Source organism: Cyprinus carpio, chromosome A4 (assembly GCF_018340385.1).
Source record: "Cyprinus carpio isolate SPL01 chromosome A4, ASM1834038v1, whole genome shotgun sequence".
In the NCBI taxonomy this organism is placed as follows: domain Eukaryota; kingdom Metazoa; phylum Chordata; class Actinopteri; order Cypriniformes; family Cyprinidae; genus Cyprinus; species Cyprinus carpio.
The window spans coordinates 3,811,865-3,951,092 of NC_056575.1; the positions used below are offsets into that span (position 1 = coordinate 3,811,865).

Below are 139,228 nucleotides of genomic sequence, written 5' to 3' on the forward strand. Positions count from 1 at the left end.
CCTGTCATGGTTATTTGATGTTTTTGTCTGATTCATATGCAAAACATGAAATCCCTTGGATCCAGTTTCTCTGTAAAAAAAATAATTATGTTAAAAATTATTAAATGTTTACATTTTTGAGAGGTAATTATTACTTCTCCAAGCCCAAATTATAGTTATTGTTCCTGATATAAAAAGAAAAGTATTTAAAAATAAATAATATGATTATATTATTATAATATATTATAAAGTTTACAAACTTTAATTTATTATGTAGGCCTATGTTGCTATATTCTATTATATAGTAGCCAATATTATATATGAATAATGGAAATGGTTTATGTTTAATATTATATTTATTTACGTATTTATATATTTGTGTATTATCTATTTATTTATTATTTAACAATTTCAACGGACTTGTAATTATTGTTTGCAGCTTTTGGTAGATGTGGGTTTGCCTATGTTATGTTGCAAGACATTTATTGTGTTTGTATGTTTTATTATATATATATATTCGCTCGAAATGAAATGAAACGGTGTTGCACATAGCTATACTCATGTTAGGACAATTTTTTGGTGCGTTACTTGTTCGTGAATAAGCCACAAGTTCCCTCTGCTGGCCAACTTGAGGAAGTTCAGATTGGGGTCATACTATATTTCCATTACATTGACATTTATTCCTATGGCAGACGTTTTTATCCAAAGCAACTCTCCGTTCAGTTTATCATACTGTCACTTAATACATTGTCAGAAAAAAGGTACAAAACAGTCACTTGGGCGTTACCCTTTAAAAAAGTACTAATTTGTACTACTACTAGGCTAGTGATATGTGACATTGTGGAGTAAATAAGGTAAAAAGATGTACAATTACCTTTCCTGTCTTAAGATACCTCCCCAGTAATAGCTTTGTACCTTTTTTATAGGTTAGGCCTATATATACTAAGTAGCCTAAATAAACGTACATATTTGCTTATATAGCCTATAGGTTGATTTAGCATTTGAGAAACATTGGGAGGCCACCAAATGATTCTCACATTCACAAAAACTATTAAAATGTATTCTTGTTTTCAGTTTTGTTTAGACACCAAGACGTCATAGAAAGTCAAAGCTTTGCCAAATTGTCAAAGCCAATTATGGTTTACCAGTCAATTACCTTCATAACAAACAGAAGGTGGACATGTTGAATCCGCCTCCTCACATCCTCTGGCTCTGCGGGCGAGTGTTGCGTAAAGGAGTGGCACAGGATGCGTTTAAATAGCCGCGCTCACCAACTTTCACGCATCACAACTTCTTCAGCTCTGCACACTGGTTTTACGCATCGAAACTTTGCGCTCTGTGAAGATGCGTTGCGCACTTTCCAAACTGCACATGCTGCACTCCTCTGTCCTTGCGCTGTGGATCGCGGCTCTCCAGGGATTCAGACCTGCGGATGCTGCCCCTAACCCCTCTCCCCTCCTGGGCTCCAACTGGGGGAACCCGCGGAGGTTCATCCACCTTCAGACCACTTCGGACTTAAACAACTTCTATTTAGAGATCAGCCCGAATGGACACGTGCGCAAAACTACAAACCGAGGGTCCTACAGTGAGTATTCTGTTTTTGATAAGCATAATATCCATATTTAGGATATTATGCCAGTAAAATAAAAAATTAAGACCTCAAAAAATTACCAGTCTATGAATCATGAATATGTATATTTATCGTTTTATCAATAAAAATAATGTCCTTCACAGCCTATTCCTCTTTATATTCTGCAGGTGTAATTTTATTGAAATCAGAGAGCAGAGACCGTCTGGCAATATTTGGAGTGAAAAGTAATAGATTTTTGTGCATGGACGCAGGAGGAACTCTTTTCACTTCTGTAAGTATTCATCTATTGTAAACAACATTTAAGTTGAAAATAAGGTGGTTATAAAAAGTAATTTATAACCGCATTTAAGTTATTAATATTAATACGGTTATATAGGCTAAGTGCAGTCAGTGCACAAAATGGTAACTTAAAAATGGTAACACTGAAGTTTACTTATAATTCAAGTCAAAAATATTGAATAGGCTACTGAAACAACCTAAATACTTGAATTTATGCCATACAACTAAATGTTATGGGTAAATAAAATAGAAAAAGCGTAGCAACTGCAGGTCACCACTTTTTATAGTGTAATATCTACAACATTTATAGCCCACACTGTAAAAAAAAAGTTAAAAAATGTTGAATTTTAGCGTTAAAAACTGTAAAAATGCTAAATAATTCTTAATTGTTAACAGTACTTTTTTATTGTGAATATAGGTTTGATCCATCGGAAGCTTTCAATCTTTTTTTTTTTTTTTTTAGGTTAACCGATTTCAGATTTGCTTTTTACAGGCTAAAACATGTAAAATATATATGATTCATTATTTAACTATTTGTACATTTTTATGTCTTTAGACGGTTTGTAATAAGGAAGACTGTCTTTTTCACCACAAACTTTTGGAAAACCATCGTGACGTGTATTACTCCACCAAGCATGGCATACTGCTTAACCTGGATGGGGTGAAACAGGTGTTCATAGCGGGACAAAACCTCCCACAGTCCTCTCTCTTCTTATCCGAGAAGAACACTGTTCCCCTGGAGCGCCTGCAGCACCGGGAGAGGAGAAACCGGCAGGTGAATCCATCAGACCCGCTGAACGCGCTCCGGCACGGAGAGGCGTCGGACTCCAGAGCTGCTCAGGAGGACGATGGGGACTTGGACTTTGAGCCGTCAGAGGGTCAAAACGTATCCAGGGAAACTCTGGTTTCCCCTTCCGATGATGACCCGTGGGATCTTCTTCACGACACGAGCCCCGGCAGTCCCCGGATTTCAGCAGTTGTCGGATAAAGTTACAAATCCTCTCTGGCTTGACTGTTGAATCGCTTCTCTGCGCAAAGTCGATGCGCTAGTGTTTTCATCATAAATAAGTGTTTTTAAGGACATATATTTCTAATCAATTTCACGTGTGCATTCTTTAAAGTAAAGGTTCCAAAAATAAAGGGTTTTATAGAAGAAAAAAACATTCATCTGAAGAACCTCTACTATAAAGAACCTTTTGTTCCTCCATAAAAAAAAAATTATTGGAAACATCAGTGCCAATAAAGAGCTCTCCTGGAGATCTACAGGTTATTTAGGCTGTTTTGTCTCTGCATCTCACCAAACCTGAAGAACCAAAATTGTTTTTTCATCATCATGAATTTGTCTTTGGTGCTGGACACCACCTGTGGAAAACAACTGTCAACCAGTAAAGTATTTATTTATTTAATTAATTACATTTGTTTAATTTATGGTAGCTATTTATATTGTTGCTTTAAGTGTTAGATGTGCAGTGAAATGTTATAGGTACCCGTTTTAAATGAATAAAATTTTGTTTCTTGATTAAAGAGAATATGTTATTTTTTTTGTGTCTTATTTGTGTTCAGTAGGGGGGAAAAAAGTAAGTATTTGATTCAAAATCATCTTTTTATCGCTTGTTAGTTGCTGGACTACTCATTGGAAATTTAACTGGTTTAAAATTCACTTTCCCATCACTACAGGCGAATAATGAACAATCGGAGATATCAGTCTCTAAGAATAAACCTTTCCATATTCCGTTTTGTTTCCAGTGTCGAAGGCTGCACTTTGACTATTTTGGGATGAAGGGGCTTAGAGCCAAAGTTACGCTATGACCTGCTTATGTTAAAAGAAGATTTAGACTTGGTTGATCTGAGGATTATGAATCAGGCAAACATTTTAATCAGCTATCCCCAGTTGATTTATTACAAGTTTTCTGAAGTTATTTTAAACAGGCACATATTATTAAATGTGCACACATTTCCAGAAGAAAAAAAAAAGAAGAAGAAAAAGGATAAAATCAGGTTCAAAAGCGTTCAGGTAAAAAAGAAAAAAGAACAAACCCCTCTGAAAAACATTCAGAATATGGTTGAAGACATGATATTTGGCTAAGATGCAAATAACATGTAACAAACAATTAAATTGTGAATTTTGGATGATTTCTTTTAATTAGACTGAAAGAAGACATGATGGAAGCAAAGCCCAAAACCTCAAAAAAATATAATAGGCCTGTAGCATATGTCACAGTCAGACTTAATCTGCTTATAAAATTTATAAATCTGCTTATAAACATTTTTTTCCCACAAAATACTCTGCTAAATATTTCCAAACTACTTTAATTCCTTGAGAGACAATGTAAACTGTTAGAAAAGCAAGAAATATTAAGAAAATTCACAGAAATAAATAACAACTATAGGCATCAGTGTGCCAACATAAAACCTTAAAAACAAAACATTATAACGTTTATTTTAATTTATAAATGAAAGCATTTAGTGTGACGGAGTGTGACGTATTCCTGCGCTCACGCTTAGCCAGTGCAGAACCATATCCGCAGATTCGAGATTTTTACAAAATGCACGAAAAGCTTGTACCAGGTAGAACAAGTTTCGATTTTTCATCCATATAATAATTAGAAAAAATATATATATTTTATCCATCATCTAGTGTAAAACTGGAAACACAGCGATAGAAAATGTTTTAATGAATTGCAAATTGGTGAATTCAGAGATCGATTTTCGCCGTTTGTTTTCAGGCGGGTTTCGTTACATCAGCTCGAACCAAAACAACATGCATATAAAGCTTATGACACAGAGGCAGACTTTCTGTTTTTAAATGTACAATTATTTTGATTGCTGGTTGTTCTGTAGAATAACATTCAGTAGATACGAAAGGTTTTTAAAATACTGCGGTAGTGTCCGTATTTACTTTCTTTTTTTGATCTGAAGAATGGACCGACCATCCAGGTGTGTAACTTATGTTTGTTTTCCAAATACGTCCATACCTTCATTACAAAATAAATTAATCTATATCTTAGATCATGGTTGTCATGCTACTTTCTATATCTATATGTTTGTTGTTGGATCTGCATGATAGCTGTTTGTCTTTGACGTTTAATGTCCTGATATTTTCATGAACAATAACTAATTCAGAAAACTGGAATATCAGTTAGTTGTTGAATGTAATCTGTTTTTCTACCTATCATTAGAGATAAAAAAGCTGTCAACTACGCAGTCTTCCAAGACGATGATGGTGAGAGATTTACATTCATAATAATTCTTCAAAATGCTCAGAGCTAAAGCCAGTTAGACCTATGAACCTATGTTTACACGATTTATGTGACAGATGAAGATTTTGCATGTGTGAAGCCTCCTCCCAAAAAAGCTCGAACAGCCATCAAAGACCCCGATTCTTTGAGAGACCACAAAACTACAAGTGCATCTCCAAATGAAGTCGTTGATCTCACCAGCTCAGGAAGCAGGAAGAGGTTACAAAAACACTTTTTATTACTAATTAGCTAAAATTCAGAGTGTAATTCCAATATCAACACACAGAAGAGCAGTAATGGACCACTGAGTATATAAATATGTAATAGCACAATTGACTCGGGACTGTTGTGTTGTTTCAGGACGTCTGTGGATGATAAACTTTATGAAAGAGATTTAGAAGCGGCTCTGTTGTTATCATTGCTGGACTCTTCAAGAACACCGGATGGAGAGCCTACAATCAAAACAGGTGAATGTACTACTAGCATAATGAAGCATTATAGAGTTCATTCAGGTGCAGAGCTATATTATACTGTTATTTTATGCCTCTCTGTGTTCTGCAGATGATGGTGAAAGATCTCATTGTTCGCCACCCGTTCTAATACACTGTAGTGCTGAGGGCAGCCATTCAGGTAATAATGAATAGATTTTTTCTTCTTTGATTATTTGTACAGATTCTAAGTACATATTTACGGAGCTTTATTTGACATATTTCCATGCAAAAACCTCTAAACAAACCTCCCTTGATTTTGTACAGTTGGTGAAGGTCAGCCCGCTCCAGATTCTCCTCCAGTGCTGTCAAATTGTAGCATTGATGGCAGAAGTTTAGGTAATGCAGGTTTGTTATTAGTCAGTATTTAAACAAATTTGAAAATGTAAAAAATCTTTTTAAGAGCACAATGAATCTGGTATATATATATATATATATATATATATATATATATATATATATATATATATATAAAACAAGACTTCTATGATTGTTACATTGTTACAATTTGTAATTTTTTTTATGCATCTCTGTTTTTTACTGTCCTGTTTTCAGGGCTGAATCTGATCAGTTTAGACCCCTCCCCTACCAGTGTTTCTAAACAGAAGGAAACCTCAAAGGAGCAGAGAAAACCACTGCAGGAGAAGAAGGACAACAGAGACGATGAGGACTACCAGCCTCAGAACACCCCAGGTGATCTGAGGACCTTCACGCTGTTAATTATATTGGAGCTAGACTCTGCTGCTTATGTTTTCAGTGCTTACATGGTGAAAAGTTATACTAAAGATACAAAATGTGGCCATTTGTTTAAGGTTGTTCCTGTTGCAGATTCAGAGAGCGATGCAGACTTCACTGAAGAAGATGAGAGCGAAGACGAGACATTCACTGTGAAAAAGAAAAAGAAGGTGGTGAAACAAAAGACAGAAAAAAAGGCACCTCCGGCTGCGAAGAACAAGACAGAAAAAAAAGACAAAAAGCCAACAAAAGCCTCAAAAGCTAAAAGCTCAGGTACCTTTTTTCTGTTTCTAAATTTTGGAGTCTGGTGAAAGATCATATAAGCCATAACATCTCTTTCTCTTACAGCTCCCAGCCCAGTGATCTGTCGGAGTCCAGCTGCTCCTGTGTCTGGACTGAAGAAGACGCCCACTACTCCACCTGTCTCTAAACCTGCAGTCTGCTCCAGTCCTGCAGGGGCCAGACTGCCTAAGTGGAATCCCCCAGGTGAGACCAAAGACTCAAACCATCACTGTGCAGTTGTGAATTTTGTCCAGAACATCTCAAAACAGCAAAAGTGGCCTCTTGTAAACTCTTTCTAACTCTAACTCCAGGTCAGGTTGGTCGGAGTCCGGGTGCGTCCCAGAATGCACATTTGAAGTCTCCCGGACAGGGGCTGCGTTTAGGACTTTCCCGTCTGGCTCGAGTCAAACCCCTTCATCCTAATGCTGCTGCAAACTAAACAAGCTTGTTTTAAAGAAACAAAGTAATCGAAAGCTTCACAGCGGCTTTTGGTAACTCGTAATGCATGGGGCATCTCTTGGTTTTCAGAATGGATATTTTTTTACAGAAATTTGTCAAGAATATAAAACCTTTCATCCCTCGCTTAAAGTAATATGTAGGGAAGAAATATCTTTTTTGTTTTGCTTTAAATATTTTTAATGTCTTTTTAATGGTGTGTTTTAGCTTTGTAAATATGCACTTTTTGATAAATAAAGATTGTGTAATGTGCTAAAATCAGTTTTTCCAAATATTCTGCATCACATTTCATTGTTGCATAATATGTGCATCACTGGCCTTTTTAAAAACTGCCTGTAAATCTCTCATTATGCTATATTATGATAAAACTGAGGTGCATAAGCTCAGATCAATGAGGCCTGCGATCAATCCTTTCCAAAAAGAAATACAAAAATGTGTGCAAACTTGAAAGGACACAAGATTGAATCAAATATCTGGTAATAATATAGCATAACAAGAAATTTATAAACTCTATTTGTTTATTAAAATTGGGAACACCAAATTACCAAAAAAAAGCACAAAAATTACCAAAAAATTTTGGGAAGTTTTTAAACACTGAGAGCAAAGTCAGTAAGTTTTAGTCTAATGCAATAACATTAACTAGCATTTTTGGGAAAAAGAAAATATTGAACACAACATGAGGGTTAAGCAAAGATGTTTTTTTTTTTTTTGTAATCTAATGAAATACGAACCTCCTTGCATTTGGGTAGTGAAAGCATCTTATTTGCTACAAGTTAAAGTGTTGTATTCCCTCAGTTAATGCTCAAGCGATGCCTCCCTCTAGTGGTAAAAAGAGCCATGTGTGGATGTAGAAAAGGCCCCAAAGTTATGTTAGAGTTGCTATTATTTAGTACAGTTGACCATAATGTGCTTTATGTTTCACTTTTACTCCCGTTTATTCAGTGCTTGTAATAGGAAAGCATGCGCTGGTTTGTATATTATATCTGACGTCACGCAAGTAGTGTGCAGTAAGATAGAGATGGTCAGTCGGTTGTCAAGCAGTTAGTATTCAGGATGATGATAGAGAGCATCGGTCGGTGAGATTATAATTGTGAGTGACACTTTCCTCAGCGTGTGCGTGAATGAGAAAAGTAAGTAAATCTGCAGCATTACTCGTGATATTGTATTTCTTTGACAGATGTTATTTCTGATATTCGATATGGATGAGAGTTAGGAGTTTAAGGGTCGCTACACGACCGTTGTGTTAATTATATCCACGTTCGTACGTTACTTTCTAGCTTCGGTCCACCTGACTCAGTACGTCGGGTCTGGCTGCAGACTTGCACTTGCATTCTCAGACTTGCACTCTCAGACACTTGTGCTTCTGCTAGCGACGTCACTTGCAGTCTTTATTTTTTTATTTTGTTCTATTTATTGATAACTTTTTGTTTGAATCTCTCAACATTTTACAACAGTAGCCAGGTGGTGAAGACAAGAAAAAAAAAACTAAATTACAAAGTCACTTGCAATCACTTGCACTCTCCGCTACCTGTGACGTCACTTGCAATCAACACAAATCATGCGTGTTGCCAATGGAGACGCTGTGGTGGTGATTAAACGATTAAAACTAATTCAGTACTATAACATACAGGGTCCTGCAAGAAAAAGACAAGACCCGCAAATCCGTGGCCACAGAACAGCAGAATATGAATGCAATGCAAAAAGTCTTTCGTTAAGCATTTTCCTCTTGTAGAAAAACATACACTTAATATGGCATAATGTATTAAGATATATTAAGTTCAATTAAAAGACCAAATTCGATATATAGTTATTATTTAATATACTACAAGGCAAGCAGATGGCTATGAACACAATGCGCAAACTTTGTCCTCCCATACAGCAAAACGCTTAATGTGGCCTAATAACAGACTAAGATGATAAAGACAATTCAGTAGGCCTAGCCTATATGTCTTGTTGTTGACTCAACGTATATACAGACCAGCAAATATAAACGTGCATTATGAAATGCATTAAGTGATTTTAAAAGGATCAACTCTGTACAGGCAAGCAGACGAGTACAGAACGCAGTGCGTTAAATTGTACATTAAAAGTTTTCCTCCTATAGAAAATCATTATAAATAAAACACATAATGTAGCTTAATGGACAAAGACAGTGATATAACGAGTTGTAGACAGTTTATTCTATATGGAAAAAATGCTTAACAAGAAACTTTGCGTGTTGCGTTTATTCTGGGCTCAACTGCTTGCCTGTACATATTAGTTATGTATTTTAATAATGTAGAGAAGCATAATGAGTTTGGCCTTTATAATCTTAGTCCATTATGCCACATTTTGCGGTATGTGAGGAAAATACTATATACATATTCATTATATAAATGAACTGTATATTTAATTTGATATTTTAATAGCATCTTAATACATTAAGCCATGTTAAGTGTTTGTTTTTCTACAGGAGGGAAACACTTAACGAAAGACTTTTTGCATTGCGTTCATATTCTGCTGTTCTGTGGTCACGGATTTGCTGGTCTTGTCTTTTTCTTGCAGCACCCTGTACAGTCGTGGCCAAAAGTTTTGAGAATTACATAAATATTGGAAATTGGAAAAGTTGCTGCTTAAGTTTTTATAATAGCAATTTGCATATACTCCAGAATGTTATGAAGAGTGATCAGATGAATTGCATAGTCCTTCTTTGCCATGAAAATGAACTTAATCCCCAAAAAAACCTTTCCAATGCATTTCATTTCTGTCATTAAAGGACCTGCTGAGATCATTTCAGTAATCATCTTGTTAACTCAGGTGAGAATGTTGACGAGCACAAGGCTGGAGATCATTATGTCAGGTTGATTGGGTTAGAATGGCAGACTTGACATGTTAAAAGGGTGATGCTTGAAATCATTGTTCTTCCATTGTTAACCATGGTGACCTGCAAAGAAACGCGTGCAGCCATCATTGCGGTGCATAAAAATGGCTTCACAGGCAAGGATATTGTGGCTACTAAGATTGCACCTAAATCAACAATTTATAGGTTCATCAAGAACTTCAAGGAAAGAGGTTCAATTCTTGTAAAGAAGGCTTCAGGGCGTCCAAGAAAGTCCAGCAAGCGCCAGGATCGTCTCCTAAAGAGGATTTAGCTGCGGGATCGGAGTGCCACCAGTGCAGAGCTTGCTCAGGAATGGCAGCAGGCAGGTGTGAGCGCATCTGCACGCACAGTGAGGCCAAGACTTTTGGAAGATGGCCTGGTGTCAAGAAGGGCAGCAAAGAAGCCACTTCTCTTCAAAAAAAAAACATCAGGGACAGATTGATCATCTGCAGAAAGTATAGTGAATGGACTGCTGAGGACTGGGGCAAAGTCATATTCTCCGATGAAGCCCCTTTCCGATTGTTTGGGGCATCTGGAAAAAGGCTTGTCCGGAGAAGAAAAGGTGAGCGCTACCATCAGTCCTGTGTCATGCCAACAGTAAAGCATCCTGACACCATTCATGTGTGGGGTTGCTTCTCATCCAAGGGAGTGGGCTCACTCACAATTCTGCCCCAAAAACACAGCCATGAATAAAGAATGGTACCAAAACACCCTCCAACAGCAACTTCTTCCAACAACCCAACAACAGTTTGGTGAAGAACAATGCATTTTCCAGCACGATGGAGCACCGTGCCATAAGGCAAAAGTGATAACTAAGTGGCTCGGGGACCAGAATGTTGAAATTTTGGGTCCATGGCCTGGAAACTCCCCAGATCTTAATCCCATTGAGAACTTGTGGTCAATCCCCAAGAGGCGGGTGGACAAACAAAAACCCACTAATTCTGACAAACTCCAAGAAGTTATTATGAAAGAATGGGTTGCTATCAGTCAGGATTTGGCCCAGAAGTTGATTGAGAGCATGCCCAGTCGAATTGCAGAGGTCCTGAAAAAGAAGGGCCAACACTGCAAATACTGACTCTTTGCATAAATGTCATGTAATTGTTGATAAAAGCCTTTGAAACGTATGAAGCGCTTGTAATTATATTCCAGTACATCACAGAAACAACTGAAACAAAGATCTAAAAGCAGTTTAGCAGCAAACTTGGTACGTCGGGTTAAATGGGTCACATCGTGTTTAGACATGTTTATACTTTATTCAATACTTGTTATGAATGTTAAGTACTCTGTGGCTGCGTAAAATATGAAGTGGTGTTAAATATCATTATCTGGACCGCTATTGATGCTTTAAAGTATATCATAGACGACAGTAAGTTCTATCTATGTTATTGGTAACTTAATGCATGGTAGAAAATCTGAGAAGTGTTTGAATCCTTTCTCTCTGCTTACATTTTAGAGTTTAAGAGATATAGTCATATTCTGACTACTGTTTATTTTATGTTTGTAATGTGTATTAGTGCTTAAGGAGGAATGAGTGTATGCATATGTTTCCTTTATTCATTTGTATTTGTTCTCTCTTTATAGAAACCACACTCGAAATTACACTCACATTTAAACTCACTCATACAAGAAAGAGGAGGAATAAATAGAATAATAAGAATTATCTCTCCGCTCTTCATTTCATACTCCGCAATATTTGGCCTTAAGTGGTGTTCTGGCCGACACACCTGAGTGAACCTGGTGATAAACCCAGAATTAGCACCTAGACTGAGCGTCTACAAATTATCTTCACTTCAGTGGAGGAGAGGAGAACAAGAGAAACTTTTCCTCGCCACAGTTATAAGGGGTGGACCTTTATTTTGTAGAGCTTCTTTTGAACAATATGTATTGTGAAAGCAATATGCAAATAAAACTGAAAACCAGTTCATCGGCACTTTGTTTACAGAGTAACTGCAACCAAAAAATCTTAGCTCGTTAAATAGCCTGTGAAACTCGTAGGTCTTGTTTGCAGAAGCAGAGTGTTCCTTCATAAATTAACTTGATATGTAATACTGTGTGCCAAGTCTGTTTTCAGTGCTGCATGTTTTTGTAAAATACTCAAAACTACACAACATTTTGTGAACAGTCTCACTGATAACTACAGTGTGCGTTGTAATTTTTTAAAAGTTTTTGCACTGTAAAGTATATTTGACTTTTCATAGTTTAGTGAACTTTATTTGGGTCGTTTTCGATTTAAAAAAATATTTTTTTATTACATACATTAATTATTAGTATAACAAGTGCCATCTGTAATCATTAAATTAAGACTAAATAACATCTCAAGTACTCAGTGTTTAACTCTCTACCAGGATTTAATGTCCTGGTTTTCTCCCTCCCTGTTTTGTTATGATTAATGTGACAAACATTTATGTCAAACACTCATCAAACATTAGTATCACAAAAGCTTAAACCGAACAATGTAAACCAGAGCCAGTCTCACAGAGTAACTGACACCTGAAGACGGAAAACATAAAGAAAACAACACTGTGATCTTTGCTGTTCTGATCATCATGAGAATAAGTTGTGTGAAGAGTTTGTTTCCAGTCTTGTCTGTTGCTGTGGTGTTTCTCTATATGAGTTTGATGAGGGGGGAAATCCAAACTCAAGAGAAGCAGTTCCACCAAGTCCAGCAGAACTTCTCTTTACACAGCGCACTTCTTCTTAACAAGCTGGACAAACTGGAGGCTCATTTAATAGCCGTGGGTGAGTTATTAATGTTCAATCTTTTAAGTAATCAAATTTGATTAAAAAAAAAAAGCTGATGTTTCTTAGCACTCTTAAAGTTGGCTTGAAATCATAATTGACCCTATTTATTTTCTTACAGTTCATCATTCGCTCACCCTGACTTTTTTCTGAAACATAAAAGAAGATATTTTGAAAAAAAAAATTGACAATTTCTAACTAAAACTGTTAGGTTACCATCAATCTTAAAAATAAAGGTTCTTTATTGGTATTGGCTGCAAGAACAACCTTTAACATGGAATCTTTTTTAACTTTCTTCAAAATTTCAAAATTCTTTGTACTAAGAAAGAAAAATTCTGTAAATGAAAAACCTTTAAGTGAACTTCTAATAACTTCACTTAAAGATTTTTAATCTAAAATGGGTCTTCTGTAGCATTGCTGTCAAATCCTTTTTTTCTAGCCGTTATTTTTAAGAGTGAATAGTCTTCAGAACATTCTCTTTTGTGTTCCACAAAGGAAGAAAATAACTTGTTCTATATGTGATATGAATAATAACATGAAAGCAGATGTCTTCAGTCAGCAATACAAATGTTGAATGTTTTGTTCATAGTCAGGCATTATTAATTTAATTAAACATGCACAATATTATGCCCACTTAACGGAGTGTCTAGGGCTGCATTTACACTGCAGGTCTTGATACCCAAATCCGATTTTCTGACTATATCCGATTTTTTTGACGACCTGCTTACATCATCTTTTAAAAGTGACCCGTATCCGATTTTTGCATTTACACTACACACTACTGAAACTACCAAATGTAGACGTTCTGACCAGGAAAAGGAAGTAAAACAGCACGAAATACAATGGATGCAGATGCAAATAAAATTATACCAGAGCCCGTCTACCTATGCCGTCTACGGAGAGCCTTCCCACTCCCTATTAAGTCCTATTGTACCGAATTTTGGTTGCAGTTCCACCAGAGTTCCACTGGGGGCGATCGCCATGAGTGCAAAATGAATGGGAGTCTATGGGGCTAGACGGCTAAATTTGTCCCTTTCACCCGATTGCCGTTGAGAAATCTCAGATCTGATTGTAGGTTTTGCAAGTTCAACATTGGTTATAGGTCGAAAGTTGAATGAACGAGTACTTATGTCCTTTCGATTTCTTACAGGTTGAGTTGTTGTTGCCCATAACATGGTAGCATTTTTTTTTTTTATTATGAATGCAAACAATACAAAGATGACATTAATGATATACAACTTTGTGTAGAGTACACAACATGTATCAACAATATGCCATCTGAATATACAAAACAAACATACAAACAATTTAACAATTGCTAATAGAAAAAAAAGAACATGAGGGTAAGATATTGATTTATATTTCAAGTAGAGTATACAAATTAAAGTCATTACAAATTGAGGTTGTTTTTCTCGCTTTCTTATTTACAGAGGATGAAATAGTATTAAGATACATTTTAAATTCTTTCAGAAAAACAAAAAAAATTGGTTTGTTGTTGGTGAATTTACATTTATGGATATAGAATTTGCCAAGAAAATAAATTAAATTTATAACAAAACAAGATTTGTTGTTATTTGAATCGGAATCACAGATATGTCTTGTTGGATATTATTTTTAATAAATGTTTCCATATCTTTCCATAGATGTTCACTATAGGAACATGTCCAAAATAAATGATAAACAGTTTCTGTGTGAACTTGGCAAAATGAGCATCTTGTCTCAATATTGTTTTTATATTTAATCATAAAAAAATAACAGGGTAAAATTTATTTATTATTTTAAATGATACTTCTATCACTTTATTGGTGAGAAAATATTTTTGTTGTAAAGACCAAATCTTTTTCCACTTTAAATTTTTAAATAAATTATTCCAGTAAGAGATTGCAGGAGATATCGAGATAATATCTTCAGTAAACAGGGATCTAACTTTCTTATTTCTATCTTTTTTCCCTGAAAAACATATTTTACCTTTTGGAGTGTCTACTGGCTCAGGGAAAGCAGTAGTTATAGTAGTAGATTGGGTGTAATTTTTAAAAAGCATACAAATTCCTGATGGTATTGCTCCTATAACTATTGCAAATTCTTTGGGAGTAACTGGCATGTTGTATTCTGAAAGAAATTCTGCATAATTCATTAGTAATCCTTTGTCATTAAATAGCTGACAAAACTAAAAGTAATCCATTATTAAACCACCGATCAAAAAATAAAGTTCTATTTTTGTATAAAATATTTTGATTGTTCCAAATAAAGAATTTATGGGGAGTGAAATTATGTTTATATATTAAAGCCCATGCCAAAAGAACCTGTTGGTGGAAATTTGAAAGTTTGATAGGAATTTTTGATAAGTTATAGTTGCACATCAATAAAAATTTTATACCTCCAATATATGAAAAAGTTTGTTGAGGGAAAATATTCCAGATGGAGTCTTGATTTTCCAAAAATCGATGAAGCCAATTTATTTTGAAAGTGTAATTTAAGGAACTAAAATCAATAAAGTTTAAACCACCTTTGTTGTAAGAATTTAAAATTACAGATTTCTTCATATAATGGCATTTATTTTTCCAGACAAAATCTGTTAGAGCTCTATCAATCAATTTACATGTAGGCTTATCTACATAAAGAGATTGTGACGCATAAGAGAGGCGTGAAAGTCCCTCAGCCTTAGTGAGCAAAACTCTTCCTTTAATAGATAGATCCCTTTGAAGCCAGCAATTAAGTTTTTTCTTAGTTTTTTCAATAATCGGATTAAAGTTTGTTGCACATCTATTTTTTTCTTTAGTTATTTCTATACCAAGATATTTGACAGTGCTTTTAACAGCTATGCCACAGATTAAAGAGAGATGACAACTTTTAATGGGAAATAATTCACATTTATCAACATTGAGATTTAAACCAGAAACTTTAGAAAATGACTGAAGGATATTTAAGGCTACTGAGATTTGAGAGGAATCTTCCAAAAACAATGCTGTGTCGTCAGCCAATTGACTAATGATTAATTCTGCATTTCCAACAGTGATTCCTTTCAGGTTACTGCTTTTAATATGTAAATTGAGAAATTGCACCGCAATTAAAAACAGATAAGGAGACACTGGGCATCCTTGACGAACACCACGATTTAGAGAAAACCTGGGAGAGGTACCGTTTTTCAGTTTAATTGAACTATTTCCATTTACATATAACATTTTAACCATCTTACAAAAATAATCACCAAAACCAATTTTTTTAAGTGCTTGAAATAAAAAACCATGTTCCAAAGTATCAAATGCTTTATAATAATCTAAAAAAAAGATAAAGCTGTCATTAGAAATTAAATCAGAATAATCTAAAATGTCTAATATTAATCTTATATTATTAGATATGTGTCTATTTGGCATAAAGCCAGATTGTGTTTCATCAATAATAGGTATGAGGTAGTTCTATGTAAATTAGCAGTATCTGAAAGAGGAATGCGTATAGAGATGCATTTGTGATCAGAAAGTGGTGATGGAATAATATCAGAAGATACATTGTTTAAATCTCTAGAGATAAGCCACAAATCAATACGTGATTGGTTTGAGAAGGAATTATTGTTCCACGTAAATAGTTTTTGAGAAGGATGAGTTTCTCTCCAACTGTCAAGTAAAGAAAATCACTGCATAAACCTCTTTAAGTACAAACTAGAATTATCAGGAGACTTTGGAGGCCATCTGTCTAAGACGTTATCCAAAGCCACATTAAAATCCCCTCCGAAAACTAAATAAGAATTAGGATATTTGGTTAGCAAATTTAACACATGTTCTTCCACTTGATCAATACGTTTCTCATTATCTTTTTGTTGATTAAACCCATAAATATTAACAATAATAATGGTTACATTCGAAATTTCCAATACAAGACAAATGTAATGTCCACCAGGATCACAATTAGAACATACAATCTTCCCATCAAAACGGTTTTTAAAGAATACAGACACCAGCTGAGTTACTTGTTCCATGAGCCATCCATAAATCAGATCCCCACTGAGATCTCCAGAAATTACAATCCTCTTTGGTTGAGTGGCATTCTTGCAAAAAAACAAAAGTCAGACTTAAATTGTTTAAGAAACAAAAAAATTGCTTTCCTTTTTGTAATGTTTCTTAACCCTCTAGTGTTGAAAGAAATTATAGATAGAGACATAAAAGAAAAAAGAAAAGTGTACTATAGAAGTAGAGAGAAATTCTCACTCAAAATCTAATAACACTTAAAGCTTTGGGGGAAGTCGTGGCCTAATGGTTAGAGAGTCGGACTCCCAATCGAAGGGTTGTGAGTTCGAGTCTCGGGCCGGCAGGAATTGTGGGTGGGGGGAGTGCATGTACAGCGCTCTCTCCACCTTCAATACCATGACTTAGGTGCCCCTGAGCAAGGCACCGAACCCCCAACTGCTCCCCGGGCGCCGCAGCATAAAATGGCTGCCCACTGCTCGGGTGTGTGTTCACAGTGTGTGTGTGTGTTCACTGCTCTGTGTGTGTGCACTTCGGATGGGTTAAATGCAGAGCACGAATTCTGAGTATGGGTCACCATACTTGGCTGAATGTCACGTCACTTTTTTCACTTTCAAAACGATGAGAACAGCAAACTCTATATTAATACAAATAAAGTAGTGCAATTCAGAATTTAGACATCAACATCTATAGAACATGAGTAATCTTTTATCTTATAACTTCAAATTTCTTATTTATGTAGTGTAAATACAGCCAATATAATAATAAAACCATCAATGTTATTGTCTTAGTTTTTAGCCCTAACCCACAAGGAGAATACAAAAACATATTCCTTAGATTAGAATGCCTTTTAAGTTATAAGAAAAAAAAAAAAAAAAAGTTTGCCAAAACAAAACTCCATCGTATCTTTTTCTCAAAATTATATAAGCAATTATAACTTAGCATGGGAGTAATTATAATAAATTCCTTCAAAATACCAACTAATAACACGGTAGCATTCTGCTAATGAAAGCTGATTGTTTGAAGTCATTGACATTTTAAAAGACTTTTTAAAGCAAATAAGTGACTCTAAAAAATCTAACACCCAGCAGTGTGTAATTTCTTTGCATCTCCTTTCGAATACAACATTCAAATTACTCGACAAAAAATTATATCCTGAGAAAAGTGGATTTTGAGGGGTATACCGCCATTGACCTCCATTCATTCTGCACTCGTCCTGTGAGCGCCCTCATATGGAATCAGAGTGGAACTGCAACCAGTTCAGAAGCCGGAAGTGTAGTGAGAGTGAAACTTCTCGCCATATTAGACATTCTCAAACTACAAAACTTATCTCTCTCCACAATACCGCTAAAATTCAAAAAAAAAATCAACAAAACTTTGGTCTCGTACGGCGGAGAAAAAAGCGCTTAAACCGTGCCTCCCGCATATCTCGTGAAATGTCTTGTCTTACATTACATTACATTACGCAATAGGGAGGGCATCCATTTAATAATTTGAAAATTAAAATTTACACTCAATAAGTTATTGCATACTGTTTTATAATGTACTACAATACTGAGGTGCAGATAATTGCCACTATTTGCAATAAGTAGCTAGTATAAATATCAGAAAATCCTGCTAATTTAACTTAGTGTAAATAGAATCTATTGCAATCTATATTAAAAAAATGGCGTTATTTGCACTTAGTGTAAATAGCATCTATCGCTAAGAAAATATGCTATTTTCACTTAGTGTAAATATGGTGGGTTTGTATTAATATAATTTGAAGCGATTTTTGTAGACAATGATATTTAAAATTAAACATTCTTGCAGAAGAAAAAAACCTTAAATTGAGAAATGAGAAGAAACCAGAGAAGAAATCACCAAAGAAGCTGTTCCCAAACTCGTACCTTTTCAAGCAATGGACTGTTGAACTTTCTGAGGATGACCAGAGGAAGGCTGAGGATCTCTTTCAGAAATACGGCTATAATGCCTTCCTCAGTGACCAGTTGCCTCTGGACCGGGAGCTGCAGGACACTCGAGACCACAGGTGAGTTTCAGCGGATTATGGAAATTCTCTGAAATTCAACATCCATCTTGAGGCATTCATCTATTTCTGTAGATGCATTGGCCGAGAATACCCCCACAATCTGCCCACCCTCAGCGTGGTGCTGATTTATCTGGATGAGGCTCTGTCTGTCATTCAAAGAGCCATTTGCAGCATCATCAACAGAACTCCAGCCCACCTGCTCAAAGAGATCATACTAGTGGACGACCACAGCACAAATGGTTTGTTTCTCTCAAAATCCCATCCAACCCTCGTCTCAGAGGCATATTGTTCACAAAATGAGTTATTAATTCTGGATGTATCTGTCCCACATAAGATCTGAAAACACAGCTACATGTTTATATGAGCTCCATTAATGAGAAGCACCCAGGCCTGGTAAAGATGGTGATCCATTCACAGCAGAGAGGACTTTCCCAGGCCAGAATCTCAGGGTGGAAGGCTGCCACTGGGGATGTGCTTGCCATTTTGGATGCCCACATTGAAGTCCAGGTCAAATGGTGTGAAACTGTTCAGCTGACTTCAGTATTTGGCAATAAATGAAATATTTGCTCACCTAGATGAAAATCTATGTCTTAAAACAATATTGTGAAGCAGTGTTACTTTAGTATTATTTATAAATGATTAAAGTGTTTATTGATATTTTATTTAAAAAAATAGTACAAATAACTTAGTTTTAGTTAACACTAGTGTGAACAATCACCACAGACATAATCAAATGAACACATTTTTTCAAGTACTCTCTCTCTTTTAGGGCGGAGCCTCTGCTTGCACGTATCCAGGCTGACCGTACGCTGGTCCTGAGCCCTGTGTTTGATAGAGTCAATTACTATGACTTGCAAGTGACAAAGTATTCAGCCTCTGCTCATGGTTTTGACTGGGCTCTCTGGTGCACGTACGTGGGATTCCCACAGAAGTGGTACGATCAAAAAGATCCTTCACAGCCAGGAAAGTAAGTGTGTGTTGTTAGTTTAACATTTTATACTGTCTGTATTCCACCCCAAATGAGAGTGTTACAGATCCTTCTGTTCGGCCTGTTCTCCAGGAGCCCCTCTGTGATGGGAATTCTTGTGGTTGATCGTCTGTTCTTCGGTGAGATTGGGACTCTGGATGGAGGGATGGAGGTGTACGGAGGAGAGAATGTTGAATTAGGAATACGGGTAATTCACAAATACGTTGAACATTCTCCTAAATGATACTATATTAAATTCTAATTATACCACTGGGATGTTAAATACTTGTTTCTGATTGACTGATGAACGTTCAGTTATATTTTTCAGTTAAATGCACAGCTTATAGGCCTAGTTCCCTGTCTGTTGACCGCATTACAGTTCATCACTTCGCCAAAATATTACACCTATTTTGAAGCAAAGGTCCTTACAGCCTTCAACAGCAAATGATTCAAAACCCTTATAGACACTGACCAAGCAAACAAATATGACTAACAATAGGATAAAAACAGTTTCCATGTTTTTCGAACAAATTTACCTTTCCTTATAATAATATATGTCGATAAAATAGATTCAGAATGGAAAAACTCAACACTGTGTTTTGGTTCAGGTGTGGCTGTGTGGAGGAAGTATAGAGATTGTGCCCTGCTCTAAAATTGCTCACATCGAAAGGGCACACAAACCCTACATGCCTGATCTTAGCAATGTAATGAAGAGAAATGCCCTCAGAGTCGCAGAAGTTTGGACAAATTACAGATTTTAAAAATTACTTTAAAAAAGTAGAAGTACACAAAAAAGCTACTCCATTACAGTAACGCGAGTAAATGTAATTTGTTACTTTCCACCTCTGATCGATTCAAGAATTTGAGTGAATTTGAGTGGACTGAGGCTGTGGTCAAGGCATCAAGAGCCTCCACACACAGACGTGTCAAGGGATTTGGCTACAGTTGTCGTATTCCTCTTGTTAAGCCACTCCTGAAGCACAGACAACATCAGAGGCGTCTTACCTGGACTAAGGAGAAGAAGAACTGGATATATATCGTCTGCGATAATTGTTTTAATGATGTGCGCGCGCATTTATAGTGCGTTCTTTCACTGTGTAATTCAGTCTTGTAAAGTGCATTTAGAATGATCACAAAATTAAAGATATAGGGGCAGAAAATGTACATATTTATATCATTTCATATAGTAAATCAAAATCACACAAAGAATGCCGTCTTTTCCTCCAAAAATCATCATGATTATATATGCACATATAATATATATATATATATATATATATATATATATATATATATATATATATATGTGTGTGTGTGTTTACTGACCTATTGTTAATATATATATATATATATATATATATATATATATATATATATATATATATATATATAATTAATTAACAACAGGTCAGTAAACAAGTTAATTAAGAGACCTGAGCATTTAGACACCATATTGCCTGTTTTTGCTCTATTTCTACAACAAAAAAATAATTCCAAACACAGCCACCAAAGCACAGTGTTGCGTCTCTGAGCAACATGACAGTGTTTCGTTCCTGAATGAATCAGCCGTTTAAATGATTCGGTTCAATCACTCACTTATTAACAGTGACTTGCTGACACATACTGCCCATTTTAATTTCACATTTAAAGTATCTTTTAATTTTTTTTTAATAATTTCTTATAATTTCAAATGAGAATTCAACATTTTATGTCTTGCATATCAAAACATTATTCATGCATTTGTAACTGCAGGTTAAATGCATTCTTGTCCTGCACTAAACAGTGTGTAAATACATCCCAATGCCACTTCCAATGAAGCTTCTGCATTTCCTCTGCATTGAAAAGATGAGTTTGTTGATACTGATTTGCCTGGTAACAGCCTAAAGGTCTTATTTTTCTAAATAACTGATTCCTTTAATTAAAAACAACTAGTTTGAGATTAATAGGCCTATCCCAGGGGTGTCAAACTCAGTTCCTGCAGAGTTTAGTTCTAACCCTGCTCCAGCATACATATCATGTAGTTTTCAAATAAGCCTAAATGATTAGATTAGCTGGATCAGGTGTGTTTAATTAGGGTTATATCTAAACTGTGCAGGCATGGGCGCCGTATAGTGGGGAAAAGTTAGGACAATTCCAAGGGCCCCTGACTGACCGGGGCCCCAACAAATAGGTAAAAACTAATTTAAAATTTTTATTATATTATACACTATAAAAACCATCATCATTGAGTATATTTCAAATAATAATAAAAGAAATGATATCTTTGATTTTACTTATTTTGGCAATAAAAGTTAAATATCACCATTGACCAAAAAATAAAACATCCATGATGATGATGAGCAGCACTGTCTTAATGACTTAGCATCATTCCAGGGAGTCTGTGTGGGGTTCTCTGTCTCTCTTGCTCTTTTTTAACATAACAAATAAGAAAATGAAATATTTATTAATGACAGAAATCAAACACAAATTATTTTCTCACATAATGACCATTATGACATAAAAAAAAAAAAAAAAAAAAAAAAAAAAAAAACAACAACCTCCTGTCTGTACTGGATGCTGTTAAAAACAATGAGTAGCTTACCTCAACCTGCATGTAAGTTACAGACAATATTAAAATAATCCAGTTGGATGTGTTCATTTAGACTGAATTTTGGCCATTAAATGACATCTATAGATACAGACTTTATTATTCCCATCATAAAGGGCAATTTTTTGAGAAGCTTACACACACACACACACACACACACACACAAATCTATCGTATCTAATGTATGTAATCAAGTGGTGGTAATACAGAACTATAGGTAATTTGTGTCAATGTTCTGTAGTGTTAGTGTCATTTATTGGTATATGGCATATTTTAATATACTGTATATATCACAGTATATATGTATATCCACATGCATTGTGTGCATCCTACAGAGCCAGGGCCCTCTCAGATAGAAGGAGGAAGAACTGTGGAAGGAAAGGTAGAAGGCAAAGAAATTTACAGTGATGATGAAAATGAGATATGCATGGTGGAAGAAGGCAGAAGTCATAGGCAGGATGCTCACCCAGGTTTGTGGCATAAGTGCCTTTCACCCTGTTACGACTTGATGAACCACTGAAACGATTTTGGAAACATTATTTTAAGGTAAAAAATGTTACATAGTGTTGCTTTAAGGACATTTTTATGGTGGCTTTTAATCTTGCATCAAATAGTGAACTGCATACTGTATGCAGACTTGCATTTACAAATCACCAGCAGTAAATATTGTGCTAGTACTAGTATTGAACTACAAGAAGCAAGACAGTTGCAAGCCTTTGATTAGAGTTATGTAAAGCTTTTGATGGGACAGTTAGATCCTAGAGATGTGGTGACAACAACTGCGCAGAGGGGGCCCAATTAGATTTTTTTGTCATGGGGCCCAAAATTCCTGGCGGCGCCCCTGTGTGCAGGACTGTGGCCCTCCAGGAACTGAGTTTGACACCCTTGGCCTGTTTCATTTTTGACTCCCTCCCACTGTTAAAATGTAACTAAGTAATTTTTACTCTGAGTAAATTTTAAATGAGCTACTTTTTACTTTTACTTGAGTAGATTTTTAGACTGGTACTTTTACTTGTACTTAAGTAAAATTTCATTAATGTAATGGTACTTTTACTTGAGTAGAATATTTTTGTACTCTTTCAACCTCTGTTGCATAATATCTGCATCACTGGCCTTTTTAAAAACTGCCTGTAAATCTCTCATTATGCTATATTATGATAAAACTGAGGTGCATAAGCGCAGATCAATGAGGCCTGCGATCAATCCTTTCCAAAAAGAAATACAAAAATGTGTGCAAATTGAAAGGACACAAGATTGAATCAAATATCTGGTAATAATATAGCATAACAAGAAATTTATAAACTCTATTTGTTTATTAAAATTGGGAACACCAAATTACCAAAAAAAGCACAAAAATTACCAAAAAATTTTGGGAAGTTTTTAAACACTGTGAGAGCAAAGTCAGTAAGTTTTAGTCTAATGCAATAACATTAACTAGCATTTTTGGGAAAAAGAAAATATTGAACACAACATGAGGGTTAAGCAAAGATGTTTTTTTTTTTTTTTGTAATCTAATGAAATACGAACCTCCTTGCATTTGGGTAGTGAAAGCATCTTATTTGCTACAAGTTAAAGTGTTGTATTCCCTCAGTTAATGCTCAAGCGATGCCTCCCTCTAGTGGTAAAAAGAGCCATGTGTGGATGTAGAAAAGGCCCCAAAGTTATGTTAGAGTTGCTATTATTTAGTACAGTTGACCATAATGTGCTTCATGTTTCACTTTTACTCCCGTTTATTCAGTGCTTGTAATAGGAAAGCATGCGCTGGTTTGTATATTATATCTGACGTCACGCAAGTAGTGTGCAGTAAGATAGAGATGGTCAGTCGGTTGTCACGCAGTTAGTATTCAGGATGATAGAGAGCATCGGTCGGTTAGATTATAATTGTGAGTGACACTTTCCTCAGCGTGTGCGTGAATGAGAAAAGTAAGTAAATCTGCAGCATTACTCGTGATATTGTATTTCTTTGACAGATGTTATTTCTGATATTCGATATGGATGAGAGTTAGGAGTTTAAGGGTCGCTACACGACAGTTGTGTTAATTATATCCACGTTCGTAGGTTACTTTCTAGCTTCGGTCCACCTGACTCAGTACGTCGGGTCTGGCTGCAGACTTGCACTTGCATTCTCAGACTTGCACTCTCAGACACTTGTGCTTCCGCTAGCAACGTCACTTGCAGTCTTTATTTTTTTATTTTGTTCTATCTATTGATAACTTTTTGTTTGAATCTCTCAACATTTTACAACAGTAGCCAGGTGGTGAAGACAAGAAAAAAGAAACTAAATTACAAAGTCACTTGCAATCGCTACTTGCACTCTCCGCTACCTGTGACGTCACTTGCAATCAACACAAATCATGCGTGTTGCCAATGGAGACGCTGTGGTGGTGATTAAACAATTAAAACTAATTCAGTACTATAACATACAGGGTCCTGCAAGAAAAAAACAAGACCGGCAAATCCGTGGCCACAGAACAGCAGATTATGAATGCAATGCAAAAAAGTCTTTCGTTAAGCATTTTCCTCCTGTAGAAAAACAAACACTTAATATGGCATAATGTATTAAGATATTATTAAGTTCAATTAAAAGACCAAATTCGATATATAGTTATTATTTAATGTACTACAAGGCAAGCAGATGGCTATGAACACAATGCACAAACTTTGTCCTCCCATACAGCAAAACGCTTAATGTGGCCTAATAAACTGACTAAGATGATAAACACAATTCAGTAGGCCTAGCCTATATGTCTTGTTGTTGACTCAACGTATATACAGACCAGCAAATATAAACGTGCATTATGAAATGCATTAAGTGATTTTAAAAGGATCAACTCCGTACAGAACGCAGTGCGTTAAATTGTACATTAAAAGTTTTCCTCCTATAGAAAATCATTATAAATAAAACACATAATGTAGCTTAATGGACAAAGACAGTGACATAAACGAGTTGTAGACAGTTTATTCTATATGGAAAAATGCTTAACGTGAAACTTTGCGTGTTGCGTTTATTCTGGGGTCACCTGCTTGCCTGTACATATTAGTCATGTATTTTAATAATGTAGAGAAGCATAGTGAGTTTGGCCTTTATCATCTTAGTCCATTATGCCACATTTTGCGGTATGTGAGGAAAATACTATATACATATTCATTATATTAATGAACTGTATATTTAATTTGATATTTGAATAGCATCTTAATACATTAAGCCATGTTAAGTGTTTGTTTTTCTACAGGAGGAAAACACTTAACGAAAGACTTTTTGCATTGCGTTCATATTCTGCTGTTCTGTGACCACGGATTTGCCGGTCTTGTCTTTTTCTTGCAGGACCCTGTACGTATGTTATAGTACTGAATTAGTTTTAATCGTTTAATCACCACCACAGCATCATAAAGACTACAAGTGATGTCACTAACGGAAGCGCAAGTGTCTGAGAGTGCAAGTGCAAGTCTGAGAATGCAAGTGCAAGTGTGAGAATGCAAGTGCAAGTGTGAGAATGCAAGTCTGAGAATGCAAGTGTAAGAATGCAAGTCTGAGAATGCAAGTGCAAGTCTGAGAATGCAAATGCAAGTCTGAGAATGCAAGTGTGAGAATGCAAGTGCAAGTGTGAGAATGCAAGTCTGAGAATGCAAGTGCAAGTCTGCAGCCAGACCCTCTTGGTACGTCGGGTTAAATGGGTCACATCGTGTTTAGACATGTTTATACTTTATTCAATACTTGTTATGAATGTTAAGTACTCTGTGGCTGCGTAAAATATGAAGTGGTGTTAAATATCATTATCTGGACCGCTATTGATGCTTTAAAGTATATCATAGACGACAGTAAATTCTATCTACGTTATTGGTAACTTAATGCATGGTAGAAAATCTGAGAAGTGTTTGAATCCTTTCTCTCTGCTTACATTTTTGAGTTTAAGAGATATAGTCATATTCTGACAAATTCTCATTCTACTCTTTCAAAGCTTATCACAGCTGGAGGATGAATGACTGTATGCATATGTTTCCTTTATTCATTTGTATTTGTTCTCTCTTTATAGAAACCACACTCGAAATTACACTCACCTTTAAACTCACTCATACAAGAAAGAGGAGGAATAAACAGAATAATAAGAATTATCTCTCCGCTCTTCATTTCATACTCTGGAATATTTGGCCTTAAGTGGTGTTCTGGCCGACACACCTGAGTGAACCTGGTGATAAACCCAGAATTAGCACCTAGACTGAGCGTCTACTACAAATTATCTTCACTTCAGTGGAGGAGAGGAGAACAAGAGAAACTTTTCCTCGCCACAGTTATAAGGGGTGGACCTTTATTTTGTAGAGCTCCTTTTGAACAATATGTATTGTGAAAGCAATATGCAAATAAAACTGAAAACCAGTTCTGCAACTGCAACCAAAAAATCTTACAGTTTGTTAAATAGCCTCTGTAACTCGTAGGTCTTGTTTGCAGAAACAGAGTGTTCCTTCATAAATTAACTTGATATGTAATACTGTGTGCCAACTCTGTTTAATGAAGGTTTTCAGTGCCGCATGTTTTTGTAAAATACTCAAAACTACAAAACATTTTGCGAACAGTCTCACTGATAACAACAGTGTGCGTTGAAATTTTTTAAAGGTTTTTGCACTGTAAAGTATATTTGACTTTTCATAGTTTAGTGAACTTTATTTGGGTCGTTTTCGATTTAAAAAAAATATTTTTTTATTACATACATTAATTATTAGTATAACAAGTGCCATCTGTAATCATTAAATTAAGACTAAATAACATCTCAAGTACTCAGTGTTTAACTCTCTACCAGGATTTAATGTCCTGGTTTTCACCCTCCCTGTTTTGTTATGATTAATGTGACCAACATTTGTGTCAAACACTCAGCAAACATTAGTATCACAAAAGCTTAAACCGAACAATGTAAACCAGAGCCAGTCTCACAGAGTAACTGACACCTGAAGACGGAAAACATAAAGAAAACAACACTGATCTTTGCTGTTCTGATCATCATGAGAATAAGTTGTGTGAAGAGTTTGTTTCCAGTCTTGTCTGTCGCTGTAGTGTTTCTCTATATGAGCTCTGTCAAGTGGGAAATCCAAACTCAAGAGAAGCAGCTCCACCAAGTCCAGCAGAACTTCTCTTTACACAGCGCACTTCTGCTCAACAAGCTGGACAAACTGGAGGCTCATTTAATAGCCGTGGGTGAGTTATTGATGTTAAATCTTTTAAGTAATCAAATCTGATTAAAAAAAAAACAGTTCATCATGAAACAGTTCATCATTCGCTCACCCTGACTTTTTTCTGAAACATAAAAGAAGATATTTTGAAAAAAAAAAAATTGACAATTAGTAGCTAAAACTGTTAGGTTACAAACAATCTTAAAAATAAAGGTTCTTTATTGGTATCGGCTGCAAGAACAACCTTTAACATGGAATCTTTTTTAACTTTCTTCAAAATTTTAAAATTCTTTGCACCAAGAAAAAAAAATTCTGTAAATGAAAAACCTTTAAGTGAACTTCTAATAACTTCACTTAAAGATTCTTAATCTAAAATCTTCTGTGGCATTGCTGTCAAATACTTTTTTCCCCATGCCTTTATTTTTAAGAGTCAATAGTCTTCAGAACATTCTCTTTTGTGTTCCACAAAGGAAGTAAATAACTTGTTCTATCTGTGATATGAATAATAACATGAAAGCAGATGTCTTCAGTCAGCAATGCAAATGTTGAATGTTTTACTCATAGCCATTATTAATTTATAAAAAATTAATAATGAATAATAATTTATCAAAAGCAGTAGGACTATGAAGATAAAGCAAGTAGTTTTAATCTGGTCATGTGATTTCAACCTGTTTGCCAACTCAATGCTTTGAAATGTTACTAATGTTACTAGGCTAGTGATATGACTTGACAAATACAATCAGAAATATAAAAAAGAAAAAGAAAAAATACTGAGTGCACCTTTAGTTTAACATGTACATGCACAACATTATGCCCACTTAACGGAGTGTCTATTTACACAAATAGCCCTCCTTGGCAGAGGCTCTTTACACTAACTCACTTTCAGATTCATCTGGTCAACAATACACAAGACGCAGATGGTAATACATGTATCGTACTCATTTTGACACGATCGACCCAGGTTCGAATCCACCTTTTGGCAAACTTTTTTCTCCCTTTTAAAATTTCAGATCACATCAGAAAAGCATTTCAATAAAAACAAAAGAAATAATAAGCAATAATAAGTATTGGGTAGGTGTAGGGAGGGCATCCATTTAATAATTTGAATCAAAATTAAAAATTTACACTCAATAAGTTATTGCATACTGTTTTATAATGTACTACAATACTGAGGTGCAGATAATTGCCACTATTTGCATAAAGTAGCTAGTATAAATAGCCGTAAATCCTGCTAATTTAACATAGTGTAAATAGAATCTATAGCAATCTATATTAAAAAATGCTGTTATTTGCACTTAGTGTAAATAGCATCTATCGCTAAGAAAATATTTGCTATTTATACGTAGTGTAGATAGCATCTATTGCTATTTGCACTTAGTGTAAATATTGTGGGTTTGTATTAATATAATTTGAAGCAATTTTTGTAGACAATGATATTTAAAATTAAACATTCTTGCAGAAGAAAAAAACCTTAAATTGAGAAATGAGAAGAAACCAGAGAAGAAATCACCAAAGAAGCTGTTCCCAAACTCGTACCTTTTCAAGCAATGGACTGTTGAACTTTCTGAGGATGACCAGAGGAAGGCTGAGGATCTCTTTCAGAAATACGGCTATAATGCCTTCCTCAGTGACCAGTTGCCTCTGGACCGGGAGCTGCCGGACACTCGGGACCACAGGTGAGTTTCAGCAGTTTATAGAAATTCTCTGAAATTCAACATCCATCTTGAGGCATTCATCTATTTCTGTAGATGCATTGGTCGCGAATACCCCCACAATCTGCCCACCCTCAGCGTGGTGCTGATTTATCTGGATGAGGCTCTGTCTGTCATTCAAAGAGCCATTTGCAGCATTATCAACAGAACTCCAGCCCACCTGCTCAAAGAGATCATACTGGTGGACGACCATAGCACAAATGGTTAGTTTCTCTCAAAATCCCATCCAACCCTCGTCTCAGAGGCATATTGTTCACAAAATGATTTATTAATTCTGGATGTATCTGTTCCACAGAAGATCTGAAAACACAGCTACATGTTTATATGAGCTCCATTAATGAGAAGCACCCAGGCCTGGTAAAGATGGTGACCCATTCAGAGCAGAAAGGACTTTCCCAGGCCAGAATCTCAGGGTGGAAGGCTGCCACTGGGGATGTGCTTGCCATTTTGGATGCCCACATTGAGGTCCAGGTCAAATGGTGTGAAACTGCTCAGCTTACTTAAGTATTAGGCAATAAACTAAATATTTGCTCAACTACTTGATATTCTCTTTCTTAAAACACAACACATGCGAAGGAGTGTTGTTTTAGGATTATTTATAAACTTTGATAGTATTTGTTCATATTGTCAATTGGCTTTTATTTGAAAAAATTTCAGTTTTTCATTTTAATTTCAAGTTTTAGAAATGTTTTGGGTTTTGTAAATTTGTATAATATTTTTAGTAATTTTACTAGGCCACTTCAACTTGAAGTGAAGTACTGAAGCTGACATAAGTGTCTGTCAGTAAACTAAATATTTGCTAAAATAGCGGAAAATCATGCTCTACCTTTTTTTTTTTTTTACTAAAATCAAAACTGATTTATTGATGTAATGGTGTATATAATATTTCTCAAGTACTTTCTCTCTTTTAGGGCGGAGCCTCTGCTTGCACGTATCCAGGCTGACCGTACGCTGGTCCTGAGCCCTGTGTTTGATAGAATCAATTACTATGACTTGCAAGTGACAAAGTATGCAACCTCTGCTCATGGTTTTGACTGGGCTCTCTGGTGCGCGTACGTGGGATTCCCACAGAAGTGGTACGATCAAAACGATCCTTCACAGCCAGGAAAGTGAGTGTGTGTTGTTGGTTTAACATTTTATACTGTCTGTATTCCACCCCAAATGAGAGTGTTACAGATCCTTCTGTTCGGCCTGTTCTCCAGGAGTCCCTCTGTGATGGGAATTCTTGTGGTTGATCGTCTGTTCTTCGGTGAGATTGGGACTCTGGATGGAGGGATGGAGGTGTACGGAGGAGAGAATGTTGAATTAGGAATACGGGTAATTCACAAATACGTTGATCATTCTCCTAAATTATACTATATTAAATTCTAATTATACCACTGGGATGTTAAATACTTGTTTCTGATTGACTGATGAACGTTCAGTTATATTTTTCAGTTAAATGCACAGCTTATAGGCCTAGTTCCCTGTCTGTTGACCGCATTACAGTTCATCACTTCGCCAAATTATTACAGCTATTTTGAAGCAAAGGTCCTTACAGCCTTCAACAGCAAATGATTCAAAACCCTTATAGACACTGACCAAGCAAACAAATATGACTAACAATAGGATAAAAACCATGTTTCCATGTTTTTCGAACAAATTTACATTTCCTTGACAATAATATATTTTCGATAAAATAGATTCAGAATGGAAAAACTCAACACTGTGTTTTGGTTCAGGTGTGGCTGTGTGGAGGAAGTATAGAGATTGTGCCCTGCTCTAAAATTGCTCACATCGAAAGGGCACACAAACCCTACATAACTGATCTTAGCAATGTAATGAAGAGAAATGCCCTCAGAGTCGCAGAAGTTTGGATGGATGAATACAAAATAAATGTGAACATCGCCTGGGGTCTTCCCATAAAGGTAGATCTAATTAAAGTTTCAAAAAGTGAACAAAGATGTGTGACTACAGGGATAGAGGTTTGAAATTCTCTAGATTTATGATCTACAAAAGATCCTGTGTATCTGTTCTCTCCTGTTCCCACAGAACCATGGGATAGACATTGGCGATGTATCGGAGAGAAAGAAACTGAGAGAGAAGCTAAACTGCAAACCATTTAAATGGTATCTGGAAAATGTCTATCCTCAGTTAAATCCCATTAATTTATTAGGTTACGGAGTGGTGAGTGACATACAGTTCACTATGAAACAAGATAGTCTTGAGATATCAGTTGTACAGGAAAATTTTTGAAGAATTTGACAATGTAATATGATGTCCTCTCTATCAAAACAGCTGATTAATGATCTGCAAACAAGTTTATGTTTGGATAAGGGGCCACTTGAGGAGAACACTCCCATTTTATATCCATGTCATTTCATGGGATCACAGGTAATCTCTCCTCTCCTCTCCTCTCCTCTCCTCTCCTCTCCTCTCCTCTCCTCTCCTCTCCTCCTCTCCTCTCCTCTCCTCCTCTCCTCTCCTCTCCCCCCTCTCCTCTCCTCCCCTCCCTTCCCCTCCCCTCTCTACTTTTTTAGACTGTATTTTGGGGAATATTTGACACACTTCACTTTCTCATCACACAGATGTTTTATTATAAAGCAAGTGGTGAGATATTTGCGCATCCCCTTCAGTCTTTTAAACACAAAAGGAACCGCTGTCTAATTGATCCCGGCTCAGGCAGGTTTCCAGAGCTGTCCTGGTGTTCAGACACTGAAAAACAAAAGCACATGTACTGGGACTTCAAACAGGTGAACAAATAATTACACCCCAAAGATTGATAGGTTGCTGTTGTATATAACAATCTAAACATTGCTTGGCAAAAGTCATATTTTTGTTTGTTTTCAGGGACAGGCCATACAGAACAGAGAAACCAAACGCTGTCTGGAGATCAGCGCTGATCAGACAGGAAAGTATAAAAGAAACGTTTTTCTTCAGGACTGCAGAAACCACACTGGAAGATACAGAATGTAATTCAGGACTTTTGAAATACAAGATATAATCAGTTTATATAAACACAGCTGAGATTCTGGAGTGTTAGTGGTAAAAATGTGAATGCAACTATTAACAGAAAAAGACTGTGTGAAAAATTGTTTTGTGTTTCAATTTAATCTACCCTTTTCCTAATAGCCAGCTAAAGGCCATGTTGTCACAGAATGCCAGTGTTTATTAAAAGAATAATTCATCCAATAATTACAATTCTCTCATCATTTACTAAGCAGAATGTCCAGACTGTTGTGTTCCATACAGCAAAATTAAATTCGGTGAAAATCTTGACTTCCATCATATAGCACTCCTGGAGCATTTCAAATCTGTCTGAAGTTTTTTAATGTAAATATAGATTCACATCTAGGCTTTATCCTTTTTGTGAAATGTATGTTAAATTTAATGAAGAATGCGAATCAACATTGAGGCATCACTGTCACAGTGACTAAGCATCAGTGATGCTACACCATTACAAAATCAAGTATGACAAGACCAATGACAGAATAACAGAAAACAGAGGAAGGAAAACTCATTTACAGGTGCTTCTCAAAAAATTAGAATGTCGTGGAAAAGTTAATTTATTTCAGTAATTCAACTCAAATTGTGAAACTTGTGTATTAAATAAATTCAATGCACACAGACTGAAGTAGTTTAAGTCTTTGGTTCTTTTAATTGTGATGATTTTGACTCACATTTAACAAAAACCCAAAAACACAATATCAAAAAAAAATAAAATACTTCCTAAGACCAATAATAATAATAAAAAAACATTTTTAGTGAATTGTTGGCCATCTGGAAAGTATGTTTATTTACTGTACATGTACTCAATACTTGGTAGGGGCTCCTTTTGCTTTAATTACTAGATTAATTATTATATCAATTCGGCGTGGCATGGAGGTGATCATTTTGTGGCACTGCTGAGGTGGTATGGAAGCCCAGGTTTCTTTGACAGTGGACTTCAGCTCATCTGCATTGTTTGGCCTCTTGTTTCTCATTTTTCTCTTGACAATACCTCATAGATTCTCTCTGGGGTTCAGTTCTGGTGAGTTTGCTGGCCAGTCAAGCACACCAACACCATGGTCATTTAACCAACTTTTGGTGCTTTTGGCAGTGTGGGCAGGTGCCAAATCCTGCTGGAAAATGAAATCAGCATCTTCAAAAAGCTGGTCAGCAGAAGGAAGCATGAAGTGCTCATAAATTGCTTGGTAAATTGGTGCAGTGACTTTGGTTTTCAAAAAACACAATGGACCAACAACAGCAGATGACACTGCACCCCAAATCATCACAGACTGTGGAAACTTAGTACTGAACTTCAAGCAACTTGGGCTATGAGTTTCTCTACCCTTCCTCCAGACTCTAGGACCTTGGTTTCCAAATGAAATACAAAACTCGCTCTCATCTGAAAAGAGGACTTTGGACCACTGGGCAACAGTCCAGTTCTTCTTCTCCTTAGTCCAGGTAAGACGCCTCTGATGTGGTCTGTGCTTCAGGAGTGGCTTAACAAGAGAAATACGACAACTGTAGCCAAATTCCTTGGCACGTCTGTGTGTGGAGGCTCTTGATGCCTTGACCACAGCCTCAGTCCACTCAAATTCTTGAATCGATTTTGCTTAACAGTCCTCATAAGGCTGCGGTTCTCTCAGTTGGCTGTGCATCTTTTTCTTCCACACTTTTTCCTTCCACTCAACTTTCTGTTAACATGCTTGGATACAGCACTCTGTGAACAGCCAGCTTCTTTGGCAATGAATCTTTTGTGGCTTACCCTCCTTGTGAAGGGTGTCAATGATTGTCTTCTGGACAACTGTCAGATCAGCAGTCTTCCCCATGATTGTGTAGCCTAGTGAACCAAACTGAGAGACCATTTTGAAGAAACCTTTGCAGGTGTTTTGAGTTGATTAGCTGATTGGCATGTCACCATATTCTAATTTGTTGAGATGAATTGTGAATTGGTGGGTTTTTGTTAAATGTGAGCCAAAATCATCACAATTAAAAGAACCAAAGACTCAAACTACTTCAGTCTGTGTGCATTAAATTTATTTGATACACGAGTTTCACAATCTGAGTTGAATTACTGAAATAAACTTTTCCACGACATTCTCATTTATTGAGAAGCACCTGTAAATGCAGTGGGTGCTTAATTTAGAGAATGTATTAATCTTACTTATTCATTTTGTTCTTCTTCCTCTTTTGAAAATAAAAGAATGAAATTATCTTAATATAAATGTTTAATTTAGAGGAATGTATTAATCTGAGAGAAGAATGGGGGAAGCTGAATTTTTTTTTAATTATCACTATAATTATTATTATTATTGTTATTTTGTTCATGATAGTATTATTAATTTTTTAAGTTAATTTTTTTTCTCTTTACCTCTCTCTCATCTTTTGCTTTTCTTATTTTTCGGAAAAAATGTTTTAAGGGGAGGAAAGAGAAATTATTCTTACAGTTGAAACCCACTAAATGTTAGGGGAGCAAATGCATTGGGAATTTGGAGTCCCCTTTGTCCAAAATCAAAAGGAAATTTGGACAATATTTGGCAAAATTGTGAAGGATGCCACAGTTGGAAAAAAGGAAATCAAAATAATAACTAAATACAAATTGATTAAAAAATCCAATAGAAAGAAAGAGGGTACTCCAGAAACTTAAGAGAGATAAATGGGAAATTATTTTTCTGCAAGAAACACATTTAAATAAAGAAGAACATTAAAAAAATTAGAAAAGTTGGCTGGAGCTCAAGTATTCGTATCATCATTTACATCAGCAGAAAAAGGAGTAGCAATATTGGTTAAGGAACATTAGAATTTTAAAAGGGAATTTAGGAAAATAGATAAGGAGGGAAGATATGTATTAGTAAGAGGAAAATTAGAAGGACAAAAATCTACTTTAATTAAACTATACAACCCACCTGGGGAAAATGTAAAAGTTTTAACAAATATTTTATTGTTGTTAGTAATGGAAGTTAAAGGAATAATGATTCAATCTGGTCATGGATGAAGAATTAGATACTCAGAGTATAAGAAAGCACAAATCAGTAAAAGGGGCTACTCTTTTGAATCAAGCAGGTGTGGAGCTGGGACTGATAGATGTGTGGAGTTTCATGCATTGACAGATTAAGGAGTTTACATATTGCTCTGAAGTTCATAATATTTATTCCAGATTAGATTATATATTTGAGGATCTCTTTCAGAAATACAGTTATAAAGCCTTCCTCAGTGACCAGTTGCCTCTGGACCGGGAGCTGCCGGACACTCGGGACCACAAGTGAGTTTCAGCAGTTTATGGAGACGCTCTAAAATTTCAACATCCATCTTGATGCATTCATCTATTTCTTTAGATGCACTGGCCGCAAAAACCCCCACAATCTGCCCACCCTCAGCGTGGTGCACGCTTTGTGTCATGGTTGCATTACCAGATTATCAGATTTGCATAGTTTTTTAATTCACATGCACGTAAAATCGATTGAGCATTGTCTTAAATTATTCATTTATATCATATTTTATATATTATACTGTATTTACATAGTACACGTAGTGCATACGGTTTGAGATTTTCTTTCATGTGTTTTGGTTCAGGTGTGGCTGTGTGGAGGAAGTATAATGATTGTGCCCTGCTCTAAAATTGCTCACATCGAGAGGGAACACAAACCCTACATGCCTGATCTTAGCAATGTAATGAAGAGAAATGCCCTCAGAGTGGCAGAAGTTTGGATGGATGAATACTAAATAAATGTGTACATCGCCTTTCAGTAATTCAACTCAAATTGTGTAACTCGTGTATTAAATTCAATGCACACAGACTGAAGTAGTTTGAGTCTTTGGTTCTTTTAATTGTGATGATTTTGGCTCACATTTAACAAAAACCCACCAATTCACTATCTCAACAAATTAGAATATGGTGACATGCCAATCAGCTAATCAACTCAAAACACCTGCAAAGGTTTCTTCAAAATGGTCTCTCAGTTTGGTTCACTAGGCTACACAATCATGGGGAAGACTGCTGATCTGACAGTTGTCCAGAAGAAAATCATTGACACCCTTCACATGGAGGGTAAGCCACAAAAGATTCATTGCCAAAGAAGCTGGCTGTTCACAGAGTGCTGTTTCCAAGCATGTTAACAGAAAGTTGAGTGGAAGGAAAAAGTGTGGAAGAAAAAGATGCACAACCAACTGAGAGAACCGCAGCCTTATGAAGATTGTTAAGCAAAATCAATTCAAGAATTTGAGTGAACTTCACAAGGAATGGACTGAGGCTGGGTTCAAGGCATCAAGAGCCACCACACACACAGACGTGTCAAGGAATTTGGCTACAGTTGTCGTATTCCTCTTGTTAAGCCACTCCTGAAGCACAGACGACATCAGAGGCGTCTTACCTGGGCTAAGGAGAAGAAGAACTGGACTGTTGCCCAGTGGTCCAAAGTCCTCTTTTCAGATGAGAGCAAGTTTTGTATTTCATTTGGAAACCAAGGTCCTAGAGTCTGGAGGAAGGGTAGAGAAACTCAATAAAATAAACTTTTCCACGACATTCTAATTTATTGAGATGCACCTGTATATTAAAGAAACAGTTCAACCAAAATGATTCTTTTATCATTTACTCAGTCTTACACAAAAATGACATATTTAGCTGTTGTTTTCCGTACAACAAATATAAATGGAAAGCTCCAAAAAGGACAGAATTAGTTCATACGACTTATTTCTATGACTTGTGTTTCTGGGCCTTTAAAGCCATATGATGGCTAAGTGTGATGAAGAGGTCAAGATTCTTGAGTCTGTGGTGTTTTTCCATGTAAATATAGATTCATGGCTTTATCCTTTTTGTGAATCTGTATGTTACATTTCATAAAGAAAGGCAATCTACATTGAAGCCGCTGCATGCAAACCATCTGTTGCAGTGAATAAGCATCAGTGAATGATGCTACACTTTTATACAATTACCACAAGCATGACAGGACTAATGACAGGATAACTGTAAATAGTGCAAGAAAATCGCCTTTCATCAGACCATGACTACAAAAATAAGAGCTATTTGCAATGATAGCCACACTTGATTGTTCCAATCATGAGAATAAGTTGTGTGAAGAGTTTGTTTCCAGTATTGTCTGTTGCTGTGGTGTTTCTCTATATGAGTTTGATGAGGAGGGAAATTCAAACTCAAGAGAAGCAGCTCCACCAAGTCCAGCAGAACGTCTCGTTATACAGCGCACTTCTGCTCAACAAGCTGGACAAACTGGAGGCTCATTTAAATGCAGTGGGTGAGTTACTCATATATGTTTTGCTTCAGTGTTGTTATATATTTTAGAGTACTTGATGAACACAAATTCTTGCAGAAGAGAGAAACCCCAAAGTGAGACATGAGAAGCCAGCAAAGAAGTTGTTCCCAAACTCAAATCTCTTCAAGGAATGGACTGTTGAACTTTCTGAGGATGACCAGAGGAAGGCTGAGGATCTCTTTCAAAAATACGGTTATAATGCCTTCCTCAGTGACCAGTTGCCTCTGGACCGGGAGCTGCCAGACACCCGGGACCACAGGTGAGTTTCAGCAGTTTATGGAAACTCTCTAAAATTTTAACATCCATCTTGAGGCATTCATCTATTTCTGTAGATGCATTGGTCGCGAATACCCCCACAATCTGCCCACCCTCAGCGTGGTGCTGATTTATCTGGATGAGGCTCTGTCTGTCATTCAAAGAGCCATTTGCAGCATCATCAACAGAACTCCAGCCCACCTGCTCAAAGAGATCATACTGTTGGACGACCATAGCACAAATGGTTTGTTTCTCTCAAAATCCCATCCAACCCTCATCTCAGAGGCATATTGTTCACAAAATTAGTTATTAATTCTGAATGTATCTGTTCCACAGAAGATCTACAAACACAGATGCATGTTTATATCAATTACATCAATGAGAAGCACCCAGGCCTGGTAAAGATGGTGACCCATTCACAGCAGAGAGGACTTTCTCAGGCCAGAATCTCAGGGTGGAAGGCTGCCACTGGGGATGTGGTTGCCATTTTGGATGCCCACATTGAGGTCCAGGTCAAATGGTGTGAAACTGCTCAGCTGACTTCAGTATTATGCAATAAATGAAATATTTGCTCACCTAGATGAAATTTTATATCTTAAAACAATATTGTGAAGCAGTTTTACTTTAGTATTATTTATAAATGATTAAAGTGTTTATTGATATTTTATTGCAAATAGTACAAATACTATTTAGTTTTAGTTAACACTAGTGTGAACAATCACCACAGACATAATCAAATGAACACAATGACAGTATGATTTATAAAATCACATTTTTTCAAGTACTCTCTCTCTTTTAGGGCAGAGCCTCTGCTTGCACGTATCCAGGCTGACCGTACGCTGGTCCTGAGCCCCGTGTTTGATAAAGTCAATTACTATGACTTGCAAGTGACAAAGTATGCAGCCTTTGCTCATGGTTTTGACTGGGCTCTCTGGTGCACGTACGTGGAATTCCCACAGAAGTGGTACGATCAAAACGATCCTTCACAGCCAGGAAAGTAAGTGCGTGTTGTGTCATATTGCGTTTAAGATATAAGTGAATTAATATGTTCTCAATATTCTTTTACATTGGCAGTCATGCTGTGGATGTGATGTTATTAAATTCTGCTCTAATCAGAGTGTAACAGATCCGTCCTCTTCCTGTTCTCCAGGAGTCCCTCTGTGATGGGAATTCTTGTGGTTGATCGTCTGTTCTTCGGTGAGATTGGGACTCTGGATGGAGGGATGGAGGTGTACGGAGGAGAGAATGTTGAATTAGGAATACGGGTAATTCACATGCACATAAAATCGACTGAGCATTTTCTTAAATTATACATTTATATTATACTTTATATATTATGCTGTATTTACATGGTACACAGTGCACACTGTTTGAGTTTTTCTTTCATGTGTTTTGGTTCAGGTGTGGCTGTGTGGAGGAAGTATAGAGATTGTGCCCTGCTCTAAAATTGCTCACATCGAAAGGGCACTCAAACCCTACATGCCTGTTCTTAGCAATGTAATGAAGAGAAATGCCCTCAGAGTCGCAGAAGTTTGGATGGATGAATACAAAATAAATGTGAACATCGCCTGGGGTCTTCCTATAAAGGTAGATCTAATTAAAAGATTTAACCACTCAAATTCTGGATTTTCAAGGCCATTTCTAAAGCCTCGTTTCCACGGAGCAGTACGGTTCAGTACAGTACAGTATGGTACGCAATAATTTCCATTTTCATTGTCAGAAGTTGTGAATGTTACCAAAATGACCTACTTATTTGTATTTTTATTCTTTTATTATGTGTTTTTTGTTCTGTCATTCTGTTGCACTGCGGAAGCTTCTGTCACGAAAACAAATTCCTCGTATGAGTAAACATACCTGGCTATAAAGCTCATTCTGATTCTGATTCTAAAAATAGAGAACCATACTCTACCACTTTTTTGGGACCCTTCTGTTGGGGTACCTAGCACAGTAGTCCGGTACCTAAAGAGTGGAGCTAGACTCACTGCAGAACGTTGATTGGTTGACAGAGAATCGTCACTTACGCATGCTACAAGGGGAATGACAACACATGGGGAACAAAGCATTTCCTTGACTTATTCTGCCATGCTGCTCATTCCTGTTGGGCTTGTTTACATCAGAGTGTGCAAACTCAAAAAAAAATACATGTTTTTTATCATTTTATATATTCACACACATACACACAAATAATGTTGCACTTTCTTCTTCGTGAAAGATTGAAGTTGATCGCTACTTTCTGGCATACACCATGCCTATCAAGTAAGGGTGTTGTTGTCGGTGGAAACGCAAACCGTATCAGGGTGTACAATCCCGAGTCGTACTGTACTGTTCAGTACTGTACTGCTTGGTTGAAACGGGGCTTTAGAGTACTGAGGTGTTGATTTTACCCCACAGAACCATGGGATAGACATTGGCGATGTATCTGAGAGAAGGAAACTGAGAGAGAGGCTGAAATGCAAACCATTTAAATGGTATCTGGAAAATGTTTATCCTCAGTTAAATCCCATTAATTTATTAGGTTATGGAGTGGTGAGTGACATACAGTTCACTATGAATCATGTCTGAGAGATCAGTTGTACAGGAAAAATTATGAGGTGTTCGATGGTTTAATATAATCTCATTATTTCTATCAAAACAGCTGATTAATGATCTGCAAAAAAGTTTATGTTTGGATAAGGGGCCACTTGAGGAGAAAACTCCCATTTTATATCCATGTCATTTCATGGGATCACAGGTAATCTCTCCTCTCCTCTCCTCTCCTCCCCTCCCTTCCCCTCCCCTCTCTACTTTTTTAGACTGTATTTTGGGGAATATTTGACACACTTCACTTTCTCATCACACAGATGTTTTATTATACAGCAAGTGGTGAGATATTTGCGCATCCCCTTCAATCTTTTAAACACAAAAGGAACCGCTGTCTAATTGATCCCGGCTCAGGCAGGTTTCCAGAGCTGTCCTGGTGTTCAGACACTGAAAAACAAAAGCACATGTACTGGGACTTCAAACAGGTGAACAAATAATTACACCCCAAACACTGATAGGTTGCTGTTGTATATTACAATCTAAACATGGCTTGGCAAATGTCATATTTTTGTTTGTTTTCAGGGACAGGCCATACAGAACAGAGAAACCAAACGCTGTCTGGAGATCAGCGCTGATCAGACAGGAAAGTATGAAAAGAAAGTTTTTCTTCAGGACTGCAGAAACCAACACTGGAAGATACAGAATGTAATTCAGGACTTTTGAAATACAATATATAATCAATTTATATAAACACAGCTGAGATGCTGGAGTGTTAGTGGTAAAAATGTGAATGCAACTATTAATGGAAAGAGACTGTGTGAAAGAATTTTTTGTGTTTCATTCTAATCTACCCTCTTCCTAATAGCCAGCTAAAGGACATGTTGTCACAGAATGCCAGTGTTTATTAAAATAATAATTCATCCAATAATTACAATTCTCTCATCATTTACTGAGCAGAATGTCCAGACTGTTGTTTTCCATGCAGCAAAATTAAATTTGGTGAAAATCTTGACTTCCATCATATAGCACTCCTTGAGCATTTCAAATCTGTGTGGAGTTTTTTAATGTAAATATAGATTCACATCTAGGCTTTATCCTTTTTGTGAAATGTATGTTAAATTTAATGAAGAAAGCAAATCAACATTGAGGCATCACTGTCACAGTGACTAAGCATCAGTGATGCATGGGGGGAAGTCGTGGCCTAGTGGTTAGAGAGTTTAACTCCTAACCCTAAGGTTGTGGGTTCAAGTCTCAGCTGGGAATACCACGACTGAGGTGCCCTTGAGCAAGACACCGAACCCCCAACTGCTCCCTGGGCACCGCAGCATAAATGGCTGCCCACTGGTCCAGGTGTGTGTTCACGGATTGTGTGTGTGTTCACTGCTGTGTGTGTGCACTTTGGATGGGTTAAATGCAGAGCACGAATTCTGAGTATGGGTCACCATACTTGGCTGTATGTCACGTCACACGTCACACACTTTTACAAAATCACCATAAGTATGACAAGACCAATGACAGAATAACAGAAAACAGAGGAAGGAAAACTCATTAAAATGCAGTGGGTGAGTAACTAATATATGTTTGCTTCAGTTTTATATTTTGAGTACTTGATGAGCACAATATTGCACAAGAGTTGCCTCTGGACCGGGAGCTGCCGGACACTCGGGACCACAGGTGAGTTTCAGCGGTTTATGGAAACGCTCTGAAATTCAACATCCATCTTGATGCATTCATCTATTTCTGTAGATGCACTGGCCGTGAATACCCCCACAATCTGCCCACCCTCAGCATGGTGCTGATTTATCTGGATGAGGCTCTGTCTGTCATTCAAAGAGCCATTTGTAGCATCATCAGCAGAACTCCAGCCCACCTGCTCAAAGAGATCATACTGGTGGACGACCATAGCACAAATGGTTTGCTTCTCTAAAAATCCTTTTTGTTCACAAATGTTGTTCACAAAATGAGTTATTAATTCTGGATGTATCTCTTTCTGTAGAAGATCTGAAAACACAGCTACATGTTTACAAATGCTCCATCAACGAGAAGCACCCAGGCCTGGTAAAGATGGTGACCCATTCACAGCAGAGAGGACTTTCCCAGGCCAGAATGTCAGGGTGGAAGGCTGCCACTGGGGATGTGCTTACCATTTTGGATACCCACATTGAGGTCCAGGTCAAATTGTGTGAAACTGCTCAGCAAACATCAGTATTCGGCAGTAAACTAAATATTTGCTCAGCTAGATGGAATTTGTCCTCCACTTCAATTTTTTTTTAAAACAATTCCAATCACAATTGTTAGGTACGAGTGATCCATCCTGCTTCAATGACTACCGTCCAGGTGCACTTACTCCTATTCTCATGAAGTGCCTAGAATGGCTAGTCATGCACCACGTCAAGTCTGTTTGCATATTGGTCCAACCGCTCGACAGATGATGCGATCGCCACTACCCCCCACTCAGCACACATCTGGACAAAAAAGACTCATACGTCAGAATGCTGTTCATAGACTTCAGTTCAGCATTCAACACAATCATCCCTCAACAGCTCATTCACAAACTGGTCGAGCTGGGGCTCAACACTTCGCTGTGCAACTGCCTCTTGGACTTTCTGACTGAAAGACCTCAGGCAGTACGGGTCGGCAGCAACACATCCAGCAACATCACACTGAACACTGGGGCCCACCAAGGATGTGTGCTGAGCCCCCTCCTCTTCACTCAGCTAGCACACAACTGCACACGTCACACAACTCTAACCTCTTTATTAAGTTTGCGGATTACACAACTGTAGTGGGTCTCATTAGCAACAGAGATGAGACAAACTACATGAGCGAGGTGAGCCGCCTGGCCGGTTGGTGCATGATGTGCACCCCATGATGTGCACCTTCTACAGAGGCACCATCGAGAGCATTCTGATGGGCTGCATCACTGTGTGGTATGGCGCCTGCAACGCGTCCTGCCGCAAGTCACCTCAACGCATAGTGAGAGCAACTGAGAAGATCGTTGGTGTCTCCCTCCCCTCCCTCCAGGACATTTATGGAACCCGTGTCATCTGTAAAGCCCTCTGCATTGCAAGTGATCCCACACCCGTCACACAGCTTCTTCAGTCTGCTGCCATCAGGGAGGAGACTGCGGAGTCTCCAGGCCAGGACCAGCAGACTGAAGGCAGCTTCATTCATCAGAAGCTGAACTGCCTGCCGACCTTGCCCTCCCTCCCCTCTTTTTCCCCATGCACCACTGAACTCTGAACCTCAGTCCCCCCAGCTCCCACTAACACACTATGACCTGCACCAGACACTTTGTGCAGCATTGGTCTGCTCACTACCTCATTCAGCATTTAACTGACCTCATTCAACTACCTCTTCAGTCAGTTTAAATAAAGAACTGCTCTCTGAGATTTTTGAAAAAGTGAAAGTGAAAGTATCACTTTTATCAGACTGAATAAGCTCTTTTGCACTACGATTATATCTGCACTGTTTTTTTACTTCACTGGTTTGCACTCTATCTGCCATGTGCCTTGTTCTGCTTTACTTATCTTTTTTTACATGACCTTATTTGTATATTTGTATAGTAAAGCAATTTCAATTCTTTGTATGTATGTACTGTACATGTGGAAGAATTGACAATAAAGCAGATTTGACTTGAATTGACTTGACTTGATAAAATGTGAACAGTTTCTCAAGAATTCTCTCTCTTTTATGGCGGAGCCTCTGCTTGCACATTTCTAGTCTGACCTTACCTGAGCCCCTTACCTATTTGATAGAGTCAATTACTATGACTTGCATATGACAAAGTATTTCATCTGTGCTCATGGTTTTGACTGGGCTGTCTGGTGCATGTACGAGAGGTTCCCACGGAAGTCGTACTATCAAAATAATCTTTCTCAGCCAGGAAACTGTGTGTTGTGCAGTATTGTGTCTAAGATGTAAGTGACTCAATGTTAAATTCTTCTTGTTTCTTATTGGAAATCATGCTGTTCATCTGATGCTGCTAAATTCTATTAAGAGTGTAACTGGTGTATGCAAATTTCCAACGTTGTTATATTTTCTTTATTTTTCATATTCATTCATACAGTATATTCATTATGAGTAACAGATCCATCCTTTGCCTGTTCTCCAGGAGTCCCTCTGTGATGGGAATTCTTGTGGTTGATCGTCTCTTCTTCGGTGAGATTGGGACTCTGGATGGAGGGATGGAGGTGTACGGAGGAGAGAATGTTGAATTAGGAATACAGGTAAACCACATTCACATGCAAACATGTTGATCATTCTCCTACATATTATACTATATTTACATAGTAGCCATGGTAAACTATGTTGAGCTTTCATGTGTTTTGGTTCAGGTGTGGAAGTATAGAGATTGTACCCTGCTATAAAATTGCTCACATCAAGAGGGCACACAAACCCTACATGCCTGATCTTAGCAATGTAATGAAGAGAAATGCCCTCAGAGTGGCAGAAGTTTAGATGGATCAATACAAGAAAAATTTTCACATAGGCATATTCCAGTACAGGTATCATGAAAGAAATCCACTTTTATCATCTGTTGCACACATAAGCAGAGAAAGTGCTAGCAATTATTTCTTCTGTTGACATCAATTTAATGCTTTAACAGTCTGACTTAATATTTGTCTATCAAACGTTTGAGATGTGGATAGGGATATAGTTTGAACTGTGTCAGAGTTTTGTTTGTATAGCTGTTTGCTTATCATTAATCTAGTCAAACAACCAGTGCACCTGTTCTTGTCTTCTCCCACAGAACCATGGGATAGACATCAGCGATGTATTGAAGAGAAAGAGAATGAGAGAGAAGCGGAAATGCAAACCATTCAAATGGTATCTGGAAAATTTCGACTCTGAAGATCAGAAAATAATTGTTGTAATTGATCCCAGCTCAGGCAGATTTACAGAGATTTACTCATGTTCAGATACTAAAAGTTCAAAGCAGCACAAAAACCGGCATAAATCATGACCTAGAAAGTACTTTTAATGCCAAAATATAAATATCCCTGCATGCAAAACCTCCTTGTTCAGATACATTTATAGGATATATTTTTAGGGACACACTATACAGAACAGAGGCACTTAACACTGTCTGAAGATCAGTGCTGACCAGAAAGGAGAACATGAGGTTTTAATTCAGGAGTCGGATACAGTATGTAATTAAGGACTTGAAAAATGTAGGAGACTCATTTCATTTATGATATAAATGCTATGGAGAAACCTTCTGTTTAAGTGTAAGATTCCACATTAAACTGAGAAATGTCATGTGCTTAATTAGTTTATCTTCTCTTAGTTGGTTCTAGAACTGTTTATAATACAGCCCTGCAGCTTTTCTCCCACAAAATATGTAATTTTCTGTTGCTGTTTAGATGTTGATACTTTTCAATTTACTAAAATGCCCTGAATGGCAACTGTTATTGTTTGTACCAGTGGACAAATGTGGCTATTTTAAATCTGATGCTGAAATATGTTTAATCACCCATTATCAAAGGCAGTGACATCACTCTGACTAACCCTCAGCACATCTAATCGTTTCCACAAAGAGCATCCCCATCGCAGAAAGGGTGTATTGGTGGAGAAAAGGAACTGCACTGACCTGTCCCACATGAAGCAGATGTAACAATGAGGCCTGTACGTTGCATTCATCACCAGCCAATCCACACTCACCATAGCAGAGCTGTGGATATGAAGAGCAGCATCTGTAAGGCACAGAGACATTTTATTATCTGAAGGACAGATGTTTCCCAGATATACGAGGAGCCATTTTTTCCCCTTAGGCATTTCCCGTAGCAGTTTGAAAACAGGGCTTTTTTGCACGGTGTGCCTCACTTTGAAGAAGTGATTGGCAGGTGGGAAAGGGTGAAGTAGCCATTTCTTTCAGCTTCAGCTGGTGAAGGTGTAAATACAGCTGCTGTTCGGCTGCAGTGAGCTCCACTCTGCCCCCTACCTGCTGGGACATGTCCTGCTTCAGCACCAGCTCCCTCTGATGGGGATCTGGCACTGGATTACACTCTCTGATACACAGTAACATCAGGACAATCAGAGCTGCCATGCTTGAGAGACTCCTTATGCTTGTACAGAGTTCCTGAGGTAGTGAGAGAGTGATATTCCAATTCTTGTTAGTTTTTTTAATGGGATTTTTCTATAGCCAACTTATTTGAGGGTTTCACATTCATTAGCAAAGTTGTTTTGGTGTAATTTGCACCTACACTCAGCTTGGACGTTTCAGGTTGTCACATGATTGTAGTCATTCAAAGTCTAAACGTGTAGCTTGAAGTCTAAGCTTTATTATAGATTATGGGCTTGTATTTTAGCTAGAAGTGATGGTTTAATTTACCTTAATGATTAATTTATTATAAGCATGCAGTTTTTGTTTCAGAAGTCATTTAGTGATGGACTGGAGTGGTGTGGATTTTTGTGATGCTTTTATCAGCTGTCTGGACTCTCATTCTGATGGCACCCATTCACTCCAAGTGATGTAATGCTAAATTTCTCCAAATCAGTTCTGATGAAGAAACAAACTCATCTACATCTCTAATAGCCTGAGGGTGAGTGCATTTTCAACTAGTTTTCTTTTTGGGCAAACTACTCCTTTAAACTTGTAAATCAAGTCTACGCTTGTTTTCTTATTTACTGGAAAAAGGTTAAACATCAGGACAAGTCAGATAACATTATTTCATCATTTTTAGATCAGTTCTACTTCTGCAACAACTAATAGCAGTTGAGCTGTTTTCTAACAAATATTTTTGCAGTCATTCTGTAAAAAGCATTTGAAAGGATCTATTGGAAGATCACTTGGCACACCATTTAAATTTTGAAACTTTGAACAGAAATGTTATTAATATTTATTATATCCAAGTATTTTTACATGATAATCATAAAAAAAAATATTAGATCATTCAGCACAGATTTTGTTAGATCGATTTCCTTTTTATTTTAATAAGGTAGCTTAAACCCCAGCTTTTGCAATAATCAAAAAAATTTACATTCCTAACAACTTAATCTGGAGGAGTTCAGCAAACCTTACAAACATTATTGATTATTAATAATAAAGAACTCCATTCACATGCTAAAACTGACCTTACCTTCAAGTTTATTTTGCTCATTACTCTCTTTTTGTTCCCTGCTCTTCATCTTACATCCAGAGAACATGTATTTCAGCTGCTGTCTGTATGCATGTCTAGTGCTATGAATTTCCTCATTCTGCAGGACCAGCATGTTGAGAATATGATGACAATTTAGCATGTGACATACTGTGAAATCTCAAGTGACCCAGGAATAAAAGCCTTCTGCAAACCCTTCTCATTATGACATTCCCCAAATGACTGGCATTTACCTGCTGACAACACGAGACTCAGTAAGACAATGGGAGAAGATCTGTTTAGTTTTTTCTTTTCATTATATATAATTTTCACATCAATATAATCTTTGCAGCAATAACAGACACGATTGCTTGTGATATACAGGTCATGCTCTGCACCACAGGAAAGCAAATAAAATTTCAACGGAAACAATTAAACACGTTGTAATTTTCAAGTCTGTGAAAATGTGTGAGTTCGCAAACAATCGTGGAATTTCTACATCAGTTTAAGACTGAGCTCACTCAGGCGTTTCTGTAAACATAACCGTGTTATATTACAGCTTCATTCAGAATCAAACACATGAAATGTTACGGACCAAACTAAACATTATTTTGGTCCTTTTTACAGCAATAATGAATCACCACATACAGAACACACACATACACATGATATTTTCTTAAATACAGACAGACACGGGAATGGAGTCTTTAACATCAGAATAAAAATACAACATCAAACAATGGCGTTCTGCCGTGGTCTGGAGCGAGTGAGGATCAGTCCATGAACTTGCGGTTCTGGTTTGCACCAAATAGGGCAACTCGGATTTCTGGCATCATCTGAAAAGAATCGAAAATGAAATATCTATCGTATAATTGACACTGCTTCTTTTAATTGTAACCCTCTCGGCCCAGTTTCTGTACCTGTTGTGCTATGAGGTCCAGCCTGCTCTCCAGAGTGTTGGACACTTTGATCTTTCGATCAGCATTATACAGCTCGATACCACCAGAGCTTCACAAAAAAAACACACAGACTTTCATTTCATATATTCAAAAACCACAATTAAAGAAAAAACGATATTCAGGCTAATTTTGTAAACCAGATACTGAAACGGCAGATGCTCACATTTCTGGAGATAGGAAGTTCTCTTGGTCGATACGCACTTCAAGATGGTCCTTCACTGCTGCCTTGTAGATGGGAATGTTTTTCTGCACCGCAGCCTAATAAAACACACTTGTGCTTGGTTTATATCAAAGTAATCAGTTATTAAAAATTGCCAAAGTAATACACAACATTTTGCTGCAACAAGTTTTATTTTTAGAGTCATTGAGATACTATAATAGTTTTTATTAAAATTATGAATGTTTTATTTTAATTTTAATTTTATCTAAAGTTTAAAATTGTATTGTTTTTGTCATTTTATTTGTTTTTTTGTCATTTTTTATTATATTTCAGTTTTAGTTATTTTAGTTATCAAATTAAAATGTGTGTATGTGTGCGTAAATATATAAACTATAAAAGTGTATATATAATTATATAACTATATAAGAAGTTAACCTATATTTAAATTAGTATCACTAAGATACTATTACAGTTTTTTTTTATATTTTGCATTTTCTTTTTTATTTTAAAAGTTTTAGTAATTTTTCTGTGTTTTTGTACATTGTTTTAATGTGTCTATTTTTTATTTATTATATTTAAGTTTTAGTTATACTTATTTTAGAACATCAAGTTAAAGTAAATAAAATAAAAGTTTTATCTCGGTAGCTAGCTAAAATAAAGTTATAAAATACATAATCTAAATTATATAATACATCATATAATTTTAGATTGCTGAAGCAAGTGTTTTTTTGTTTGTTTGTTTCATTAATATGCTATCATATTTTTTATTAATATTTTTTATTTTCCATTTTGTTTTAATAATTTTGTGTGACTTTTGTTTTGAACATTTACAATTTTTATATCATCCTTTGTTATTTTAATACATTAAGCTAAGCTAAACTAAATGAAAATGAGTAATGTCTTGGCAACTAGCTGAATTGTTATGTTTTATTTCAGTTAACATTTATTTTATTTCAAGTAACACAAATGTTGTTGTTTTTTTTTTTTGAGGTTTTAATTTTAGGTTTGGTGGACTACAGACCTGCACTGTGCCCACGTCCTGTTTGCGGCAGCGGATGGTCACTTTGGGTTCCAGGAGCTGGTAAAAACCCTGAAACGAGAATATCAGAGCGTGTCCTGATGAGACTCACATACAGTCTTTGACAGACATGGTTTGCTATACTGTTTAACTATACAATCACTCACCTGCAGGACCAGTCCGTCCATCAGAGCAGCGTATCTGGATGGATCTCTGGCTACATTCGCTAGTCGCTGACGTGCATCGTTTAGCAAATCCTAAAAAAAAAAAAGAACACAAAATGGATACTGCAGCGAAAACAGATAACATAACCCCAATATTTATTTTAAGGCTAAATGTGCTACAAAAGAGAACAGAAACTAACCGAAATCATGTCATCACGGGCCTTCAGGACCTTCAGTCTGGCCTGGTTCATTAGGTTGGACATTTGACTGTGGACATGAAGCAACCATTTAAAACATCTGAACATTCATAAATGACTAAATGATCTGAAACTTTTTACTGCATGAAATAACTGGTTGAGTAACAAATTTTGAGGAAACTGGAATTTTCCACAGTAATGATTTGGGCATCTGGTTGTTTCAGTCAGAGGAAGTCACACTCACATTTTCTTCTGCTGTTCGATCTGTTTCTCCTTCTTCTCATAATACTCCATAATCTTCAGACGCTGAGTCTGAACCAGCCGGCCTTTCTCAATGTTGAACTCCTCCTCTGCCTGCAGGGGGAGTCACTTATCATCATCTCAGTTCTTATCAGTGGCCAGACACACAATTTCACACCATTTCCACTGTCACAGCCTCTTAAAGAAAGTCTTTAGATGTTTTAGTGGAATCATTTAAAGCTAGACTACTAAATTAAAAAAATTACCTTTGCATCAATCTCCTCTGCTTTTTCATTGGCCTCCTGCTCAATGAAAGCCATCATGTGCTTGATCTGGAAAGATATTGCAATCAAAAGAACAATAATTCATTATCTATCAGGGGAAAAAGCTTTAAAGGAACATGAAAAACAGAATTCTAACAGGATTACAATACTTAAAACCCACTTGTAAATGCAGGCACTTGCATATTTTTGTTTCCTAATTTTGTATAAAATACATTGTTAGACCCTTGTTGGTTGTTTCCTCAAAAAAATCATCTTAAATCTGTTTAAAGTTACAGTAGCAATGAGTTGCACGGTTGTGGCTCCATGTGGCACAAGAATGTGGAATGTGTCTGTCTAGTCTAGTGTGTGTGTGTTTAGTATGTTATTACTATGCAGAACGTCCTACATCTTAAATTTACGGCATCATCTGCATTCTAATTTTTTTCTTTTTTTTTGTCGTGAATACTTGATATTATTCATCACACAACCTTGGTGCATTTGTTTTTGAATGAAATGCACAATAATTTTATTTTATTCCTTTCTGATCCTTTATCCACATCTGCGTAATCATGTATACATTTTAAATTGTATATATATAAATTCACTATAATTATATAGACAGGTCTCGTGATTCAAGCGCGTGTCTAATGATTAAATGACGCACAACCTTGAAGGCCATACATGGTATTTTATGATCGATGCTCGTGCCAGGCTCGCCTAAAACAATGCATTTGTCAAATCACCGAGAGGTTAATCTTGCTACAGTGTTACGCAGTAATATAGAATAAATTATGCATTTGAACGCCTTTTCACCTGCTTCTGGACGTCGGCATCGCTGAGCGCCATGACTGCTGCTGTAAGAGGATTTTAAACTCCACCGACTGAAAGGGCTCGTTTCGCGGCGACGGAAAAGACGTCTGCGTGAAAAAATGGATTTCAAATATAATTTCGAAATGCCTACAGACGCACAAAAAATGTTATGAAAGGCAAGATCGTGACAATGTCTGAGTCGTGAAAATAGAATGGAAGGATCAGCTGATTCTGATGACACAGGCGTCACATGATGCGTGTTTCCTCACTGGGAGCCAATCAGATGTAGGCTTTTTGTTGCAGTTTATATGAGATGCGATAATTTTGAACCTGTTACAGGCGATAATAATAATGACAATATTACTAATAGTAATAACAAAATATAAAACTGTTTTAAAAAGGCTTGTGTAGTTTAAAATGATAAAGTAATAAACATAAACCTTAGGGTGCGTTCCAAATCGCGTACTGATGCACTATTCTATGACGTTTTGTAGTATAAATAGTGCGAGTAGTGTGTTCGCACTGAAAATTCCTAAAAGAAAAACTGCACTTGAAATACCCGGATGATGCACTTAACCGAAAAAAGTGTGGAATGTTGGACACTTCATGCACTCAGCTGTCGCAGCTTTAATTGCTCTAAGCCTAACTAACAAAAAATTAGAAACAATTTTTTAAAATAAAATAAATCTACGCCATATCCAATTATCTAATCCAACAAAAGAATTAATAAAATAAGTTGGACTCAAGTTTGGTCATTACCTCAAAAATTCCTCCTTACAAATAAGGTTAAGGAAACATCATATAAATTAATTCATAGACTTTATCTAACAAAAGAATTCCTTCAAAATGTTTACATTGATATTGATTTAAAATGCTCTTTTTGTGAATACTCCACTGAAACAATTTCTCAGTTGTTTTGGTCCTGTCAATATACCCAGCGTTTTTGGAATAATGTGGAGGTCTTCATTGCTGATAATATTTTAAAAACAAGAGATTAAAATGTATGTAGATGTGATGTCAAAATATAAAAATAGTAAAGCAATTAAAACGATTAATATATGCACGTCCTTTAACATTTTCACATAATAATAAACAAATAAATAATAATAAATAATGGTGCTGACCTGCAAAGTATAATTTTTTTGTATTCAAATTGCATTGTAATATCCTATGGAAATTTAAATATATGTATAATATATATTTGTCTGTAAAATGATGCTTATGTACCCTCTCTTCTTTTTTTAAAATTTATTTAATTTTTTCTTGTTCTTTCTTGTTGAGGCATGTGAATGTTTTGTTATATATTGAGATATGGCACCCCAAAGTAGGCACTGTACATGCTACTTGTAGACAATGAAGTATTAAAAAAAGCTTTAATTGCGCCGTGAAGGGGGAGGGGCTAAAATAACCTTTCACAAATTCATACACTACATGGTTGAGTATAAGTGCATAGGGTATAGTGCGTCATTTGGGACGCAGCTTGGGTTGTGCCATATTTAAGTTTAAAAAATGAGGCTGTGAGGGATTTAAGTACAGTGCGTTTAATGGATTGCACTGTTGTTTAGCAACATACTGATTGTTCAGTTGATCAAATGTCATTCCAAAAAACTTTAAGTAGACCAAAACTCCATAAAACAGTTTTGAATGTTGTGAGATGTACAAATTACGTAGCTACCTCGGACGTTTATACAAGTGCCCAAGCAACATTGCTCAAAAAAGTTGCCCAGCAAAATTTTTAAAAAGTTTCTCAGTAAATCATCAGCCTATGTCCACTTCACAAACTTGCTTTCATCCGTGGTTTATTTCTGGCGTCTGTTGATTAAGATGAACACAAACACTACTCTGGCACATATAATCATTGTGAACATTTAAATGGTGGAAAAATGGGGGAAAGAGGAGATATTGACCTTAATCACAAAGTGGACGCCAACTTTGTTAAACAAACACATGTCAAGCAAACTGGAATCAAATTCAAACAGATCGATGTGTCATGACCCTCATTATAGAACAGAACAAAGGTGGACCGATGGGAGTTTTTCTGCATGAGTTGGACAGATGTAATTGGATAGAGGTGGGATTTTAGGGGGCAGGGAAGTGCTAGACTGCATTCTGTTGCTCCAGTGACCCTCCTCTGTATTTATTCAAGCCTCCAGTCTGACTAAACCTTGCCCTCAGAGAAGGTGAGATCTGTTTTCAATGGTTGCTTTTGCAGAATATCACTCATTTAGCCTGGCATGTGGAGTTAAGACTGTTTGTATTCTGTGTGTAGACTTTTGTCTGTAACAGAAGGGTATTACTGTTTTCCAGTCTTAAAAATATGCTGTTTCAATTTCTTGTATGGGTAATATGCTTGGACAGTTTGTTTTAATTTCAAATGATACTCCCTTTCATAAAATCTGCAGTGCTGTGAGGTGCCATACGCATGTTTTCTATAACAGTAGTCATATAGTGGAATCTGTCAGTCTGTCACGCATGTATTTCTTGCTCATCTGATCCCTTTAAGCACTTTGCACGTTTTCACTGTGATGTGACTGAAGCGGTGCTGGTACAAATAATAACTTCTGTTACTCCCATGTTCTGTACTTCATTAATGTGTCTGGACATGATCATTTGTATAATCATAGAGTTTTCTGACAAATTACATTTGGTCATAAAAGAGTAAGTATGAATGTGTCCATTTTGTTTTCTTTCTCCCCAAAAATCTAAATTGCATTGTAGTACTTGTTTTATTGTCTTCAGTTTATGCTGACTTTAATAAAAGGACAGGATAATTATTCTTAATTTAATTTTTAAAGAATTCTTCACTTTCTTACTTAAGCACTGTTTCCATCATATTTTGTACTTCATTACCATGATTTGGCACTAAAATAAAAGAAAGACAGTAATGAATCTTTAGAAACCAAATCAGCAGGAGATTTATGAGTTTAGGATTTGTAACTTTGACAGATTAAATTAAATCTAGTCATAAAAGAGTAAGTTTAGATATGTCCATTTTGTGTAAGAGCTACATGACCTGAACCATGATCCTGTCATGTCATGTGAAATCTCATGTCTGAGATTCTCTGTTCAGCAGACGGAGATATACTTGATGGTTGCAGCCAGTCAGATATGAGCTTAATGGCCTATACATAGATGATGATGCTATATTAGGATGTTTGTAAATCTTTGTAATTTGTCTTGGACACACTCAGATTTCAAAGTCCCACATTTTTTTCTCACTGAATATTATTTCAATTTGGTTTGGTCTCTTCCCTACAGTTATTTATGAACAAATAGATATAAAAAATATAAGAAGTTAAAAATGTTACATAAATGTTACCCTTTCTAAATATATTAAAAGATACTGGTAATGAGAAAAAAATATTCTCTGAGAATGACTGAATTATTATTATTTTTATTTTATTTTGTACCTATGTACATATCACTCAGGAAAAAAAATCTAAATTTACTTAAACACTTTTAATATAATTTTTCTTTATTAAAACACAAACTCTCAGCTTCAATATATTGTTAATTTATTTATTTTTATGGTAATTTTTTTTTACATAAATGCAAATTTTAAGGTAAACTTGAAACTCGATTGTCATGTTTTTTTTATTACAAAATGATTATACTATAACTAACTACTATGCTATAATTCTTATGTCTGTCTATATGATGGGCACACTTTTTACCTTGTATAACCTGCTTTTGGTTTTTATTCTTATTGTTGTTGTTGTTTTTATTTATTTTTTTTGATTGTTGTTGCAGTCGTTTCATAGTTCAAATCACTGAAGTAAAATGGGTTGTCAATGGCTTTTTATATTTTTGAATTTGTTCTTTAACGTCAACTTACGTTTAACTAAACTTAAGCTGTAAAATACATTTTTACATTCTCACAGTGCTCATACTATGTTAAATAAACAGTGACACAATGCACTTACAGTACATGACTGAATGAATTTTGTCTCTCATCTTAAGGACTCCCTGAACCTTAAAAATTAGTCAGTTTACAGAGGAGTAAAAGGATCGTCCATCAAGTCTGATGACAGGCAGTTTGTGGGGCCCAACTCTCGTCAGGATCAAACCTCAAGCCTGGAGGAGAGCAGCAGTGGGTCTGAGTCCTGGGCATCTGTTAGCGACATGGAGCCAGAGCTTGTAAGTCTAGAGACCAGTGAGATGCTCCTAGTTCAAGAGGACCACAGTGAGAACCACTCCTCCACCTCTGACATCATCCACCTAGAGGTGGATCTCCATCAGAGGGCGGAGTCAGATGAGAGGGAGGAGCTTCAGAGCATTGTGCTGAGCATGATTGGCAGTGAGAAGGAGCTGGAAGAGATTGGAGAAGGTCCTGCAGACTCAGATCTCAAGCCTCCAGAGACTGTGGAGCTCCTGATGTGTGTGGAGGAGCCAGCTGTGGAGGAAACTGAGGCAGAGATGGATTTAGAGCCAGTTTTCACTCACACTCCTCTTCTGTCTGAGCCTTTAGATTTTACGCTGGCTTCGGTTCCCATACCTGAAATCATCTCACAGGTTTTAGATAATTTCCCACTCTCTACAGTCACAGACCCAGAGGAACCTCATGCCTCTGAATCAGGCTCAATTAATGCACCTAGTGTGTCAGCGTCATCTTCAGAAGAGGTTGTTCCGAAGGCAGACCCGCTTTCAGCCCCACCTTTTGAACTCCCTGTGCTGCTGGTTGGTGGCGCCGCCCTGGTGGCGGTAGTGGGAATACTTACAATGACCTTGATTAGAAAGTAGCTGGACTGTAGATCTCCTTAATTGTTTCAAAATTGTAGAACAATTCGACAAATTGTATTACTAATTTTTTTGTGATATAAAAAAATAGAAGGTTATTAAATATTGTCACTTGTCTTATTTTGTATATTTACACACATACACACACACAGACTAAACACAATCTGAGAGTCTGGATCATATTTAACCCCAAAATTCTAAAGAAAAAATAAATTGTGGTATGTGTTATACAGTCTTCCGTTTATTTCGATTTTAATTAAAAATAATTATCTGGACTATAAAAAAAGTGACAGAATCATTTTCAGTATTACATTACAAAAAAAAAGGCTAATTTTTCTTTTTAAAATATTCTTCAAATTAATGAATTAATTTGTTTATTTATTAATTAATATTTTGGGTGACGTTTAATAAATAAAAAACAATCAATAGTAATCAAAAAGGTTGTAATTTTCAGGTATTAATGTATAGTTGTTAATTTGTTTTGTTTTAGTACACATATAGGTTTTATTGTTTGTTTGTGTTTATATAAAGCCAACTTACTGATCTACTATTTAAACTTACTTTGAGAAAGCCAACTTACTGATCTACTATTTAAACTTATTAAGTTGGCTTGAGAAAGCCAACTTACTGATCTACTATTTAAACTTATTAAGTTGGCTTGAGAAAGCCAACTTACTGATCTACTATTTAAACTTATTAAGTTGGCTTGAGAAAGCCAACTTATTCTTTTTCTGAGACTAAAAAATTTCTGACTCTAACTCCTCCTCCTAGAGCTTTAACTCTACAGACTTCAAACTCAGCCCAGCTCTTCAGACTGATCTCGCCGGGTGTGCTATATCTTTTCTAACTGATCAGACTTATGGTTTTCATAAAAATGAAGATTAAAAATCATAAAAATCCCATAGACTTTTATTGACGGAATGTTCAGATGAGCCAAGCTCCAACTGTCAAAATTCAAAACTAAACAAACTAAACCCCATTAGACTCAATCAAGCTTCGCTTCTATGTACTATTTCTAATCCATTTAAACTCATTCAAATAATCATCATCTATCTAATATTTCTAATCTATCTATCTATCTATCTATCTATCTATCTATCTATCTAATCTATCTATCTATCTATCTATCTCATCTGACTCTATCTATCTATCTATCTGACTATCTATCTATCTATCTATCTATCTATCTATCTATCTATCTATCTATCTATCTGACTATCTATCTATCTATCTATCTATCTATCTATCTATCTATCTATCTATCTATCTATCTATCTATCTATCTATCTATCTATCTATCTATCTATCTATCTATCTATCTATCTATCTATCTATCTATCTATCTATCTATCTATCTATCTAGCAACATCTATCTAATATATCTAGAAACATGCTAGCCACTCGCTAATCATGCTAAAAACATGCTAGCGACATGCTAGTTCACTCGCTAATCATACTAAAAACATGCTAGCGACATGCTAGTAACTCGCTAATCATGCTAGAAACATGCTAGCGACATGCTAGTCACTCGCTCGCTAATCATGCTAGAAACATGCTAGCGACATGCTAGTCCTCTCGCTAATCATGCTAAAAACATGCTAGCGACATGCTAGTCAACTCGCTAATCATGCTAGAAACATGCTAGCGACATGCTAGTAACTCGCTAATCATGCTAGAAACATGCTAGCGACATGCTAGTCCTCGCTAATCATGCTAAAAACATGCTAGCGACATGCTAGTCTCTCGCTAATCATGCTAAAAACATGCTAGCGACATGCTAGTCACTCGCTAATCATGCTAGAAACATGCTAGCGACATGCTAGTCCACTCGCTAATCATGCTAGAAACATGCTAGCGACATGCTAGTCACTCGCTAATCATGCTAAAAACATGCTAGCGACATGCTAGTCACTCGCTAATCATGCTAGAAACATGCTAACGACATGCTAGTAACTCGCTAAGCAGCCTAGAAAAACATGCTAGCGACATGCTAGTCACTTGCTAATCATGCTAGAAACATGCTAGCGACATGCTAGTCACCGGCTAATCATGCTAAAAACATGGTAGCGACATGCTAGTCACTTGCTAATCATGCTAAAAACATGCTAGCGACATGCTAGTCATTTGCTAATCATGCTAGAAACATGCTAGCGACATGCTAGTCACTCGCTAATCATGCTAAAAACATGCTAGTGAAATGCTAGTGACATGCTAGTCACATGCTAATCATGCTAGAAAAATGCTAGTGACATGCTAGTAACTTGCTAATCATGCTACTGACATGCTAGTCACTTGCTAATCATGCTAGAAACATGCTAGCGACATGCTAGTAACTTGCTTATCATGCTAGTGACATGCTAGTCACTTGCTAATCATGCTAGAAAAATGCTAACGACATGCTAGTCACTCGCTAATCATGCTAAAAACATATTAGTGACATGCTAGTCACTTGCTAATCATGCTAAAAAACATGCTAGCAACATGCTAGTCATTTGCTAATCATGCTAGAAACATGCTAGCGACATGCACTGACATGCTAGTCACTTGCTAATCATGCTAAAAACATGCTAGCGACATGCTAGTCACTTGCTAATCATGCAAAAACATGCTAGCGACATGCTAGTCACTTGCTAATCATGCTAGAAACATGCTAGCGACATGCTAGTCACTCACTAATCATCGCTAAAAACATGCTAGCGACATGCTAGTCACTTGCTAATCATGCTAGAAACATGCTAGCGACATGCTAGTCACTCGCTAATCATGCTAAAAACATGCTAGTGACATGCTAGTCACTTGCTAATCATGCTAAAAACATGCTAGCGACATGCTAGTCACTTGCTAATCATGCTAGAAAACATGCTAGCGACATGCTAGTCACTCGCTAATCATGCTAAAAACATGCTAGTGAAATGCTAGTGACATGCTAGTCACATGCTAATCATGCTAGAAACATGCTAGTGACATGCTAGTAAACTTGCTAATCATGCTACTGACATGCTAGTCACTTGCTAATCATGCTAGAAACATGCTAGCGACATGCTAGTAACTTGCTTATCATGCTAGTGACATGCTAGTCACTTGCTAATCATGCTAGAAAAATGCTAACGACATGCTAGTCACTCGCTAATCATGCTAAAAACATATTAGTGACATGCTAGTCACTCGCTAATCATGCTAAAAACATACTAGCAACATGCTAGTCATTTGCTAATCATGCTAGAAACATGCTAGCGACATGCTAGTCACTCGCTAATCATGCTAAAAACATGCTAGTGACATGCTAGTCACTTGCTAATCATGCTAGAAACATGCTAGCGACATGCTACTGACATGCTAGTCACTTGCTAATCATGCTAGAAACATGCTAGCGACATGCTAGTCACTCGCTAATCATGCTAAAACATGCTAGTCACTTGCTAATCATGCTAGAAACATGCTAGCGACATGCTAGTAACTTGCTAATTATGTTAGCAACATGATAGTAACTAGCTTATCATGCTAGAAACATGCTAGTAACTTTGCTAATCATGCTAATGACATGCTAGTCACTTGCTTAATTAAAACTTCTTAAACTTTTCAAACTTCAAACTTCAAACTTTTCAAAAACTTTCCAAACTTTTTAAACTTTCTGTTCAGGCTTTCTCAAGCCAACTTAAAGTTTGTCTTGACGAACTTTTTTATCTAGTTAATAAGTTGGCTTGAGAAAGCCAACTTACTGATCTACTATTTAAACTTATTATTATTATTATTATTCTTTTTCTGAGACTAAAATTTCTGACTCTAACTCCTCCTAGAGCTTTAACTCTACAGACTTCAAACTCAGCCCAGCTCTTCAGACTGATCTCGCCGGGTGTGCTATATCTTTTCTAACTGATCAGACTTATGGTTTTCATAAAAATGAAGATTAAAAATCATAAAAATCCCATAGACTTTTATTGACGGAATGTTCAGATGAGCCAAGCTCCAACTGTCAAAATTCAAAACTAAACAAACTAAACCCCATTAGACTCAATCAAGCTTCGCTTCTATGTACTATTTCTAATCCATTTAAACTCATTCAAACTCATCTATCTAATATTTCTAATCTATCTATCTATCTATCTATCTATCTATCTATCTATCTATCTATCTATCTATCTATCTATCTATCTATCTATCTATCTATCTATCTATCTATCTATCTATCTATCTATCTATCTATCTATCTATCTATCTATCTATCTATCTATCTATCTATCTATCTATCTATCTATCTATCTATCTATCTATCTATCTATCTATCTAATCTATCTATCTATCTATCTATCTATCTATCTATCTATCTATCTATCTATCTATCTATCTATCTATCTATCTATCTATCTATCTATCTATCTATCTATCTATCTATCTATCTATCTATCTATCTATCTATCTATCTATCTATCTATCTATCTATCTATCTAATCTGCCTATCTATCTATCTATCGTACTATCTATCTATCTATGCTATCTATCTATCTATCTAGGTCCTCGCTAGCTAATCATGCTAATAATGTTAGAAACATGCTAGTCACTCGCTAATCATGCTAAAAACATGCTAGCGACATGCTAGTCACTCGCTAATCATACTAAAAACATGCTAGCGACATGCTAGTAACTCGCTAATCATGCTAGAAACATGCTAGCGACATGCTAGTAACTCGCTAATCATGCTAGAAACATGCTAGCGACATGCTAGTCCTCGCTAATCATGCTAAAAAACATGCTAGCGACATGCTAGTAACTCGCTAATCATGCTAAAAACATGCTAGTGACATGCTAGTCACTCGCTAATCATGCTAGAAACATGCTAGCGACATGCTAGTAACTCGATAATCATGCTAGAAACATGCTAATGACATGCAAGTCACTCGCTAATCATGCTAAAAACATGCTAGCGACATGCTAGTCACTTGCTAATCATGCTAAAAACATGCTAGCGACATGCTAGTCACTCGCTAATCATGCTAGAAACATGCTAGCGACATGCTAGTCACTTGCTAATCATGCTAAAAACATGCTAGTGACATGCTAGTCACATTGCTAATCATGCTAAAAACATGCTAGCGACATGCTAGTCACATGCTAGTCATGCTTCCTAATCATGCTAGCGACATGCTAGTCACTTGCTAATCATGCTAGAAACATGCTAGCGACATGCTAGTCACTCGCTAATACTTATCATGCTAGTGACATGCTAGTCACTTGCTAATCATGCTAGAAAAATGCTAGCGACATGCTAGTCACTCGGTAATCATGCTAAAAACATGCTAGTGACATTCTAGTCACTTGCTAATCATGCTAGAAACATGCTAGCAACATGCTAGTCACTTGCTAATCATGCTAGAAACATGCTAGCGACATGCTAGTCACTCGCTAATCATGCTAGAAACATGCTAGCGACATGCTAGTCACTCGCTAATCATGCTAAAAACATGCTAGCGACATGCTAGTCACTCGCTAATCATGCTAAAAACATGCTAGCGACATGCTAGTCACTTGCTAATCATACTAGAAACAATGCTAGCGACATGCTAGTCACTCGCTAATCATGCTAGAAACATGCTAGTGACATGCTAGTCACTTGCTAATCATGCTATCAACATGCTAGTCACTTGCTAATCATGCTAGAAACATGCTAGCGACATGCTAGTCACTTGCTAAATCATGCTAAAAACATGCTAGCGACATGCTAGTCACTTGCTAATCATGCTAAAAAACATGCTAGCGACATGCTAGTCATTTGCTAATCATGCTAGAAACATGCTAGCGACATGCTAGTCACTCGCTAATCATGCTAAAAACATGCTAGTGAAATGCTAGTGACATGCTAGTCACATGCTAATCATGCTAGAAACATGCTAGTGACATGCTAGTAACTTGCTAATCATGCTACTGACATGCTAGTCACTTGCTAATCATGCTAGAAACATGCTAGCGACATGCTAGTAACTTGTTAATCATGCTAGTGACATGCTAGTCACTTGCTAATCATGCTAGAAAAATGCTAACGACATGCTAGTCACTCGCTAATCATGCTAAAAACATATTAGTGACATGCTAGTCACTTGCTAATCATGCTAAAAACATGCTAGCAACATGCTAGTCATTTGCTAATCATGCTAGAAACATGCTAGCGACATGCTAGTCACTCGCTAATCATGCTAAAAACATGCTAGTGACATGCTAGTCACTTGCTAATCATGCTAGAAACATGCTAGCGACATGCTACTGACATGCTAGTCACTTGCTAATCATGCTAGAAACATGCTAGCGACATGCTAGTCACTCGCTAATCATGCTAAAACATGCTAGTCACTTGCTAATCATGCTAGAAACATGCTAGCGACATGCTAGTAACTTGCTAATTATGTTAGCAACATGCTAGTAACTAGCTTATCATGCTAGAAACATGCTAGTAACTTTGCTAATCATGCTAATGACATGCTAGTCACTTGCTTAATTAAACTTCTTAAACTTTTCAAACTTCAAACTTCAAACTTTTCAAACTTTTTAAACTTTTCAAACTTTCCAAACTTTTTAAACTTTCTGTTCAGGCTTTCTCAAGCCAACTTAAAGTTTGTCTTGACGAACTTTTTTATCTAGTTATTATTATTCTTCTGAGACTAAAATTTCTGACTCTAACTCCTCCTAGAGCTTTAACTCTACAGACTCCAAACTCAGCCCAGCTCTTCAGACTGATCTCGCCGGGTGTGCTATATCTTTTCTAACTGATCAGACTTATGGTTTTCATAAAAATGAAGATTAAAAATCATAAAAATCCCATAGACTTTCATTGACGGAATGTTCAGATGAGCCAAGCTCCAACTGTCAAAATTCAAATCTAAACAAACTGAAGCCCATTAGACACAATCAAGCTTCGCTTCTATGTACTATTTCTAATCCATTTAAACTCATTCAAAAGTCATCTAATATTCTAATCTATATCTATCTATCTATCTATCTATATCTATCTATCTATCTATCTATCTATCTATCTATCTATCTATCTATCTATCTATCTATCTATCTATCTATCTATGCCTTTAGTGGTAATTATCTATCTATCTATCTATCTATCTATCTATCTATCTATCTATCTATCTATCTATCTATCTATCTATCTATCTGAATCATCTATTATCTATCTATCTATCTATCTATCTATCTATCTATCTATCTATCTATCTATCTATCTATCTACATCTAGTCACTATCATGCTATCTATGCTAGCTAATCATGCTAGTCACATGCTAGTATCTATCTGCTAATAAAAAAACATGCTAGCGACATGCTAGTAACTTGCTAATCATGCTAAAAACATGCTAGCGACATGCTAGTCACTAAATCATGCTATAAACATGCTAGCGACATGCTAGTCACTTGCTAATCATGATAAAACATGCTAGTGACATGCTAGTCACTTGCTAATCATGGCTAGAAACATGCTAGTGACATGCTAGTCACTGGTAATCATGCTAGTAACATGCTAGCGACATGCTAGTCACTCGCTAATCATGCTAGAAACATGCTAGCGACATGCTAGTCACTCGCTAATCATGCTAGAAACAGTGCTAGTCGCTAGTCACTCGCTAATCATGCTAAAAACATGCTAGTGACATGCTAGTCACTTGTAATCATGCTAGAAACATGCTAGCGACATGCTAGTCACTTGCTAATCATGCTAGAAACATGCTAGCGACATGCTAGTCACTCGCTAATCATGCTAAAAAAACATGCTAGTGACATGCTAGTCACTTGCTAATCATGCTAGAAACATGCTAGCGACATGCTAGTCACTCGCTAATCATGCTAGAAACATGCTAGCGACATGCTAGTCACTTGCTAATCATGCTAAAAAACATGCTAGCGACATGCTAGTCACTTGCTAATCATGCTAGAAAACATGCTAGCGACATGCTAGTCACTCGCTAATCATGCTAGCGACATGCTAGTCACCTGCTAGCTAATCATGCTAAAAACATGCTAGTGACATGCTAGTCACTTGCTAATCATGCTAGTGCAACATGCTAGCCACATGCTAGTCACTTGCTAATTATGCTAGAAACATGCTAGCGACATGCTAGTCACTAGCTAATCATGCTAGAAACATGCTAGTGACATGCTAGTTTGCTAATCATGCTATGCTATGCTGACATGCTAGTCACTTGCTAATCATGCTAAAAACATGCTAGCGCCATGCTAGTCACTTGCTAATCATGCTAGCGACATGCTAGCAACATGCTAATTATGCTAGCAAAATGCTAGCGACATGCTAGCAACATGCTAATCATGCTAGAAACATGCTAGCGACATGCTAGTAACATGCTAATCATGCTAGAAACATGCTAGTGACGTGCTAGAAACATGCTAGCTAATAATCAAATGACAATCAATTTACCTACTAACCATGCTAGAAACATGCTAGCGACATGCTAGTCACATGTTAATTATGCTTGAAACATGCTAGTGACATGCTAGTAGCTTGCTAATCATGCTAGAAACATGCTAGTAACTTGCTAATCATGCTAGCAACATGCTAGTAACTAGCTTATCATGCTAGATACATGCTAGTAACTTTGCTAGTCATGCTAATGGCATGCTAGTCACTTGCTAGTAATGCTAGTAATATGTTAATCACTTGCTTTATTAAACTTCTTAAACTTTTCAAACTTTTTAAACTTTTTAAACTTTTCAAACTTTTAAAACTTTTTAAACTTTCTAAACTTTTCAAACTTTCTGTTCAGGCTTTCTCAAGCCAACTTAAAGTTTGTCTTGACAAACTTTTTTATCTAGTTATTATTATTCTTCTGAGACTAAATTATCAACTCTAACTCCTCCTAGAGCTTTAACTCTACAGACTCCAAACTCAGCACAGCTCTTCAGACTGATCTCGCCGGGTGTGCTATATCTTTTCTAACTGATTGGACTTACGGTTTTCATAAAAATAAAGATTAAAAATCATAAAAATCCCATAGACTTTCATTGACGGAATGTTCAGATGAGCCAAGCTCCAACTGTCAAAATTCAAATCTAAACAAACTGAAGCCCATTAGACTCAATCAAGCTTCGCTTCTATGTACTATTTCTAATCCATTAAAACTCATTCAAACTCATCTATCTAATATTTCTAATCTATCTATCTATCTATCTATCTATCTATCTATCATCTGACTATATCTATCTATCTATCTATCTATCTATCATCTGACTATATCCATCTATCTATCTATCTATCTATCTATCTATCATCTGACTATTTCTATCTATCATCTAACTATTTCTATCTATCTATCATCTGACTATTTCTATTTATCTATCTTAATCATGCTAGCGACATGCTAGTCACTTGCTAATCATGCTTACAACATGCTAGAATCATGCTAACGACATGCTAGTCATTTGCTAATCATGCTAGCAAAATGCTAGTGACTTGCTAATCATGGTAACAACATGCTAGTAACATGCTAATCAGGCTAGAAACATGCTAGCAACATGCTAGTAACTTGCTAATCATGCTAGGAACATGCTAGTCACTTGCTAATCATGCTAGAAACATGCTAGCGACATGCTAGTCAATCGCTAATCATGCTAAAAACATGCTAGTAACTCGCTAATCATACTAGAAACATGCTAGCGACATGCTAGTCACTTGCTAATCATGCTAGAAAAATGCTAGCGACATGCTAGTCACTTGCTAATCATGCTAGAAACATGCTAGCGACATGCTAGTCAATCGCTAATCATGCTAAAAACATGCTAGTCACTTGCTAATCATGCTAAAAACATGCTAGCGACATGCTAGTCACTTGCTAATCATGCTAGAAACATGGTAGCGACATGCTAGTAACTCGCTAATCATGCTAAAAACATGCTAGCGACATGCCAGTCACTTGCTAATCATGCTAGAAACATGCTAGCGACATGCTAGTCACTTGCTAATCATGCTAGAAACATGCTAGCGACATGCTAGTAACTTGCTAATCATGCTAGAAACATGCTATTCACTTGCTAATCATGCTAGAAACATGCTAGCGACATGCTAGTCACTCGCTAATCATGATAAAAACATGCTAGTGACATGCTAGTCACTTGCTAATCATGCTAGAAACATGCTAGCGACATGCTAGTAACTTGTTAATCATGCTAGAAACATGCTAGCGACATGCTAGTAACCTGCTAACCATGCTAGAAACATGCTAGTCACTTGCTAATCATGCTAGAAACATGCTAGCGACATGCTAGTAAATCGCTAATCATGCTAAAAACATGCTAGTGACATGCTAGTCACTTGCTAATCATGCTAGTGACATGCTAGTCAATCGCTAATCATGCTAAAAACATGCTAGTGACATGCTAGTCACTTGCTAATCATGCTAGAAACATGCTAGCGACATGCTAGTCACTCACTAATCATGCTAAAAACTTGCTATTGACATGCTAGTCACTTGCTAATCATGCTAGAAACATGCTAGCGACATGCTAGTCACTTGCTAATCATGCTAGTGACATGCTATTCACTTGTTAATCATGCTAGAAACATGCTAGCGACATGCTAGTAACTTGCTAATCATGCTAGTGACATGCTAATCACTTGCTAATCATGCTAGAAACATGCTAGCGACATGCTAGTCACTCGCTAATCATGCTTAAAAACATGCTTGTGACATGCTAGTCACATGCTAATCATGCTAGAAACATGCTAGCGACATGCTAATCACTCGCTAATCATGCTAAAAACATGCTAGTTACTTGCTAATCATGCCAGAAACATGCTAGCGACATGCTAGTAACTTGCTAATCATGCTAGTGACATGCTAGTCACTTGCTAATCATGCTAGAAACATGCTAGTCACTCGCTAATCATGCTAAAAACATGCTAGTGACATGCTAGAAACATGCTAGTAACTTGCTAATTATGCTAGCAACATGCTAGTAACTAGCTTATGCTAGAAACATGCTAGTAACTTTGCTAATCATGCTAATGACATGCTAGTCACTTGCTTTATTAAACTTCTTAAACTTTTCAAACTTTTCAAACTTTCTAAAATATTCAAACTTTCTGTTCAGGCTTTCTCAAGCCAACTTAAAGTTTGTCTTGACGAACTTTTTTTATCTAGTAACTTATAAGCTATCAATAGTAATAAAAATTCTGTCAATTTTCAATATTACAGTACAAATCTAAGCTTAATTTTCATTTAAAAAACAGTCTCCAAAATATATGTAATTAATTCATAACTTGTTTGTTTATTTATTTTGGGTGAGATATGTTCAATAAATAAAAAGCAATTAATAGTAGGCTAATACAAATGCTGCAATTAATGTGTGGATGGATGGCGCTGTGTCCAATATGTAATGTCACCGCTCCGACAGCAGGTGGCAGTATGAATCTCATCTCACCATAGACTGCGAGCGACAAGCAAGAGAGTGAGTGAAGTGTACGGAAGTATTTGCCTTGCTATTCCCATGAATTAAGAGCCTCAGATCCTCCAAAATGAGTAAATCAAGAACCTTGAAGAAAGAGAAAATAAGTGTGGCAAGCGAGGTAAATGGCATATTAATATATGAGAAATTTGTGCCGTATTATGTGTATGAAACAGCTAACAGATAACCTTACACTCACGTCAGTCTAATGAAAATTAGATGTCTGTTTTCATATCGGTGTATCTATTGAGATATGATGCTCCTAGCTTGTTCTCTTTAGATTGACCGCATCGAAGAGCGCAAATTACACTGTAAAAACAACCTGGAGAGGGCAGAATTCAGACAAAGAAAAGAGCAACTCTCAGACAACGACAGGTGATTATGCCAATATCATTATAAACACAGTACTTTTTTTTCCCGCATTATCTAATAAACCAGACGAGTCTTTTAATGTACTTACAGGCTGGCCCTGGAAGATGAGATGACCATATTGAATGAAAGAATACAGAAATACGGTTAGTCAGGATTCTGGAAAGTTTGGGGGTGTAAAAATGCATAAATCGGACAATAAAAATTAAGTGCATTGGTCATGGAATGTAATAACAAATTATACATTTTGTAATAATACCAATGTGTATGAATTTGTGGATTTGTTTATTCAAAATGTACTAGCTATTTTCGTAAAATTCGTATGAAGTATGAAAACTGGTGACCAAATTGATGCATTGCATCACTTGGTAAAGACAATTATTGTGGGAGCAATTTTTTATATGAGAGTATCCTATACGTTTCATTCTTCAGAAAAGGAGCTGCAGGTGCTGAGAGGAGAGAACAGGAAGAACATGATGATGTCCGTCGCTCTGTTAGCCATCAGTGCTCTTTTCTACTACACATTTATTTATTAAGAAGTATTTTCTGTCATGCCAAACGCTGTCTGAGAATGAGATTTGGGGACGCTGATGTTTTTTCATCATTTGGCAACACTGGTTTGCTCAGAGGTTGTGGATTTGTCAGTGTCGTTTTTGCCATAAATACCTTATGCCATCATCATCTTGGCCTCGACATCCTGGATTGCCTCAACTCTATATTTTGTTTGCCGTGTGAAAACAAAGAGACATTAGATGCTTGTGCATCAGAGAAAGACACGGAATTGAGACACGTTTATATGATACTCATTGTCAAACACTTTACCCAATAATGACTAAATGATGTTTCTCTCCAGATCACTGTTTATTGCATTATAACAGGACTAACATGCACAAAGGTGGGAGGGGCAGAGGGTGTTATTCCATCCAAAAATAAAATTTATCAACAAAATGTTCAGTTGAAATAAAAAACAGCCATCAATAAAATGCAATACTGTCCCATTAAACTGCCGTTCATCCCTTTGATATCCTTGATACTTGTAGCAAATAGTATTGGTAATACACTCACTTGCAATACAACAAAACACTAGGCAGCCAGGTATATTTAGTCCTATTTTAAATAAACAGTTCATTGAAAAAAATTAAATTTGCTCACTCAACCTCAGGACTTCCAGTATGTCAACGAGTTTGTTTCTTCATCAGGACAGATTTGGTAAAATGTAACATTACATCACTTGCTCACCAATGGATCCTTTGCAGTGAATGGGTGCCATCAGAATGAGAGTCCAGACAGCTGATAAGCACATCACAATAATCCACACCACTCCAGTACATTAATCAACAATTTGTGAAGTGAAAAGCACGTATGTAAGAAACAAATCCATAATTGAGGCATTTAACTTTAAGCCATCACTTCTGGCCAAAATATGATGCCATAATCCATAATAACGCTTCCTCCAGTGAAAAAGGGCGTTCCTTTGTTGTCCTCTCACATTAAAATCCACCAACATATTTGTTTAGAACTGTTTCGGTCTGTTGTAAATGGTTTCATATATGTCTATTTCTCTCCTTATTCAGATGACTTTCACTGGAGAAAGCAATTTTATAGATACAAGACTCATATTTTAGCCGAAAGCAACATTTTGAAGTTACGACTGTCTTAATGGATTTGTTCCTTACAAACACACATGTTTTTGTTTCATGTTAATTGATGGACTGGAGTGGTGTGGATTATTGTGATGTTTTTATCAACTGTTTGGACTCTCATTCTGATGGCACCCATTCACTACAGAGGATCCATTGGTGAGACTGTGATATAATGCTACATTTCTGTTCTAATGAAGGAAAAAACTCATCTACATCTTGCATGGCCTGAGGATGAGTACATTTTAAGCAAATTTAAATTTTTGGTTGAACTATTCTTTTAAGACTGATTTGATGATTAAGATGTTGGTGAACTTGCTGCTGATAGAATCTGAGCTGGCTCAAAGGCATCCCCTTTGCTCAACAGAGGAATTGCATGCTGCGATATTATATTGTACATACTAGCATCGGCTCAGTGCTTTTGTGATGTACACAGACATTTGATGCGTTACATTACAAATGGGATTACTAACTAGCCATGTAGTATGCAAAGTAAACTTCTGACATAACTAAAATATATTAAACCTTTTTATCTCAAAATAAAGACTAAGGATATTCAAAACAATGTGTCTTTTAAAATACTTTAAAATGCATATGTATTTTCATAAAATAGTCACATGTAACTCAAAATCGATAGATACGAAAAAGAATAAAATCAGGGCATTGATAAAAACAAACAGTGCGTGAGACACTATCTTAACTTGTAATATGTTGATATTGTTCCCACAGAAATTATTCCATGGTCAAATGATGACTAATACTCCACTGATGATAACACAGACTGGCCCAGTGATATTCACCACAGCAAAAAAACATTTTCCACAGAAAACGTCACACTTTTGATTTGATTTCCCATGGAAAGCGAGCTGGGAAAAATGAATGCACATCTATCCTTAAGAGACCTGCAGATGCACATTCAAGAATGCATCTGCCATTCTCCTCATGTTTCTTTTTTTTTTATATATATAGATCTGAAGTAACTGAGAACATGGAAATACAAACACACATACACACATGTACTTATTCACGTTCACGGTTTGTGCTACAACAACAGACAGGGAAGGGAAATAGAGAGCGAAAAGGAGGGACTGGAGGCCCTCATTGTGATGAATGGAAGAAAGAATACACACGTCTGATTCTTCAGGTCTGCACAATAAGTGTGACAACTGCAATAGAGAAAAACAGAAATGGGTTTTAGTATTATACACTGGAAAAAAATTGCACAATTATAAAGAAATGGCAACTATATATATATATTTTTTTAACTATATATATATATATATATATATATATATATATATATATATATATACACAACACATTTTAAGAAGTCTCAAATAATGAATGACTGTACAGATATTGAATATTGATTAAATACTGATTGGACCGTCTTCCCCTGATGGTTATAGCCTCATGTAAATGTTTTGTTTCTAAAATCAGACTATTTTCAACTACATTCTTAATATTTCATATGCATCAGATGCAGAATGTAATTTCAGATGTGTCTCATTGTGTATTCTGTGGTCTAATTGCACATCTGCTCTAGCTGTAGTGAAACTTACACCAGCTGTTCATCTACATGAAGTCTTTGATGTTGAGGTCAGCGAGAGGGTCTTTAGGAGGGGGAGGCTTCCTGGGACTCTGGGCCATTCCTGGAGACATCTGAGGGGGAAACACACACATGCAGGGAGCGATAATTAAGTACGTGTGTATTTACACACTAAATAACTATATCAGTAAATTGAACTACATGCATGTCTAAAATACCGGTTGTCCAGGGGCTCCTGCTGCGGGAAACTGTGGCCTCATCATTGGTTGCTGTGTGGCCATCATCGGTGAGCCAGGCATCATGGGAGCAGCTCCTGCACCAGGCTGAGTCACAGAGAGACACAGTAAGAGACACATACACCTGAACGCTCTCTCACACACACACATACACATAAACACACACTCTTACCATGCCAAACGGTGACGGAGATCCCATGACAGGACAGACTCTGAGAGGGGAAGTCTAAGTGGGTGGGAGGGATGGGGGGAAAGGTTAGCACCAAACTACACAGAACAGGACAACGAAACGACTCCACAACACACAGACACACAAAAGGGAAGCTGCACACACTGGGATGGTGGTTAGCAGTTTGATGTAAGTGTGAGTTTGAATGTCTTAGGAGGGATGTTCATGCATGTATGTACTGTATGTTTAGAAAAAAAGAAAGCAGCTATCAAGCCGAACAGGTTTGAAGCTCTAAATCATGACTAAACCTGAAATGCAATATTCATGTAAATTGACTTGACTCGAAGCTAATCTTCGGCTTTGTTTACATTGCACACAAATACGATTGAATGTAAGATTAAGATTTTGAATTCAAAGTGTGGAACATCCTTTTGTAAATAAGCAATTATCTAACTTTCAGAAAACCAGTGCAATTTATAATAATAACTTGAGAAATGTACAGTTGATTTTTCAATATGTCAACCCTAAGTTTCAAATATGAGAAAGCTCTGCCTCTTTAGTCCTTTTCAGTCAGCTGATAGGAGCCAAGAGAGAGGCGGGGAGGAGAGGAAGCTTGTGAAAGGCTCCACGCCATGCTACTCAAAGCCATGCGACTCCACCCCCATGCTCCACATCTACAGAACAACACAGCATTTACCATGGCAACGCCCCAGCTAGGGTTGGGTACCTGCGCTTGCCAGTTCGCCCCTCCAGCTGCTTCACCCCTGAGAGTAAAAAAACAGAAATAGAGGAGGAACAAATACACAAATATTTATTTTAAGAGGACAAGAAAATATAGTGAAATACAGAGTAGGAAGTTACTGTAGCTTACGGTTTCTGGTTCCCCACTGCCAAATCTGCAAGCACAGACACAGAAACATATATTTTTAGATTCTTACAATGTTAAGTTAGTTGTACGCATATTTTTTCCTAGTGTGAAGAACTTTTTAAAAATCTCAAGAACCTTTTCCCACTACAAAGAACCTTTTGTGGAATTAAAAGATTCCATGGATATTAAATATTCTTCATGGAACCTTAATCTTTAAAATAACTATTTTTGCTATATAAAGGTACCAAAAGGTTTTTTTTTCTTTGGCCACAGAAGAACCATTTAGGGTGCCGCAAAGAACTTTTATTTTTCTTATTGTGAAGAACATAATAATCTAAAAATAATCTAAATAATCTTAAATAATCTAAAGAACCTTTTTCCACTATAACGAACCTAAATGTTCTTCATGGAACCATAGATGCAAATAAGGAACCTTTAATTTTAAGACTATATGATTTTAGAGTACACCAAATTAAAAGTGGATGGGAACGTACTGCTAGCCATGTTGGCCATAGCTGAGTCCAGGTCTCCTCCCATGGGTTTGACCGGTGAGGTGGCCCCTGCTGCCTGTGGAGCCATAGCTGGCATTAGCACATCACCCAATCCATCGAAAGCTTTAAGGTGGAGTGAAGAGTAAGAAAAACATTGTGAGCTTGATTTTGAGTAAAAGTAACAAAATGGGAGCTAAACAACCCTTATACAGTGTACATCTCTATGTAGGGTGGCCATATGCACCGTTCACATGGGACACGTCCCGGCCTGGATTTTAATATTGCCTCAAATATCCAAATTTTGGCTGTTTGCAGAGCAGGCGGCTCCTTATGCTTTCGAATCGCTCTCGCACCTACTTTGGTGTCTTTTTTGATAGGTGCGCAGCGGCACTTCAAGTCAAATGAACGAACGAACACATGCACATATTTGCATCGCTTTGATCGTTCCCTGTAGATCTCACCTTCTCACACGCAGCCCCACGATTGGTCGATTATGTACAATACCTGCATGTTATTGGTCAAGCTGCTTTGAAAGTTTCAGGCAATATTAAAATCCTGGCCAGGACGTGTCCCGTATGAACAGCGGATATGGCCACCCTATCTCTATGGCAACCAGTACAAGAAAAATATTTAAGATGAGAGCAGGAAGAGAGGGAGCTGAGCGCTATCATCGACTATAGTACACTCACATGAACTCATGACATAATAAACATTCATTTCATCATAAATATGTACCATCACTATCATTATTTAACGAAGTATAAGACTTGTTTCACACAGCATGCATAAGCAGAACTACCAAAGTCTTGCTTTATGCTTTAATACTGACGCCACAAACTGCAGCTAAATAGCCTACTGAAAATAACATGATTTCTGGGTTACTACATGGGATTATTACCGTTAACAATTAAAAAGTTTTTGTTAGCTGAAATAAAATAAAATATAAATATTAGATGAAAAACTTTGCTTTGGCAAAGAGCTGAGATGTGTTTAAGTTGAAGCACTGGAAATAAAAACTAAAACAAATAAAATGAAACCTAAATAGTGACATTTAATATAAAAACATAAAAATATATAAGAAATAAAAAATGAGAAAAGCACATAACAAAATTACCAAATATTAAAAAATAAATAAACTATGTAAATAAAAAAGCTAATTCAATATATTAAAGACAATGTTAGTAATGCTGCATCCCAATTTGCATACTATCCTTCCTAAATAGTATTAGAATTAATATGTCCCAAATCATAGTATGTTGAAATGTGAGGTACCTGGATGGTTTACTATTTTCAGTGGAAATTTGAAGTGCAGATCCATGCACACTCTAACGGCAAATATTGCCCACAACCCATTGCGTGTTGGAAGAGGATTCGAGTCAACAAACATGAATAAAAAAAGTTAAAAACTACAAACATGGCAGATAGGTGAGACTGACGGACAGGGAGAGAAAGAGATTTGAGTGATAAATAACCAATATCTAACCTGATGAAAAAATATTTATTTAATGTTATCCCTGTTATATTTCATCTGCAACAACATTGTGAACTTTCATAAACATTTGTTTGGTTGTTAACTTTTGAAAGCATCATTACGCAAACAGATGAGGAGAGTTCTCGGGATGAAAGACACACGACTAGCTGATCAGTGGGCCTCTTTATTCACAAAATGTGAATATGTGAATATGTGACAAGATGACTGACAATGCAGTTTAAAAGTTTAAAAAGGATGCACGTAACTATGCATATTGGTCTGTTAAAGACAAAGCAGTATGTCCCAAAGCTTACTATTACCTACTATTCTGCTACATACTCAAAACTATGTACTTTTTCTTCACAATAAAAGTAAATACTTTTAGGGAAAAGTGGGTGAATTGGAACGCAGCGTAAATATTTATTCTTTGCATATGTTGTGAAACAAGCCTAAAATTGCCTACACAAGCTTTTACTGAGCACTGACTTAACAATATTCACATAATATACATTTCTACCATAACTTTCTAAATGTTGTTGCACAAAATCTCACACTAGAGATCTTTGTAAAGCATTTCAACTTTCATTCATTCATCCACCCATCTTCAAATCTTCCAAGCTTGGCTAGCAATCTTTCAGTGGAATTTGTGAAGCCCTATTCTGCAATGCAGCAATGAACTATGGGATTGCAGCTGGTGTAGGAGCATCAGAACTCACCAGTAGCACAGGAGGAAGCAAGCAATGACCCAAGAGCCAGATGAAGAGAGAGAGAGGGAAAATGAAGAGAGAGGGAAAATGAAGACCAAATGATAAAGAGAGGGAATTTAAAACATTAGAAGGAGTAATGGAAGAAGAACACAATCAAGAAAAGAGTGTTGTTGAGCAGAAGAAACAGATCAGATGAGCACAAAAGAGTGAGAGAGAATGAGAGAAAAGAGCAGAATTAAGCAGCAAGGCACTGGGAAGAAGACTTTCTCAGTCCGTGTAGAGCAGAGATGAACGTAAACCCCATGCATGAGAGAAACAGATGGAAATAAAACCGATCTCATCTCAACACGTCAAAATCACCACAACACAACTGAGATGTAACATGTCTAGACTCAATATTCCACAACGGCACACACACACATCACTAAACATCACATTAAACACATCTCTGCTTTGTTAAAATGACATATACCCAGAAGAAATGTTTATAAAAAAATAAAAAAAGATTCATTTGAGTTCTCAGTTATGTACCATTTGAATAAATGTGAGTATCATTAATATACTGGAGACTTTAGTATCTTGGCAAATCTGAGCAGAGATTGATATCTCTTCTTAAACTCTACAAGAGAACAAAAACTGGATAAGAAGGAAATTAAGTCGCAATGAAATGGAAGTAGTGACAGATCTGTTCTTCCAAAATGTGATGTACATCCTGGTGCAGTGGATCATCTGAAATAAGTAGGGCGGGGACTTGGTTTTATTCATCGGTTGTTGATTGGATGTTAAGATGTGGGTGTAGAAAATGACTGTGATCTTGCAGGGGTGGAGCTAAGGCAGACTTTATGATTGGACATCATCAGAAAAAAAAGACTGTCGTTTTCACTGAATGTCCAGTTGGGACATTTTTTAAGTTCTAAACATTTTTTGAACAAACTGTTCACAATAAGATCTATAACAGAATTTCTGTTACTTGCTGACTTTAAGCACAAGTCTCCATTTGTTCTTCATCTAATCTCACAGCTTTCAATGAAAAACTACTGAGATCTCATTTGTGATTTGTCATTTTTTCTAAGGGTACGTAAATGTGCTACATTTTCCTTGTGATGAAAATGTAGGCTATGATGGTTGTAGCCATGACTGTTTTGAACACCAGACAAAAATTTGGCTGCACACTTTCATAAAAAAGGTACCAAACCATTCAAAAGGTACTAATATGTACTTTTAAGGTACCCAATTAGGGGATAAGTAAGGTACAAAGATGTACCTTAGGGTACTGACCCTGTGTACCTTTTGTTCTGAAAGTGCAATGAAAATGACAAAGAAAAAGATAAGACGTCACAAGGGCTTTGGGTGACATACCTGACATCAGATCTCCTCCTGCAGCTGCTGCGGCTGGGGCGACTGGTTTGGCCTCTCCAGCGCCCGCAGATTCTGATCCATCCACGCAGCATGAGGGTAAAAAAGGTTAGAGTGAGCCAAAGCCATTACGCTGAGAAACAACCCAAGAGCGAGAGACAGAGAGAGAATGTTATCACACATAAATAAAAGGCAGAAATAGAAACAAACTCACACAAAAGCGCACACATACAACTCATTAAAGCCTTTTGAACTGTCAGCTCAGGAAATCTCTCACAACCACTGCCTGGTACATCAACCATCAGAACAGCTTTAACAGAATCCACAGCAACCATCTGAGCAAGACATGCAAATCAAACCCCCAGCATGCAAACTGGGTAGTTACCAACCCCCAAACAGGTCCAGATTTGCCCCACTGTCTGGCCAGCTCATAGGGGCCGACAGAGAAGCAGCAGGAGGCCGAAACACATCTGAAGCACAGGAACGGGTTTAGTTGACACCATAAAGTCCTGCTTGTTTAACATCCATTATTTGAAAAGTAACTTTATGCAACTATGTTAACCAGGACCCGTAAATGCATTAGTTTTAGGTCAGAATGAATGACAGGTTCATGAGATAAAGCTCAAGGGTAGAAGTGAAAATAGAAAGGTTTCTAAGTGCGGATAATGTAACTAATGGGTCTTGGAGATTTTTCAAGAGAAACATAGCTGGAGAGATCAGGAATGATTAAGAAGTGAATGAAGGCCTAAGGGACTGAGAGAAATCAGTTTGTCAGATGGACAGTTCCTTCGGCTGCCCCAGGAGAGAAGCATATTTAGCTCACCTTGAGCAGTCAAGGACAGAATACGGAAAAAACAAAGTACAAGAGAGGCAGGGGATGAGTTAATGGATTTACTGTAGCGTGTACCTGCTGAAAACCGGTCTAGACTGGGGTTTGGGTCTGTTTTGGGAACAGATGAATCTGGCATGGGATCAAAAAAACCTAAAAACAAGACATTTATAAACAAATATAAATAATATTAATACATAACAAAAACCAAATCAAAGCAATCAAAAAAAAACTAAACTAAACCTAATTTATTTTTAAGATACAATATTGCGAAGCAGTCAAATTTACATTATTTAATAAACTGATTTCCACTTAAATAATAAAAAAAAAGTAGCAAACATGATTAATATAGTAATTTTAAAGAAACCACAGCATGTTACATCACAGGTTGCTTTGCTCCTTTGGCCCGTGAAGTAATGTATTTCTTTACCTTTTGAACACACGCTTGTTTTGAAATAAAGGAAGACGAACTTGAAAGGACTGTTGAGCCCATAATAAGTGGAAGAAGTCATGAACCCGCAGGTTTGGGGTGAAGAGTGGGTCAGAAACAACATGTTTACTTGGATACTCATCAAGATGTCATTCTGACATAATTTTCTGTGCATTTGCTCATTAAGGTGCGAAAAAGAACTCAATTTGGTACTCGCAAGTTGTCCCAGCTGTGGCTTTTTGTGAGCATTTGTGCACACATAAACAATCTAAACCAGTGTGCGAGTAATGCATTGAAATCTCTTTCACGCTGTCTTGCACTTAAATGGCTTAGAACACTTTAATGTTTAAAATGACAAGACTTAAAACATGTGAGAATGATAAACTTTCTTAAGGAAGCAGCAGCTCAATCGTTCAGGTAGGTGATTAGATATAGTGTCCTGTTAACAGCAGGTGTATTCGCAGCGCAGGTGAACAAAAAATATGTTATACACCACTACTGCTGAACGAGCCAGTGTAATGCAAATATGTCTGAAAGGTCTGACATAACAATAAGATGTGACATGAATATTGTATGAAGTGTTGTTTGTTTACATCACGTTGTGCCTCGCATTATGAAAACAATGTTTGGTATACCGCAATTGAAGCTTAAAAAATAAATAAAAATTACTTGTAAAATAAAACAAAATTATGGTGAAAACCAAAAACATTTGTGTGTTAAAATAACATTTGTGTGTTCAAAAAATTAAAGAAATGCTTATATTAATTCACTGGTCAACATGGCAAACCAACCCACGTGATGTCACACGCTGTGGTACTGCAAGATGCCAGCACCCTTGCTCCAAAATCTATAAAAAAAAATCATTTTTTCTTTAAAATTGTGTTTGTTATATATTTTTTAATTAAAGTGCAAATCACTTTACTAAATAATGTAAACTTGACTGACTGCTTCACTTCCACTTTAAAGTTCCAGTACAATGGCTAACCACACGGAAATGTGAATTTATGCTCTGGCACAAATATCTTCCTTAAAAGGCTAAATTTGTATTCAAACTGTTGCCTTTAAAGGGATAGTCCATCCAAAAATGAAAACTCTGTCATAATTTACTCACCTTCATGTCGTTCCAAACCTGTATGCATTTCTGACTCCTGCAGAACACAAAAGAAAACATTTTGAAGAATGTTGGTAACCAAACCTACTATGGAATTCAATGGGAACCAAAAATTTGGTTACCAACATCTTCATCTTCTACCAGTATCTTCTTTTACATTCCATAAAAAAGAAAGTCATACAAGTTTGGAACATGAGGAGGGGTTTTAAATCATGACAGGTTTTTTATTTTTGAGTGAACTTTCCCTTTAAAAGCAGTTGCTGAAAAACATAACAGGAAAGGAAAAGATTTCCAATCCAGATTTTAAGTGAGTTTTGCTTAATCTCTGGCCTAAGGGGGTTTACCAGCAAACAGGTCTATCGTTGGGGCTGAGAAAGCAGTGGGGGCTACAGTGCTGGTGGTGGTGGAGACAGACGCCTGGACAGAAGTGGGTTCCACTGAGCTAAAGAGAGAGTGACTGTCATCTACTGGCTGCATGGAGAACAGGTCCAACTGAACGGAGTGATCAGCTGTAACAGCCGCTGGAGAGAAGGGATCTACATGGAGAAGAGGATGAACATTTAAAAACATCTTCCAGGCTCTGAAAGACTGCATTTATTATATAAAATCACCCTGAGGATGAAACTTCAGAGAAGGAAGAATGAGAAAGAAAGTGGACATCTGCTTGTGCTCTGTGGAGAACAGAACTCCAGTAACTCCAGTGTTCAAAGACAATCGCCCTAGCAACATAGACAGCAATCGCCATGGCAACACCGATGCCAATACAGAAATCTCAGCATTGACCAGAGGAGGCTTCATTAGGAGTGGAGCCTGTAGAAGAGGCCCTGTGAGGTTCTTCATACCGGTAAATGAAACACTCACAAGCAAACACACACTCTCTCACCCGTTATGTGCTGACATTCTCATATACACACATATGCACTTGAACTGTTGTCACCCACCGGTTGGTGCAGTGCTGTCAGCAGCAGGAGTGGGCGTGGTTGCTGCGGCCCCACCCTCAGCAGCAGCAGCTGTTTCAGCCGCAGGGGCCGCAAACATATCTGGAGTAGCACACACGAGGGCCAAAGGGTTGACGTATAATAGCCATAAAAAGGAGGAAGAGGAAATAGAGAGTAGATAGCAAAGAGAAGGAGAAAGAAACAACCGATTCAGTGACATGCATAGTTCGAATGAAAGGAGGTTTTGCATTTAAAATATTTAAAACTATAGCTGTATCCCAATTCATGGACTGTATCCTTCAAAGGCTGCATTCCAAGACCGAATGCATCATAGCACTGTGACAAAGGCTGTCCCATTTTGTAGTCTCCTTCAAATACGGCCTTGAAATGCATCTTTCCGTTTCCTGGGCCATGAAGGATACAACAAATAAAACCTTTGCAGCTCAGACTTTCCCAAGATTCATTGTGTGCTGGGGATGACAGGATTATTTTTAGAGAAATACACTTGAAGTATTGAGTTTCAACTTACTCGATTATCTAATGTCACAAATGTTAAAAACACTGGTTGAAACGTTGACCTTACCAAGATGTGATTTTATAGGTAGTTTTTACTTTTAATTATGTACGTAAATGGACCAAGGTGGACATATTTAGACAGATGGATGCAGCCCCTGGATTGGAACACAGCTTAATTAATTAATAAGTTGTACTGAGTAAATACAGCTGGATAAAACAAAAATTGTGTCCGTCTTCATTTCAAGCTGCAAAGCAACAAAATGTGTTTCGTTTTGGGGTGGGGGGGGGTATTATTTTCTATACCCACTGTGTGTGTGTATATATACAGTATATATATATATATATATATATATATATATATATATATATATATATATATATATGAAAGAAATCCATTTAAGTTTCATAATGTGACTTATTTCCAGGATATTCAACCATATGAAAGCAGAATAAGACTTGATCTTACCAGTTTAAATTTGTATTAAATAATTATTAAATTGATAAGATTCTAGAAATCTGTATTACCCACAAAAAATTCACAAAATATCTGTCTATTAACTTAAACAGATGAGTTGTTTCAGAGGTGTTTTTTTCTTTTTATCTGAAACTTGCTCTAGGAACATGTATGTAAAATAAAATGGGTCAGTTATGTTTTCAATTTCACTTTAAACCTATTTGCAGTTGCTGAATTTAAAGGTATAATTAATCTAGTATAATAGATCAAGTAGAATTGATTTGTATTATTCATTTTGTTTATAATTTTTTTTCCCCCTTTCTACTTTATATATTTTATGTATTTTGAGTATGTGTATTATGTGTTGTCCGTACATGTGAAGCACGATGATGGTCTGAATTAATTGCCCCATGGGGATTAATAAAGCACTAAACTGAAACTGAACTGTAAATTAAAACCTGATTAATCTTACTGTGCATTCTGCAAATTTACACATTAGAATAAACAAATGATTATAATTCATTTATTTCATTTTAATACTCAAGCATCTTGTGATGAATTGATGGCAAATGCATGTCAAATGAAAACTGCAAAAGTGTAGCATGGAAAATATAACATTTTAAAGGAAATGAGAAGCTCTAGATTCTACTGCGGACACAAATGGTGGAGCAATGGTGACTACAGACTTTACGAATGAAGCACAAACTGTGATTTTTTTATCTAATCTTTTGTTTTCTTTCTCTGTTTCAGAATGTGGCACAGCCTTTCCCCCAGAAAGAAACCTCACTACTGACCTCCGAGGAGATCCGCTGAGCCGGAGGAAGCACCGGCAGCGGAAGGAGGAGGAGCCAAAGAAACAGCTGCCTCAGCGGCTGTGGTGGTGGGCGTGGCTGAGGAGTTGGATTCTACGGCAGGGGTTGGGTCAGGAAGGAGAGTCTCTGTAGTAAGGGAGCCTATTTCTGCATAGCCACGCCCCCGACAGACCAATATTAACACAACGTAAACAGATAACCAGGAAAGGAACCAAAGAAGATGGTAAGAGCAAAAGAGAGAGAGAAAGAAAGAGAGATTCTACTGAGCAAAGACTGAGGGATTGACACAGTGATGTTAAATGGGCTTGAGGAGACTAGCTTTGTCAAACTTAGGACTGTCATACTCTGATTTCAGTTCGCTAGATGAACTACAACAAATGTTTAATAAAGTGAATGAGACATTTAACACATCAATTTGCATGAAAACACTTATTTAACATAAAATCAAAGGCCAATAATGTTTACCTGAGCCCAGCAGATCTGATGTGATAGCAGCCCATGACAGCCAGACAGAAAAAGACATTTCAAATTAGGCTCAAGTATTCATCAAGAGTTTGCAAGGAGGAATGTAAAACAGATACTTTAATTTAGGATGTTTGTGAGCAAAAGTTATTCTACCCAGGTCAGTTTTTCACATTATTTTTGGTTTGTGGCAAGTTTGGTTACTTTAATAGTTTACTGATGCATGTTGTATTGCAATTTTATCATAATTTTTAATCAAATGTCATGCAAACTCTTCTTTGTAGCTGATGTTATTGAGACTACTTTCCGGATTTAATCAGTCAATTTGATGGATAAATCAAGTCGTTGCCGTTTTTTTCCTTGCTGGATGACATGTTTCACTCTAAAATATGGGTTGTGAATGCTGTTTCATGTTTACATAATAAACTGTTATTATAAATATTTTATTGTTTCATATTAAAGTAACCCAGTTTGAGCATGCTGGCACATATACTCCAACATCTTTGAGTCAGACCTCAGCAAAGCTATGCATCTGAGTTTACTCAGGGCATTAAAAAAAATCACAGATTCAGGCCAATGCTATTTTAATATTATCTATGTAGTATTGTAGTTTTTATTAATATTTTAAATTAATTTTTATTTTACTCTTTAATTCATTTTAATTTAAAATTTTTTGCGTTTTTGTCATTTTATTAGTGTTTGTTTGTTAAAATATTTATAAATATCTTTAATATATTTTTATTTCAGTTTTGGGTTTATTTCATTTTAGTTTTCACTTAGTAATTTTAATATTTCAAGGCAATATTATTAATTTCCATTTAGTTTGTTTTCTATTGAATATTTATATTTAATTTCTGCTTTATTTCAGTTAACATAAATGTTTTTTTTTTAAATAGTTCTGTCTTTAGTTAACAATAACCACTGGTTTGAGCTGCAAAGTGTGTATGTGTGTGGATTGTACCTCCCCAAGATGTGGGAGCAGCTGATGCTCCTCCTGTAGAAGGTCCAGAGGAAGACAACGGGTCCAAATCCAGCAGAGAACTACATTGTGACAGACAAACACTTTTATAAACAGCTGTACGGTCAGATATTATCTGTTGTTCTGTTTAGCATTTTATCAGACAGGAAGTGAAGTGTGGTTACTTGGCTCACTCACTCAGTGGCAGTTTCGGTGACAGGTGCGGCCTCAGTGCGTGGTGGCTCCAAAGTTGGGACGGCAGCGCCTGATTTGGCGGGAGTGGAGGTTGGAGACACATTATTGGTGGGTGATCCCTAAAACATAACACAGAGCAACAGATTGAGCATACAGTGTATGTGTGTAATATCTATAAAAAATACATAACCCATAAATGTGCCCACTTACCTTTGTGGGTGACCTGAAGGACACAAGCAGAGACAATGAGATCAAAGTGATTTTATAAACAAACAATATGACTGATGAAAATGTCTGAGATTACTTAAAACATACTCACCCATCCCTAAACAATCCATTGCAGGAGGAAGAAAAGAACATAAATCAGGATTGATATTTATAGGCTTTATGTGTCTTATTCAAAGGGATTGACAGTATAATAACTGCAGAGACAAGCCATGGCTATTTGCCTTTCTCAAGTTTCTCTATCACATCTAGCATACAACCCTTTGATTTACAAGAACAGAGGTACTTCCCCTCTGACATTTGAAGTGATTTAGAATGATTTCAGGGATCATGTACCCTTTCTTGCCCTCTAGACTGTTCATATGTGCCTCCAGAGATTCCAGAATACTGCTGGGAGCCTGAAAACAGCAGAATAAAACACACACACACACACACACACACACACACACACACACACACACACACACACACACACACACACACACACACACACACACACACACACACACACAAATATGAGAAAAGGAAAGCAGTGTGAAGACAGTAGAAAAATCATCAGAGCATATTTAATTTCAGTATCTCCACAGCAAATTCAAACAATAAAAGACCACATCAAAACCCAGGGAAAATCTTTACCAAAAGCACTCCTCACAGCACCACAAAATCATCTCAAAGCACAAACTGTGGGACAGAACTGGACTTCAGTGCATTGCTTTTCTCAGCTTCAAAACAAAAGGCTAATTATGATGAAACCTATCAGTTTTAGAGAGAAATTCAATTCAAAAAGTCACTTATACAATAAAGATTGTTCCAAAGCACCTTCACATTATTAAACAAGAAAATAGCAGTTAATGTTGCAAAATTCTTTGATTTCAGCTGTAAAGCAGCTCTAAAAAGACATTTTTCCAACTTCATTCTGTTCAGTGTTGATTCAGTTCAGTTCAGTAACAGTGTGAATGTCGCAAAGTTCATCATTTATGAAACAACTTCAAAAGCAGCTCTACAGAAGACAATGTTGTCATTATGCAGTTTAATCGAGTCCAAGTTTTTGTGTCCTCATCCACTAGTGTCAGTACAGTCAGAGTCATAATATGTTCTGAACATTAAGTGTTATTTAATGACAACTTTTAGGAAAGGAAATGGGTTCTTATTGCTGTAAAACATCTAGTAAAAACACATGTTAAAAATGAATGTTTTGTGACTAGCCCAGTCAGGAAGGGCTTCTATACAAGCAGGTAAAAGCAATGCACTGAGATGCATTCTGTGTCCTGTATTAGTAGTCATGGTTACCGGCTCTTCGTTGCAGCAGTCTTTAAAGGGACAGTCTTCATTGTCTGAATATGCCAGGTCTGCAACTACGCCGGGGTGCAAACACTGGGAACCCCCACAGGAAGGTGTTTTGATAATGACTCTCGGTTAGGATGGATGAAAAGCTCTTTGATACTCACAACAGCTTTACTTAATTATTTTAAAAGATTGGTAGACTCTAACCCATGCTATAAAGTTATTAAAGCCATTGACATCAAGAAATCAATACTTGACCTGATTCTAATATTAAATAAGAACTAGTGACACACCAACAAATGGCACATATGAAAGGACAGATTTGCCGTGGCTGACTTACATAAGAGATGTCAGGAATGTCATTCTTATCCACTCCTACTTGCTGCAACAGAAACACAGTAATAATATTGTGAATTGATATTCTATCCAAATATTTGACTTGAAATTTCTGCTTCTGGCCTTACCTCAGCGATTTTCATGAACTCTGAGATTTTGGTCACCCGGGTCAGAAATTTCTTATAAATTTCCAGAGAATCCTTGCACTCAGACTTCTTCATTTTGAAATATTTCTCTGTATAATTAAAAGCAGAACTATTAGTTTTAAGATAAACGATTATTGAATTATATAATGACATTCAGAGATTGAGATCATAAAATTATTATCACATACCTAATAAATTGATGATGCCGTCATTGTAGGAGGCGAAGAGCTTTATCAGATCCTTAAAGAGAAGCAGGAACGCTGCATTTATGATGCCATTGTTCAAGTCTTTAGGATGAACCTGAGAAGGACAGAGAACAAGACAAAAGGGAGTATTTAAAACAGTAATGTGGATAATGAAATAGAGTTTGACCTTCTGTTCCTGGCCAAATAATAATAAAGCACATTGAAATAAATACAATCAAGTCAACAAACCGGTGAAAGAACAAAATCACTGGTGAAACCACAATCATCAAGCTCAACCTCAGTTAACGGGCCGATTTCACAGAAGGTTCCAGATGTTGTGGGAGATGCTACTCACGTCAAACTCCAGCAGTGTGTCCACTTGAGTCTGAAGGGCAGGCATGGCCTTCAAAAGCTTGTCAGGAGCCATAGTCCTCATCACACCATCAGCTCTGAGTGTACGCACACACACACACACACTACATAAGACTGACTGCTTATAGTTTGTGAATCCTGAGAAACCATCCTTTCATTCACTCTAACTTAGAGATTTACATTATCTTTGTGTTTTGTAAGTGTAACAGCTCTAACATAATATTTAATAACTTGGATTAACTACTGTCTAAATGTTGACAATGTGTCCTTCTATTCCCAGAATCCATCGACATACCCCTTCTTAACTCGAGTGAAGTCGAAGGCCATCGCACGGTAAGCATATGCCTTCTCATTCAAGTACCGCGCATATCGTCTGATGAATGTAGACATGTCATAGCCTGGAGACAGAAAAGGAAAAACAGGAATAAACATTCTTAGTTGACCTTAATAATACAGAGATCAAATTTAAAGCCACTTACTGTATCAACTGCCTAAACATGTTAATAATTAAAGGAATAGTTCACCCAAAAATTTAAATCTGCTGAATTTTTTTTTTTTACTCACCCTCAGGCCATCCAAGATGTTGATGAGTTTGTTTCTCCATTGTAACAGGTTTGGAGAAATTTAGCAATACATCACTTTCTCATCAGTGGATCCTCTGCAGTGAATGGGTGCCATCAGAATGAAAGTCCACACCACTTTTCACTTCACAAGATGTTAACTGAAGGACTGGACTGGTGTGGATTATTGTGATGTTTTTATCAGCTGTTTGGACTCTCATTCTGACGGCACCCATTGACTGCAGAGGATCCATTGATGAGCAAGTTAAATTTCTTCAAATCTTTTCCCATGAAGAAACAAACTCATCTACATCTTAGATGGCCTGAGGGTGAGTAATTACATTTTCAGCAAATTTAAATTTTTGGGTGAGCTATTTTAAATCAAATTTAAGTGAAGTTTATGTGTCTTCATCCATTTAACTCACTCACAAATGTACAGAAACTCACCATGGGAGCCTGTTTTGTCAATAAAGTTGCTGAGATTGAACAGGGAAGTCCTTGAGGCCAAATACTGGATGAATCTCTGCAGGAATTTAAAAAGGGACACAGTATTTTAGTATTCAGCATCTGTGAGTTTTAAACTTCATAGTTTGAGTAAAAGGAGAAGATTAAACAGTAATGAAGTGCCTCACCTCATTGCCGTAGATGCAGATGTGGTGGGTCGTGGTTAGAGCTTTGAACACGACCACCCAGCTGGCATTAGCGGATCTTTCAAATAGTGTGTCAGCCATCTGAGGGATGTTCACGTTTGTCTCGTTGGTGGCTGAGATTAGATCTGCACACAAAAAAACACACATTTACAACTACAGCGTTATGTACTACAATGAAGATTTTGAGAGCTTTATGACTATTGAACCACCAGACAGATTCTCAAGGGGGAAATTAATATCCACAATTGCATTTAGGAAGCCAGAAACAGCCCCTAAATACTCCGTACTTTATTCCCATTATTCTCAATGGTGATTATTATTGGATTCTCAACAGGATTTTTATAAAACTGGAATCAGCATGAATTAAAGGTAATTCTAACTTAAATAGTACATCATTATTATTTACATTGGGAAATTTGATGGAAAATGTGTTTAACTATCATGAAAATAATGCACAAAATCTTAACAGTCGTAAAACAGGGTTCAATTTCTGTAGAACATTTTTTTCTTTGGTTTGATTTGGAGTGCAGGTTGACCCTGAAATCTTCTTGATAGGCTTTTCAACAGAGCTTGTGTTAAATATAAGATATAACATTGTGCTCAGGGTGCCAATATGTTGGTCAGGGGCTCATGGCTGCTAGAGAACACCCGGCAGTGGACTTAAGAAGCCAGGAATAGTTCAGATTAAAACACACACTGAGATACAGTGCGTAAACACTAGTGCAATATGTAGCTATGTGACATCATAATATTTTGAAGAATTTGCCACAGCAGTCCCTGCACATATGTAGGTTATGAATATGTGAGCAGGTGCAGCTCATTGGGATTATGGAATTGCTCAAGATGCCGTGCTTCATGTGACCGGATTACAGGCAGTGTAAAGACAGACACATCGCAAACACACACACACACACACACACACAAAAACATACACATGCACAGTCATCTGCTAGGCCACATTAGTGTGAGCACATGACTAAACGGCTTCTTGGGTCTCATTTCTACTATGATAAAACATCATAAATATTAATCCTGCCAAATATAATAAAGAATATGTATCTAACAAGACAGTATTGTACTCATATAAATAAACTCCTATGCAGCAGCACTCAAAGATACAGATGTTTTTTTTTTCTTCATCTGAACAGATTCTGAAAAAAGCAATATTATGGATAAAGGATTAATGGCATTTTAACCTTACTGATGGATTTATTTCTTACAAACATGCAGCGTTTCATTTGACAAGACGTTAATTGATGGACTTGATTGGTGTGGATTACTTGTAGATTATTGATGTGATGTTTTTATCAACTGTTTGGACTCCCAGAGGTTCCACTGGTGAGCAAGTGATACAATGCTAAATTTCCCCAAATCTGTTCTGATGAAGAAACAAACCCATCTATGTCTTGTGTGAGTACATTTTCAGCAGATTTTCATTTTTGGGTAAACTATTCCGTAACTTCTGTGTTTTTATTAAAAGCAAATGCAGCCTGTCTGTCTTAGAATGAAGACCCTCTTGTCCAAACTGATAGCATGTCATCATGATGTCACTCACTCCTCCCCCTTCCCCAATAATCTACTTCAGTTTCCATGACAACCTCACCAACACCCCTCACGCCTTCCAATTCAACAGACAAATGCCTGGAGAAATAAGACAGCAACTCATTTCTGTAATAAACACCTGACTCTGTTAAAGTAAAATGAATTTCTGTGCAATGAACGCCGCACCTTTTCACAGGTGCTAAACTGTGCAGAGACAAAGCGGATTTATGAATCTATGGATTTCTGAAAAGCTTAAAGTGGGCTGTGATATCAGGAAACATCTTAAGCATCATGTATAATTCCCTGATGAATAGATTGCTGATATTCAAAAACACGTGGCTTTTGATTCCTAGGCATGCATACCAGTGTCCTCACCTTTGGCTATGTAAATAATACATGCATGCTTTGGCTGATCGATTTATAATTCAGAAGGCCTTCTCCTGCAGGACACAGAGCTCGAGGCCGACATGGAGATGCTTTGTTGCCTTTCTGTCCTGTCTAAATGCAGTTGATTTCCTTCTGTCATCTCAGTTTGAGACAAGCCACCCACATAAAGACACTTCAGGGTATGTCCTGTGCTGTCAATTTGCCTTCAATCAGCTACACACAGACTGTCATACTAAACTCCTTATATCAAATACACCCTAAAAAGGCAGGTTTTCCATTAACAGTATTGCATCTGGTAGCAAAAAACCTCACTGAGTGCAAACCATGCATAATGCAGAGGCCTGTGCTAAATGCACGGTAAACAGTTTCATTATTGTACGCGTTGGACTGTGGTGCTGAACTGGACAGCGCCAGGTTTCAGGAATGAGGATCATTCCAAAATGTCTCACTTACACTCCAGGTGCTTCTTTTTGGGCGCCATCACCTCGTGCGTGGTGGCTTTGCAAACGGCACGAGCCACCTCGGATCCGGTGAGCTGGTACTGCGCCGCGGCGATGCGATCCGTCAGAGTCTGTCCCGACATTTTCTACCGGTAGCGTCGACAACCACCTCGAGAATCAACTTAAGGGGGAAGGACAGCCGGAATGCATATGATATTCGCCGACAAAAAAAGGAACGGAATCCAAAGTGGCTCGCTAGAAACTGACAATGTCAATACCTCGTCTCGGTTTCCAACCAGAGCGGCTGAAAATGCGTATTTAAAAGCACAAAATAGGCTATATACTTTCAGCTGAATGCTTGAAAAAAATCCCCTCGCTGGCGTCTAGCATGGGTTGGTTTCAGCACCGTGGATAATGCCTCTGTTACGTAACGCCCTATGACGAGCTATTTTCTGGCTCTCGTCTCGTGGGAAATAAATAATCAAATTAATACGTTAAATCGTCACTTTTGGTTATCATATGTATGAAAATCGCCATCTAACCGAAAAGACAGAGAGTTTTGCGTTGAATTGGTTATTTTTGTGAGGAAGCTAATAAATAAACGCATAAAAACGAGTTGCAAAAACGCTTCGTTGATTAACCCTTTACTGTAAACCTGCTCGGGATTCCGAAGCCTTGGTAATATTCGGTCGCAGCCGGTGTGTCCTTCCCGTCCGGTCGGATGATGATGGGGATGATGACGTGTCTCGTTCAAGCCTTTTCAAGAGAGGGAGTTTACTTTGAAGACAAGTATATTTTCACGTTTCAGTGCTATATTGTGTAGATCTTGGATATTTTACTTGCTTATTTTTCTGGTAGTGCAGGTTACGGTCCTGCCTCATCGGTGGTCGGTGGACCTGGTCAGGTGACGCATAACTGGCTCTTAAAGGGAAGCGGGCGTCACGCTCTCAAACGCCTTTAAGGGGTCTGTGCGGGTTCACGGTTCATCTCTCTGCATTCTGCTAACACAGAGGTAGATTCTCTGTCACGAGCTCTCAGTAATATTGGTTGAATGGACGGGCAGTCAAATGATCGTGTAATGTGTAGATGTTCTTCGAGATTGAGAATTATATTACATTTTTGGACTTTTATTGCTTTTTTATGTGCTCTTTGAGCTCTGTGGATCCTGGATATGCAATAGCATGATCATCTGCATGTAAAACTACTCTAGTCTGTACACCTCTAGAATGTGAAAACACCAGCTTCATCATTCGACCACTAGGTGGAGGAAACTCAACACTATTTATATTTTTTTGCTTGTAGAAGAAGGTTTAACCCTCATAAAGTTGATCTAGTATGCATATTTACCAGCGAGACAACGTTTTTAAATTCTACCAGTGAATGCACTAATCTTTAACTTCTTTCTGTGTCCAGATATTTTTCTGAAACTATCTTTCATGTGTCAGACGGCCCAGAGGAAAGACATCATGGATTGTGGCAAAGTGGAGTGAATGCAGGTGACAGAGACGGTCCCTGTGACTTATAAACAGAGTCTGCAGGAACAGGTGAGATGTCACACATTGTCAAATGCAGAACTAGCCTATGTGACTTTTGTAATACATATTTTTAATGATGTGAAATTTTGTCAGTTAAGTAAAGCCTTACATCAAAAGCCAAATTGAACAGGTACAACACAAGTTTTGCAGCATTTAATATAAATTCACATTTCACGTAAAATAAAATGTTAAGGTCTTCTGGATTATGATATAAACATTTTTTTTTTTTGCTGTCATCAGCACTCATGACAGTGTCTGCATGCTGTTCAAAAGAATTTCAGATCATAATTTTGTATGAGAATTGTGTGATACAAGATGTATTAAAATATGTAGAATTAAAGGATCTACTAATATTTGTAATTTATTAATCCTTGCATTTTTATTTTGCATTCTTTTTCTGTCAGATAGAAAAATGCACATCATCTTGTTATACTTTATACAGTGAAGTTGTAGTCATGAACCATCTTGATAAATATGTTTACTATTTTTGTCATTTCAGTACTGGAAAGTGGCATTCACTTTTGATCTGATCGACCCGTTTCCTCACTTTCTGCTGATGCAGTTGCTTCAGAGGGTCGACTGGGGTCATGTGTCTCTTTACTCCTGTCCTTCAGTTCCTGAAATATTCTACTATAATGCTTGATTGTTTGCTTCAGCTCCCGCAAGTCTCTTTGTACTCCCTCCAGGATGTCAAGCATTGACAGTTTCCTGTAAATTGAGGCCAGATGTCCTGATCGTTCTCAGTGATGCCTGAACCTTCAGAGTTGACTGGAGTCATGCTGCTACATTTAGGCTCATTCATAGTCTCCTGACACACCATCTGGAAATAAGAATCTATAAATGCCTCAGGCTCCTCAATGTCAGTGTCACCCCATTGGTCAATTAGGTTCTGCAGGTTCTCTGATTGGACAAAATCCATAAAGGCTTTTTCTTTTGCAGTTTGATCTGTGTAAGGTGTATTCCTGTGGTAATATGAAAGGGATGGCTCACAAAATATTTCCCCCTGTGATTCATTCCTGAATAATCGTTGCACATTCATTGGCTGCTCACTTGTTGAAACATGGAATACAGCAAGAGAACCTGCTTCAGGCCCAGCGGTCCTACTCACACCAATCCATGTTTCATTTGGGTGAAACCATTCGGAGGTGATGAGCACCACAACTTGTCTTTGATGAAAGTTTCTGGGTAATGAGGTCCTATTTGATAATCAGACACTTTTGCAGGCCTGTGCTTGATTTTCATTTAGAGAAAGACCGGAGTCTGTGGTGGTAATTTTTGGATCACTGGATATAGATGAGCGCAAATGTTCAGAGATCTCAATCATTTGATGCTCTCCTTGAATGTCAGTAACACCTGCTACAAAAACAGTAACAAACTTTAAACATCCAGTACCAATACCAACATGTTTTGTTTTGAAAAAGCAGTGTTGGGGTAATGCATTACAAGTAAAGCAGTGTTGGGGTAATGCATTACAAGTAACATGAGCTATATAATCAGATTACTTTTTTCTATTAACTAGTAAAGTAATGCACTTTTTAATTGACAAGAAAATATTTGAATGACTTTTTCTAACTCCAGTTGCTTTTGTTTTCCCATTTATTTACTGACAGCTCTCCTGTCCCCATGTTGAGAGAAATATTATATTCTTCATGCAATCCAGAATGGCAGTACGTTTGAAAGCTGAAAACTGAAGGTCTGAAAGTTGCGCCATCCACTGTACAGACGTGAATTTACTTTTCCTTCATCCTGAGGCTTTAACGTCTGCCAAAAATATTACATTAAAAACAAACAAGAAAGCCCAGCCCATATTTAAAAAGTAATGCAAAAAATAGATAACACGTTGCTTTCCATAAAAAGTAACTATGTAATTAGTTAATATTTAACGTAATGCATTACTTTTAAAAGTAACTTGCCCCAACAGTGTAATAAACTCACAATTATGAGTCATGAAGACCAGATTTTGAGACATAGACTTGCATGATGGAAACAAGCTTCCATAATAAAATGAGGAGAACTAATATTAAAAAAATATGACAACTCACCATGATGAATGTTTGTAGAACTTCTAAGAGGTGTCATTTGCAATTTCCCAATCAAACCTCAGTTTGCCATGTACCAAAGTTCGTGAATATTCCCTTGATTTTCTCTGCTATTTAGCATCTGTTCTAACACCAGCTCCTCTATCTTCTGCATCAGTTCTGCAACCAGAGTGCAATTGTCTTTGATCTTGTTGTTGAAAACCTGGTATCTATTTCCACATTTCTCCACCAGCGTCTGAAGTGCATCTCCTTCACTTCCAATGTACTGCTCATGAACGTCACCGAGCCAGTCTCCATGTGTGAACAACACAACGGTCCTGCTCCATGCATTCCCTCCCAGAGCACGTAGATGGTCCTCAGCTGCTTTCAGGTTCCTTTATGTAAAAGAAGAACTGGCATTGACAACCAGCAGGAGAATGCAGATCCCATTTGCTGAACCAGAAACCCAGTCATTGAGAAGTTGGTTTCTGAACTCTGCGATATCTGGACACTCAGTTGTCCAGCCTGGTGTTTTCATGACCTCATCTTTTGTCTCACTGAATATAACAGTACCACTCATGTGGTTTTGGTTATCAGCCTCTTGTCTGTCATTACCCAAAATGCAACTTGCAGAAGACATCTTGCCAGAGTGTTTATCACCCAGGAGAAAAACTCTTATAGCTGAGGACAACTGTACTTGATCTGTAAAGAGAAAGAAACAAACTCTTACTTCACCCAAAAATGAAAATTCTGTCATCATTTACTCACTCTCATGTCATTCCAAACCAGCAAGATTTTTGTTCATCATCAAAATATATTTTAATGAAATTCGAGTGGTTTGTGCCCCTCTATTGAAAGTCCATGTGACCAAAACTTAGAAGTTCCAAAAAAAAGGCATCATGAACCTAATTCTTACAAATTGAGCGATTTAATACGAGTCCAAGATATGAACACCTTATATAACTTAGATTTATTTGACTTTATTTATTCATATGGATTAGTTTTACAATGCCTTTATGATCTTTGTGGATCTTAATTTGTTTCAAAGATGAATGCATGTCTTAAGGTTTGAAATGAGACGAGGGTTGATTTTTGGTTGATCATTTTTGAGTGAACTTTCCTTATAAGTTAATTTAGACTCAAAATTTGTATCACAGTATAATTTATTATACTGGAAGGTTTTTGACTTACTCTTGAAAGCTCTCAAGCTTTCTCTTCGTCTCAGCACATTTTCTCGCCGCAGCTTCGTGCTGCCTTCCTCTACTTGCCGTTGTCTCTTCATCTCTTTAAAAAGACTCTCATCTGTTTCAAAGTAGCTTCCTGCTGTCATCTCCCCAATCTTCTCCAGTAGCTCGGTGATCTGGAAATTATTCCGTAGGCTCTTGTTGTTTAGCACATGGTAGCGGTTTCAGCATCTCTCCACGAGCCACTTGAGGGCCTTTCCTTCGCTTTCAATGTACTGCTCTATGGTTGTGTCCCCAAGCCAGTCTCCAAAGGTGAACAGCACTATAGAGTGATTGCAAACGTCCTTACTAATGAGCTCTATGTGCTCCTCAATGGCTCTCCTGTAGATCTCTGTGAATGACCTGTCCACCCGTACCACCAAAAGGAATGTGTGAGGACCAGGTGGACACAAGTACACACTTTTGACAATTTCCTCTTTGTCAAAAGCTGAAGAATTCTGGGTAAAGTAGTTCATCCACCACCCAGGTGTGTCTACAACTTTTACCTGTCTTCCTGCCACTGTGAATGTTTCTTTCGTGCATTGTGTGTTCCGCTTCTTTGCTGTATGAGCTTAGGTCACTTCCTGCTGCTAGAATGCGGTTTCCTGTTGAGCTTTTCCCTGAGCCCTTTGCTCCAAGCAAAATGAATCTTATATTTTGTTGATGAGATGAGTGCACTGAGGGGAGGAAGAAATAGAATGATTGAGTTTTACAATAAAATGCATCCAATGAAATCCTACAATTTGAAAATAAAGGTTCCAAAAAGTGTTCACACTTTTTGGTTTCCCAAAGAACTTTTCAGTGAACAATTCTTGAAAGAACCATTTTTTCTTAGTGGGAAGAACATTTTAAACATCTAAGGAAACTTCTCCACCATTCCACTATTCCACTTTTTCCTTTTGTGGAATGGAAAGGTTCTATTGATTGTTCCATAGATGCCAATAAAGAATATTTTGTTTTTAAGTGTGTAATGTACCTTATTTTAAAACTCACCCTTCAGAGTAGATCTCTGTTTGTGTATCTCCATCAGTAAGCTCCGCTTCCCTCTTTCTGTCCTCTATATCCTGTAAGGTCGTTACATCCATTTCAAAATGGTTTCTTTCATTTTCTTGCACCATTTTGTCGATTTTCCCTATCAGTTCCATTACTTGGGTGACACTGCATGTTTCCTGGGTATCAAGGAGCCACTGAAGGGGTTTACCTGAAGCCTGAACATGATCCTCAAATGATTTATTTCCTGCATTTTTGCCCTTTGTGAACAGCACCATAGTGTGACTCCAAACGGTCTCACTGAGGAGCTCAAGATGCTCTTCTATGGCTCTCCTCTGCTTTTCTATGAACACAGAGTCTGTTTTCACTACCAGGAGAAAGACATGAGACCCTGGGTGACACATGGAGATGCTGTGTCTGATTTCCCTCCTGACCAGTGTTTCTTGTACTGAGAAGTCACACCACCAACTTGGGGTATCCACCACCATCACAGTTCTTCCTTGTACCTCATCTTTTTTTTTCAGGCATGTGGTCCGTTCATGGAGGATGAACTCCTCATGGTTTAAGATAGCATTTCCCACTAGGCTCTTTCCAGAATTTGTACCTACAAGAAGGATGACCCGCAGTTCAAACAGATGCTGCACATTCCCTTGTTTAAAAGACAAATGTCATGTATTTTCAATATTTCAGATCAGAATACATTATATTATTCAAAGCTCAAATTAATCTATAACATACCAGTAATGGCATCTTCCAAAATACATATGCAGTGTTTCTTTTTTCCTCAAGTAGCAGATTAATAATTCAAGAAAAGGACAAGATGGTGAGATATAAAGTTAAAATATAACCTGAAATTACACATCTAAATGTGTTCGGACATGCCCAATATGGCCTGCAACTATAACTCACACTTCTAAATCACTGCTAAAAAGATACATGAGCCACGTTAGTGTGAGAAAATGTGGCCTAAAGGATAAGAGCAAAGTCAGTAAAGTTTGATTCCCTTGATCCCTCCTGGAACAACAACCGTTAATGATATGAACATTAGGTTAATTCAAAAAAAAATTTTACGTTTAATTTAAGTACATTTTTTTCCTGTCATCTCAGTGGTAAAATGTGTCCCAAACTATCTGAATTCACCCTTAAGTTTATTGGACATCAATCAAAATAAATATAAAGAAATGCTAAAAACGTAATATACCTTTTTTCCAAACTTTTCAAATTTTCCAACAAACCAATTCAACTTCAACTTCAATTTATTTGTATAGCACATTTATACACAACTTTGTTGCCCAAAGTGCTTCACAGTGTAAAATAAAAACACAGTAGACATACAAATTTACAAGTACAGAAATTAAACAAGAACTACTTAAAAAGCCAAGCTAAACAGATAAGTCTTCAGCTGAGACCTAAAGACCCTCACTGATGGAGCTTGTCGAAAATAAAGAGGTTGATTGTTCCACAGTTTAGGGCCTGCTACTGAGAAAGCACGATCACCTTTTGACTTCTTTTTGGACTCAGGAGTAACTAGCAACAGTTGATTTGACAATCTTAAAGACCTAACTGAAATGTAGGGCTATAAGATTGGAAATATAATTTGGAGACAAATTATGCAAAGCTTTAAAAACAACCAGTAAAATCTTGAAATCAATCCTAAACTTGACTGGTAACAAATGAAGAGAACGCAGCACTGGAGTGATGTGCTCTCTTTTTTTGGTACCGTCAAAAGTCTAGCTGCAGCATTCTGTACAAGCTGCAGACGTGACAGTTGTCGGTGGCTGATCCCTACATAGAGGGAGTTACAGTAGTCCAGTCGCGAAGAAATAAAAGCATGAACAACAGTCTCCAAATCATTAAAACTAAGAAAAGGTTTAAGCTTAGCAATAATTTTAAGATGATAAAAACTACTTCTTACAACTGTGTTAATCTGTTTATCAAAGCTAAGCGATGAATCAATAATGACCCCAAGATTTATCACATTGTCCTTCACAGTCATCTCCAAAGGAGCAAGAATACTGACTCTTTACAATTTGATGGCCCGAATCCTTAGATTATCTCTTTTTCCCTCAACAACAACCATTAGTTAACATTATAGCTTAGTGAGGACGTGTCAAAATAAATATAAAGAAATTAATTAACTTACTTTGATTCTGAGAAGTTCCTTTTAAGGCCATAATGGGTCGTGCAGGTTTTTTATTCTGATTATCAAAATACAAAAACATGAGGCATCTGCATTGGCTTTCACAGGAGGTTAAAAATGCCTAGAATTATTTTCATAGAGCATTATTTTGGTTATGTTTCCAGTGGAAATAGACAAGACTGAGTGAATCATCATTAGGTGTGTTTTGGAGCATGTAATGTCAACCTATTCCACGGGTCCAAAGTTTATACTGTAATAAACCGGTGAAATACCAAAATGCCACTCCCTCATACACAACAAAGCCAAATACTTTTGAAGTTATGCTTAGTTTGTGTTTAAGAACCCTCACCAAGATTTTTCTGTTACCCTTTAATATTTAAAAGGGAGTTGAAAAGGAAAAATGAAAAATATTGTAACATATTGCGTTTATTATTGTTACTGTCAGGATATTATAACATCATGAATATACTAATCAAACTGATCATACTTTCATCCTTTTTATCATTGTTACATTTTATTCATTTGTTTGTGATTGTTTCAGAGAGTTTGCAATGGGAGATTGATCCCAGCGAGAAGGTCAACGTTCATAAGCCAGCAGAACAACAGTTAAAGCTTATAACCTGAATACCACAAACAATCACCCTCCTCAAGCGAGTGATGAAACACAATACAAACAGAAAACACAGATAACCTCACAGATAAAGAGCTTGATCATGTACTCCATGAGACAATCGATCAATCAACTGAGGGAAAACAACAAAACAAAACAGTAACGGAGACAGGAGAGACTCCCATGAAGAGTTCAGGAAAGACAGCAAAGGAAGAAGTAACCAGAATCTTGAGAAGAAACGTAATTTTTTGAAAGATACACTTAGACAAAGTGGACATAATGGACACTGAAGGTGAGACAACATGCATGCAATTGTGTAGACTGATGGTTTTGTCCTCAAAGATACAATTAACTTTAATGGCCAGTTGTCTGTAGCTATACTTCTTGTGAATCATGATTTGTTACTAGCTAGTCAGCTGCAGGTAGTGTTAGGGAAGTGAGATTCTCATTTGCATTTGATTGGACAGCTAATATGTGGTAGGCTATATATTTTAATTTCATGAGATCTTTTTTTGTAGGCCTATTCCTTTCTGAGCATAAAAATGCTGGAATGTTGGTTATAATTTTTGTTTTTAGATAACTTTGAACCATTTCATATACTACACACAGTATAGTATTTTACATTGTAAGTAGTAATTGAGTTTAATTGTACATAAATATACAATTAAATGTACGTATTTATATTTTAGTTTGTTTATAATGTAACGGTAAGCTATAATAAAATCTGGATAAGTATTATTTTTCTTGTTGTCATTCATAACATAATTTCAAATGTGGTTATACGCCGTTCCCGCTCTTTTTCGCGCCTGAAGCACACCGGAAATTGTCATCGCCCCATTTCCCCCTGGTGACTGTCACTTCCGTATGATCGCATTAAGCAACACGCCGCTGCGCGACACACTCACGTACACACACTAAAGTCCAAACCGCGCTTGAAAACCGGATTCATCACACCGAAATGCATATCAAAACAGGTAAGGGGTGGCATAAAGATATATCTTGCTCGATTTGGTTGTTTAATGGTGAGAGTGTTTTGTAATTTAAGTTGTTTGTGTTCAAGTGGGACAGAATGAGACTTATGAAACTTTTGATTCTCGATCTTTCTGATGTCACAATCATCATTTTTTGTTATCGTCTATATTTTTAATGATCTGAAATCACAAGCAGTGGCTCTTATGTAATCCGACGTGTTGTGTTTGTTATGCGGACCGGTGTAAAGGCGGTTGTTATGGGCGCTAAACATCCAAACACAAGCGGCCTGCTGCTAGCGTTAGCAATCTCCACACGCTCAAATCTCCTTTAAATGTCGTTAATGATATTTCGACTTATATTTAACGATATAATAACGGTTTAGAATTACAAATACATTTATTTTGTTCATTTATACGATATAAACTGCGTACCAGTATCTACGCTTAGTGACGTTTCCAGACTGGTGTAAACTGCGTGAATATTAGAAGGCGCTGAAATCAGTGATCTGTAGTGAAATGTGTTATTAATAAATTTTGTTTATGAGTAGGACAGTTTCTTTTACAGATCCGTCTTAGTTTCTGCCGTTAGGCCTCTTTGAGACAGCAGACGTGAATGAGGCGCCGACTAGAAATTTCCAGTTACATCTTGCTGTGGCTCATTGACTCGTTGCTTTGCTTGGGGCATTTGTATGCATTCTCGTGTTTGTTTATATATATATATATATATATATATATATATATATATATATATATATATATATATATATATATATATATATATATATATATATATATATAATATTTTCTGTCTATCTAGTGGCTGGATAGGCAAGAATCATAATTAGATGACATTAAAAGACTCTTTCTTTAAGGATCACAATGCGCCCTCAAGATACTAATGTATTGTCATTGTAAATCTTTACCAATCTTTGCCACTATCTTTCAAACCACTAGGTTTTACCCATTTGTCAGCAAGACGTTTTTAATAATTTTAAAATACAATGAAATTTAGTATGGTCACTTTTTCTTTTATATGTATTAATAAATACAGGTCAGAATAAGCATGTCGTTTCATTTTTAAATAAATATATTTGTTACACTGAATGGCAGTGGTACATTTCACCAATGTCTTGACATTTTATTCTCACAAAGGTTATTTGAAACATTAAAGCAGACACCTAACTTGCATTTAATGTGGTTTCTGTGTGTATATATAATCACTCAGGCCGTGTTTTTATTCAGAAAGTTTTTTTTATTATTATTATTATTTTTTTTTACATTTCAGCAGGAATAATCTTAAAATAAAATCACTTCTATAAATTTAATTTGATGCAAACACCAAGATGTGAATAAAGCAGCTGGGGGAAATAGTTAAGAGAGTTAATATGATTGAGACTGCATTAGAAACTCAGGATTTGGGACAATCAAACATGTTTCTTAACAGTTTGTGTGTTTTATGATTTAAAAATTACATCTGATTCTTTTTTTTAGGTACTTGGGAGTCAAGCAATGCAGTGTGCGAGTCCGACCCCTTGTGTGATCCGGCTGTCTTAGTGTCACCCTCTAAACCAGAACCACAGATCCGAAACCGTCGTCTCTCCCCCGGCTCTGGCAGCTGTGGTGGGGGAGGAGGGGGCTGTTCCTCTGGGATGGATAAACGTCAAGCCTCACTGAGTAGCCTGGAAGGTTCTCTGAATGGGGTGGGTCACACCCAGACCTTCACGTCGAGAGAGCGGCGAGTCCAGAATAAGTCAAGAAGCTTTCGGCGTGATGGCCCAAGAGCGGGCCCACGTTCAGATGAGAGACACTCCAGATCCGGTCAGAAAGAACGATGGGTAGACAACAGTCTGTCTTTACTCAAACCTCCACCTGCTTTCCCAGTGAAAGACAGCCCCGCCAAACTGCAGCCAGCCGTCAGCTATGCCTCCAAAGTGAAAGCAGGTGGAGGTTCTGTTGGGGCAGCCGAAGAGCCCCCTGGTATCGGGGTTTTGCTGCAGAACCAGTGGGGACTCAGCTTCATCAGCGACAGCCCAGAGGCAGATGTTCCCCAGGAGAAGATGCCAGTTCTCCACCCAGTTGCTGGAGAGGTTACTGTAAAACCGGTCCATGTCTCTTCAGAGTCTCTGCCCGGTCAGATCACGAGAGGCTCAGAGAGTTCAGAGGAGCTGCTGCTTAGCTGTCGCCACCTGGAGGAAGCGTTGGAGTATCACACACAAGGTAAGGCAATGTAGCTAAGGTTGCAAAAGGCATTCTGTTTTGTCTTTCTTATCTCACTGTAATTGTTTTTGATCCACAGAATGGAAAGCAATATTATGGAGACAAAAACAAGGTTGGTGTCTATTTTTATTACTCTCCATTAGGGCTGTGTGATATTTCAAAATGAAATTGATTTCACGATATGGCAATTGTCAATATAATATGCATTGTTGGCTCCAAAGTGTCACTGTCCATGATGCAGTGCTTCAGCATCTCAGGCTCAGTTCATTTACTGTGATTCGAGCCGATATGAGACGCACAAAACTCCAGACTACAAGCTACCTGCATGCAAAGGAACACAGTGCTGATTTTCATTCTGAAATCTGACAGAATATGGATCTACTTTTGAAAAAAAGAAGCAATTTTAATACTTAAATATTATTGTTGTAATTTTACATTTTTTGTTGAATACTTGGTTTTATCAAATACTAAATGTTCACATTTAAGAATTTAATATTAGTGCATTTATTTTGTTTAATATTTCATAATCACAAAATCAAAGATTATTTAACATTTTTATTTTTTTTATTTTACGTTTTTATTAAATACTCTATTTCAGGGATCCTCAAATCTGGACCACGAGATCCACTTTCCTGCAAAGTTTAGCTCTAACCCTGATCAAACACACCTGAGCATGCTAATCAGTGCTAATCAATGTCTTTGGTATCATTAGAAAATCACAGGCAGGTGACTTTGATCAGGGTTGGAGCTAAACTCTGCAGCGCATTGGACCTTCAAGGCAAGATTTGAGGAACCCTGCTCTGTTAAAATTGCAATATTACAGTACATTTCTAAATTTGTTTAATATTTAAAAATTATCACGATCACTTTTTTTTTATAGTCATATTTTATTGAATTGGTCAAAAATGTGGGAGTATTACTTATTAAAAACTCAAGTGAAGAGAATTTTTGCAACAGTTTACTCTATTGAAAGAGGTTTGATTTAGTTCTTATAAAGAATAAACAAGTGTGAACAAAAAAAAATCCTAAATTCAGGTCTAAAAGAATCTTTGACAGACACAAATACTGTTTTACTTAGCATATCACCAAAAAAAAAAAAATCGCCATACTTATGCTGTAATGATTCATTTTTTCCAAATATTCAAGTCATCTGGTGAACGTTTGATCTATTTTAACAGACTTGCTTTGTTTTTCAGACCCTGCAAAGATTGTATGGTACAAGAACGCCCTGGAGTCGCCTGCCTAGCACACAAACACATCTCCACAAACACACACACACACCCCACACTCAGGTTCTCATCCCCTCAACATTTCTACCAAGACACATTGGACTTGTTTCCCTATGAAGATAGATGTCTTGGACTTCTCGGTTGCCTTACAACAGAGTCTGCCTCAGGCGCAGAGTCCCTCTGCATACCTCTGTCATTTTAATGGTGGAGAATCGTCTTTTAAAGAAAAAAAAAAAACTGCAATTTTATTTAAGTGAACTGCAGTTTTACAGTTAAATCTTTTATTCCTCCCTTGTTCCTACTTGTGTGTGAGTGGTTAAATCAAGCACTTTCTGACCTGTAGTTGAACACGTCATCCCTTTCTCTAAAGACTGAGCTCGTTTTTAGAACCAAATCCACAATGTCTTTATCAGTCTTCCCTCCTGTGATAATCCCTTTCTTGCCACATAAATTGTACTCATGAAGTTTACAGAGGTGCCATTGGCACATTATGGCAGCACCTTCAAATGTCTATTGGTCTTAATGCTGTTTTTTTTAATATATATATTTCACCCAGATTCGATGGCGGTCATAAATCCTAATAGGAATTTGTTGCTGTGTATGACCTAATTTTTTTATTTTTTTTTTTTTTTTAAACATACAAATAAATTTACACTGGAAGATGTTCAGAGATTTAATCAAACAGTGTTGCATAATAAAAAATGAATAAACTTGTTAAAATATTTCATGGTCTTTTGGTTTTTGTATAAATCTATAGGAAATAAAAAGGTTGATATTTAGTATTTCAGTAATTGATCTATCATCTATTTTCCAAATCACTTTTTCTATGTAGAGTCACAGGGTGTTTGAGTTACATACCTGAAAATATGTTGTATTGAATAATCTTGCTGATTTACCACTTAATTTCAGAGCTGTCATGTTGTCCATCACTCTAATATTGAAAGATATAATGAGGGTAAGTACGTTGTTTTTAGCAAATTGAAATTTTTGGATGAACTGTTCCTTTAGTGATGCATAATGTGATTGTGAGTTTAATACTACATTTATTCAGCACTTCACATAAGTAATCAGATGATTTGAGGCTTAATATGTCAATAGGTATTTTTTATTCAGTGTTTTACAAAAATAGACAATTCTGCCTTTAACTTGGATATGAAACTACTTCTGTCCCTGATGTAGAACTGAATATTTCATGAGGTTGTATAATGTGATCAAGGAGTACAACTTAACATTTAGTGCCACTGAAATTCCTAAATAACCAGATTCAAACATCAGTCCCGCCATGTGACCTCCACTTCATCTGTTCTGTACCTGAAAAACACAATAGACCATTAACGAATGATCATGTCACAGCTAAACAAGAAAAACAATTCTTATCTTGGGTCTATATTTAATCTTGGCATGCAATAGAAAATCAGCAGGCTAATGATAAAATAGCATTGTTATCTGTGAAAGGAATGTGCACAAAGCAAAGTGTTTTATTAAAGGAATATTTCATCTAAAAATGAAAGCAGTCCAAAACTGTCTGAAACAATATTTAGGAGAATTTTGATGTTTGAGAACAACAGGGGATGCACTTTTTCACTGGAGGAAACATTATTATTGATTATGGACTACAGAAGTGACAGTTTAAAGTTAAAATGCCTTGATGGATTTGTTTCTTACATACACACAGCTTTTCTCTTCCTGAGATGTGACCTGATGGACTGGAGTGTGTATGGATTACTTGTGGATTATTGTAATGTTTTTATCAGCTGTTTTAATCAGAATCAGAATTAGCTTTATTCGCCAAGTGTGTGCAAACATACAAGGAATTTGTTGTGTTTTTTATGAGCTCATACATACATGAATATATGACATGAGAACAGAAAGAACAATTAAGACTAAAGAAAAAAACAACAAAAAAAATCAATAATAATAATGTGGTAAAATCTGGAACAGAAGATTTATGTACAGTTGTATAAATAAAAATATACATATGTATTTACATAATTTTAATTGCTAGACATTTAAAAATGAATTACCGAAAACAGGTAATCATTTCTGTGTTAGCTGTTTAAGATGGAGATGGCATGCGGAAAAAACAGTTTTTATGCCTAGATGCTCTAGTGCACAGAGATCTCTCATTCTGATGGCACCCATTTACTGCAGATGATGTATTGTTGAGCAAGTCATGTAATGGTAAATTTCTTCAGATCTGTTCCGATGAAGAAACAAACTCATCTTGGATGGACTGAGGGTGAGTACATTTTCAGCAAAAGTAGATTTTTGGGTGAACTATTCCTTTAACTGAATATGCTTGTAGCTTCTTGCTGTGTGATGCTGATGTTTTTGATGCCTTTTTGTGAAGTTGGTTTACCTTTGTGTGATCCAGGAGTCTGACAGCTCTGTGACGTGACCCGAGCAGAACATTTCCCATCCTGCCTGTGCAATCATTGCTCCATTGTCTATACAAAAGCTACAATATCACATGAAGAGATTAACAACCATTGACACCGATTGTCATGAGTTCTTTCAACAGTGATGCAAACTTTCTCACCTCTCATCTGTGGCAAAAAGTCGTGCACCTCTCTCCTTACACATGACCCCCATCATCTCCTGCAGACGCAGGTTACCTACAAAAGAACACACATTTAGATGCTCACAAAAACTGCAATACAGAGACCCAGTTTTTGCTATGAGATGAATGTGAACAAATGAGCATAAAAACCCTTACAGCCGACTCCACCGACGATCAGAACCTCCTGAGAGCCGCAGTGAGCCATGGCTCTTTCTGTGATCTCCACCAGCATAGCGAACACAGTCTCCTGTCAATCACACGTTATTTTAGTCACTTTTCATGATCACAAATTAATGTTTCTTATTGAAAGCGTAGTGAGCACAGGTTCAAATACATACTTGTAGAGAGAAACACAAATCCTCAGGTGTACATTGACTTGTACTCAACATTTTGTGAGCAGCGTCCTGCGTGTGAACGTAATTATTAAAATTCAAAGAACTATAAACAGAATTTAAAGACTTATGCATCTCCCAGTCATTCATCTCACCTCTATATAGGACAAAATCCCAGAAAATGACACATCCATACCCTTCACTGTATAAGGCAGCTCTATATACTTGGTGCCTCTGAAGAATGAATAGATATATTAACATATATCAAACAAGCGCTTTTACTCAAATTAGATATTTAAATGTTAAAGTGCATGGAAACTCACTTCTTTGCCATCTGTTCAATGTTGTAACCAGGACTGGGATCATTTGATATCTGTGAATACAGGTATAAAATGTAATCTTAAAATTACATAAAAACTTTTAGACAAATCCTCCACATAAATAAACGTTGTACAGAAACATACAATGCTATTAACCAAATAATGACCTTGATGACCCTTGCAAACCGGTCCAGGCAGTTTCCCACAGCAATATCAATAGTTTCTCCAAATATTCTGTAACGTCGTTCAGAATATGCAATAACCTGTAGAAACAATAAAGAGAATTCACGTTCATTCATGTTAAAAGAAATGTGAGAATGCCAATACAATTATTTCAAGGATATTGATATGTCTGCTCTTGATATCATAGTAGACTTATTTTGAAAAACAAAATTAGATCGAAACTTTATTTAATCTTCACTCTTCAGTTCTAACCTGAGTATTTCCTCCACTCACATACAGCACAGTGGGGTTTTGGGCGTTGGTGATCAAACGGCCCATCTCTATGTGTCCAATACAGTGGTTTACCCCCAACAATGGCTTTCCCCACAACTGGGCGACTGTCCTGGCCACAATCGCTACTGTTACCAGAGGAGCCCCCATTCCAGGCCCTGTACAACAGGAGATATCTGATAAATAGAGTAGTGTGGAAAAATGCACAGTGTATTAAAGGCAAGTAATAAATATTCACCTTTAGTGTACGCCACACAGTCAATATCTTCAGCTTTCAGTCCTGCTTCATCTAGTGCCTCCTGGAGCACAGTGAGAATCACACTACGATGGTGTTTGGCCGTCTCACCAGGCAGGAACCCTGAGAAGATCATGAGAGGGCAATATAAAAATATTAATATGAAAGCATGGTGGCTTTTTATATGTAAAGATGACACTGTCCATTAGAAGTACTGATAGAGCGCATGAGCTCACCTTGGCCAGGTGGGGTGATGTAAGTGCGCCTGGGGTTTGACAGAACTTCCCCATCTCTGATGATACCCACACCAATCTTATTAGCACTGCCCTCAAATCCAATCACCACAGTCATGTTGCTGCTGGGAAAATGAAACAGGAACCATTTGATGACAATACACAAAATACTGCTATATATGTGGGTGTGTGAAGCTTTTAAAATGTAAAATGTCAAAAATGACAGAGATCAGCGACACATGCTGCTGGATAAAACAACCTGATCATTAAAAAACATTTATAGATTCAATTGTTAAATTGTCGGGATTGTCATGTTTTAGGTTAATTATAATAATTCGTATACTAATAATTAGATTTATGTCTTATTTTGTCTCTTATTGTCCACTGCTTCTCCATTCTTACCGCACACTCGCTGGTTGAAGGACCATAACAACAGCTAATATGGCTTTACTAAATGCCTGGATGAAATTGATGGGAAAATTCATGTTAACAAATGGTTAAAGTTATAGAAATACATTTAAAAGCTACTATTTGACAATTATTTGATATACAAATGATAAATGCAAAATGTTTTTTTAAAAACGTTTTTAAACACAGTTTAGTCAGGCAATAACTCGGACACCTCTTCATGGGGAAATGTGCGCCTCATGCACACTGTCCCTGCAGAAAGCTTTGGCAGCGGCTTCCGTTAGTGGTGCAGGGAAGTTCATAGTTCTGCACAGATTGAGGTTTCACTATTAACTCAGACAACGTGTTAGGTAAGAAAGTGTTGTTTGTATATAACAAAATGCAAATTTATATCTAGTGAGTTTTCAACGCGGTCAATGTAAACTTAAAATATAAATATAAACGCAGCGCATGTGAGCCATTTGTTCTATTGTTTCATTCATTCAGGCCGCACTTTTGGACAACTTACAGACTTGGTTAATCTATATTAATTATTATTCCAGCATACTGCAAGCACATGCGTTTTGGTTTATACAGGTCACACATTTTATAGTGGTTTGATCACTTGTGTGCGAGTTAAATAAGTTAAACAGCCTTTGTTGTGAGATGTTTGCAGGCCCGATGCATTGAACATTCACACATTCCATTGCGCATGTCCTTTCTTGTAGGTGTTCGTGTGTGTGCTGTCAGTTTCTTACGTGTGTGTGTTCTTAAAACAACTGTAAGCATGCCTAAAAGAGCCAAGAAGAATGAGGAAGCTGTGGATGGGGAGACTGGCAATGGAGCTGGTACAGTGTGTTAATATTTAAAAAAAAAAAACGTTTGCATCCTCACAGACTGCATCAGATAACATTGAGCTTTCTGTCACAGAACCTGCAAAGAAAGAGAAAAAGGGGAAGGAGCCAGAGGCTCCAATTCTGTACGAAGATCCTCCTGATAAGATGACCAGTAAGGACGGCCGTGCGGCCAACATGAAGATCACCTCGTGGAATGTGGACGGTCTGCGTGCATGGGTCAAAAAGAATGGCCTTGATGTGAGAATTCAACATACAATACATTGATTGTGTTTTACATGTACTGCATGGTCCTCCTTGTGCAGTCTAGCCAGTCTCTGTGTCCTTATTTAGTATTTGTGTGTGGGTCAGATTGGTAGAGGTACGAACCCTTTTCCACTCCTTTGTTGTTGTCTGTTTGCAGTGGGTGCGTAAGGAGGATCCAGACGTGCTTTGTCTGCAAGAAACAAAGTGTGCTGAGAAAGCCCTGCCATCTGAGATCACGAACATGCCTGAGTATCCGCACAAGTACTGGGCTGGATCAGAGGATAAGGAAGGTTACAGCGGAGTGGCCATGCTCTGCAAGACCGAACCGCTCAATGTCACCTACGGTATTGGTAAGTGTATTTATACAGATTTAAGTATTGTATGACCCATGTGAATTGCACATTCTCCATGGCTGTGAGATTGTTTTGCTTATAGTGTGCGCTTGAAAACACAATGCACACAACCATCTTTCCAAATTTGTAATGAGAATTGTTTATAAATATTTTGACAGCAAGGCTCCCTAAAATAAAAGCACTATGGTTAAATGTTTGAAATGTTTGATTATTACTTTTTTTATCATTTAATTTAATTATAATAATCTTATTGATATTATTATTATTACTAGTAGTAGTAAATCCTTTTTTTATTTTACAGTACAATAGTAGTATTGCAAGTCATGTATTTCTCTGATTTCATTCTTGTAATTTAAATATTAATAATAACAGCAATAGTAGCAATACAATAATATTAGTAGCAATATTAGTATTAAAGGGTTAGTTCACCCAAATATGAAAATTCTGTAAGACCTTCATTCATATTCGGAACACAAATTAAGATTTTTTTCCGATGGAACTTGGAATTTTCATATTTGTATGAAATAAAATACTTTTTGCGATAGTAGTGTATTCCTTTTTTGATTTAAATACTACTACTGCTAATAATAATGTTATTATTATAATATGGCCATACTGAATGGGGAGGAAAATAATGTTTCTTTTTGCAAGTTTATCATTTATTATTATTGTTGTTGTTTTTTTATTTTACAGAACAATAGTATTATGCAATAGTTATATTTCTTCATTGATTTAATTCTTGTTTAAATAATATTTTTGTTATTATTATAGTTATATTGAATTGATTTGTTCTGTTTATCGGTTACTATTCTTTTCATGGACACGCACCGCAATAAAAAATATAAAATGAAAATATATTTGGTTAAATCTAATTTTTTCCCCTCTGTCCAAAATCCAAATCTTGAATGTCTGGAAGTTTAAAATCTCTTGCTGCTTCAATATAGGTAAAGAGGAACATGATAAAGAGGGCCGAGTTATCACTGCTGAGTTTCCGTCTTTCTTCCTGGTCACGGCATATGTGCCCAATGCCAGCCGTGGTTTGGTGCGTCTCGACTACCGCAAGACCTGGGACGTGGATTTCCGTGCCTACCTGAGCGACTTGGACAAGCGCAAGCCCCTGGTGCTATGTGGAGATCTGAATGTGGCCCACCAAGAGATTGATCTCAAAAACCCCAAGGGTAACCGCAAGAACGCAGGCTTCACCCCCGAGGAACGTGAGGGCTTCACCGAACTTCTCAAGGCCGGTTTTACCGACAGTTTTCGGGAGCTGTATCCAGAACAAGCCAATGCCTACACCTTCTGGACCTACATGATGAATGCACGAGGCAAAAACGTCGGCTGGCGTTTGGACTACTTTTTGCTGTCGTCTGCCTTACTCCCAGGTCTGTGTGACAGCAAGATCCGAAATACGGCCATGGGAAGTGACCACTGTCCTATTACCCTGCATTTGGCCATGTAGATCAGGTTTCAACCTTTTCAGTTCCGTATATATCTGCATAGACACAGAAGGGTCTAGTCCTGTTAGTCCTAGATTAGTATTTCCTCTTTATAAACCAAACAGAGGTCCACGTTGTTTTGTAGTTTTGCAGCTTTGGTTAAGTCTGCCGTTATTGGTCACCTGAAATCAGATTTTGTCACTAAAATATCACAAAAAAAAAAATCATTAATTTGAGCTCTCATCCATTTTATATTTGCAGTGTTTAAAAATAATCTCAGACTGTTATCTAAATGACAAACCCTGCCAAAATACTGTAATAAACATTGTCTCAGTGTTGATTATAGCAAAATGTTTTGAAGCTTGTAAAATACCTTGACCTGCAAAGAAACATGATGTGTCTGATTTGAAGTTATAGTTCTTTGGATTTTTTGGTGCTATTTTAACCTTTGGATTATACTGTACTCTCGATTTAATGATGTTAGTGGTAGTTTAATGTTACATATGCCACATATTAGTTTCAAAAGACCAATGATTTTGTCTGTGTCTGTAGCCATTTTTCAGGTTTTGAAATAAAGTAGTTTATAAAAAAAAGAAATAACTTGGTCTCTGGTCTTATTTTCGTTTTATTTATTTTTTCTTATTTTAACACCATATAATTCTTAGTAACAAACATGTTTTAAGTCTGTACGTTAAAATTTAATTAAAATGAAGCTGAATAATGTTTTTATGCGTATATTAAATGCTTTTGTACACATTTTAAAAGAAGCAGGTGACAGTCTCGTCTGTAACGATAACGTGATACTATTGTCCAAACTGCTCATAAGAAGTACGATAATGCTAGACAATAATCTTTTAATTACATTTATTTTACATTTAAATAATCTAAGTATTTAAATTGCAGACAAGGAAATTCTTAATGATATGAGCGTCAGTTACGTAACGCGACGTCCGCCAATGACAGGAGTTGGTATGGTGCGTTATGAATATTAATAAGAACACGTGATCGAAACTCCCGGAAGGTTACCAAAGCAACGTTAGCGTGAATTAGTTAAATATTCATGAGTTAAAACCACGGCCTCATCCTTCATAATAAAAGTCGAATCAAGTTTACCCATTTCTAAAACACGAACATAAATCCGTAATTGTGTCTAGACTTCCTGCCCCAGACCAGTCTAGATTAAACCACATTAACAATAAAACGCATACAAAACAACAGCGAACGGAAAGAATGGTTTGGGAGCTGAGTTTGCGAGATGGCCTCGCAAAACTAGTACAATGTGGTTTTGCACCACCAGAGGGAGAACTCGAATTACACTGTAGACCAGACCGAAGCGGATTAGACCGGAATCTGTGTCGTTCAGTCCAGTGTTTTGAAACGAACGAAATGGTCAAGTGGAAAGCGCATCGAAATGAAAAAGTGTCCCTTCTAATAGCGCCTTTCTTCTGAATTATGACACACAGCTGCTGAAAATATTAATTTCAAATTGTTTAAACTTGATTGAAGTTGTAAACCATGGAAGCGCTTTGGTCCAAGAGAATCGAAGGTGAGTATTTTTTTTCTTCCTGTCTGTTTTTCCCTTTTCGTTAAATACAACACAACAAATCAGCATGTTAAAGTGTAAGCAATTTAAAGAAATCAAGTCATTTTCATTTTCACGATTATCACGTAACTTCCCTTTTAATGAAAGCACATCTCATAGGTTCTAATAATGTATTTTGATTCATTTAAATTTTAAGAATTTTCAAAACAAAATGCAATTACAAGATATTTAAATCCGGACTATAAGGTCGAAGCTGTTTAATATACGTGCATATGCTGCCTCTCATTGCATGTGTTTCCTATTTGTCTTGTTTTTATATCAGACCCTCTTTCATTGATGAGTTTCATCATTCCACCATCAAGATTACTGTCTGCAGCCATGTGGCAGGTGACTGAACAGAGACAGGTGAAGCACTATGGGATGCTGGAGGAGTTTGTAACCATGGTGACAGAGACTCTGCCAGAGCTTCTCAATTACAGTCAAAGAACTCAGCTGATATTTGGCTTAAGAGCAAGGGTAAGAAATATCACGGTACATGAAAACAGCAAACATTTAGGAACCACCATGTTAATGATTGGGCATTCCGAGAGATTGTTGGTTTCGGTATAATATCTCTTATTTTTCACAGCGTCTTTTGGAGTTGTGTCGTGGTAAATATCAGGTTGACCTGGAAGATATTCAGCCTCACCTGGATCGAATCCATGCTCCTCGTGTCATCAGTGCAGTCAATGAGGTCAAGTCATGTTTAGAGCCCATTTGGAGGTTTCCGAAACATCACATTTGTGCTTACATTAAAATTTAAGATTTTTAATAGACTTTGTACATTACAGGTGGTTGATGAAGACATGGAGGAATCTGAGGCCTGTTTCTTGGGCCTCATTCGGACCCTTATCAGCAACCCTGAAGAGAGAGAGAATTTCTTCCAGGTACAAACACATAAACATGCTCACAGCACTTGTTTTTTTTCTTTCTGTTTTTGTTCCTGTGACATGAAATGAATGAACTTTTTAATTCATGTAAATTAATAGAACGTGTGTGTAATTAATAGAACATTTTCCCAGAAGAATACGGCCCCAAGTTTGACAAAAATCTACAGACACTTATGGAAGACTTCCTCTTGCAGTTTGATCGGATGATGTCAGTCCCAGACCTTTCACAGGTATGTCCATAAACATGTAAAGAAACTGAACACTATTATATTATATTACTAATGCAGACGCTGGTCTGGTTGTGTACCTCAGACCGTCTCTTGGCTCAGGACCTGCCCGTCTCTTCTGGAGCAATGCCTTCATTCAGTTTCGGTCCCAAAGCAGATGAAGACGCTGCTTGAACATCACAGAACTAATGGAAATCTTCAGGACAATGGTAGCAGTTTTTTACCTTAAATTACACCATATCCATGTGAAAGGTTATATCAGATGCTTCTATGTTACAAGATGCCGTTGCATGTGTGTTTGTTAAGATGGCCTATACAATCAAAATGAGAAAAGAACAGTTTCACCAACGAATCCAGATTACAAAGGGATAGTTTCATTAAAGGATAACCATTTGGGAGGTCTTAAATAAATAGTTCACCCAAAACTGATATCCAATCCGAGATGTAGATGAGTTTTTTTCTTCATGGGAACAGATTTTGAGAAATTTAGCATTCCATCACTTGCTCACCAATGGATCCTCTGCAGTGAATGGGTGCCGTCAGAATGAGAGTCCAGACAGCTGATAAAGACATCACAGTAATTCACAAGTAATCAACACCACTCCAGTACATCAGTTAAAGTCTTGAAAAGTGGAAAGCTGTGCGTTTGTTAGAAACCAGTCCATTATTATGATGTTTTTAAGTTTAAACTATTGCATCTGGCCAAAATATCAGTCCATAATCTATAATAAAATTTCCTAGTTGTCATCATATAACCATTCTGCAACTTAACCACAACTTAAGTACTCTTCAGCAAAATGGTAACCACAAAAACTTCAACAGCAGAAACTCTTTTAACTATACAACATATGTACACATTAAAAAATGCAATTCAAAAGGCATCAAAAACAATTAATTAACATTTACTTAGTTAAACTATCAGAAAATAATTATTATGCTACACAAACACCAAGCACCTGACAAGTGTTTGTAAGGATGATCTTTAATTTGATGTTTAATTTGTCTTTTTGTCTATTTGATTTTCTCTGTTGCAGAGTATGTTCACTCTGCTTATAACAGCTGTACATTTTCATCTCAATCTCTCCCTCCGCTGGTTCGGGTCGTCATTTCCAGCGATCACACAGAATCTGGTGACCCGTCTGAATCGGTAGCAGATTTAGATGGTCAAGACAAAGATGAATGCCACACTTCAAAAAACTTGTCTGATACCGATACACTCGGCTGGATGGTTAAAAAGAGAAAATTCAAAGTAGAGATAGAGGAAAGAGAGGATGAAGAGGATGATGATGATCAGAACTGGCCAATCACAGGTGCCGGGTCTAGTAGAAAGAGCAACGGTTGCGTTGACAGCTCTCTTGGTGAAGAGCTGAATCAGACACACACCAAAAAAAACTCAAAAAAGTCCTCTAAAAGGAAGAGAGACGACAGTGCAGATGTGTCCAGAGAGTTCACATTTATCGATCATTTGGGTGCATACACAGGTCAGTTCATTGAAATTATATTTGTTTTGATTACTTACTATAATATAAGCAAGTGAGCAGATTTAAACTCTTTTCTGCTTTATTTACTCAGGAGAGTCTTCCTATCAGACCTCTGATGCTTCAAAAGTCCCTTGGTCAGAGGAGGAAACTCTGTGCCTCATTGACATATGGGGAAAAGACAGCGTCCAGCGGAGTCTAAAAGACTGCGCCCGCAACCGACACATATTCAACCTCATCTCTAAGAAGATGTTCGAGAGAGGCTTTACCAGAACCGCAGAGCAGTGTCACACCAGGATAAAACGCCTGAAAATGAGCTTTCGACAATGCCATGAAAACATGTGAGCTATATCATAAATGCAGTTTCAGTCAACATGAAATTGACTTTCTTATTTAATATTTTTGGTTTACTTGTTATTATTAGGAAAGTCATTTAATGTTAAAGAAATATTTTAGGACCAAATAACTTTATGTATATAGTTAAAAAAGGATCCATCTTTTTAGACAAGACATTAACATGACATAGTACTGTTTAAGAGTTAAGAGTCAGTAAGATATATATATATATATATATATATATATATATATATATATATATATATATATATATATATATATATATATATATATATATATATATCCTGTGTGTATATATATACATTACTTTTATTTAGCAAGGACGCATTAAATGTTTAAAAGTGATAGTTAAGACTGAAAAATATGTTACAAATTATTCCTATTTCAAAATTATGCTGTTCTTTTGAACTTTCTATTCATCATAAAATTAAACTGAAGTAATTGAAAATTCATCACAGGAATAAATTACATTTTAAAATACATTAAAATAGAAATCGTACCAATATTACAATTCTAATTGTATTTGTTATAAATGCAGCCCTACTGACCCCAAACTCTCAACAGCAGTGTATATGAATCTTAACAATTTTTTTCTAATAAAGCTGATTTTCTGTCCTTTAATTGTAAGTGAACTGAATGTGTGTTTGTTTGGCAGTGTGAAAGGAGAGAAACCGGAATGGAAGTTCTATAATGTGCTGGAGAAAATTCTGTGCCGTAAAGAATCTACAGAGCAGGAAGACACTATTACTGATGTCAGCATTCCAGAAGAATCCTCAGGACAGCAGGCAGAAGACACTGACTGGGATGTTCTCGGTCACGTCGGACTAGAGGGTACTCGTATTTTCTGGACATATTCTATGAACTATAAAAGACTTGATATATTGTTAACCAAATTTTCACATACACCCTCTCTAGGCACCAGGAATATCCCATGGACAGACCAGGAGACGCAAACTCTCATCAGGATCTGGGGAGAGGACAAAACCCAGCGAGAGCTGAGAGGGGTTCTCCAGAACGGACACATCTTTGCCATGATCTCAAAAAAGATGGCCGCTCACAGTTACATCCGAACAGCAGAGCAGTGTCAAAGTAGAGTGAAAAGACTGAAGCTGTGTTTCAAACAGTCTTACGAGAGTAAACAGTGAGCGCCCTAACATTTTTTGCATAATTGTCAAAAAATTCAAACCCAACAAGCAAAACCGTCTGACATGAGAATCTGGTGAATATAATTCATTACACTGTTGTATTATTTTGAATAACTGAACGTGCTGTTCTTGATTCTTTTTGCAGCACTGAGGGCAAAGAGCACGTAGAATTTAAATTCTATAAACAGATGGAGAGAATTATGGCTAATGAAGAGCCATGCTCATCACAGATCAAAGAGGAGGACTCAACGGACATTGAATATCAGGTGTACAAGTACCAGAATATAGGTTTGTTCCTGTCATACGTGTAAACTATTGTTTTGTATTACTCTACTGTACATAAGTTTGAGGTCAGAATTTTGAAAGAAGTGTATTATTTTAATTAGCAAAAGTGACAGTAAATACATTTATAATGTTAAAAAATATTTCTGTTACAAATAAATGTGATTCTTTTAGACTTTACATTAATCAAAAATCATACCAACCCCAAACTTTTTTTTAAATGAAACACAAAGAGGTCATGCTGCCTAAATTGTTCTTCTAGCCATTTCATGTGTAATATATGGGGATTCATACATTTTTAAGCATGATGTAATTTCTCCAAAAGTGTCTAAAACTTTTTGGGGTCACTGTGTCATGTCCTCCTATCATCACCCGGCACAGAAACGGCAATGAACTGCATGGACGATAGAAAGAAGGTCGCCTGGTCCGATGCCGAGACAGTGATTCTCCTCCAGTTATGGGGTAATGAGCAAGTCCAGCAGAACCTTCAACGCTGCCCTCACAATGGACACATCTACTCAGAGATCTCAGAGAAACTGAATGCCCATGGATACCTGCGCTCCGCTGAGCAGTGCCACACCAGAATCAAACGACTCAAAATCAGCTACAGGCAGTGCAGGGACAGCATGAGGTCAGTGAACATATTCAACGTGTTATGCAGCTTAAAATAAGATTGCAATCACATTAACACATTTATGAATTTGGCTTGAGCACTAAATGTAATCTATAATAGTTTCTACATATAATTTCAGAGCGTGTTTTTTCTGTGCAGTTCACCTGAAGCTGAACGTGTAGAATTCAAGTTCTATGATCTGATGGAAGATATTTTTCGAAGGAATGCTTCCTCCAAAGTGTCCGGAGATAATGAAACCAACAATGGCATCAAATCTGGTACTTTTATTAAACATCTAGTTAGTGTGCCAGATCTGAAATGTGTATTCTTTACTTTACTCTCAGGCCATCCAAAATGTTGATGAGTTTTTGTTCATGGGAACAGATTTGGAGAAATTTAGCATTACATCACTTACTCAACAATGGATCCTCTGCAGTGAATGGGTGCCGTCAGAGTGAAAGTCCAAACAGCTGATAAACACATCACAATAATCCACTTGTAAAACAAAAACCACCAGTCCTTCAATTAACATCATGTGAAGCAAAACGCTGCATGTTTGTAAGAAACAAATCTTTGGAGTGGTGTGGATTTTTATGATGTTTTGATCAGCTGTTTGGACTCTCATTCTGACGGCACCCATTCACTGCAGAGGATTTATTGGTAAGCAAGTGATGTAATGCTAAATGTCTCCAAATCTGTCTCATAATACATCAAATAAGGGTTATATATTACAGTATATTTGTTTTTGTCAAAAATTCAGCCCAAAAATCATTTTATTAATTGTAGTAAAGGCTGTTTTTGATACTCCAGTTAAAATAAAGTCTTTCCTTCTGTCAGAATCCCAGGACATCTGCGGCAGTTTTAACCAGACGGCATCCTGGTCAGACTCTGAAACTGTAGCTCTAATAGACATTTGGGTGGAAGATGAGGTGCAGGAAGCCCTGAGAGGATCTGACCATAACATCCACGTGTTTACTGATATAGCAGAGAGAATGAACAATCAGGGATTCCTAAAAACACCAGAGCAGTGCAGATGGAAAATCAAGAACCTGACAAAGAATTTCCAACAATGTTACGAAATGAAAAAGTGAGATTATTTTTGCTTGTTGACACTGGCTTTAACTTTTCATCCACTTTATTTTCTTTTTATCTGAGGTTTAATAATTTCTCCATATTGTTCTTATCTAGATGTGGCATGGAGAACGTAGATTGCAAGTACTATGATAAACTGGAGCAGGTTCTGGGTGATGAGGCCTTTTCCATGTTTGTCTACGATGAAGATGATAAAGATGCAGGTTTGTGACTTTGAAATTCATTCATTCATTCATTCATTTTGTTTTAGGTGAATCTCTCAAGTCACATTTCACCCCAAAATAAAAAAGTTAAGGACAATAAAGTCTCTTTTATAACTATTGTTAATGATAGTCATTACTGTAATCGAGTGTGTTGTTCTCCCTCAGAATACCAGCAGACAGCCATGGTAGCCGTATCTGAATCCGGCAGGAAGATGACATGGTCAGACCGGGAGACACAGGCCTTGCTGGACATTTGGGGTGATGACCGTGTGCAGCACAGCCTCATGTCCTGCCCAAAAAACAGGCACATATACAGATATATTTCAAAGAGAATGATGGCACTGGGTTTCAACCGAACAGGCGTGCAGTGCCACTCTCGTGTGAAAAGACTCAAGTCCCAGTTTTACTATGATGGGTGAGTGAGAACCAGACTCGGCAGGCTTTAATACTGCCGTTAAAGATGTTAAAGTCTGTTAATGCATTGATGACCAGTTCTTAAAGGTTATGTTCAGAATACAATAATTGTGTACTGCTTTACTGCACAGCATACACTACAGGTCAAAAGTTTGGAATAATTCAGATTTCTTTCAACAAAGCTGCATTTTTTTTTATTAAGAATACAGTAAAAAAAAAGGAATATTGTGGAATTTTATTACAATTTCAAATAACTGTTTTCATAGTAATTTGGTTTTTAAAAAATGTAATTCTTGTGATGGTAAAGCTGAATTTTCACCATCATTACTTGAGTTTTCAGTGTCTAATATGCTGCTCAAGAAACATTTATTTTTATTATAATAATTGTTTTTTGTGGAAATCATGACACATTTTTTTCAGAATTCTATTATGAATATATATATATAAAAAGAGCATTTATTTGAAACCGAAATCTTTGCAATATAAAAGTCTTTACTGTCACTTTTGACCAGTTTAATTTGTCCTTGCTGAATAGAAGTGTTAATTTCTTTCTTTATTTATTTTTATCTTACCCCAAACCTTTGGTAGTATATTTTGTTTCCGCAAAAATATTAAGCAGCAAAACTGTTTTCAACATCATGTGACACTGGAGTAATGATGCTGAAAATTCAGCTTTCTATCACAGGAATAAATTACATTTTAAAATAAATTAAAAGAAAAGAGTTCTTTTAAATTGTAATTCACTGCAATTTCACAATATTACTGTTTTACTGTATTTTTAATCAAGTAAATGCAGCCTCAGTGAGCATAAGGAGCACCTCTCAAAAACATTAAAAATGTGGTGTATATGCTTAATATGCAATACAGTATGGTAACATGCTACTGCTATTCTGAGAATAAATATGTAATATTTTGAATTCTGTTTCCATCTTTTAATGTGTTTTTCAGCAGGGAGGAGTGTAAATTCTATGATCAGCTGGAAAAAATTATTTTAAAGGACAGAACATCTGAAGGCCAGGACATCAGTGAGCTGGAATCCATAACGGATTCTGATTCAGGTTATCAATCTGAAAATTAGCCATTACAGTTATTGAATTTTTTTTTATCTTTCTTTATAAATGAAATTATTTCTTCATGATATGAAAATGCTTGAATATAATTCATAAAGTCTTTCAGGTGATGCATTTGTACTTGTGAAATGTGTTTGCATACCCAGACTCCCTAGCTCTCTCCAAACCTCTCACTGCGGATGGGCCGAAGCTGGCATGGGGTGACAGTGAGACACACACTCTTATATCCATCTGGGGGAGTGATGCCACCCAGGAGAGGCTGAAAGGCTGCATCAAACGCAAACCTGTATTTCAGCAGATTGCACTCGCCATGGCCGAGAAGGGCTACAGCAGGACAGATGAACAGTGTCGCTCCAGGATCAAAAGACTGAAGGCCAGTTACCGCCAGTGCCTTGACAATTACAGGTAGATACAGTTTTTACCTCAAAAGCCGAGTATTTAAATATGCAGATTTAATATGACAGTTATATATATATTTATTATTTATCTTTTTTTTTTTGTCATCGCAACCCATAGAAATGTAGGGGAGCAGGTGGAGTGGAAGTTCTTCAAACAGCTAAATAAAATATTTGAGAAATACCCTCTAGATGATGCCGAAACCACCATGGATCAGGAGCCAGAGGCAGCTGGGAGAAAAAAACACTAGCAGGTCTGCAAAAGCACAGAGTTCAGGTGAATCTGATTTGAAAGGTGTGATTTTCACCAAGAAGAACAGCAAAAATAACGTCCACATATGACAGGGGCATCAAAATACAAATGGAAATTTAGGAGATTTTATTTTAACAGAAAATTTACCTACATCAACTTTAATGTCAAATGTTAATGCAAATGTACTAGGAAATATATGGTTGAAGAAATAAAAACACTTGTTGCAAACAAACCACACTACTCCACTTCACCATACCAAACACACTACACAACACAAGTCTGGAGGGGGAGCGAGACCCGTATTCTCCTGGATATCTGCGCCGAGGATTATAAACCACATCTGACTGAGGTACTTTCTGTCATGTGGACTGTGGAGGATGGCAAAAGGACACATAAAAACCTTTAATCGGCTGAATTCCATGAACTTGTCGCTAAAAAATCCAACACTTCCACTATATCAAGCAACAGAAATACAGAACCTTATTTGTTCAAGTTCTGTGCATCAAAATACAGCACCCTGTCACTGTATTATGCACATTTCTGTACATCTGAAAGAATTTGCATAATGGTGCTGTTGCCATGTGGTTTCACAGGGTCAAGTTTAACACTGTACTTTAATTTGTCTTAGCTGCTTGGCGATTTCCATAGTAAGTTAAGAACTTGCGTTAGACCTGAAGCCAGAGGTCTACTGAATAATATGATCCTTACAACCATGGAACTGACTCAAATAACAGGAATTAGAAGAACAAAGTCTGAACTGAAGGAAAAGTCTTTCATTGTAACAAATTTTAGAACATAATGGAATAACTGGGGGGAATTTAGTAAATCTTTTTCTTCATGGTGCAAAATGATTTCTCCGATAAGTGCATAATCTTTAAAAAAAAAAAAAAAACTTCCAGAAATTGGATTTATATTGTATATTTGTATTATAAAAGGAAACAAATTTGTGCTACATGGGTAAAAACACTGAAAAGAATTTCCATTTTGTACATAAACATTAGCTTTTCAGGTATATTTGGTAGATTTATCAAAATTTAATATATACATTATACAAATGTAAGTTACTGTTACACAGGATGATACCAAAGCTCACTGCTCACTGCTCAAATCTCAATCTCTTTTTAAGAGTATCCCATGTGTATTGGTATGTGCCAAATTAAGGATGAATTTCACATCCAGTCAGAATCGGTACAGGAAATGTGTACAAAAACTGCATTATTCAGAGATGGTGGAGAATATTTTTGTTACAGTGAGTTTATCCAATATGCTTCTAAATTTTAGAGGTGGACAACCATAAAAATGATAGTTTTTTGAGAGGTTTTAATCTCACATTGCTTTTGTTCTTAGGTATTTTACTGTGAAATAAACAGATTATTTATTGGTTTGTTTGTTGAAATGACTTGTCCAGCATGATTGCGATATCACAGTGACCAGGACAACAAGCCTTCTGGATTGAAGAACTTTATTGTTGTAAACCTTAAGGAATAGTTCACCCAAAACTGAAAATTTGCTCGCCCTCAAACCATCCAAAAAGTAGATATTTTTTTTCTTTTTCTTTTTTTAAATTTGAACCAGTTTGGAGAAATATGGCATTCCATTGCTTGCTCACCAATGGATCCTCTGCAGTGAATGGGAGCCGTGAGAATGGGTGCCGTGAGAATGAAAGTCCAAACAGTGTTTCTTTCAGCTGTTTGGACTCTCATTCTGATGGCATCTATTTGCTGCAGAGGATCCATTGGTTAGCAAATTTCTCTAAATCTGTTCCAAATTTCTGAGGGTAATTTAGATGGCCTGAGGGTAAATTTTCAACAAACTTTTAATTTCAAGTGAACTATTCCTTTAAATGCCACAAACTATGTAAAGTAAGAATTTATAAAGTATTTCCATGTGCAAATTCAATTATGAGTTGCATTGTTTAGACAAAATTATATTACCTATTAAAGTAATGACTGGTTAATCACATGTCAGCTGATCATTGTTAAACTGCGATATCCCTACATTCAATTAAGGGCTTTTGGGTTCTGGTTTCATGCGGCTACGTGTTTGGTCATAGGTCCTTCTACGATTTCCTCGTTCGCCCAAGTGAGTTCTCTCATGCTTCTTTAGAGGCCCAGCGAACTTGAAGCTCCTCCCGCAATGAGAGCACTGCCACGGCCGCTCGTCTGTGTGGCTGAACATGTGGTTCTTCAGGTGAGACGAGTGCTTGTACGTCTTCCCACATCTTTCACAGGTGAACGGCCTCTCCCCTGTATGCACGCGCTCATGTCTCTTCATGTTCCCGATCTGAGAGAAAGCTTTTCCACAAATCTTACAGCGGAATGGACGTTCTCCAGTGTGTATGCGCAAGTGGCACCTCAGCATCTCGGGTCCCGCAAACGTCTTGTTACAAAGGGTGCATGGGATCTTGAGTCGGGGTCTCTCATGGTTGCGCTGGTGCTTTTTCAAGTCGAACATGTAAACAAAGGACTTGCCGCAGATGGAGCATAGATACTGCCGCTCGCCTGCATGATAACCTTTGTGTCTTCGAAGGAGGCTGGCATAGATGAAACTCTTCCCGCATTGGTTACACTGGTATGAGCGCTCCATGGAGTGGTAGCGGACGTGAATGGACAGCTTAAATGCAGTAGGGAAGCTTTTGTCGCAATGAGGACACTGGTGCAGGTTCTCTGAGGTGTGGCATTCACGATGAATCTTCAAGTATGAGCCTTGGGAGAAGCTTTTGCCACAGATGATACACTTGTATGGTTTCTCGCCAGTGTGCACACGGATGTGCTTGATGAGGTCTGCTTTCTTGCGAAAGGTCTTGACGCACTGCATGCATTTGAAAGGTCTAGTGAGGGAGTGGGTTTTGATGTGATTGGTCAAGAAGCTGAGGCACCTGAAGCTTTTGCCACAGTCTGAACACTGGAATGGCCGCTCGCCCGTGTGAGTGCGCAAGCGAAACTCTTTGTGACACTCGGGACAAAACTCTCTTTTACAATCCTGAAATCTCTGTCACTCATAATCATTCACCGCCTCCTACTTCAGAAACAGTGGCCCCCTGCCTTTTTGGAAACTGTGGCAAAACTGGTAGAGAGATCCCCTTTCCAGTTAATTCTGAGATCCACTGCTCTAAACTGACTTGCCTCACACCAGACGTTTCCACTACCTCTGATTGCTCTAGGAACTGCAGTTGAGTCGCCTCCTCTCCCTCGTTCTCAAACTCTGACACCACCACGGTGGAGCCGTCCGTGGTCAGGTAGATCTGCTGGACTTCACAGACGCCTGAGTCTTTCTCTTCACAAAGTACCACTTCTTGTTGTAAGCCTTCCTCTGCTTCTTCAGTGCCAGCTATTGCTGTGAACTCCTCACTCTCAGCTAAAGGTTCAGCCTCTTCTGTGTAACTCTGAGAAGGGCTCGTTATGGATAGCCGCGTGATCAGATTCTGATTGGTTCTCTGTGTCTTCTGATTCGATGATAATCGTCTCTTGTGCAATGGAGGTGGGGGGCAAAGTTTCCTCATGTTCCATGGTAATGGCAGGCGAGACAGTTTCTTGTGCGATTGGATGAGGCAAACAAACTACTTCAGCTGAAGACGGAATTGACACTGTACAGACCAAATGAGAGGGGGAAAAAAACCTTAGAACATATTTAGGTTATTATAGTTTACTAAAACAATACCATAAAAATATTTTTTTTACTTGAAATAAAATAAACTGAAAATAAATAAACTGAAATAATGTATGTGTGTATATATATATATATATATATATATATATATATATATATATATATATATATATATATAATTTATTTTATTTCAGCTGGCAACATTTCTCATTGTAATTTAGTTTAAACCTACAAACTAAAAAAAGACTTAAAAACTATACAGACATTTTTTAAAGAAACTGGCAAAAATTGCTAAAACTTTAAATTAAAATTAAAACAACTATAAACTACAATAGTATCTCAATTGTACTAGGTCACATTTCACCACAAAATATAAAAAATATCCTTATTGTCATAATTTAATGTCACAATGCAAAAAAAAAACTAACAAATAATCAATTTTCTTTATTGAAATTACTTAATAAATGTATAAAAAATCTATCAATTTAAACTTGTATTCAGAATGATATAGTGTTTTTTTAAATAATTACCTCATATTTCTTTCAGTTTTTGGGGCAAAATATGACCCAGACATGTTTTGAAAGTTTCTTATTAAATAGATATAAATGCCTTTTAGTTATTCAACCCATGCAAACAAATATGGTACAGAAGCATCAGTAAAACTCACTTTCACTGATAACTCTCTGAGATTGCTCATTGTTTCTTGCGTGCAGTCTTTTGGTTTTGAAGTGCTGGAGAACATCCTTGATCTCAGCTGGATCTGAGAGTGGCTGCACTATCTCCTCCATCATCGAGAGGCCACCACAAAGCCATGAGGCTGTCTGAGAAAGTCAACATAAGATTTCAGATCAGATTCACCGTTGATTTTAAAATGTTTGGTTTTTTTTATTTTAGATGGAACATTTTCTTCATTTTTTTTCAATGCATTGTGCAGTCTTTCATCGAGGACACACCTCTCTGAGGTTGGGCACCGGCAGCAGGTCTTCCACTCGAGACAGGAACTCCCATGCAAGGCTCTTTAATACTGCATCATATCCTGATCCATATTCTACAGGGAAGACATGCTGAAGACAAAGAAACAGTAGAGAAATATGGAAAAACATTTAACAATTTTCATGCATGCTATAGATTCTCTTCACAGAAATGTGAAAAGAAGCTCTAAAAGGTGAGCAATCCTAACCTGTATGAAATTCTCTTTCTTTTCCGCGTCCTCTAAAATGCTGTGCACCAATCTGATAAATTTGTTATTGATGATCTCACTTTCCACATCTTTCCACTGCAACAAATGGAAAGGAAAAAAAAAAGACACTGATAACTTGCTAAAACTGAATTTCTGTATATGGTTAGTGCAATTACAAAAACAACATTAATTACTTTATGTGTGAGATTTCTTAGAGAATCCAGATGTGCTTGAATGATCCAGAGATCTGCCATTTTATCTTTTAGACAAAGCTCTAATATCACCTAACAGAAAAAAAAAAAGTTGTCTCATACTGTGCAGTATAAACAAAAGAAAAAAAAAAGTACATTAAATATTTTGCTTAATTGTGACTACCTTTTTCCGCAGGTGAAAAATCAGTTTATTAACCAGACTTCGACTCATGATGTCTGGCACAGTCTCGGTCACCAGCACCACAAATTGCTCCAGTTTCCCGTACTGAGTCACATTACCACGCTGAACCACCTGCCATAGAAACGCTGACATGAGCCTAAGAGGTGGCACAACCAGACGCAGTGCAGAGAGAGGGAGAGCTGGGGGAGGAAAACAGTGCCGATAAATATCAGACTATAATATAAAAAGATCTTATTAATTCTGATAAACATTATTAGGATGCATTAAATTGTAATTTTGATTTAAAAATTCAATTCTTGTTTTAACTATCAATGCGCACACTTCAGTTTATAGGTAACACAATTTTAATAGACAATAACATTTTAGAAATTTAAGAAATTAGGCTTATAGTTGTGTAAACGTTAAGCAAGATAACCTGTAACAGGTGGAGTGCAAAATTTACATGGCTCAAAAATAATAATTTTATATATTGTACATTAACCTTTACATGCATGCCGAGAACTTTAACTACTCTTAAATATTAAAAACAAAGCAAATTAAATGTTGATTTAATTAGTACTTTTAAGTAATAATATGAATAGAGTTCTAATCTAATTAGATTATAAATGTATTCTAAGTGTTATTATTCATGGGACACTTTTTAGAAATGTTTTTCAACAATACAGTTCCAATAATGACAAAGTAAAGAACAAAATAGTTTTTTTTGTTTTTTTTACCTGGTCCTTCCTAAAAATAATATAACCCAATGTGTTATGAGTTGTGAGGTGTGTGTGTGTGTGTGTGTCTGAGAAACTTTAATAGGATTGGTTGTGCTAGCTTCACTCTCTTAGCATTTAGCTCACAAGCTAAATAAAACTCACCTGCCTCGCGACTCTCTACGTTAAGGAGTTCCATTATTTAAGGTTAGAATAAATCGATATTTGTCTTTTAATCAAACTCTGAACGCATAGTGCCACAGAATTAAACCACAATAGCGGTTAAACGCACTGGCGAACGAAGCAACGAACAACAACGCTCAACTCTGGGATACCGGAAATAGCCGGAAGTAGGTCTTTAATTCCGCGCTTTTTTTTAAACACGTTTGAAGGTGCAGGACACCGCTTCAGGTCTGGCGGAGAACGGATGCGCTGTCACCTGTTCTAAAACAAAATGTGTAAGTTTATATACTTGCAAGTGATTAAAGGATACATGGCATAGCAGATAAGTAAAATCCATCGTTGGAGTGTGACAAAGTGCATAAGATGGGGGGGGGGGGGGGGGGGGTGCTATAAGAGGTTATAAGAGAAAATTTATAGTATGTCTTGATGATGTTTTGGCATCTTACCTGAGTATTGAGGCCTGTTAACTTTGTATGTTGCTGTTTTACATGGTTTGGATGAACTGGAGCACAACACGGGAAAAAGTGAAGGTATGTCAAACATCATTCTTCCTTTTTATGTTTGTGCTTAGATGCTTCAAATATAAATTATGCCTGCATACGAATACTTTATAACAAATAATTTTAGAATTCAATTAAAATGAATTAATTGTTATGCATTCAATTTTTTTTGGACCTGATAGTTAAGGAAAAGCATAGCTACCATAGACTGTATAAAAACAGATGTAATGTAAACATGTAAACTTGGTAACACTTTACAATAATGTTCCATTAGTTAATGTTAGTTAATGTATTCACCAATATGAACAAACCATGAACAATACATTTATTACAGTATTTATTAATCTTTTTTATTTAATGAAAATACGGTTGATCATTATTAGTTCATGTTAATTCACAGTGCATTAACTAATTAACAAGCACAACTTTTAATTTTAATAATGTATTAATAAATGTTGAAATTAGCATTAACTAAGATTAATAAATGCTGTAGAAGTATTGTTCATGTACTAAAGGAGTTAACTAATGTTTACTAATTAACCTTGTTGTAAAGTGTTACCGTAAACTCTTTCAATGCTGTTTAAAAGTTTTATGTTTTAATACCAGTGAATGTGCCAATGAAGTCAAAGCAAATTGAATATTCACGTCATTCAATCCTGTTTAAATAGCTATAAAGTGTGACCTTGAATATGCACCAAATCACATAACATGAATGAGTTATTCTGAAAATCTATAAGATTTAATCTAAAAACTAATCAATAACAAAGTCGTAAAGACATTCGATTATTAAAGGTTTATAAAGGCCACATATCGATCAGAACAGACATTTATGATCCTGAACCGGTGGCTCCTGCACCAGTAGAAGGAGATCAGGGCGGTGTGGGTTAACAGCATCATAGCCATATAATTACCAACCCCCCTTCATATCATCAGAGATGCAGTGCAGTCAGACGGCCATTGCAGCAGCATCAAGAGAGTGTAAGAAATGTCACAAATAAACATTGGATAGAGGGCGGAGAATCTGCAGGCGAAGATAAGCATGTCATGCGTTCATCCAAAGATGATTTATGGTGAACTGAGGGTGTGAATAGGCGCTGGTGGGTTGATGACCGGCCGTAAAACACAGGCGGGAGAGATGAGGAAGGACGAAACAAAGAGAGGAGTAAAAGAGAGAGAGTGAAATGGTGGTAGATAAAGCACAAGATGGGGCCATGAGCTCTGTGCCGCCTTACGACTCGCTTCCAGCTCGGCCAAGCCCCTGCCGTTCAAAAGAGTGGGAAAGAGAGCTGCACGGTGCTCAAAGACTGTCTTCCCCACTTCGACCGGCTTTACCTTCTGTTTCCAGACGGCCTTCGGCGCTTCCTGGATATCTGCTCTCACCCAGAGTACACTGACACAGCAACGTCTTTCGTTATCGTTGTGCTCGGAGGCCTCGCTGGAGCCCCCTGTGCCTGCAGTGGGGGCCGCCCCACCATGCTGCCGGGCGGTGGGAGTCATGCCCTTGTTGCGCCTTGCACTCCTGATTTTCAGTTTCCTTTTTTGGGCAGCGGGCCTTGCAATCTTCACTCTAGGTGTCTGGGCGCAGGCTTCGCTGTCCGAGTACATGCTACTCTCTGCGAACCGCTACCCAAATGCACCCACCATCTTGTTAGGCACAGGTGCTGCTGTGACCGCTTGGGGCTTTTTGGGATGTTTGGGAGTGGCTGCCAACCTTCCTTACCTTCTGCGGGCATACGGCTTCTTCCAGTTGGCCACACTCATGGGTGGACTAGCGGCAGGTCTCTCAGGGCTCTTTTACAGGGAGGACATTGCTGAAGGTTTTCGTAGCGGGCTTAAGAAAGCTGTTTTGAACTATGGAGAAGACGAGGGCCACGCAAATGCGCTGGACAGCCTGCAGAGGGCGCTTGAGTGCTGTGGTGCTGAGGGTTGGCGCGATTGGCTCATGTCTGATTGGGCTATTCAAGATGCTGTTTACTCAACAGGAAGTTTGGGGAATGATTCCTCTGCTGTGTCGTTACCAGACAGTTGTTGTATTAAACGTAAAGCCTGTCGAAATAGACCATTGCCAGAGAGTGGATTCAGGAACATCAAGCTCGCAGGGATTCACACTCACGGTTGTTTCCTCAAAGTCTTCAGCTTGGTAAATGACAACGTCTTTCACATTGCAGCAACAGTCCTGGGCCTTGCTTTCATCCAGGTGGCAGGTATAGCCCTCGCATGTCTGCTTGCCAATCGTCTTTCACCCAGACTGCGAAGACGAGCCCATTGAAATAAAAAAAACATCATGAATTTGCTTTCTCTAGACTTCATATACTTGCTGCAGTTTCTTGAGTTCAGTTTTCACAGAAGAGACCAGTAAACATTTTTTGGACAAATGCAACAAATAAACACTGCAAGTGTGTCGTAAACATTAGATTGAATATGTCGGTAGAGTAAAATATGTGCATTTCTTATATATAATTAACTTTCTGATTGTTGCATGACTCTGAATGACTAATGTTTTTGTCCAATAGTCCATTTAGCTTCCATTATTGAAATATTATGTATAAAAAGTTAGAAATCGTCTAATACTGTGTTTCATATTCTGTAAATTGTTTTTCCATTTATGGCCAATTAGAAATGTTACACTGATTGTGGAGTGCATGGGGTTTCTAAACAGTATACTGATTTGCTCTTGAATGCTTCACCAGAAGGTAATTGTAATTGTACATTGATTATATAAATATTGTCAATTAAAAGAAAGAAAAAAGACAAAAATATGTATTGTTCTTACAACATAAAATAATAACAATATTAAATCAATTTCTAATACAGAATGCATGACCAAGTGCACAATGTTGTTGTATTAAACCTTGCTGTTTTAGTGACAATAATGTGATTATTCATAATTGTGAATTGCCACTTGCAAACCATTTCATTTAATATTCTGAAAAAGAATATTAAACAAGCAAAATGCATGACTGAACTTGGTTTTATTTGTTTATTGTGATCTGATTCCCAGTTGTGAAAACCAGGCAGTACTTAGATGAATGGAGCCAGATCGAATATGAGTTTGAAGAGCAGTAAATTAAAAAAGTAAAAACATGAATTGAAATGTAATTTTTATTTTCATATGAAAAAAAAAAAAAAAAAAAATGTTTTGAACAACTACATGCCAGCAATATTAACTTTTAACTTTTAAGTATTAACAATCCACTTTTAAACCCACTAGGCACAGCTCCATCTGGTTGGGAGTTTGAAGCAAAACGGTGCATTTTATTGTGCTTTTTAAAATGGTTTATGATTTATGATTTATGTTTTGGCTCCCAAAAGGTAGCTGACCAAACCTCAATCTGTGATTTCAAACATTCTTATTTATGATAGTCTGTATTTCTTTTTCACAACCCCTGCTGCAATTACAAGCGAGTGATGAATCATTGGGATCTGGGACAGTCAGTGATGCAAAATTTATCTCAATTTCAACCCGCAAACAACTATGATTAGATCCTTCAGACTACTCTTGCTGTAAAATGTATTACTGCAAATGGTGCATGGTAATAAGAAGAATATTTAAGATAGATAGATAGATAGATAGATAGATAGATAGATAGATAGATAGATAGATAGATAGATAGATAGATAGATAGATAGATAGATAGATAGATAGATAGATAGATAGATAGATTTGTTGTGGTTTTCCTCAGTGTTAAGTCATTAATCCCTTTAAGGATTATGTTCTTGAGCAGAGCTGCAAACGGATCACAGTGCAAGTGCAAGACGAACTGTCATTATTAGTCTCAGAATGGCCCAAAGTGTCACACCACTGCAAAGACTAAAGTTCAACAATGTTGCATTGAAAAAACTCCCGTTGGATTCGTCACTAGAACCGGGTTCACGGACCGTGACGGGAGCATGTTTTTCCCGTGTGCAGCCGCAGCCGCTGCTCAAGCCCACATTCGTCGCGGTATCCGAACCGGCACTTGCTTTACTGGGACTGAACACGGACGATGTTTTACGTGACCGGCACGGGGCTGAATATCTAAGCGGCTCTCGGGTGATTCCGGGCTCTGAGCCCGCTGCGCACTGCTACTGCGGACACCAGTTTGGTCATTTCGCCGGGCAGCTAGGTGACGGTGCTGTGTGTTATCTGGGGGAGGTGGAGGTGGAGGCCGGTGCTGAGCAAAGTTCTAACCCGATCAGCACAAGCCCCTGTGGTCGGTGGGAGATTCAGGTTAAAGGCGCTGGACTGACGCCTTATTCTCGGTACCGTTGCTTTGGCTTCACTACATTAAGTAATAGGTTACTCTTTATTTCCCTTTGTCCTTGTTACAGTGTAATTATACATTTAAGTACTGAGTAATTAATTTTAATTAATTACATGTACTTATATTGTTAGGGTTAGAATGAGTGTTTTGTTTATTGTAAGTTGCATGAAATTATGCATAATTTATTGTTATTACTATAGGAAGAATATGTATATGTATATCAAGAACACCTTAATATCCACTATTTAGTGTAATAATACTTAGATAAATGCTTTTGGTCTGTTAAAAATTAAATAAATTTATTATGCATAAATATATTGCAAATATTTAACATTTTTATTTAAAATAAAAGCCATAATTTAGGCTTTAAAAAGTTTTAATATATGTTTTCTTTTTTTTTCTTTTTTTTTACATTTATTTTTCCAACTTTAAACATTGTGCCACACTCCCATTTTACTCTCCAAAAAGTCTTTTTTGAATTGAAACATTAGGAACATGACTAATGTATGTGGATTTTACAATATTAACAATGGCTAGATTGTGGTCTAATTCAAGATGATCTCTCTTTCACTATCGAAAATGAGCCTAAATCCACTCTTAACCCATAACCCATGAAATCCTAAAAGGGATAGTTCACCCAAAATTAAAATTATGTAATTCAAGTTGTTCCAAACCTGTATGAGTTTCTTCTGTTGATCACAAAAGAAGATATTTTGAAGAATGTAACGAAACAGTTGGCTGGTAGGTAGCCATTAACCAACAAAAATGGATAAAAATTTCCATGTGCTTTGTTTAAAAAAAAATAAGCTTTAGTATCTGTGTATACTGTAGGCAGTCTGATGGGCGTAAAGTGCTCCGCTCCAGCATTCGAGAGTTCCTGTGCAGTGAGGCCATGTTTGCATTGGGAATTCCCACAACACGAGCTGGATCTCTGGTGACCTCTGACCTTTATGTCCAGAGGGATGTGTTCTACAGTGGCAATCCCAGACCAGAGAGGTGCTCAGTGGTTCTCAGAATAGCACCCACCTTTATCAGGTTGAGCACTTCTATTTATATCTATCCTCAGACACACATAGAAATTAAATTCTTTAATTTACGTTTCCGTATCCCAAGTTGAAGTTCAAAATCCTAAAGACTGCTAAATAAAGAAACTATTTATTGAATTTTATAGCCTTAATGCTGGGGTTTAGTGTCAGCAAAGGCTGAAGAGAAGTTGTTTAAGGGTACTGCAGGTACACACTGAGATGTGACAAATCTCTCACGAGGCCTTTTTTTTAGATGTTACTCATGTCCAAGCTTGTCCAAGTATTTTAGAGTATACAGAATAAAGTCTTAATACCTAAATACGGCCATCTACCATTTGAATATATCCCTAAAAACATTTTTTTATTTTTTTGGCTCTGAATTATGAGATCTACTGAAATTGGTCTGCACTTTTAGTTTCATTAAATTGTACTGAATGTTAGCACTGTACCCTGACTCATAACTCTCTCTATATCTCTCACCAGATTTGGCTCGTTTGAGATCTTCCACCCTGTGGATGACTTCACAGGTAGACATGGCCCTAGTGTTGGACGTACTGATATTCGTGCACAACTTCTGGATTATGTCATTGAAACATTCTACCCTGAAATACAACGAAGACATTTAGATCGCCAAGAGAGGAATGCTTCCTTCTTCAGAGAGGTTTTAACAATGATATACATTTTAAAGACAAGCTTTACTTTATCACTATTACCTTAAAAAAATAATTTGTATGTACTCTCTTAAAAAATACACGTTCCAAAAAGGAGTTTTTCACAACAATACCGTAGAACAGTGGTTCCCAATCCTGGTCCTGGAGAACCCCCAACACTGCACATTTTAGATGTCTCCCTATTCAAACACACCTGATTCAACTCATCAGCTCATTAGTTAAGACTCCAAGACCTCAAATGTGTGTCAGATAAGAGAGACACCAAAAACGTGCAGTGTTGGGGGTTCTCCAGGACCAGGATTGGGAACCACTGCCATAGAAGAACCATTTTGGTTCCCTAAAGAACCTTTCAGTGGACAGTTCATAACAGAAACTTATAGTGTGTAGAACATTTTAATAATCGAAAGAACCTTTACCACTATAAAAACTTTATTTTAATATTTTTTAATATTTTATATTATTTTATATTCTGTGGAACTGCGGTGACCATGAGGACTGCCAAACTAGTTGCCCTGTGGCAAAGTGTGGGATTTTGCCATGGAGTTCTGAACACAGACAACATGAGCATCTTGGGACTCACTATAGACTATGGCCCATTTGCCTTCATGGACAGGTCTGTTTAGCTCTACAGAAACTGCATTAAATTGCACAAAAATGCAACCGAATTACATCCTGAAAGAAGTTGTGCTTTTACTAATTGCTTGTATTATTAGTGTATTCTAAAAACCTACATTGTTGTCATTTGCAGATTTGACCCTGAGTTTGTGAGCAATGCCTCTGATAAGAAAGGTCGTTATTCTTATGAAGCTCAGCCATATGTCTGCCGCTGGAACTTGGCACGTTTGGCAGAAGCTCTTGGCGCTGAGCTCCAGTCAGCCAAAGCAGGGGCCATTTTAGATGAGTTCATGACCATTTATCAGGACTGCTACCTGGCCATCATGAGGAGGAAGCTGGGTCTTCTGAGACAACAAGAACCAGAGGATGTGCAGCTGGTGGCTGATTTATTGAAGACTATGCACATCACAGGTATAGTGAGAGTGAGGAGATATTTCCAGCTTTCCGTTGAATAAAAATGGAAAGTTGGATGCTAATATTTTCATCTATCACTGCTCCATTACCAGGTGCAGACTTCACAAACACATTTCGTCTGCTGAGTGCCGTGTCCTGTCCTGCAGGTGAACAGAAAGACAGGGACAGGACAGACTCAGTAGTGGAACTGATCATGGAACAGTGTGCCTCGCTGGAAGAACTAAAGGTGGCTAATCATCCTGCAATCAATGCAGCCCGAGTGAGGGGATCTGCACCCTCTCAGGGTCTAATCTTCACACTAATAAACAATTTAATGTATTTTTCACCAGTTTATGCATATCGACAAATATGCAGTTTTTATTTCATTTTTATTTTCAGACTGTGAAGTGCTAGAATCTATTGTTTTGAGCAAAAGTGACCAAAATTACATTTCTTTGTACTCTGCATTCTTCTCTTTATGTGATGCTGTCAGCACGTTGCAAGAAAGACAAGGCAAGAGAATTGGTATGTTGTCTGAATGAATTTGCATTGGTTTGTCTCTAGTCTCTAATTTTTAAAACAGAGCTGAAAAAGGATTATTAGCTCTAAACAGGTAAAACTGAGTGTCACTGAGTGTAAAAATATTTATGCACAATTACTTAATACCCTAGTATTTCTTATTCATTATGTCCTAAGTTTATTTATTTATTAAAGGCACAGTATGTAAGATTTTTTTTATTAAAATATCCAAAAACCACTAGAACAGTGTTATATATTTTGCTGACTTGTCTACTTACATTATCTCAAATGTTTTGAAGAATGTTTAAATCCAGAGAAATAAGCAATTTTAACTAGTGACACGGACCGTGTCCATAGTATCATTGTGTCGCCTGCCAAATGACATCACACACCCTCGATTTCCGGTTTTGTTTTGTAGAAAACATGGAAACTAAATTAAAATGAGAAATGTTGCCTTTAAACTATCTTAAATTATTTTATTTTATTTCAGTTAACGTTTATTTCAAGTGAAGAAAATTTTTGTGGTTTTAGTTACATTAACTGTGATTGTTGAACCATGGTGGAGACCCCTCATAATTACTTGTGTTCTAAAGTAAAAAGGAAGTTTGGAGATACTTAACACCTGTATTATGTTTTCCTCATTTTCTTTCATTTGTTGTACCTCTGTGTCTATTCTTAGTGAGTTGGAGATGATTCTCTCCATGGCTGAGACAAATCCAGGTATGTTCAACATGGTAGCCAATCAGCCAGAGGTCGCCAAGCAACTGGAGAAGATTGGCAGGCTGAAGGAGCTTCTCGTAATCAGTGAGGTGGAGCTAAAAATCAAACAGAGAGATCACTGGCAGAGATGGGTCAAACAATACAGGTATAAATACATATTCAAGATTCAAGCTCTTTATTATCATGTATACTAGGTACAAATTCTTATTTTGTTAATAAATAAATATAAATGAATATACATGTTTTAATGATTTAATGTAAAAAATCAATTTAAATTAACATGAATTGAAAGTCCAAGGCTTTTCATATTTATGGTCACCACGTTAGGAGACGTCTGGCCCATGAATGTGACAAAGTGAGTGACCCTGCTGCAGTAGAGAAAGAACGGGTCAGATCTATGAACGCCACCAATCCCGCTGTTGTGCTGCGGAATTACATTGCCCAGAATGCAATTGAAGCAGCTGAAAGGGGTGATTTTTCGGAGGTCAGAGGTCATGTTTGAAATGCAATAATTTAAGCAATGACATTTTTGTGGTGTATTCATCTAAAAAAAACCTTTTCAGGTTCAACAACTGCTTAAAGTTTTGGAGAACCCTTATTCAGTCAGTCCGGATCTGGAGCGTCCAGTATGGTCAGCAGGAAGTGAGTCAGACCAAGCTGATGGCAACAGCATTAAGGGACAGGAAGTTAAGGAGAACACAAAAAGAAAAGCAGCAGCTGATACTCACCAGATTCCATATAACAGTAAACCTCCTGCATGGGCCAGAACAATCTGTGTCACATGATCATCCTAAAGCCTCCCAAACATCACAGCCCAATCTAATACAGAAAGAAAGCGAGAGAAAATGTAGAACATTCTCTTTTGTGTTTCTCTGTATTGATTAGGTATGTTAGTGTTGAGGGAGGCTGAACAACACACAGCACTCCTGGTCAGATAATGCAAAAATGCCCATATGTCAATAGGTACAATAAATGAGGCATACTTTTTTATAAATTAAAAATATTTTTATTACTATGACATTTAGAAACTGAATAATTGTTCATATTTTAATTTCACCTCAGTTAATTCTGCAATTATCTGATCAATGAAGATTCAGATGTTCAGCTCACAAACACACACTGAATCACAAAAACAACCAATAACTTGTCCACACATACAAACATACATACTCTTTAATTATGTATTTATCACTTTTAATAGATAGTTCAGCCCAAATTTTACAAGCTTGCTCGTTTTTCAAAGCACAAAGAAGAAGTTGTTTTGCATACAGTGAAAGTGGTTGCCTTGCTTATATTGTCAAGCTCCAAAAAGCACTATAAATGTAGTCTGTGAGAGTCTTCTAAGGTCTTCCATACTACACATTTTGTGATTTTGTGAGAGGCATATTTAATTAAAAACTGATATATAAAAGCAAATAGATTTAGCCACAAATCAGTCAGTCAGTTCAGTTGATTGTTTAAACATTTTTATTATTTAAAATATTTTTATATAATAAATTTTGTCTTAATATCATGTTTATATGTTTTGTTTTGTTGCCACAATTTTATCATAGGCCATTATTCACAAGTGACAAGTGACAGTGACGTGACATACAGCTAAGTATGGTGACCCATACTCAGAATTCGTGCTCTGCATTTAACCCATCCAAAGTGCACACACACACCATGAACACACACCCGGAGCAGTGGGCAGCCGTTTATGGTGCCTTGCTCAAGGGCACCTCAGTCATGGTATTGCTGGCCCAAGACTCAAACCCACAACCTTAGGGTTAGGAGTCAAACTCTCTAAACACTAGCCCACGACTTCCCTACAGGTAGTTGGACTCAGTATTAAGAAACCAAACACATTACAAAATGAGATCTAAATGTCATTGAGATTAATTTAATCATTAACTTCATCCAAACACTGTGATTCTAGTAACAGTACACAACTGCCTAGCCATAAGAGTTCTGTATGTATATTTCTGATATAACAAAAACTGAACATGATTACACGTACATTTGTAGCCTAAAATTGAAAGGCTGAAGACATTATAGTTTTTGTGATTCAAAGTTCTTTGCATTATTTATTCAGTAAAGCAAATTGTTCTAAAACCCTTAAATGTTATTTGAATAATATTCAAAGCAGCTGAGTGTGAGCCATGGATTTCACACTGGATATGCTTCAATAATATTCAAGGCAAATATACAGTTGAATTTTAAGAATTTTAATCCATTCATCTGGAATTTGTTTCATAGCGGTCAATATAACTGTCTGTCTTAAACTACTTCTAACAATTTTAATAATAATGTCACAGTAAAACAGTGTGTTTTAAGAATTGCAAAAGTCAAAATGGCTACAGGTACATCTCAGAATTAATATTTGTTAGGTGCATAACACGTTTTCAGTATGTGGATTCGGCACCTTAGTAGGACAAAAAGAGACACAAAAGGAGAATTTTACATTCACATTTATTAGAGTAGTTGTCGTATAATACTACTTTACGAGCAGATTAGGCATTAATCCATAAACAAACAAAAAAAACAGCCTCCACAATAATAACTGAGTAACTGAAGTCACTACTGATGAAGCTCTTTTACATGTATTACAAGAATGTACAATTTTAAGATCTAAGTGGTCATTAGTTAAATTAAAATTTTGTTATTATATCAGACTATAATTTGCCTAAAGACTTTAACTAATGAAAAACTTCCTGGCCTTTTTATATAGATTCTCTGTAAAAGGACAGATGAAAATACAGCATTTAGCACAAATGAAATTTAAGACCTGGGATAATGAGGGATTAGTGGTGAAATTGAAGTCAATGCAAAGTTACTTACTTAGTAAAGCAAATCTAAGAGTTTTTAGATGGAATTTGAATAGTACTCAAATGATGCATGAGACATGCTTCATTTCAGCTGGGCAGTTGCAAAATATACAATGACTATATGCTATGTTTTCAAGAAATATATGTGTACCCCAAATTTGCTTCAGGAATGTACTTATATACTGTATGAACCCTAAATGCATTTGCTTGAGACACATTTGATTTCACCTTCTTTGACTTATAGTAAAAAGGTTTTGTTGAAGTCAGTCAGTGGGAGGAACCAGAACCAAACAGATTTAACCAACCTCAATCTCAACTCTGTGTCCTATGGAGTAGGAGGGAACTTCAACATTTAAATATGCCTGATTCTAATCATGTGCTTTAACAAAAGTGGACCTGCTAACTTAGGGACAGAAAAACAAAAGCAGGAGTGAACATTGCAAGTGAGTTTCAAAACTGCACTTCAAAAATAAAATTTTAGTGATTTTTTTTTTTTTTTTTTTTTTTTTTTTGCATATGAATTTTGATAATATAACATAGCATCAATTTTCTTCTTTCCGGTGTCAACTTTAATATTAATGTCTGGTTTATGTAATTTTATGTTATAAAGATTTGTAGAAGTGGAAATTGTACTTTCACAGACAAATCCAGTGGTGTCCATATATTTAGTGACAAGAAACAATGTTACTCATTCTATTACTGAGTAAGTATCAATACTAACAAACATGCATATTTAAACATAAAATGGCAGTGATTTTAACTCTTTTTTTTTTTCTTTTTTTCTCTAACATGAAGTTCTAGGCAATACCATTTCAAGTATGTCTGACTCAGTCAGACTGGTAAATGGCAACAACTCTTGTTCTGGAAGACTGGAGGTTCTCTATAACAATCAGTGGGGAACAGTCTGTGATAATGGCTGGGATCTGTTAGATGCTACAGTGGTGTGTAGAGAGATGGGCTGTGGGGATGCTATTGAGGCAAAGAGTGGTGCTTATTTCAGACCAGGTGGTGGACAAGTATCAATGAGCGATATTGGGTGTGTTGGAAATGAGCCTACGTTGAGCAGCTGCAGCTCTAAGAAAGCGGGAGAGTTTTACTGTGACCATTCGAAAGATGTTGGAGTCGTATGTCGCTGTAAGTTGCTTGTATTTTTCATGAAATAAAACCTGTTATGTTTTTGTATGGAATTAAAAATTATTTCTGATTCTGATGTCTGCTCTGTGTGTACATTAGCCCTTGTCAGATTGGTCAATGGCAGTCATTCCTGTTCTGGACGAGTGGAGGTTTTCAATAATGGTCAGTGGGGAACAGTGTGCGATAATGGCTGGGATTATTCAGATGCAGCAGTAATATGTACAGAAATGGGCTGTGGGAATGTTTTCGAGCAAAGGATCGGTGGTTTTTTTGGCCAGGGATCAGGACCAGTATGGCTGAGTGATGTACAATGTTATAACTCTGAAACGACTCTGAGACACTGTAATTTTCAGGGATGGGGACAAAACTCATGTGGACATGAGAAGGATGCTACGGTCGCCTGCTACCGTGAGTATAAAATCTTTCACACAAAGTTTTAAGGGTGATGTGCAATATTTGTGGCATGCATTGGTTACCACAGAAAATTATTTTTACTCTTTCCTCAGTTTTCATGACACCAAGCATGCAATCTTATATTTTTGTTACATCACTAACATGAATTATTCTGTAAATAAATGATTAATACCAACATGCCACAAATGCTGTACATAAAAATTTGTTGTAAATAATCTTTTAATTAAAAATTTCTTGACTGACAATTTTATTTTATATGAAGTTGAGAAAGCGCATCAGATATAATCCACCGACAACAGCTCTCATTATGTCATTATTCAGGCAGAATTAAGCTGGAAAATGGCTTCAATGCTTGCTCTGGAAGAGTGGAGATTTTTAATCGCTGGGAAAACACTAATTGGGGAACTGTGTGTGGTGATGACTGGGATCTATCAGAGGCTGCAGTGGTGTGTAGGGAGATTGGATGTGGGGATGCTATAGCAGCAAAGGGTGCTGCTTATTTCGGGGAGGGATTCAACTGGTATCCAGTATTGTTGGATGATGTCAACTGCATTGGCAATGAGCTCACACTCACTGCCTGTGACTCCAAAAAAATAGAAGATTTCCAGTTGCATTACAAAGATGCTGGTGTCATCTGTCAATGTAAGTTGCTCCATTGCCATTCATGTAAGAATACTGAAAATAAACTTTTGTCAGTGAATAGTAGTTCACTCAAAAATTTAAAACTTGTGACATCATTTAACCCTAGGCTGCTACAGGTCCATTATTATGTTTATGATGACACTGCATTCAATTTGTGGGGGAAAATAGAATAAAGATTGTTTTCTATATTTAGGTAAACTATCCTAATATTTTTTTTAACAGCTTGTTTCTTAATCTTTAATCTGTCTGGCCCTTAGCTCTTGTTAAGATGGTGAATGGCACTAACTCTTGTTCTGGACGAGTTGA

At 36.9% G+C, this 139,228-nt stretch overlaps 16 protein-coding genes, 2 long non-coding RNA genes and 3 pseudogenes across 34 annotated transcripts in view; 16 read left to right on the forward strand and 5 right to left on the reverse strand.

Moving 5' to 3' along the window:
• The first annotated feature begins 1,033 nt into the window (after positions 1–1,033).
• On the forward strand, positions 1,034–3,440 carry LOC109092014 (fibroblast growth factor 23-like). The gene is made up of 3 exons (XM_042747943.1): positions 1,034–1,564; positions 1,738–1,841; positions 2,406–3,440. The coding sequence occupies exons 1-3, from the start codon at positions 1,324–1,326 to the stop codon at positions 2,835–2,837; spliced, it is 777 nt and encodes a 258-aa protein (XP_042603877.1). The 5' UTR covers positions 1,034–1,323; the 3' UTR covers positions 2,838–3,440.
• Positions 3,441–4,529: 1,089 nt separating this feature from the next.
• LOC109065608 (RAD51-associated protein 1-like) lies at positions 4,530–7,301 on the forward strand. 2 transcript variants are annotated; one of them, XM_042747781.1, is made up of 10 exons: positions 4,530–4,786; positions 5,029–5,072; positions 5,166–5,307; positions 5,449–5,555; positions 5,650–5,718; positions 5,844–5,924; positions 6,132–6,269; positions 6,405–6,584; positions 6,660–6,797; positions 6,905–7,301. In XM_042747781.1, exons 1-10 carry the CDS (start codon positions 4,770–4,772, stop codon positions 7,030–7,032), a joined length of 1,044 nt encoding a protein of 347 aa, XP_042603715.1. In that variant the 5' UTR covers positions 4,530–4,769; the 3' UTR covers positions 7,033–7,301. The 2 variants fall into 2 exon arrangements, with proteins under 2 accessions (XP_042603715.1, XP_042603726.1); XM_042747792.1 differs by having other exon boundaries at positions 4,534–4,786; positions 5,844–5,915.
• A 4,745-nt stretch (positions 7,302–12,046) lies between these two features.
• LOC122139356 (probable polypeptide N-acetylgalactosaminyltransferase 8) lies at positions 12,047–20,364 on the forward strand. Its single transcript, XM_042736158.1, has 7 exons — positions 12,047–12,648; positions 18,420–18,636; positions 18,709–18,875; positions 18,971–19,151; positions 19,406–19,603; positions 19,697–19,811; positions 20,212–20,364. Exons 1-7 carry the CDS (start codon positions 12,456–12,458, stop codon positions 20,362–20,364), a joined length of 1,224 nt encoding a protein of 407 aa, XP_042592092.1. The 5' UTR covers positions 12,047–12,455.
• A 6,073-nt stretch (positions 20,365–26,437) lies between these two features.
• Positions 26,438–32,591, forward strand: LOC109065528 (probable polypeptide N-acetylgalactosaminyltransferase 8). The gene is made up of 11 exons (XM_042747522.1): positions 26,438–27,378; positions 28,813–29,029; positions 29,102–29,268; positions 29,361–29,544; positions 29,977–30,174; positions 30,268–30,382; positions 30,787–30,972; positions 31,097–31,231; positions 31,343–31,438; positions 31,633–31,797; positions 31,895–32,591. The coding sequence occupies exons 1-11, from the start codon at positions 27,186–27,188 to the stop codon at positions 32,018–32,020; spliced, it is 1,782 nt and encodes a 593-aa protein (XP_042603456.1). The 5' UTR covers positions 26,438–27,185; the 3' UTR covers positions 32,021–32,591.
• Positions 32,592–37,148: 4,557 nt separating this feature from the next.
• LOC109063810 (probable polypeptide N-acetylgalactosaminyltransferase 8) lies at positions 37,149–40,996 on the forward strand. The gene is made up of 11 exons (XM_042736165.1): positions 37,149–37,278; positions 37,354–37,555; positions 37,629–37,795; positions 37,888–38,071; positions 38,351–38,548; positions 38,702–38,816; positions 38,953–39,138; positions 39,943–40,077; positions 40,187–40,282; positions 40,392–40,556; positions 40,654–40,996. Exons 1-11 carry the CDS (start codon positions 37,149–37,151, stop codon positions 40,792–40,794), a joined length of 1,719 nt encoding a protein of 572 aa, XP_042592099.1. The 3' UTR covers positions 40,795–40,996.
• A 628-nt stretch (positions 40,997–41,624) lies between these two features.
• LOC109063800 lies at positions 41,625–45,199 on the forward strand (annotated as a pseudogene).
• Positions 45,200–47,434: 2,235 nt separating this feature from the next.
• On the reverse strand, positions 47,435–51,217 carry LOC109065813 (V-type proton ATPase subunit E 1-like). Its single transcript, XM_019082817.2, has 9 exons — positions 50,965–51,217; positions 50,155–50,220; positions 49,893–50,002; positions 49,652–49,718; positions 49,455–49,544; positions 49,291–49,359; positions 48,273–48,367; positions 48,071–48,158; positions 47,435–47,986 (listed from the first exon to the last, which is right to left on the reverse strand). Exons 1-9 carry the CDS (start codon positions 50,995–50,997, stop codon positions 47,924–47,926), a joined length of 681 nt encoding a protein of 226 aa, XP_018938362.1. The 5' UTR covers positions 50,998–51,217; the 3' UTR covers positions 47,435–47,923.
• A 1,736-nt stretch (positions 51,218–52,953) lies between these two features.
• LOC109065822 (bcl-2-like protein 13) lies at positions 52,954–55,815 on the forward strand. The gene is made up of 2 exons (XM_019082828.2): positions 52,954–53,141; positions 54,922–55,815. The coding sequence occupies exon 2, from the start codon at positions 55,084–55,086 to the stop codon at positions 55,699–55,701; it is 618 nt and encodes a 205-aa protein (XP_018938373.1). The 5' UTR covers positions 52,954–53,141; positions 54,922–55,083; the 3' UTR covers positions 55,702–55,815.
• Positions 55,816–67,107: 11,292 nt separating this feature from the next.
• Positions 67,108–68,751, forward strand: ccdc167 (coiled-coil domain containing 167). The gene is made up of 4 exons (XM_019082852.2): positions 67,108–67,268; positions 67,428–67,522; positions 67,610–67,662; positions 67,949–68,751. Exons 1-4 carry the CDS (start codon positions 67,218–67,220, stop codon positions 68,050–68,052), a joined length of 303 nt encoding a protein of 100 aa, XP_018938397.1. The 5' UTR covers positions 67,108–67,217; the 3' UTR covers positions 68,053–68,751.
• Positions 68,752–70,148: 1,397 nt separating this feature from the next.
• On the reverse strand, positions 70,149–89,803 carry snap91b (synaptosome associated protein 91b). Of its 8 annotated transcripts, XM_042747495.1 has the most exons (26): positions 88,849–89,803; positions 86,449–86,591; positions 86,264–86,339; positions 85,552–85,654; positions 85,240–85,333; positions 84,888–84,999; positions 84,682–84,788; positions 84,558–84,599; positions 83,270–83,331; positions 83,028–83,033; positions 82,919–82,931; positions 82,712–82,827; positions 82,517–82,596; positions 81,559–81,573; positions 79,315–79,413; positions 78,718–78,909; positions 76,911–76,985; positions 76,393–76,473; positions 76,007–76,078; positions 72,473–72,592; positions 71,982–72,006; positions 71,808–71,874; positions 71,114–71,167; positions 70,924–71,028; positions 70,719–70,818; positions 70,149–70,322 (listed from the first exon to the last, which is right to left on the reverse strand). In XM_042747495.1, the coding sequence occupies exons 1-25, from the start codon at positions 88,976–88,978 to the stop codon at positions 70,732–70,734; spliced, it is 2,076 nt and encodes a 691-aa protein (XP_042603429.1). In that variant the 5' UTR covers positions 88,979–89,803; the 3' UTR covers positions 70,149–70,322; positions 70,719–70,731. The 8 variants fall into 8 exon arrangements, with proteins under 8 accessions (XP_042603429.1, XP_042603394.1, XP_042603404.1 ...); XM_042747460.1 differs by lacking the exons at positions 76,393–76,473; positions 76,911–76,985; positions 78,718–78,909 and adding an exon at positions 81,076–81,240 and having other exon boundaries at positions 88,849–89,591; positions 89,675–89,760; XM_042747470.1 differs by lacking the exons at positions 76,393–76,473; positions 76,911–76,985; positions 78,718–78,909 and adding an exon at positions 81,076–81,240 and having other exon boundaries at positions 72,473–72,559; positions 88,849–89,793.
• On the forward strand, positions 70,935–81,164 carry LOC122141347. Its single transcript, XR_006157734.1, has 3 exons — positions 70,935–71,048; positions 78,709–79,217; positions 81,032–81,164. It is a non-coding gene; the product is annotated as an uncharacterized LOC122141347 (long non-coding RNA).
• On the forward strand, positions 89,708–91,006 carry LOC122141338. Its single transcript, XR_006157723.1, has 3 exons — positions 89,708–89,847; positions 90,249–90,379; positions 90,870–91,006. It is a non-coding gene; the product is annotated as an uncharacterized LOC122141338 (long non-coding RNA).
• Positions 90,886–97,521, reverse strand: LOC122141306 (annotated as a pseudogene).
• On the forward strand, positions 97,518–102,490 carry LOC109065320. 2 transcript variants are annotated; one of them, XM_042747913.1, is made up of 4 exons: positions 97,518–97,643; positions 99,814–100,539; positions 100,619–100,651; positions 101,736–102,490. In XM_042747913.1, the coding sequence occupies exons 1-4, from the start codon at positions 97,631–97,633 to the stop codon at positions 101,783–101,785; spliced, it is 822 nt and encodes a 273-aa protein (XP_042603847.1). In that variant the 5' UTR covers positions 97,518–97,630; the 3' UTR covers positions 101,786–102,490. The 2 variants fall into 2 exon arrangements, with proteins under 2 accessions (XP_042603847.1, XP_042603840.1); XM_042747906.1 differs by lacking the exon at positions 97,518–97,643 and adding an exon at positions 98,175–98,325.
• A 365-nt stretch (positions 102,491–102,855) lies between these two features.
• Positions 102,856–106,399, reverse strand: LOC109065341 (probable tRNA N6-adenosine threonylcarbamoyltransferase). Of its 2 annotated transcripts, none has more exons than XM_042747755.1 (12): positions 106,304–106,399; positions 105,905–106,026; positions 105,672–105,791; positions 105,416–105,591; positions 105,148–105,243; positions 104,984–105,033; positions 104,816–104,894; positions 104,667–104,732; positions 104,485–104,575; positions 104,308–104,383; positions 104,128–104,226; positions 102,856–103,079 (listed from the first exon to the last, which is right to left on the reverse strand). In XM_042747755.1, exons 1-12 carry the CDS (start codon positions 106,384–106,386, stop codon positions 103,040–103,042), a joined length of 1,098 nt encoding a protein of 365 aa, XP_042603689.1. In that variant the 5' UTR covers positions 106,387–106,399; the 3' UTR covers positions 102,856–103,039. The 2 variants fall into 2 exon arrangements, with proteins under 2 accessions (XP_042603689.1, XP_042603699.1); XM_042747765.1 differs by having other exon boundaries at positions 105,905–106,023; positions 106,304–106,360.
• A 102-nt stretch (positions 106,400–106,501) lies between these two features.
• Positions 106,502–109,764, forward strand: LOC109065330 (APEX nuclease (multifunctional DNA repair enzyme) 1). Its single transcript, XM_042747843.1, has 5 exons — positions 106,502–106,659; positions 107,017–107,136; positions 107,219–107,382; positions 107,546–107,738; positions 108,686–109,764. Exons 2-5 carry the CDS (start codon positions 107,076–107,078, stop codon positions 109,198–109,200), a joined length of 933 nt encoding a protein of 310 aa, XP_042603777.1. The 5' UTR covers positions 106,502–106,659; positions 107,017–107,075; the 3' UTR covers positions 109,201–109,764.
• Positions 109,765–109,948: 184 nt separating this feature from the next.
• Positions 109,949–119,403, forward strand: LOC109065360. 4 transcript variants are annotated; one of them, XM_042747121.1, is made up of 19 exons: positions 109,949–110,723; positions 111,043–111,236; positions 111,349–111,453; positions 111,551–111,646; positions 111,769–111,879; positions 111,962–112,085; positions 112,911–113,357; positions 113,449–113,695; positions 114,367–114,542; positions 114,627–114,852; positions 115,002–115,144; positions 115,520–115,769; positions 115,911–116,029; positions 116,589–116,838; positions 116,940–117,046; positions 117,212–117,461; positions 118,412–118,518; positions 118,677–118,935; positions 119,047–119,403. In XM_042747121.1, the coding sequence occupies exons 1-19, from the start codon at positions 110,693–110,695 to the stop codon at positions 119,174–119,176; spliced, it is 3,372 nt and encodes a 1,123-aa protein (XP_042603055.1). In that variant the 5' UTR covers positions 109,949–110,692; the 3' UTR covers positions 119,177–119,403. The 4 variants fall into 4 exon arrangements, with proteins under 4 accessions (XP_042603055.1, XP_042603059.1, XP_042603049.1 ...); XM_042747125.1 differs by having other exon boundaries at positions 109,950–110,723; positions 118,409–118,518; positions 119,118–119,403; XM_042747115.1 differs by having other exon boundaries at positions 109,951–110,723; positions 118,409–118,518; positions 119,047–119,402.
• A 2,840-nt stretch (positions 119,404–122,243) lies between these two features.
• si:dkey-14d8.1 lies at positions 122,244–125,405 on the reverse strand. Of its 2 annotated transcripts, XM_019082355.2 has the most exons (7): positions 125,221–125,404; positions 124,343–124,539; positions 124,162–124,251; positions 123,968–124,063; positions 123,741–123,851; positions 123,455–123,608; positions 122,244–122,764 (listed from the first exon to the last, which is right to left on the reverse strand). In XM_019082355.2, the coding sequence occupies exons 1-7, from the start codon at positions 125,252–125,254 to the stop codon at positions 122,544–122,546; spliced, it is 903 nt and encodes a 300-aa protein (XP_018937900.2). In that variant the 5' UTR covers positions 125,255–125,404; the 3' UTR covers positions 122,244–122,543. The 2 variants fall into 2 exon arrangements, with proteins under 2 accessions (XP_018937900.2, XP_042603790.1); XM_042747856.1 differs by lacking the exon at positions 124,162–124,251 and having other exon boundaries at positions 125,221–125,405.
• An 836-nt stretch (positions 125,406–126,241) lies between these two features.
• On the forward strand, positions 126,242–129,330 carry LOC109063657 (annotated as a pseudogene).
• A 17-nt stretch (positions 129,331–129,347) lies between these two features.
• Positions 129,348–135,026, forward strand: selenoo2 (selenoprotein O2). Of its 3 annotated transcripts, none has more exons than XM_042747443.1 (10): positions 129,348–129,980; positions 130,814–131,017; positions 131,491–131,667; positions 132,160–132,291; positions 132,427–132,704; positions 132,854–132,933; positions 133,180–133,211; positions 133,885–134,070; positions 134,253–134,409; positions 134,489–135,026. In XM_042747443.1, the coding sequence occupies exons 1-10, from the start codon at positions 129,520–129,522 to the stop codon at positions 134,717–134,719; spliced, it is 1,938 nt and encodes a 645-aa protein (XP_042603377.1). In that variant the 5' UTR covers positions 129,348–129,519; the 3' UTR covers positions 134,720–135,026. The 3 variants fall into 3 exon arrangements, with proteins under 3 accessions (XP_042603377.1, XP_042603367.1, XP_042603361.1); XM_042747433.1 differs by having other exon boundaries at positions 129,350–129,980; positions 132,800–132,933; positions 134,489–134,710; XM_042747427.1 differs by having other exon boundaries at positions 129,351–129,980; positions 132,800–132,933.
• A 582-nt stretch (positions 135,027–135,608) lies between these two features.
• Positions 135,609–139,228, forward strand: part of LOC109096457 (deleted in malignant brain tumors 1 protein-like) — a 6,659-nt gene continuing 3,039 nt past the window's right edge. The window contains exons 1-3 of the mRNA XM_042747392.1: positions 135,609–138,274; positions 138,602–138,922; positions 139,180–139,228. The exon at positions 139,180–139,228 is cut by the window's right edge and continues 257 nt beyond it. Of these exons, the coding sequence (XP_042603326.1) occupies positions 137,914–138,274; positions 138,602–138,922; positions 139,180–139,228 (731 nt within the window). The 5' untranslated portion in view covers positions 135,609–137,913. The remainder of the gene's footprint in view (positions 138,275–138,601; positions 138,923–139,179) is intronic.

Excerpts from the sequence above, each read along its gene's own strand:
- LOC109092014 (XM_042747943.1), top strand. The coding sequence starts at position 1,324 with ATGCGTTGCGCACTTTCCAAACTGCACATGCTGCACTCCTCTGTCCTT. Across the intron at positions 1,565-1,737 it reads TACAAACCGAGGGTCCTACA|GTGTAATTTTATTGAAATCA; the intron begins GTGAGTATTCTG and ends TATATTCTGCAG. Across the intron at positions 1,842-2,405 it reads GAGGAACTCTTTTCACTTCT|ACGGTTTGTAATAAGGAAGA; the intron begins GTAAGTATTCAT and ends TTATGTCTTTAG.
- LOC109065608 (XM_042747781.1), top strand. Across the intron at positions 5,308-5,448 it reads AGCTCAGGAAGCAGGAAGAG|GACGTCTGTGGATGATAAAC; the intron begins GTTACAAAAACA and ends GTGTTGTTTCAG. Across the intron at positions 5,719-5,843 it reads TGCTGAGGGCAGCCATTCAG|TTGGTGAAGGTCAGCCCGCT; the intron begins GTAATAATGAAT and ends GATTTTGTACAG.
- LOC122139356 (XM_042736158.1), top strand. The coding sequence starts at position 12,456 with ATGAGAATAAGTTGTGTGAAGAGTTTGTTTCCAGTCTTGTCTGTTGCT. Across the intron at positions 18,876-18,970 it reads GGACGACCACAGCACAAATG|ATCTGAAAACACAGCTACAT; the intron begins GTTTGTTTCTCT and ends GTCCCACATAAG. Across the intron at positions 19,604-19,696 it reads GATCCTTCACAGCCAGGAAA|GAGCCCCTCTGTGATGGGAA; the intron begins GTAAGTGTGTGT and ends CCTGTTCTCCAG.
- LOC109065528 (XM_042747522.1), top strand. The coding sequence starts at position 27,186 with ATGAGAATAAGTTGTGTGAAGAGTTTGTTTCCAGTCTTGTCTGTCGCT. Across the intron at positions 29,030-29,101 it reads CCGGACACTCGGGACCACAG|ATGCATTGGTCGCGAATACC; the intron begins GTGAGTTTCAGC and ends CTATTTCTGTAG. Across the intron at positions 31,232-31,342 it reads ATTTATTAGGTTACGGAGTG|CTGATTAATGATCTGCAAAC; the intron begins GTGAGTGACATA and ends CTATCAAAACAG.
- LOC109063810 (XM_042736165.1), top strand. The coding sequence starts at position 37,149 with ATGAGTTTGATGAGGAGGGAAATTCAAACTCAAGAGAAGCAGCTCCAC. Across the intron at positions 37,279-37,353 it reads GGCTCATTTAAATGCAGTGG|AAGAGAGAAACCCCAAAGTG; the intron begins GTGAGTTACTCA and ends AAATTCTTGCAG. Across the intron at positions 38,549-38,701 it reads GATCCTTCACAGCCAGGAAA|GAGTCCCTCTGTGATGGGAA; the intron begins GTAAGTGCGTGT and ends CCTGTTCTCCAG.
- LOC109065813 (XM_019082817.2), bottom strand. The coding sequence starts at position 50,997 with ATGGCGCTCAGCGATGCCGACGTCCAGAAGCAG. Across the intron at positions 49,545-49,651 it reads CCCGTGATGACATGATTTCG|GATTTGCTAAACGATGCACG; the intron begins GTTAGTTTCTGT and ends TTTTTTTTTTAG. Across the intron at positions 48,368-49,290 it reads AGGACGTGGGCACAGTGCAG|GCTGCGGTGCAGAAAAACAT; the intron begins GTCTGTAGTCCA and ends GTGTTTTATTAG.
- LOC109065822 (XM_019082828.2), top strand. The coding sequence starts at position 55,084 with ATGGAGCCAGAGCTTGTAAGTCTAGAGACCAGTGAGATGCTCCTAGTT.
- ccdc167 (XM_019082852.2), top strand. The coding sequence starts at position 67,218 with ATGAGTAAATCAAGAACCTTGAAGAAAGAGAAAATAAGTGTGGCAAGC. Across the intron at positions 67,269-67,427 it reads AAATAAGTGTGGCAAGCGAG|ATTGACCGCATCGAAGAGCG; the intron begins GTAAATGGCATA and ends TGTTCTCTTTAG. Across the intron at positions 67,663-67,948 it reads TGAAAGAATACAGAAATACG|AAAAGGAGCTGCAGGTGCTG; the intron begins GTTAGTCAGGAT and ends TTCATTCTTCAG.
- snap91b (XM_042747495.1), bottom strand. The coding sequence starts at position 88,978 with ATGTCGGGACAGACTCTGACGGATCGCATCGCCGCGGCGCAGTACCAG. Across the intron at positions 85,334-85,551 it reads TTCACTCGAGTTAAGAAGGG|AGCTGATGGTGTGATGAGGA; the intron begins GTATGTCGATGG and ends GCGTACACTCAG. Across the intron at positions 78,910-79,314 it reads TGACAGCACTGCACCAACCG|ATCCCTTCTCTCCAGCGGCT; the intron begins GTGGGTGACAAC and ends TTCTCCATGTAG.
- LOC109065320 (XM_042747906.1), top strand. Across the intron at positions 100,540-100,618 it reads GTTGGAGTATCACACACAAG|AATGGAAAGCAATATTATGG; the intron begins GTAAGGCAATGT and ends TTTGATCCACAG. Across the intron at positions 100,652-101,735 it reads ATTATGGAGACAAAAACAAG|ACCCTGCAAAGATTGTATGG; the intron begins GTTGGTGTCTAT and ends TTTGTTTTTCAG.
- LOC109065341 (XM_042747755.1), bottom strand. The coding sequence starts at position 106,386 with ATGAATTTTCCCATCAATTTCATCCAGGCATTTAGTAAAGCCATATTA. Across the intron at positions 105,592-105,671 it reads CTGTGTGGCGTACACTAAAG|GGCCTGGAATGGGGGCTCCT; the intron begins GTGAATATTTAT and ends CCTGTTGTACAG. Across the intron at positions 103,080-104,127 it reads GACTCCTGGATCACACAAAG|GTACAGAACAGATGAAGTGG; the intron begins GTAAACCAACTT and ends TGTGTTTTTCAG.
- LOC109065330 (XM_042747843.1), top strand. The coding sequence starts at position 107,076 with ATGCCTAAAAGAGCCAAGAAGAATGAGGAAGCTGTGGATGGGGAGACT. Across the intron at positions 107,137-107,218 it reads GGAGACTGGCAATGGAGCTG|AACCTGCAAAGAAAGAGAAA; the intron begins GTACAGTGTGTT and ends TTTCTGTCACAG. Across the intron at positions 107,383-107,545 it reads TCAAAAAGAATGGCCTTGAT|TGGGTGCGTAAGGAGGATCC; the intron begins GTGAGAATTCAA and ends GTCTGTTTGCAG.
- LOC109065360 (XM_042747115.1), top strand. The coding sequence starts at position 110,693 with ATGGAAGCGCTTTGGTCCAAGAGAATCGAAG. Across the intron at positions 110,724-111,042 it reads TTGGTCCAAGAGAATCGAAG|ACCCTCTTTCATTGATGAGT; the intron begins GTGAGTATTTTT and ends TTTTTATATCAG. Across the intron at positions 118,936-119,046 it reads CAGTGCCTTGACAATTACAG|AAATGTAGGGGAGCAGGTGG; the intron begins GTAGATACAGTT and ends CGCAACCCATAG.
- si:dkey-14d8.1 (XM_019082355.2), bottom strand. The coding sequence starts at position 125,254 with ATGGAACTCCTTAACGTAGAGAGTCGCGAGGCAG. Across the intron at positions 123,852-123,967 it reads AGAAAGAGAATTTCATACAG|CATGTCTTCCCTGTAGAATA; the intron begins GTTAGGATTGCT and ends CTTTGTCTTCAG. Across the intron at positions 123,609-123,740 it reads CGGTGCCCAACCTCAGAGAG|ACAGCCTCATGGCTTTGTGG; the intron begins GTGTGTCCTCGA and ends TGACTTTCTCAG.
- selenoo2 (XM_042747433.1), top strand. The coding sequence starts at position 129,520 with ATGGCCCAAAGTGTCACACCACTGCAAAGACTAAAGTTCAACAATGTT. Across the intron at positions 132,292-132,426 it reads CCATTTGCCTTCATGGACAG|ATTTGACCCTGAGTTTGTGA; the intron begins GTCTGTTTAGCT and ends TGTCATTTGCAG. Across the intron at positions 132,934-133,179 it reads CCTCGCTGGAAGAACTAAAG|CACGTTGCAAGAAAGACAAG; the intron begins GTGGCTAATCAT and ends TGATGCTGTCAG.